Source organism: Mus musculus, chromosome 10 (genome assembly GCF_000001635.26).
Source record: "Mus musculus strain C57BL/6J chromosome 10, GRCm38.p6 C57BL/6J".
NCBI lineage: Eukaryota > Metazoa > Chordata > Mammalia > Rodentia > Muridae > Mus > Mus musculus.
Genome location: NC_000076.6, coordinates 24,859,214 through 24,999,523, shown reverse-complemented (window position 1 = coordinate 24,999,523; position 140,310 = coordinate 24,859,214). Strand labels below are relative to the sequence as shown.

Below are 140,310 nucleotides of genomic sequence, written 5' to 3'. Positions count from 1 at the left end.
AACTGAGGAAAAAGAGCTACCCTGTATATGGGTGTACTGGCTAGTTTTGTGTCAACTTGACACAGCTGGAGTTATCACAGAGAAAGGAGCTTCAGTTGAGGAAATGCCTCCATGAGATCCAACTGTAAGGCATTTTCTCAATTAGTGATCAAGGGGGAAAGGCCCCTTGTGGGTGGGACCATCTCTGGGCTGGTAGTCTTGGGTTCTATAAGAGAGCAGGCTGAGCAAGCCAAGGGAGGCAAGCCAGCTTTATATAGTACAGGGTTTAAACATAAGATGTAAAGAACATCCCTCCATGGCCTCTGCATCGGCTCCTGCTTTCTGACCTGCTTGAGTTCCAGTCCTGACTTCCTTGGTGATGAACAGCAGTATGGAAGTGTAAGCCGAATAAACCCTTTCCTCCCCAACTTGCTTCTTGGTCATGATGTTTGTGCAGGAATAGAAACCCTGACTAAGACAATGGGCAATGCCTCCAAAAATGGGAGAGGCCTAGATAGAACCAAAGAGGAGGCAGTAGGAAGCCCACTGGTGTGCCTGACCCCCTCTTTCCTCTTGTGGTTTCTAAGATGCTAAACTCCGTTCCCCACCCAGACCTGTCTGTAATAACTTCTTTCAGCCCCAACTTACTTACAGTTCATTTGTTTCTCAAACTCAGGATCCAGAGCAGGCTGCCCTAGAACTCTCAGCAGCTCTTCTGACTCATCTCTCCGAGTGCTGGGACCATAGACATGAGCCACAACCCAGAGCTTATCCCTGCCTTCAAATCTAGGCTTCTTATGTGGAGCTCTGATTTCCACACTCCATTGTTCTGGACTCAAGCTACAAAGCTCTCTGTGACTGCAGGTTCCACTGGTTGGTCTGCATATTCAACCAACTGCAGACAGAAAGTTTGCCCAACGGAGTCTGAAACGTCCAAAATAAAATCTTGAATTTCATACACACACACACACACACACACACACACACACACACACACACACACCAAAGAATAATTTTAAAGGTAATCCTATGTATTTAAAATAGGCAGTGTAATATTTGGATCTATCTATCTATGTATTTATCTAATTGATCTAATCTGTCTATCTTCTACCTTTCTACCTAATATATCTATCATCAAATCACCTATCTATATCTATCTACTACTATATCATCTATATATCTCACAACCAAGTTAGCTAACATAAATCTATCTCCTTCTTAGTTACCTTCGGTATGTATACATGTTAAAATAGCCTCTATTCTTTGTGCAAACTTCTAGTACATCAACACACTATTATCACCATGGTACACATTAGTTTTTCAGAACCTATTTTTAATGGAAAGTGCTCTTGACCCACAGCTGCCATCTCTAAAGAGAGGAAACAGAAAGTCAGCTTGCAATATAAAAACAAAATGACTTCACTTATGAAAACCTTTATGGGGTCAGCAAAGCACAGATTAGAAACTGGACAGTCAGTGAAATGGTGACAAGTCTGTGATTTCAGGCCACCAGAGAGTGCTTCCCTCTGGCAAAGGAGCACACTGTCAAGATGTTTCTAAATGCACCCTGAAGGGAGGTCTGCACTGTGACTTTTGTGAGGATGCCGTGTAATCACAGCATTGTGCAGCCTCCAGCTTCCTTGGACACCAAATCCACTCTGCTGTGTTCTGCATCTCCTCTGCTCTCTGGGAACTGGACCAATGCCAGGGTGTAAGTCACCGGAGTTCACTCCTGCTCATCAAAGGACCTTTACTCCATACTTTGTTCCTTGTAGTTAAGTGGCATTTTCTTTCTTTGGAACTCAAAGTAGCAAGACACTCTTTTTGGATGCCCTTTCCTCCTTTGAACATATATTTTTTTGCAGTGCTCGTGATCCTACTCAGGGATCGCTGCATGCTAGGAAAATGCTGTGCTGCTGATCTGCCCTTTGGGATTCTCTTAGCTTGCTATCTTTGTCTATACAATCCTATATTTCCTTTGTTAGAACGGCTAAAAATGTCACTTTGTAGATTCTTCAGTCCCTTAAGATAAAACGGCCTCTTTCTATAGATATGATTCTCTAGTGCTGGTCAGAAAAGCATGCTTAGATTCTACCTCGGCAGCCCTCCAGAGCTACTCAGACTCAACCAAACCAGAAATCTAAGCACGCCTACATTGGACACTGAGTTAGGGTTTCCATTGCTATGGAGAGACATCATGACCAAGCCAACTCTTATAAAGGAAAACATTGAATTAGGGCTGCTTACAGTTTCAGAGGTTCAGTCCATTATCATCATGGCAGAAAACATGGCAACATGCAGGCAGTCATGGTGCAGGAGGTGCTAAGAGTTCTACATCTTGTTCCAAAGACAACGAGGAGAAGACTAACTTCCAGGCAGCTATGAAGAGGATCATATTGCCCACCCATACAGTGACACACTTCTTCGAACAAAGCCACACCTATCCAAACAAGGCCACACCTCCTAATAGTGCTACTCCCTGGGCTATGCACATTTAAACCACCACAGACACAGCTTAGCCACAAGTTAGGTTCAGACTACAACCTGATTGTTTGAACTTCAGTCTTAGATTGGAGGAAATCTTGGAAATGAATGAAGACATACCCATAAGGGGCCGAGTTTGCTGAGGTCACACTTACTGCTTTTTTTACTCCTAATTGGGTTAAGCCAAATATTAGAATCTCCGCTGATGTGGGAGAATAGACTCCCTGTATCCTATTTACTATCGCTAGTCTCCGATGGCTTCAGAGCTGCCATGAAGGCTTACTGAAGAAACGCTAGACTCAACTCTCTACTTAAGCCCCTTTTCACTAAAGGAGAAAATCACACGGCTTGCAGAGCCATCAGGTAGTTTCTTATATATGCCCCAAAACTCTGGATCTTCCTTCTCATCTGTCTTTTCTATTGTATATACAATGGCCGCCATTCAAACCACAAGTTTGAGTCCCTCTGTAGTAGCCACTCTCCAGGCCAGCACCAGCTGCACCTCCCTTTCCTAGCTGCCTCTCACCATCATCTTAGCAGAGATCCCTTATTATAACACATGAAACAACAACAAATCAGTCAGTAGATGCCAGGTTGCTCCACGCCCACCTCAATGTCTGTTTTGGTTAAGTTTCATTGCTGTTGAGAGACACCGTGGCTATGGCAAGTCTTATAAGGACAACACTTAATGGGAGCTGGCTTACAGTCTCAGAAGTTGAGACCATTATCACCTTAGCAGAAAGCATGGTGGTGTGCTGGAAGAACCAAGAGTTCTACATTTTGATCTGCAGGAAGCAGAAAGACATTGTGCCATGCTGGGTTATAGCTTGAGCATAGGACCTCAAATCCCACCTCCACAGTAACACACTTCCTGCAACAAGGACACATCTACTCTAAGAAAGCAAGACCTCCTAACAGTGCCACTCCCCATGGCCAAGCATCCAAACACATGAGTCTATGGGGGCTACTTCTATCAAACCACCACATTCCATTCCCTGGCCACCATAGGCTTACAGATACAATATAATGCAGAAATGCATGCAGTTCAACTTCAAAAATCTCTGTAGTCTATAACAATCTCAACCCTGATAAAAAGTCCAAAGTTCAACGTCTCCTCTGAGATTCAGGCACAGCAACATACTTCCTCCAACAAGGCCACATCTAATAGTGCCACTCTTTATAGCCAAGTATTCAAACACATTAGTCTATGGGGGACATTTTGATGAAGCTGCCACAATATCCTACTTATTTCTTTTCCTACTGATCATTCATCGCCCCACTGGAGTTTAGTGTAGGTTCATTTGCTTTTTCCAGAGAAATTGCTCTTTCCTGACAAACCCAATGGCAAATTCAGGTCTTCACCTCCATCCAGAGTGATCCTTGACTATCCTCTCACCTGGCTGGAAGCTCTTTCCTAATCCCTTATGAGAGCCCTTCTTGTCTAGCCTGTGTTCTTCAAGTTTCCATTGAGGGCCTGTTCTGTCCATCATTCTCTTGAGTATACTGTCTTAAAACTATAGTTACCACCTTAAAGCCCAGTATGACTGGAATTCTTACCTTTCTATATTCTTAGCTAACATAGCTGGTCTCTGAGCCATCCCTTGGTATCTTTGAAGCTTCGGCCCCTTCCTCATTGCCATTGCCCTAGCCATCTTCAGACTCCTGACATTTTTCACAGAAGACTTTGATAGCTTCGTGTTTCAGGGATGGGACAGTGCATTTTCCCATGGAAGAATGGTAGATAGCAGATGTAGTAAGCAAAGCCAAAGGCATGATTTATACATCATATTTTCTCTATGTGACCACAGGTCTTATTTCCACCTATGTATAGGAAGTATCATAGTATCCTGACAGTCTCACAGAAGACTTGAGCTAGCTTTCGGTGGACTTCCTGCCTCTGACCCTGGTTTCCACTATTCATTCAAACCTGTCCTTCTAAAACAGATGTTAGCAAACCATTTCTATAAAGGATCAGATAATCATTATTTTAGACTCAGCAAGCCCTACTAACTCATTTGCAATTCTCAGTGTAGCACAAGATGGGTCATAGTCACAGCTAAGTAAATGATCAAAAAAATTAAAATAGCACAGATGTGATTCAATACAACAATGAATAAACTTGATCTTATTCTTTCCTTTGACTTTAGGATAAACTTCATATCCTTCCAAACAGTTTATGACACCAGTTATCACTGAGCACCCCCCAGTATGGCAGCCATATTGGAAGACCTGTACCTGCCTTGCATTTCTATTTGCAGCTAAGTAGTTTCTGAGACTGACATAGATGACCAGTGATTGGGAAATTTATATCATGTAGCATTGAGTTACAGCTCTGTCCTTAGGAAAGCTGTGATCTTAGGTATGGGAAGCCACATATGCCATTACAAGATGGTGCTGGCTACCGCTGGCCACCGCCCATAAGTTCAGGTAAACAACCAATGTGTGCATGTGCATAAGGGTTTCGCACCACATCACAGCCCATCCCGGAGAATGTAAATGAGGTACTGAAAGCACAACCAATCAGGTATAGACATGCCACTCCTAGGCTTATATAAGCAGCACCAGTTCTGGGGCTCGGGGTCTTTCGCCTTCTCTATCAAGCTCTCCCAATAAATGTGTGCAGAAGAATCCTGTTGTGGCTTCTTCCTTGCTGGCGAGTCGGGCGTCCACAAGTGGTGCCAAAACCCTGGAACGAAACATCTTCAGGCACGAGTGAAGACCCCCTGTTACAGGGAGGATTCAGAACTGCATCACGGGGAAGGACTAACGTAAGTCTCTGAGAGGTATGCTTCCCTTTGGAGTAGATCCTCTAACTTGTCTCATTCCAGTCATCTTTACAGTAGTCCTGACTCTGTGCTATTGCCTTAGTTGCCATCATCCAGGGCACGAGTGTGTTTGCTGGAAAGGGAAACTGAAACCAGGCACATGTCCGCTTTGGAAACTAATTAGGGCTTGTATACAGGATAAGAAGTGTGAAAGAGGGACAAAGACTGTTACAGGAACATCAGGAAAGTATGTCAGAAACAGAGAAAGATGAGAGAGCAGGAGCGCACAGAAAACAAAAACTAGAAAAGGAAAGGAAGGAAGGAAAGGAAGGAAGAAAAGGAAAGGAAAAAAGAAAAGGGAAAGGAAAAAGAAAGGAAAAGAAATAAAAAGAAAGGAAAGGAAAAGAAAGGACAAGTTAAGGTTCACGGCTTTGGGACAAGGTAAGGTTCACGGTTTTGGAACAAGTTGCACCAAGCACCATGGGGACTTGAGGTTTGCAGGGGAACAGAGGGTTTTACCAAAAGGGGTTTTGTTGGACTGGAAGTTAGTGAGAAATTGCATAAAAGAGAAAGATGTGGTGCAGAACTTCAGAGAGGTAATGAGGTGCTGAATCAGGTGAGAGAGGAGCGCTCTCAATTGGTTTGGGCGAGAGGGTCTGTTTGTGTTTCCTCAGGATCATCGACAACAGCTGTGGGTCTGAGCGGCTGACCAGAGCAATTCAGGGCAGGCGGAGCTGTGAGGACGTGGATGTTCCTGTGGCTGGGAATGCTCCCGCTAGTGAGAACTGAAGAGCTCTGTGTTCCTGAAAACCATGCCATTGACACATTCAAGTGTTTCCTCAATTCTTTACATCTAATGCCAGATTTTAAGCCTTAATGGAACTTGAATAGAACCCATCACTGTTGGTGATTTTACCTCTTGGCTTACCTCTGCATTTTCCTCCTTTAAGGAGTGGGTGGGAGTTGTTCTTTTTGGCGCTGCCAGATGCTGTGGATTGGTATTCATGCTTTGGTTGGTTTGCAAGTTCAGATCTCAACAGAAACGTGACAAGGTGACCATCACCCAAGCACTCATGGCCATTGAACAAGGGGCCTCCTCTGAAGTATAGTTATCCATGCTACATAAATAATAGGCATTCGAGTCCTTAGCTCAAGCACCCCACGGGTCTGTGTACCCATTGCACTGGGATGAGTAAGACTCATTTCCTTGATCAGCCCTTGCACATTGCTGAGACTATGCCCATTGCATGAGATAGGGTGATCATGGTCTGCCAAAAACGAGATCCTTCTTGATCGTTGCGAGCTGAAGAGGCTAGCGACTAGATAGTTGGATTAGGCCATAATAATAATAAAGGGGGAGATGTGGGAAGCCACATATGCCATTACAAGATGGCGCTGGCTACCACTGGCCACCGCCCATAAGTTCGGGTAAACAACCCAATGTGTGCATGTGCATAAGGGTTTCGCACCACGTCACAGCCCATCCCGGAGAATGTAAATGAGGTACTGAAAGCACAACCAATCAGGTATAGACACGCCACTCCTAGGCCTATATAAGCAGTGCCAGTTCTGGGGCTCGGGGTCTTTCGCCTTCTCTATCAAGCTCTCCCAATAAACGTGTGCAGAAGAATCCTGTTGTGGCTTCTTCCTTGCTGGTGAGTCGGGCGTCCACACTTAGGCAAGCCTCAATTTCTTCACTTGTGAGAACACATAGTAATTAACATTGTTTTGGAAAAAAATACTACCAGCCCCTTTTGAAATTCAGCTACATATAAAATAAATAGTGTAATAAGAAAGGAAGAACAAGTGTCTGTCCTGCCTATGTAGATTTGGCTGGTCCATACTTCTCCCTTCCCCTCTGAATCACTATCTTGGGGTTTCCAGTCTGCCTTTTATTGACACAGGAGGTCAGGAGCAGCTCCGTGGATTCCTAGAGAGTTTGTGCACCTGTACCCTCTTCAAACTTACACATCCTTTTTGTTATAGAAGCTGACACCTACTTAACTCAAGTCTACAGTGGGAGCCTTGGCTCCTGACCTATTTCTGGAGTCATTTATTCCTCTCATGAAGCTAGCTAGAAATAACACTGGTGCATGTGAGTGTGTGTGAGTAGGAGTATGAGTGGTTGTGTGTAAAAATGTCACTGGTGTAGGTATATAGATGTGAGTGTGGGTACATGTGTGTAATCATTAGTGTGCTTGTGTAAGTGTTGGGAAAGTGCGTTTTCCCGTAGAAGAATGATAGACAATAGATGCAGTAAGCAAAAGCAGGGTGTAATTTGTAGATTTTTTTTTTGGTGTGACCATGGGTCTTATTTCCACCTATGTGCAGTATCAGAATATGGGTCTAGGCTTAAAAGTCAAGTAGGGAATTCTTATTCATATACTTGCTGCTTTTAAAGTACTCCTTCGTGCAGCTTTGGTTGCCTTGTGACTTGAAGAATCTGATTCATTCGGGCTGTTATAATACACCTTAATGAACATTTCCGATAAGCATCTAAAGCTCTGGGGACCAATCTTCTGTGTTCACAAGGAACTTTGCCTCTCGTCTCACGTCAACTACACAGAAGGACCCCATAAAGCAGATGCAATGGCTCCGAGCATGGCAATTCTTTCCTTTGTTGCCTAGAGCTAGAAAAAAATCACTTTTAATGAGGGATACCTAGAGAATGCATTAAAAGGCTTTATACAAAATTCACCTTTTTGGGTTACAAAATCAAATTCAATTACTGTGAGTGGCACCTTTTACAAAGCACCCTTTGTATATCCAAAAATTACACCCTGAAGCATTTCCACAGAGAAGGACATTCATACAGGGGATCCTATAAATGATCACGTGTCAGCTTAGAAATCCATCCCAGTCTCTTAATTACTCTTTTTTTCCTGTTTAAATTTTTCTGCTGTCTTTATGAAAATTAATAAACTACACCGAAGCATTTAAACTCTCTATTATAATGACTTTAATATAAATGTCAAATGCTCTGTTAAGTATTAAAGTATAAAACATGTCCAATCTATTTATATGCTTTCTGCAAATTTTGGATAAAAGCCTTCTAGTTCCTCTCCTAGTTTGCTTCAGCTTGTATTTGAGTGTCCAGAATTTGCTGAGAACATGTGGGTTAGAATATTGCTCCAGATTGGTCTGTGGGCACATCTATGACAGATATTCTTCACTGAAAATTGATGTAGTAGAGCCCAGTTCACAGTTGGCATCACCACCCCTATATAAGCAGTCCTGGGTTTGTATTAGAAAGCACAGTCCACTATTGGTGTCGCCATCCCCATGCAAGTGTTTCTGAGCTGTATAAAAAAGCTAGCTGGGCAGAAGCTAGGGAGCAAGGCAGTGAACATACTCCACTGTGGTTTCTGCATTAAACTCTTGTCTTGATTTCCTACCCAAACTTCACTCAAGATGGACTTTAAGATAGAAGTGTAAGATGAAACAAACCATTTTCCTCTCCAGGCATTTTTGGTCATGGTGTTTATCATAGCAATGGAAAATGAAACCAGGTCAGTTCCTTTAAGTCTGAATGAAAGCAGAGAGTCTTCCTTTTTAAGGAGGAAAATGAATCTACACACCACCTACTAACAAAGCCACCAAATATATGTAGCAAAATGTGATGGAAATGAAGAAATACATAAATCTCCAATGATAGTTTGGGTACATCCAGATCTCATTTCCCACAGTGGACCAAAAACTATACAGAACATGAAAGAGATTGAAGAGTAAACTAGTATAAGCCAATAGAACCTAAAAGACTATGTTTTTAAAAAATCCACCCTAAACCAACAAAATACATATTTTCCTCAAGTGCACATGGGACATACTCTTGGGATATGAGACAGATGGGATCGACCATATGTTAAAACAGAAAACAAGTCTCAATAAATTTGACAAGTTTGCAACCACCAGCAAAAATCAATAATAGAGAAAAACTGGAAAATCTACAAATTGGAAGAAATTAAAGAACACTTTCTAAAAACAATTCAATCCATGACAGGAAGAAGTATTGGTCTTTCTCAGTTCCAGCTAGTGCCTGCTCTTGACCAACTGAGATCAGGTGGTGTCCCCAAAGCCAATTGACTGCAGCACCTCAGTGGCTCTATATGAAGTGGCACTATATGAAGATGGCAAATCCTGTTCTTTTCACACACACAGTGTCTGGGCAATTTCCCAGAGCAGGAAGCAAATCTGATCAAGTCATGCAGATGCACAAACTGACAGTGCTTTGAGCAAAGCCATAAAAATTCTGATGAAATAGAGGCTGAACCTAAAAACAGGGAGAGGCAGATGACCCCATTGGCAAGTGCTTGTCGTACAAGCATCAGGAAAAGCTTGGCCCAGGAAGTCCGTGCCTATAATCCCAGTACTAGGGAGGCACAAAGAGAAGCCTGGAGCTTGTTGATCAGATCCTGTCTGAAAAAATAAGGTTCTCCACCTTTAAAAAATAAGCTTTCACTTAGAAAAGATGCCCAGTGTTGGCCTTTGATCTCTGCGTATACTTGCTCAAGAACCTACACACACAAACTCAGATGAAATGAATAAAGCTCACGTGGGGAGGAGCAAAGGATCAGAAGTGGTGGGTACAGCAAGGCATAGTGTCATCAGAGGCAACTGCTCTATCATCTTCTGCCAGGGAAGAAATGTATCAGAGTGCATCAGCAGAGAAATACACCATGACCTAAATAGTGAATACAAAAGTACAGAGAAAAAATGAGTCGGTTTGTGGAAAAAGAAAGAACCAACATTTAAATAGCAGAGATCTGGATGGTGCCCACAACAGAACATATGCACATTTATAGAAGCATATGGGAAGAATGAGCTAGATTCAATAAAAGACCTGAGACGGTAGTATCGGGGAAGTGATGAGACAGGGCATCATCCTGGACGTCCAGGAAACAAAGAGTCTCAAGGAAACATGGTACCCAAGAAGAAGAGAAAAACCAAAACCAATGCCAACAGAGGCTATGGTCAGCACTTTTAAATAAAGAGGAGCTAGATTGTGGAAAAACAGAGTGAAGCAAAGATATAAAGAGCTAGCCAGCGTAGAGGAGTCCGTTACGATATTTGACAGGAACTTAAAGCAACAGGAACAAATTTCTCTGTTTCCTCCTTTATACAAAGAAGCCAAATAAGGCTTCCTTCCCCGGCTGTGAAGATAAAGGGGAATGCTTATCATAGAGCCTGAGCAAAATGAAGGCATTAAAGAGAAATCATATTGCTTGCTGTATTGTCATTCCCTAGTTAACACACCTGAAGATTCCAGCAGGCTGAAAGTGTACGGAGGATCAAGGAGACCCGATGGTAGGCTCTGTAGAAATGACAGCACTTAACAAGCAGAAGGAATCCTCAAAGTGTAACAGTGGTCGGCATTCATCAGAGTGTCCGTGTGCTGGGAGCTGGAACTCATTTACATAAAATTCCATCATCCTGAATGATGGAGATCCATTCTGTCTCTTGTTCATCTCTCTGCATTTGGGTATAATCTATTCTGCATGTCCCATGAATCTTCATCTAGTTCTACTTTAGTTTTTATTGTGTAGTATAATTTAAATTCTGATTTAGTTATGGGATGTGTATATAATACCACCCACAATTATTTCCTCCTTTATATTTCAGCTTCTCTTCATACTCCATACTTTTTAAAGTACAAGCTATGTATGTCTAGACATTAACCCTTTTCTGTGTCAGCCTTACTGCTATCACACACACACACACACACACACACACACACACACACACTGTTCATATGTAAATGGCTCTGTTCAGGTATATGACATTGTGGTGGTTTGAATAGGCATGGTCCCCAAAGACTCATGTTTTTGAATACTTGGCCCATAGAGAGTGGCACTATTAGGAGGTATGGCCTTGTTGGAGGTGGGCTCTGAGGATGCTCAAGCTACACTCAGTGTGGCACACAATCCCCTTCTTCTGTCTCAGATCAAGATGTTCAACTCATCTTTCTTCAGCACCATGTCGGCCTGAAAGATGCTATGCTTCTCATCATGATGGCAATGAACTAAACCTCTGAAGCTGTAAGCCAATTAAATGTTTCCTTTTATAAGAGTTGCCATAATCATGATATCTCTTCACAGCAATGAAAACCCTAAAGAAGACAAACATATTTTTCCAAATTGAAAGTTTTAAGAAGATAGTCTTTCTCTATTTCCTTTCCAACCTCTCAGAATCAACTAAATGGTTTACAAACCATAAGCCAATCATGTGTGTGTGTTTGTGAGTGTGTGAGAGTGAGAGGGATAGGAAGAGGGAGACAGAGAAGGAGGGGGGACAGAGAGAGAGAGAGAGAGAGAGAGAGAGAGAGAGAGAGAGAGAGAGAGAATAACAGAAAAAAGAGCATGGATAGAGAAGGCAATGTAGGAGGAATTGCAAAGAGGAAACAGAAGTGGGGAATGATGTAATTATATTTTAAGAAGAGAAACAACTTAAAAAGAAAAAAGTGGAAATAGATTAGGGAGTGATAATGAGTGAGTCCAGACTTTTCCTCACAGCAGGCATCACTGTCCACACTCTGATTCTAACAACAGATCTTTATTTCCTGTCCCATCTCTAGGTTTTCAGTCCCTTCTTTGCTTATCTTCTCTTATGGAAGCATCCCTTCCAGGGCTACTTTGTACATAGACCTGGGGAAGCAAGACACTCAATGCAGGAAAGCATAGATGTGTGGGCATTGGACTCACTGCCCTGCGCTGACAGCGAGGGGAGTCTTTCAGGCCAATGCTCTTCTGCCTGGGAGTCACTGAGCTTGGTTCTGCTGCTGAGAATTAGCAGCCTCTGTTCACCTTTCTTCAGGGAGAATCACACACACACACACACACACACACACACACACACAGAGAGAGAGAGAGAGAGAGAGAGAGAGAGAGAGAGAGAGAGAGAGAGAGAGTGAGAGAGTTTTCCATGCCCCTGGCTGTGACCAATCATAGCTCTCTTAAAGAGAACTTAGTCAAAAGTCAAATCCCATGATAGAAAGCATAAGAATAGCTCATAGTAAATTAGGGCAAGAGGAAATTCCTCTGTAAGGAATTTAGATTAGGAAATACAATAGATTTAGCTGGTGTTTGGGCTCATTTGAGAACACAGTGGAATGTCATAAAACACTTTCTATTCATTTATAAATGTTATACATTTTATAAATTTTATATGTATACATTTATATACATACATATGGAATTTATTTTAAAAATGTATCAAAGTTTATGGCTTAACTAAGAAAACTTGGTACTTTGAAATATAAGTACTTAAATTAGAAAAACAAATATTGTTAACTATACTGGAAGTGTAAACTTAAATTTTGACTTTAAAATTACATGTCTACTCTTTAAGCTTTTACCTTTCTTACCCTCGTCTCTAGCCCTCCTTCTCTCTTTCCCTTCCCCACTCTCTCCACGTGGCCATGGCCGGTCTCTCTCTCTCTCTCTCTCTCTCTCTCTCTTTCTTTCTTTCTTTTTTCTTTTATTTTATTTTTTAATAGATATTTTCTTTATTTACATTTCAAATGCTTTCCCAAAAGTTCCTTATTCCCTCCCCACCACCCCCCCCCGTCCGCTACCCTACCCACCCACTCCTACTTCTTGGCCCTGGCATTCCCCTGTACGGGGGCATAAAGTTTGCAAGACCTAGGGGCCTCTCTTCCCAATGATGGCCGACTAGGCCATCTTCTGCTACATATGCAGCTAGAGACACGAGCTCTGGGGGGTACTGGTTAGTTCATATTTTTGTTCCACCTATAGGGTTGCAGACCCCTTCAGTTCCTTGAGTACTTTCTCTAGCTCCTCCACTGAGGGTCCTGTGTTCCATCCTATAGATGACTCAGCCTCTCTCTTTCTACCTTCTCTCTTTCTCTGTGTCTTTATACAATAAAGCTCTAAAACCATAGAGAAAAATTACATGTCTAAATCAATTTAAAAATTTAAATTAGAATGAAAAGGCTTTTCTAGTTCAATCAATACCTTAGAAACATAACAAGTACATAATTTAAAAAACACAGAGTAGTAAAACAAATATCAGTACTGTGGTTAATATTTGGCTTCATATAGACATGGCTCTGTTCACTTCTAAATCTTTTGAATGGGGAGTGCTTAGACTTCACAGAAATAAAAACACCCTCATAACGTCATAGAGAAAATAAATAACAAACCCAGAAAAGATATAGACAAAAGGGATCACTTCTATACTGCTGATGGCACTGTAAAATAATTTAAGAATTATGAAAATCAATCTGGGGATCATCAAAAACTTATATACATGTATATTTATGGTGTGTGTGTGCATGTTTGTGTGTGTGTGTGTGTGTGTGTGTGTGTGTGTGTATGTCTACAATACAATTCAGCTATATTATACTCCTGAGAAAACATTTAACTGGAGTGTGTTTACAGTTTCAGAGGTTTAGTCCACTAAAGTCATGGTGGGAAGCATGGCGGCATGCAGGCAGACTGGAAAGGTAGCTGATAGTTCTACATCTGGATCCACAGGAAGCAAGAAAAGAGAGACACTGGGCCTGGTTTGAGCATTTAAAATGCCACCCCACCCCCCAGTGACACACTTCCACCAGTGAGGTCATGCCTCCAAGCTCCCATCAAGTAGCTCCACTCCCTAATAACCAAGAATTCAATATGGGAGCCTATGGGAGCCATTCCTAATCAACCCCCCACAAGTCGACACTTACCTTTAAAGATACTGAAAGGACTTGCACATTTAATTTAAAGCATTTTAAAGTTTGGTGTGCCTTCTATTGTAGTGAAATGGAGACGACATATGCTGAGGAATAGTCTTGTTTGGTTTCAGTGAAGTGTACTGATTAGGCTGTGATGTTTGCTGTGAATAAAGGTGAGATAGTACCACAGAATTGCAGCATCCAGAACTTGGCTGCTTTTCCTCCTACTCAGCCAGGTCCTGCAGCATGGGTCTCTGGAGAGATTTTTATGATCGGCCCTATGCAGTTACCGGCTTGTCCTATCTTTTACATTTCCTTCCACTTACTGTGTTCTCATGCAATGTCAAAATCCCTTGTGCAGGTCTCAAAAATAGCCCTACTGCCGTTAAGGAGACACCAGAGGCAAACTACACTCGTGATTTACAATGATGATGTCTATTCTCAAATGCCCTCTAAATATAGCACCTACTTGCTTGAAAAGAACGAGACAGGTTTCTAGGTTTCAACAATGTGAAGGGGAACTGAATGAAGAAAACTGTGAGTCAGACTGGCTGTGCCTGCTGCCAACAATTCGGGGAGTCATGGAGGTGGAGGCTTGCCTATGTGGCTGGAGCAAGTCATTGTTGTTCACAAGCTAGTGCTGCTGCTGGTAGGAGAACTCCTAGCTGTTTCCCACCCTAGTTTTCAGACTCTAGAAATGAACAAAAACAAGTGGGAAGGGCAGAGGCACTGCAGTGATGATTCATTCAAATGAGTAAGAAGCATTGCTTTAGTGCAAAGGCATCTAGGTGTGCCCGTATGAGAAACATCAAATTCGTTAGTGCCTTCTAACGCCTAGAATCTCATTACTGCCCAGCTCAATCACTTAGTCATCCAAGATATCTTCAAGAAACAGTGTGTGTGTGGGGGGGGGGGGGTATGTACATAAACTCAGTTAGCAAAGTGTTTAGCTACACAAGTCTTAATCCCGATCACTTGCCTAAAATATCTGGGAATGGTGGCCAGCCCTGGGGCTTGCTAATTAGAGTCTAGCCCAGTTGGTTGGCCTCAGATCTCAGTAAGAGAGTAAAAGACCTCAGTGGGGAGACCTCCACTCACAAGTCCCGAGATGGCATGCACACCCAGGGAATCACGAGAGACCGCCTTGATGCAAACACATGAGGTAGTTTAATGACGGAGCTCCAGGCCAACACGTATCTCACACAGGAGACAGAGGAGTCGACCACGAGGCTCAAAAGTTAGGGGTTTATATAGGAAAAGAGTGGGGGTAGGGGAAGAATTGGTGTGGGTTCACACAATTGGACAGTTTAAACATCAGCAAACTGTACGTGCAGAGTAAGGTAACAGCAATTCTGAGGGGCAGGGGCTTATGACTCAGCTGAGATAGTCCGGTAGTCCGGACATCCCTGCTGTGATTGTCTGGATGTCTTTGCAGGTCTTCTCCTATCTTTATGGCTAGCCAGTTCCTGGAATGACTTAACAGCAACAGCCTTTGTTCTTTGCCTTTGGCCCAAAAAGCCCTCCTAACTAGCAAGCCGCATGAGTCATGGACCTTGAATTTAATTTTCTTTCAAGAGCTTGTTTAAAAAATTAATTAATTAATGAAAATTAAAAATGAAAAGAAGGATTAAAATTTAAAAAGTGTATTTGTTAGGTCCCCAAATTCTGGAAGGCAGTGCATATATCCAGAAATTAGTCTAGGCTCTGTTCAGACTGGTGCTGTAGAAAGATTTCTGGTAGTGAGATAAAAACCTATAAATAGCATTTCTCCGAATCCTGTGAGACAGGTTTCTGTACGTCAAAAGGATTCACTTCCATTATCTTCCCTTGACTCTGGCAAAAGGACATATGGCTACCCATTGACATCTACTTACCTGTGGGTACAAATCAAAATCCATAGTGCCCTCTAAAGGCTTCTAATCTGAGGTACTGTGCACTTCACTGTTCTTAGAGCTACTCAGTCTCCCACTGAGAAAGACAAACCCACAGACAGGTCTACCTTTCAGACAGGCTTCCTGAAGATGGAGGTAACTCAGTAAACTTACATAACTAGGTTCAATGAAAGAAGAAACTCAGACTACAGTAGTATTGTTATTTTAAAACCTGCCTTTACTATTTCTTTATTTTAAAAAAAAATGGGGAAAAAAAGCTTTCTGATGGCTGCTCTCAGTAATCAAGCACCTGTGTCTCTGTGTCTCGTGGTAAATGACTGAATATTTCCAGAAAAAAGGAAAAGTAAAAAAATTAAAGGTCTGAGGAAGTGATTTAAGGTGTGTGAATTGTGAGGTTCTGAGGGAGTGATTTAACATATGTGAAAAAAATGAGACAGACATACATAATGGTAAGACTGCAAAAGTTCAGAGTTTGTAGGTATTAATCAAAGGAGTTCTGTTAAGCTTTTAGTCTGGCTTTGATAAAGCATTGGCTACTAAACTTCCTTTAAAAATTATCATAGTCACAGGCTCAAAAAATTGCAGTTCTTGGTTGCTTTCTAAAGGTAGACTTAAAAGCGCTTCTTGTGCTGAAAGCATTTCTGTCCAATCTCTATCTATCTAGTCCTTGGGCAGAGGGAAGAGTGTTCATGAGTTTCTTCCAGAACCATCTTTTGGGTTCTTTTCCCCTTGGTTCTCTTTCCTCCAGGAAATCTCTCTTACTACTGATGGATGTTCATGTGTGCATCATGTTAGTAACTGCCCAGGCTTCCTTGCTGCTATGATCCAAAGGCATGTGTCTGCCTAAGATGTCAGGGACACTTAACTGATTTTTCTACAATGAGAATTTCAATGCAGATTATAGACAATAGTAAGCTCATGGTTCTAAAACCTTTATCTTGCATCAACTCTAAAGGTGTCATGTGAGCTCCAGGGAGTTGCAGCTTGCATCTATCTGCCACAGGTCAACTGGACCTCTTTGCCTCCAGTTGGGTTTGTATTCTCTTTGTTGAAAAACAGGGGTTTTTCTATGCCCGACTTGCTCTGAAATAATGACATGGAGAGCTTTATATTTATTAACAAGATGGAGGCTTTATAGCTGGGCAGATTCCAAGCTTATCTAAGCTCGCGATATTGGCCTGGCCAGTTTTCCAGCCACATGGCCCATTACCCGCCATTGTAGTTGTGCCAGGCACCTCCTTCATTCATATCCAATGGTGACTCCCTGATTGAGATTTCTATGGTTTCCACCTGAGACCCTCTCCTTTTCTCTGGGTATGAATGTCTCATCTTCTGCTCTCCTGCACAGTTATAGGCTGTTCAATTCTTTATTTGACCAATCAGGTGATGGAGAACAATGTTTTACAAAATACCGAATTAGGAGCTGCTTCATAATAACGACAGTAAAAAAGAAGTCTGAGCCACAATCAAATCTCTGGGTACAGAATACAGAGTACACAAAACATCTCCCCACATTTTGTCTTCCAGATATGCTGGGGGGAGGGGGAAAGACAGACCTGAAGTAGCAAATAAAGATTCCGCCTAAGCTCCTTAATTTTACCTCTGTCCCTAGTTTTTGTCTGTCCCAGCAGATTTCTACAGAGCTGACAAACACCATCCAGGCATCAAACCCTAACCCTGCAAATACTGTTCTAAAAGGAGTTCATCTGCATAGCCTCACTGTTAGATATGAGAAAAGCCATTTCCATGACTGGCCGATCAAAGCAAGCTATATTTAGAAGTGCACAAGGGACTGGCTAGAATGACTGCTTCTCCCTTTGTCGGGGTTTCAAAGAGCATCCCCTTACTGGCTTTTTGTGAGTTAGGGCTAATAGAAAATGGCTGTTGAGATAGTTGGTTATTAGCACTTAGACAGAAGAGTGGAAGACTAAGAGCTCAAGGCTGATTGTCAGGTAGACAAGCATGAGAATACGTCCTGTGGATGGGGAATCATCACAGGTGTTCAGGAGTTTAGTAAGGCAAAGGTGTGGTGTTACATATATAAAATGTGTATAATTTGTAACCCCATACATCGTGGGGTTACAGGTTCCGCATAAGCTGAAAAACACAATTTGCAGGATACATTGTGCTTAGGAAAGAGAAACTTATTGTAAAGTACAGAGACATAATAACGATGTACAACAGTGTGGCTCCTGTGTTCCTTTCACTTTGTCTCAATGGCCTTTCAAACCCAGAGAGCCCTGGAGTTGCAGATAACTGATGTAAACGAGTCCCCGGTGTGACGTAGTCTGATCAATGTGCTTGTCTCTTCAGTTTCTTTCAGGCGAAGTTACTTGTGTTATCTCAGAACAAAACAAACAGCTTTGGAGAAGAAACTCAAGGTGGTCTGCTGCAGCAGAATACTGTCCCAGGACGGCGAAACTATCCCAGGACGGCAAATACTGTCCCAGGATGGCGACATCTCCAGATTTAGCTTCCTTTCCTACACCTCATTTCCCGAGCTTGAGTCTGAAAGACTCAGGTCAACACCTTACACATCTCAGAAACAGGACACAGATAGGAGAGCCTTTTGCCTTGTAATTTGACAGCATGACAGCTGCTTAGAGGCCTCAGAATTCACAGGGGTGCCTTTCTGCTCACTACTCCACAAAGTGACCATGGGAATTTAAGAAATTTTAAATCTGGGAAAGGAGGATGGTTAGTATCTAAATTACTTTAATAATCAGTAAGTAGGACTCTAGTTTCAAAGATTCCCATGCTAATGTGGCCTGCTTTGTCACTGACTATGACCAAGTCTAATTTAGCTCATTTTGCCACCATTTTGAGTTCTTTCTACTCAAGGAGCCTGACAAAGCTATTTTCCTGTGTCACATTGACTAATGTTTCCACTCTTTATGATGCAATGTTCTCGGTTAGTACTGTCAGTGGTTACTTCTGCCCTCATTTCTGATTTTGTTGCTAATAGTTTAGCATCTTTCCATTTGAATTGTTTCTTTTATTTAGAGAATGTGGATTAGATAACTATGCCTAGGTTTCCTACCCTGTACTACATTGTTGCTGTGGAAATACACCTGCATCTGTTGCCATAGTGGGTGGATTAGACTGCTGTGATTGATTGACATTTGAGTGGACCTTATAATATTATGTGGTCATTGAAATGTCAACACACATGATAATAAAAGCTTTCAACTAGCTTTTTAATTTTCACAAGAGGAGCATATTGCAGGTGTCTGGAACTCCTTCATAAAGGATGGGAGAAGAAAATATGTGTAAAAAAAAATTGAATCAGACCAGAAATAGATTTTACTTAGCAAAGTCAAGCCAATTGTAAATCAACTAAGCCCTGCTACATATAGACCTGTGAAGATGAAAAGAAATGTTTACTGCAAGCTGTTCAAATCTTGAGTTTATAACATAACAACAGCAGACTCATTCAGACAGTGGAACTGGATGTTGGATAAAGTCACATGTGTGCCTAGAAGCACTCATGTACACAATCCACACATGCTAACAATTAAGTAAAGTTGAAATTAAAAATACATTTTCTAGAAGACAGTGTATTCTGGAAGACAGAAAATATGCCAAAGGAACATCTGGAATCATAAGAAGGTCAAGGCCGAATATTTGAAGCAATGAGTGTGTTGTTGTAAGAAAGAAATGGGATCAGCGAAAGACAAGACAGTTTGCCCTTGAAAGGAAACAGAGAGCTCAGACAATAGAAAACTGAAGAATGAGATTGCTTATTGCTAAATCACAGCTGTGGCATGTAAAGGTAGGATAACACCCACATCCTCGCTTAGAGTCCTGGCATCAAGATCTATAGCATCCTGTTAAAAATATGAAATATTATGGCTACCCAGATAAGCCAGTAGGTAAAAATACACACCATTAGGCCTGATGATGTGAGTTTGATTCCTGGGATCCATGTGCCCTGGCTCCCATTAGCTGCCTCCTAACCTCCACATATATTCCACATATCTATGGCATGACCTCCACATATACTCTACTTATCTATGGCATGTATATGTACTAATGCACACACGTGTGCACACACACACAATTTTAAAATTTTTAAGAATTAAAAGAATGCTAGAAGACCATTATTTTTTTTCTGGGAAGTGGAGAGATGGTTCAGTGTTTAAGAGCCCTTGCCAGTCCTCTAGAGGACCTGAGTTCAGTTCCCAGCACCCATCTGGACCTCTAGCTCCGGAGGATCTGACACCTCTGTCCCACTCAGACACCTACACTCACATATACACACCCACATGTAGACATACACACCTATACACAGTTAAAAATAATTTTTTAAATCCTATTTAAGTTCCTATGGTGACTTATTTAATAATAACTTATCAAATCCAAATTTGGAAAGATATTCTTGGGGACATCCGACGGTTCATCCAATTAAGTACTTATTTTATAGACATGTAAGGGTAGTGGGTGGAAAACAGTGGTGTTCCCAGTGCTGAGGAGACAGACAGACAGACAGACAGAGACAGAGAGAGACAGAGACAAGAGAGAAAAGAGGAGCCAGTAAGTTATAGCCAATGGGAGAAGACCATCTGAGGTTGTCCAGCCTCCACATGTACATGAACTTGAACACACCCATCTATGCATACATGAACGACACAATTTATCTTAAGATCATGTATTCTTCTATCTTCTTATAGAAACATCATAGTTATAGTTTTCATATTTAGGTCAATTGTCTCCTTTAAACTAACTTTTGTCTTTGGTGTGGAAATGTAATGAAATTCAATTTTTTAAAAATGGCCAGTTGCCTCACCATTATCTATTGAAGAGATAGTATCTCTTAACCTGGATTTTATTAGCATCTTTGTTGAACATAGAAAACTGAGCCTTCTCTTCTGATCCATTGATCTATGACTTCAACCTCATGCCAAACAGGAGGCTTGCCATTTTGGTTGTGTAGCTCTCTGTTAAGCCTTGGAATTTTCCAGTGTATCTTCTCAATTTTGCATTGGTTCTTAAGGCTATCTTGGTTGTTTGGAGACTTTTTTTTTTTTGCTATACACATGCTAAAATCAGCTTATCAATATCTAGAAGAAGCAATCGCTTCTTTACAACAGCACTTTGGGATTAGAACCAATAATTTATTGAACACGGATTCATCTCTCTATTTATTTAAGACTTCAATTTCCCATCAGAAATTGCCTCCTTTTTCAATACAGAAGACTTTATTTCCTTTTGCTAAAATTACTTCTAGGTATTTTCCAGTTTTAAGCTATGGTAATAAATTACTTTAAGTTTGTCTTTATATATGGAGAACATTTACATTTTATGTTGATTTATATTTGGTGATTTTGCTAAATTCATTTACTAGCAGTAGAAGTGTGTAGATTAATTTGGATGTCTTCTGCATGCAATCAGATGATCCACAGATAACTGTTTGTATCATGTTTGTATTTTTCCAGTATTTGTAATGCACCTGGTTATATTCTATTTTCTGTGAGTTGTGAGTGGACATCCTTGTCCTCTCTTGATATTATTTTACAGCATATTAGTTACAGATATGCTTGGCAGATGTGTTCCACCAGCTCGAGGAAGCTTTATGCTTGGCCTAATCTGTTAAGGGTTTTGTCTTCATTGCTGAAGTGTTAAGTTATTTTTACTCCTATTATGATGAGTAGCCTTGTCTCCCCTTTATTACAGAGAGGTCACCAAATTGATCAATTTTCTAAGGTTAAGCCAATTTTGATTTTCTGGGGGCAAATGCCATTAGGTTACAGTAGAATATTTCTTTTACGAATCATTGCATTCTAAAAATATGTTTATGAGAGATAAGAGCCTAATCTTCTCTCTCAATAATATCTTCCCCGGGTTTGAGGGAAGGTATGTGCTGACCTTGTAACTCAAACGCTTCATGACGTGTTCTCCTTTTCTTTAGTCTCTGTATGCGTTTGTATGGAATCAAAGCTCTTTCTTCCTTAAATGTTGCCGACTTCTCCAGGAGACTGGCTCAGCTTGGATTTTTTTATTATGGAAGGATCAGCAGCTGAACCCTCACTTTCTCTAAGGAACATGCAACTCCTTAGTTTTGTCTTATTTATTCATTTCAGTTTTGGAGAGCTGCTTCTTCCAAGAATATCTTCCTTTTATCTAAATTTTCAGCAATATTGGCAAAGGCTTATGTGCAAAACATTATACATCATCTTAACATCTATGCACCATGACCTAGCGTTCACAGTTGGCAGTCTCACGGAGGTTATTTATGGCTTTGCTCATTATTTCCTGATCAAACTTTTCAAGATGCCGAAGCTCTCACTGAATCTCTCTAGTGCTCTTGAGTTTTGCAGCTTTCCTGTCTTAATTTTATTTTTCTTTATTATTTATTTTTCTTCTAACTTCTTTGGGTCTGTCTATTTCTAGATTCTGAATATTATCATTTGGATAAACAATTCTTTGTTTTCCAGTACATACAGCTATAATTACAAACTTCCTTTAAAATCTTACTCTAGCTGCATCTCATAATTTTAAATGATGCATTTTAACTTATATTCAAAGATGTTTTTTAAGTTTATTTTTCATAAATTGCTGCTTTGTTTTTACTAGTATTTATTAAAATGTGTTTAGTAATGTATATATGTAAAAGGTTTTCACTGTGACATTTTCTTACATGTGTACAAAGAACTTTAATCTTACGTCCCCCTTACCCTCTCTGACTCTCTGCATACACACATATGAGAGAATGTGATTGCTTTCTTTCTGAGACCAGTTCATCTGTCTTAATGAAATGACCTCTACTTCTCTCCATTTTCCTGCCTTGAAGCAGAAAATGTGTGACTAGCCAGATTGGGTGCCTACAGGCGACTTTTTGAGTATAATTCTTGAATACGATAAAATGTCCATTATTTAACTCAAGTCAGCCATTCTCTACTTCTCAAACCTATCCTAGATAGATTTGTGGTTAGAGGTGATGGTTTATCACTTAAGAAAAAAAAGTCACAAGTACTGCTTGTTTAGTTAGTAAAAGAGATACACTCTTGAGTTAGAAGGCTAGAAAGCCACATGCTTAAACTGTCTTTGTATCCTTTGTTTGTCTGGCAAACCTATTTATGTGGGTCTGTTTTAGCACACGGGACAAATCTCTACATAGGTATAGCTGGCATGTTCATCTATGCATTGCTTCAGTGAGTAACAATTTGTCTCTTTGGTTGCCCAGGTTGTGTTCCTGCATTAAAAGGTAGGTTGCTGGGACGTCTGGAAGGTCTCAAACCACCTTCTTCCCACTGATAGCTACTGATGATGGCTGGCTGTTGGGAGCTTAGCTGGGGTTGCTCACTGGTGACCTTGTTTTTCTTGCCAGTGGACTTCTCCACAGCTCTCTGGGTTTCCTTCCTGTGTGGGAGCTGGGCTTCAAGTAGGAGCATTACAGTTTAGTCCTAGAACTTCCCTCCTGCAGAATTCTAGTGTCCCAAGTCACTCTGGTTTGGGCATCTTGTTGACATTCTGGGAAGCAGAGTGAAAAGCACACGCCGCATCGTATTTCCAACTCCTCCATAGTTTAAACTTATCATAGACCAAAACATTAAAAAGAAATAGGTCACAGAGTCCAGCCAGAATTAAGTGAAGAGGAAACACATTCCATCTTAAAATAGGGACATGACAGAGTTCTAAGAGCTAATCTTGCCTGGGCCTGGTGGGGCACACCTGTAACCCCAGCACTTAGTGGGAGGAAGGAAGATCAGGGATTTCATGTTATTGTTGGAAGCATAGAGAGTTCATAGCCATTTTGGGCAAAATTAGACCTGTCTCAGAACAATAACAAAAACCATGTATAATGACACTGTTTGTCACCTGATAAGTGGGCTTCACAGCCTGTTTTGTACGTTGTAAGCATAACAAGTATAACATGATGTGTGTGTGTGTGTGTGTGTGTGTGTGTGTGTGTACACGTGCATGTACATGTACATGTGTGGTATGTCTGTCAATCTGCCTGTCTACCACTTGATCAATCTATAGGCACTTTTTAGTCTTGGGTAATTTTTCAACAAAAAATTTAAAATCTTCCCTTTTCATATTTGAAGCAATTTTGATCAGTTTCATTTATTCTTACATAAATCTCATTTTGTGAAAATTGTCACAAAGAGTAGGTTGTACCAGACCATGGAGCAGTCAGTGACTTGACCACTGGGCCATGCTGACCCAGAGACAGAATTGTCCACAGAGTGAAAATTGTAAATGAACTCAAGTGAGCAGTGTTTTGTTGCAAACAACCAGCTCTCTGGATAGCACATTATATATTGTAAAGGAATTTTAATCCAATAACATGACTGCTCTGGCAAGGGATCACATCCAAAGACCTAGGTCTACATGATCCAGTCGGAATGTAGACACACCACACACATTTAATCCCTCTGCCTGGAATACAGCAGGAATACAGCATGCCCATAGTACACTCCTTTAATCCCTAACAGTGAAAGTAAGGTTAATTTGTAGAAGAAAGCAGCCATGCTTGAAAGTGATGTTTAATAAATGGGCAGACAAAGTGACAAATCAAGGAAAGATATGATGGACAGAGTTAAAGATAGTATATGAGACAACTCATGAGAACAGTCAAAAAAGAGAAGCTACTTAAGAGCAGAGCAGAAGGAACACAATCAAGGGACAAAGAGAGACAGAGACAGAGGAGGCAACTTTTACAGATACATGTTATAGACAAAACAAGCTAGACACAGGTGAAAATAGAATGAGCCAGAGAATAAGGAGCCAAAAATTAGAATATATTGTCAAAGTTATTATGAGACCAAGCAGAGCAATTCAGTCAGAAGCTGAGAGAAGCCAGACTGAATCAGTCAACTTAGAGAAGAGTTTTGAGCTATAAGAGCTGAGTTGAACCAGCCAGGCAGAGTTCAGAAAGTTCTAGAAAGGGTGAGTTTATTCAGCAGTAAGCCTCTGAGATGACAATTATATCTGGTGGATAAAGGTTACATTTACAGTCATCTCTGCTAGTCATCTCTGTTGATCTGGGAGGGAGCTAGCATATCACAGAACACCACTGTATTTAACACTCAGCTGTGATTTTCTGTGACTTATTTTTAACATCTCAGAACTTATTTACAGCTGTGTTTTACCTCCTGCCTCGGCCTCCCATCCAGTCGTAATTTGAAGTGAAGCTCTAAATCCATTTTCTCTCCTTTTGACTCTCCTTCACACCCCAGCATGGAAATACGAAACTTATGAGGACAGAGTAGGGAGTCTTGGATTAGTTGGCACGGGAATTCTGCTTTTTTTGCTTAGCAAAGCTCCAAATTCACGAGTGAGATCTATATTTTATTTCTTTTGTGCTATCTAGATCAGTTTTGGTGTGCAAAGTTTTCAAAACTGAGTTGGAGGTGTGAAAAAAGTAAATTGAAAGTACTTCCCTCTTTTTCTGCTCAGCAATCATTTCCGCAGCACAGCAATCAGCAAGCGTTTGATGGTCAGATAGAAACGACCCGTGTGTAAGATCAGCCGGGTGTGGCAAAATTGTTGGAAGTAGATATTGAGTCCGTTTCTTAATTTTTCTCAGTGATTACTATTCTATTCAACTTTCCCCCTGAGGTTCATTTTTAAAATTTCCTCTTCCCCAGAAAAAAATCATCTATTTTACCTGGGTTGGTAAAATGCTAGCCACTTCGAGTGGTCCCTCCACACTGTAATGAATAATTTAATGATGCATAGAGTAAGTCAACCATGAAGGACAGGGAGGACAAAAGGAATACATTTTAATGGCACTTAGGCAGACAGAGCTTGCCCTGACTGCCGGACAAATTGTTTTAAAGCAATTTAGTACTTTCTGACTTCTAGGGGGAAAAAAATTACACATACGGTTGTATCTTAAAAATGAAGTTTGTGAAGTATCTTGTTATGAAATGGTCCCAGCTCTCTGAGCTTCTACCTTATGAGACACAATCTCCTTTGGCCTGAAATAGAGGTAGATTCCCGATGGGCAGAAAAAGTGGTTATTGTCACTGGGGGAGCCAGTGGTTTGCAATTGTGTTTACAATTGAGGGAGAACAAGTGAGATTGAATTAGATGCTTAGCCTTCTGTCTTGGGCCTCAAACGTTTTCTTGGTTTCAGGTTTCGCTGGGATCACACTGTCTGTCTGAATACAAACTCAGGGAAAATAAGGAGTTTCTGGTATTTCCTGTAGTACAGCTGATGATTCATTTGTAGGCATGGCTCTCGGTTGTGCGGATTAGATCATTACTACAGGCTAGAATCTTCTGCTCCTAAAATTCCCTGCACTCTTTGTTTATTCAGACCTTTGCCACACTTATCCATGAGTTTCTCAGGAGACAACCAATTCCTGGGAAACCTGATTAGTTCTCTCTGTGCCTCACCATTTTGACAAAAGACAGGAAAAACATAGGATTCAGAGAGAATACCATGTTAGACAACAGCAGACTTTGCCTGCCCCATGTTACTGTTCATGTTAACATGCTTGGATTGCCTTGGTAAGGAACCCGTGTCTGGGGGTGTTGCCTAAACAGCACAGTGTATTTCCTCACAGTGCACTAAGTTCTGTGCTGAGGCTCTCTGTTGCTTTCTGCCATGACAGGTCAGGACAGACTCTTAATGCTGACTCCTGTGGGAGCAGCATAGCTTCCTGGGATAGCCCTGCCCACTTCCTAGCAACGACCTCCTTACACCTTTCCATGTTACATCACTCGGCATGCATCCTGCTCAGCTCTCACCGAGCACTCTTACATTCCTCACACTGGGCTTGAGGTCAGCCTTCTGAGCCCAAGGTTTTCTAAGAGAGAGCTCACAGACACAGGTACAGAAAACACACTTCCTGCTTGATGAGTCTGGCCCGGCCCTTTTTTTTGTCAGTTGAATCAGTGCACCCTCTGACTCAAATGGCTGCACTATCAGGCCAAACCCCCGATGCCTGTCACCCACAGACTCCCTGCTCGCATCTGCCTTTCATTTACTTAGCTTTGTATACTTGAGTGGTCAGTATCATAGTCGTGACACCACATGTACTTAGAAAGCAGCTGGAATACATCTGCATTTCCCTCTTTCCACAAATTCTGTTGTAGGTATAATTACATGAAAGAAGATGGAGGATTGAAGAAACCAGATAACATTCCAATGTTAACTTTGAGCCTACAAAGAAGTAAGTTTATATTTAGTAGCAAATCCTAGCTATTTAATACCAAATGTATAGAGTACTTAGCCTGAAGGGGCATTCATCAAGTACTTAGTAAGGGGGTACTGAGCTCTCATCCGTTCTACTGTAGAACAACAGCACACAGACCCACAGTTTAAATCCCAAGCCAGCTTGACTCACTGTCATCAAACTGGAGTAACGGCTACTAGGACCCATGAATAAAAAAGAGAGGAACTGAATATTTCTCCAAATAATCACTAATACACTGCCATTGGCTTTGTGCATAACAACACTGAATATTGTCACCATGACAACACATTGTCCTTAGTCATATTCAGACCAGTATGTATATGTCATAAATAGAACATTCATTTTCATTCTATCCAATCGTGTCTTTACTTTTAATAAGAGAAATTATAAAGGACTTATTAGCTTTTTGCTCTGAAACGCATGAATTTAAGGAAGTTCTTATTCAATAAGTAACATAACCACAAGAGGAGTACAAATTTATTTCATATTTTCCTTTTATAACTTCAAACATCTGTGTAATTTGATTGTATTTACTATTTATTGCCTTCTTTGGTCCCTCCGCCCCCTCATCTCTTGCTAAATCTTTTCTTCTCAAGAAGATATTCTCATACTTTTCTTTTCTTTTCTTTTTCTTTTCTTTGTGTGTGTGTGTGTGTGTGTGTGTGTGTGTGTGTGTGTGTGTGTGTGTGTGTGTCCTACTGGGTTTAATTGTTGTTAGTTGCATGATTGTGAGTGGGAGTTTATTTCCTGGAACATGGATAACCAGTAGCTTCACTAGTGAAGAAAATGACTCTCCTCCAACAGCATCCATAACTGCCAATAGCTCTTCAGGGAGGGGCGTGGCCTGGTGAACCCCTTCCTGTCCCATAATGCACTGCTGACAGGCACAGGCTCCTGCAGGTGGCCATGGCTTCTGTGAATCCAGCTTACAATTGACACTTTGTGTCCCGAAGACATTGTTTCATAGCTCCCCTCCCCACTGTCTGGCTCTTACACTCTTTCTGTCTCCTCTTACACAATGTTCTTGAGTCTTGGAGGGAGATATTCTCACATTTGGAGCTTTTCTTGGTCCCTTAATGAATAATAAATAATCCATACCTGTTAGTCGAAAATGTGTGTGCTGAAAACACAAAGATAAGCACAGACAACTTTCTAGTCCTTGCACTATGGATAGCACACAAGTCTATGTCCCTAAGTATGTCATGTGAATCTGTAAACTTAAAATTAGAGGTCACATGGCCACATAGCATTACTGACATTCCCTGTAATGCAGACACAACCAATTACTGCCATCTCTTTACACTTGTGGTTTGTTTTAGATCTCGTTCAGATAATCTCCGCCTGTCACAACAGTGACGAGTTTGTATATATCAAGTGACAAGTTGGCTAAATTAGATGGGAAGAATGCATTAAATCAGCAGATTGTCTTTCTGTCATATTTCAAAAATGCATTAGACAAGGGAGTGTCTTCCATTATTTCATGCAATAAGATGTGCTCCAGGATAGTATTTTTGAGATTTATTTTTAATCATAATTTTGTGTATGGTGTGTGCCTGTGTTGGGTTTGTATACATGAATATAGGGAGTGTCACACACGCTGGAACTGAAGTGCTTGTGAGATACCCAGTGTGGGTGCTGGGAACCAAACTTTTGTCCTCTGCAAAAGTGTCTTCTTAACTTTGAGCCATCTCTCCAGACCCTAAGAAAAGCTTAAGAGAACAATATTATTTAATTAAGTCTTCTACTTAGTATTTCTTATCATATTTTGGATTTTTCTAGGGATATGGACTTTGCAGTAAAAGTGGTGAGTAGTGGCTATCGCTGATAAATCGGTATGTGTTAGACATGGTAAGTTGCTTGTTCGTTTGCCATTACTCCTTGTTATAGTCTATCAAGAGATCCATCACCACCTGACTTACCTTAATGAAGAGAAACCCAGAGCTGGAAAGGTCTGAGTAACTTATCAGATTACTACATGAAAAGGCAAAACAGGAAACTCTGGACTTTACTGATGCTCATCTTCATTGCTTCAAAAAGTCTGTTTTCGTTTGATTTCAAGACGGAGACCATTTCTAGAAGAAAATATTTACAAGTGAATATTAAACAAAGACAGTTTGAATCCTTTGTCAGATGCCTTGAATTATTTGCTTGTATCTTGGCTTCCTGTCATTCCATAGAACCAAAAATGTCTCCACCCTCCTCTGTGTAGGGCCAGAGGTCACTGCTGGATTCCAGTCCTCTGATCCCTGCTCTGCACGTCTCTCAGTGAGTGCTAAAGGCTCCAGGTGGCAATGGCATAATGGGCTTTGCTTAATGGTTCCATCAGCAATTGGTGCATCTGCGGTAGATGTAAAACCAACTCTCAGCTTGGAATTAAATCAAGATGCTCACTGTACATGAGGGCAATGGAAATAATCAAGAATATAGCTCTAAAAGCACCATTAATACTCCCTTAGAGACTCCCTAGTGTAGAATGCTCATTAAAACACTCTGTTATCAACTTTTCATGACTGTGGAACACTTCTCAATGTTAAAAACCCCAATAATAAATGACATTACATTTAATATTATATATAAATACATAAATAATAAATAAATATTAAAACAACCCTAAATCTAACCCCTAACACTTAATGGAAAGAAACAAGTCTCATTCAGGTTTTTGCAGATAAGAAAAGAAGAAAAATGAGTTAAAGATTTTTAAAAAAGAAAAAAACTGCAGAACTCTTTAGGATTTCCAAGCGAATGATGGGCTGCCAGAGTCCTGAGCATAAGAAAGTGACCACTGGGAAAGCCAGTGCTTGGCTAGAGAAAAGGCCAAGTACTCAGGTCTATGATGTTGGGATCAGGGACAGGGAGCAGGCTCTGCAAAACAGTCTAATCTTTTAAAGGTGGTGCTCACTCCAACATAGCTATGCAGACTACACCAGAATTTTTCAACCATGACTCAATGACACTTTGGCCAAATAACTTTTGGGATGTGTGTGTGTTCCTGGTTATGTATATGTATATGTATATGTATATGTATATGTATATGTATATGTATATATGTATATGATGTATATGTATATGTACATGTATATACATATAGGTTTGCACATAAATGTGGAGGTCAGGAATCAACATTGGGTATCCAGCATTCGCTGTGGTTGGAGAACTGGGTTCTGATGATGCTATGGAGTCTTGGTTTCTGTTGTTTATGTTCTTGCCCTTGCCTCTTACCATCTGGTTATCTCTGATCTTAGCTGGTCTTGCTGTCTCTGGCTGTAGCTTGTCCCTTCCATGAGTCTGTGTGTCAGCACTCCTCGAGACCAGCTTTCTCCTGGCAGGATTTGGGTATGGAGAACTGTGGCATAGGGACAGCTCCAGGCACAGATGGAAACTGGAGGGGTCCTGTCCCTGGCTGCTTCCTTGATTCCTATGTCTTGAGGACTCGGGGCAGGTCCCTCTTGGGCCAGGTATTTGAGCAGAAGAGGTGGCCTTATCTGTGTTCTTAGGTGTGTCAGCACTCCTGGGAGACCAGCTCTCTCCTGGCAAGATTTGGGTTCAGGGAGATGTGGCACAGGGTCAGCTCCAGGCACATATGGAAACTGGAAGGATCCTGTCCCTGACTGTTCCTGTGTCCTGAGGGCTCTGAGAGGGTCCTTCAGAGAAGTGGTGGTCTTACCTGTGCTGTCAGGTGTGTTAGCACTCCTGGGAGATTAGTGTAACTCTTAACAAACAAGTGAAAGATTTGTATGACAAGAACTTCAAATCCCCGAAGAAAGAAATCGGAAGAAGACCTAAGAATATGGAAAGATATCCTATGCTCATGGAAATGGCCATGTTACCAATAGCAATCTACATATTCAATGCAATTCCCATCAAAATTCCAACACCACACTTCAGAGACATGGAAAGAGCAGTTCTCAACTTCACATGGACAAACAAAAAATTCCCTGATATCAAAAACAACTCTCAACAATAAAAGTCCTGGGAGAATCACCATTTTTTTTTTTTTTAACCTCAAGCTGTACTACAAAGCAATAGTGACAGAAACCACATGGTGTTAGTACAGAGACAGATAGGTGGATCAATGGAATACAATCAAAGCCCTGGAAATAAACCCACACACCTATGGACACTTTTTTATTAGATATTTTCTTCATTTACATTTCAAATGCTATCCCAAAGGTCCCCTCTACCCTTTCCCAACCCTGCTCCCCAACCCATCCACTCCTGCTTCCTGGCCCTGGCATTCCCCTGTACTGGGGCATATGATCTTCGCAAGACCAAAGGCTTCTTCTCCCATTAATGGTTGACTAGGGCATCCTCTGCTACATATGCAACTAGAGGCACAAGCTCTGGGGGATACTGGTTAGTTTATATTGTTGTTCCTCCTATAGGGTTGCAGAACCCTTTAGCTCCTTGGGTACTTTCTCTAGCTCCTTCATTGGGGGCCCTGTGTTCCATCCAATAGGTGACTGTGAGCATCCACTTCTGTATTTGCCAGACACTGGCATAGCCTCACAAGAGATAGCTATATTAGGGTCCTGTCAGCAAAATCTTCCTGAAAAACTCAAGTGACAGCACATGCTGTTGTGGATGTAGAGAAAGAGGAACACTCCTCCATTGCTGGTGAGATTGCAAACAGGTACAACCACTCTGCAAATCAATCTGGTGGTTCCTCAAAAAATTGGAAATAGATCTACATGAAGACCCAGCTATACCACTCTTGGGCATGTACCCAAAAGATTCCCCACCATACCACAAGGACATGTGTTCCACTATGTTCATAGAAGCCTTATTTGTAATAACCAGAAGCTAAAAACAGCCCAGATGTCCCTCAACCGAAGAATGGATACAGAAAATGTGGTTCATTTACACAATGGAATAACATTTAGCTATTAAAAACAAGGGCATCCTGAGTTTTGCAGGCAAATGGATGGAACTAGAAAGTATCATCTTGAGTGAGGTAACCCAGACACAAAAGGACTTGCATGCTGTGTACTCCCCAATAAGTGGATATTAGCCAAAAAGTACAGAATACAGTATGTAACCCACAGGACTCAACAAAGCTACAAGCTGAAGGACCCAAGTGAAGATGCCTCAATCCCACTTGGGAGGGAGAAGAAAGCAGTCATGGGAGGCAGAGGGAGGGAGAGTCGTGAGTGGGAGAAAGGAGGGGGAAAGGAAAAGGGAAAAAGGGACCAGGTATGGGGGTCATGAGAGAAGCCCAGAAGGCCAGGAGAATAAATGGAAATATGCAGCCTTGGGGGGATGGTAGGTGGTGGGACCCTCTAGAAAATACCAGAGACACAGTGGGTAAGAGACTCTCAGGACTCAATGGGCATGGCCTTATCCAAAGTGCCCAATGATGGAGAGAGGGAACTCAAAGAGCCCAACTCTAGTAGATAGACAGGGCCTCAAGTAGAGGAATGGCGCTATCAACCAACAGTCAAAATTTCTGATCCAGAATTGCTCCTGTCTAAAAGAACACAGGCAGGGACAAAAATGGAGAAGAGACTGAAGAAAAGGCTGTTCAGTGGCAGGCCCAACTTGGGGTCCATCTCATGAGGGACACTAAGGCCTGACACTATTACTGAAGCTATGATGTGCTTACAGACAGGAACCTAGTGTGGCTGTCGTCTGAGAGGCCCTACCACCAGCTGACTGAGAAAGATGCAGATACTTACACCCAATCATGGAACTGAAGTCGGGGACCACATGGTTGAATTAGGAGAAGGGTTAAAGAAGCTGAAGGGGAGGGTGACCCCATAGGAACACCAGCAATCTCAACCATCCCAGACCCCAGGGAGCTTCCAGAGACTGAACTACCAACCAGGAACATACACAAGCTGGTCAGAGGCCCCTGGCACATATATAGCAGAGGACTGCCTGGTCTGGCCTCAGTGGGAGAAGAGAGACTTGTGGCGCCAGGGAAGGGAGAGGCTTGGTGGGAGAGAAAGTAACTTCTCAGAGGCAAGGGAGAGGAGGAATGAGATGAGGAACTGTGTAAGGGGGACTAGGAGGGGAGGCAATGACTGGAGTGTAAATAAATAAAAAATTAGAACACACACACAGAGAGTAAGGCAGCATTCATTGTGGCCCACATTTTGCAGCCATGTAGTCCATCACGGCAAGCTGTCAGGGATATGAAGTGGCTGTCACATTCCACACAGTCAGGAAGCAGAGAAGGATGAGGGCTCAGTACATTTTCTCCCCATCCCTGTTGATTCAGTGAGGATATCAGCACGATGCCACCCACGTTCAGGGTGAGCCTTCCCTCTTCAGTAAAACCTGTAAACCAGTATAAAAAAAAAAAATAGACCATCTGAGACAGCCCTGAGGTGGGTGTCACAGCAGATTCTAGACGTAGCAAGTTGACTGTGGATATGAACCATCACAACCCGACAACTCGTCATTGTCTTGCCCGTCCACAGCAGATCGCCTTCATCCACCTGCCACAGAAGTCATCTTCCGTCCCGAGACCCTCTCTGCACAGCAGCCTGAGAAACTCTGCTAAGCACAACCCTGCTGCTTGTCCTGAACAGATGACAGCTCTCTCCTCCCACGCACCATTGCCTTCTTTTGTCTGCTGCTCCATTTGTATTGATTCTCAACTCCCTGTCCCCACCTTTGTACAGCATCCCTTTCAGTTCAGTGTCCTCAAATCACTAATTTGTGCTTTTATTTGGTCTGGACCCGACCAAGGCAAAAATAGATAAATTACCCATGCCATCCTACTATAACCTGGATGTGGATGGGGATAGCTTTAAATCAAGACTTGGTGCTCAGTGGAACATGTAGTCACTGTCCTAAGAGATGGAAATGATTGAGCTAGTAATTACCGTCTCTGATGGTATCAGAACAGTTCGTTCTGTTGTGGTTTTTGGATCTTTGCAGGTTCCAAGTGTGAACTAAATTAGCAACATACAGAAGAACCTTGTGCAGTGCTTGGGGCCCTATAAGGTTCAGTAATATTTGTTTTGTTTAAAAGGAAAAACGAAAGGGTCAGAAGGGGGTTTCTGAAGCAGAGATTTTTTGCTACTGCAGTAGTTCTCAAGCCCGCTGTGCTCTGCAAACCCAATATTACCTCCAATCTGCTATATTGTGATGGAAATTGCACAGCAGAAGGCAGATCTGGACGGCAAAGATATGGGAAATTATTTAACACAGCAAGAGGAGCCCCTGTCGACGGTAGCATCCCTCCTGGTTGTGTCAGCAATCTTTCTCATCAGGAACGCTTTCTACAAGCTTTGCAAAGGCTCAAGGCTGAGTTAGGCACAAAGGTTAGCAGAGGTGTGCTTGCCCAGTGCTCACAAGGCCTGGATTGGATCCCAGAGGACAGTATCGTGGTGTCCAGAGAGAGAGTGAATAGGAAGTGGGGACTTGACTTGTGAATCAGCACAGTACGGAAACAAAGGTGACCAGTCCTGCACTTGATGAAGCTCCTGCTTTTGGCACCTTGTAGATGAAGCAGAATTTTCTGCAGAATTTTAAGTTCAGAGGACTACAAACTGGTTTATCAGCTCTATTTAGGAAGCTCTGAGAAAGGAGATAGTTAAAAAATAATGACTGTGAGTTGTTCCTTGCTGTTTAGAATTCTGCTTTTAATTAACAAAGAATACACTATAAAATCTGTTCTGGGAAGCTGGAGAGATGGCTCAGCGGGTAAGAGCACTGACTGCTCTTCTGAAGGTCCTGAGTTCAAATCCCAGCAACCACATGGTGGCGTACAACCATCTCTAACAAGATCTGACTCCCTCTTCTGGAGTGTCTGAAGACAGCTATAGTGTACTTACATATAATTAATAAATAAATAAATAAATAAATAAATAAATCTTAAAAAAAAAAAAGATCCGTTCTGAGAAAATAATATTATTGAATTTGGCCGGGCGGTGGTGGTGCATGCCTTTAATCTCAGCACTTGGGAGGCAGAGGCAGGCGGATTTCTGAGTTCAAGGCCATATATATATATATATATATATATATATATATATACATATATATAATTGGATTTGATTGCTTGCAGAAGTGTTAAAGACACATAGTTTCAAAATGGACAGAAAATAGTTTTTCTGTAGTCAAATTCATATTTTCCAAACAGTCATAATATGTAGTTTGAGAGCAGCCTTAAGATTTATTTATGTATTTTACGTATATGGGTACTTTGTATGTACATCTGCACACCAGAAGATAGTGTCAGACAGTTAAGTGCTGACTTGTGGATTCCCAGAGTTGAACTCAAGACCTTTGGAGGAGCAATTTGTGCTCTTAACCACTGAGCCATCTCTCCAGACCCCCAAATACACCTTAAATACAGGGTTGCTCTATTAGGACTCTGTGTGGTCCACTTTTCTGAACAGTATTGTTAGCTAAATGTATGGAACCTCTAATGATCACATAAAAATAAATCAAACAAACAAAAAAACAAAAAGAGGTGGAGATTCTCTGGATAGCTTATTAAAAACTGCTTCTGCAGCTACAGAGCACTGGCTGCTCCTTCAGAGGATGATTCCCGGTGCTTTCATTCAGCTTACAACTGTAGCTCCAGTTCCAGAGGCTCCAATGCTCTCTTCTGGCCTTCAAGGGCACTAGGCATGCAAGCGGTACACAGACGTCCATACAGCAAAACACCTCTACACAGACACATACACACAACAAGACAATTCTGCCTAATACGACAAGTTACAGTACGATATTGCACCCTCCGCAGAGCTGAAATGAACACAAGAAAATGAGTATGGCTTTGAACACCCTACGAACGCTAAGTGCACGCTGCATTTAACTGTTCTACATGGCTCTCGCAGAGCAGCCCCCAAGGGTTGGTGAGAATAACTGTAGGGCATGAGTGGGGTGGTCCAGGGAGGCACCAAGAGGAGATGAGTGAAAGCAACAAATCATCCAACAGGACGGGCAGCCGACATTTCAATAAACCAATTAAAACAGAATGTAAGGAGGCTGAGAGAGGCCAAAAGCAAGACAGCCTGAAAACACAGCGGATATTATTATTTGATCTGTGTAAAGTGCAAACATTATCTGATTTAAAATGGCAATTTCCACATACCAAGTAGGAATATTAGTCCTACTTTAGAGGTAAGAAAATTAGGCTTCAGGGTTTGGGATTTAGACCCAAATCCACCTAGTCCAGCATCCACACAGTGTAATGAAAAAGAGTTAGTAAAGAAAAAAAAATACAAAAATCCTGGTTATTGCGCTGGAAAGATAGCTCATTGGTTAGAGGCTCTTGCTGCTAAACCTGATGACCTGAGTTCAGTCTCCAGGAACTGCATGGAGGAAAGACAGAGAGAACTGACCCCCACAACCTTCTACCTGATATCTACATGCATGCTGTGGCATGCACATACACCACACATAAACACATGCACACATCACACCATACACGCATACCATACCATAAACATATATACATCACAACACACACAGACACCACATCAGACAGACAGACAGACAGACACATACCCCACCATACACACACAGAGCACACATACCACACCACAGCATACCACACCATACACACATACAATACACAAAGTGCGCATATACAACACATCATACCATACACACACTACAAATACCACATGCACACCACACCACACACACACACACATACACACACACACACACACTATCCCTCACATATCGTACCATATACACACCACCCCTCATATACCACACACACACACACACATACACATACATACCACCTCATGCACACACATACATATCATACCAGACAAACATACACACACCATATCATGAACACACATACACACCACACTACACACACATATACAAACATACACCACACCACACACACCACACTACACACACATATACAAACATACACCACATCACACATACAACATACCCACACACATACCACACCATACAGACACACCACCATACAAACACATAGCCCACATCATGCACACACATACACACCACACCACACACACCACACTATACACACACATACACCACAACACACATACAACATACCCACACACATACCACACCATATACACACACACCACATCATGTACACACATACACATCACACTATACAAAGATACACACACACCACATCATGTGTACACATATACACCACACCATACAAACACACACACACACACCACTATACACACATTTAGAATTTAAAAAATAAAAAATAAATTCATCATCCAGTGGACGACTTGACTACAGTAGTGGATTTATCACTGTGGCCCAGTTTCCTCTTGGGCTTTATTTACAGCTTAAGAATTTCTTTCTCTACATAAACACAAATCTTTGTATTGTAAATGCTTAAACTAGGCAAATTTGGAATGATACATGGATGTTTCCATACATTTGTTCATATTCCTAAAACTTTTGCTGGTTTCTTCTTCCTCAAAGCACCTATAAATATCTCTGCAGGAAGAAGTGTTAAGAGCAAGCCTTCCAAGATGCTGTGTGCACTCCGCATAATTCTCGTCCAGATTTAAACTGATTCACCATGGAGATGAATAACCTTTTTAAGGGCATGCTGCACCACTGGTAAAGTTTACTTAATTTATTTTGACAGCTGCCTCTAATTGCTTAATAGCACACATTATATGGATAGTAAAAGGCTTAATAACTTAAGATCTCATTGCTATTTCAGATGGAGTGATAGGCATGTATTTGCCAGGCATGTGTGTGTTTATGTGCATGTAGTGTGTAGTGTAGTATGTGTGTGTGATGACCTCTGGCCTCCACTTGCATGTATACACACAAGCACATGCATATATGCAAACATGCACAAACCCATACAAAATAAACTCTAAATAAACTATAATTCTCTCTCTCTCTCTCTCTCTCTCTCTCTCTCTCTCTCTCTCTCTCTCTCTCTCTCTCTCTCTCTCTCTCTCTCACACACACACACACACACACACACACACACACACACAATTGTTCTAGGACTCGCTAGAGAATCCTCACCAAGCCCAGGCACATCTGTGAAGATGAAGGCCACATTGGTGTGATTGGTGTTTCTATACATTAAGGAGCCAGAAAGTCACTGGCCCACCCTCAGAGGCTGGAGAAGTGTTGGAGTCCCACAACCTGTGAGGGAAACGCCTTTGCTTCTAAATCACTTGTGTGTTGGGGATTTATTCAAAGACACTGCAGTTCTCAGATGTGAACATACTGAGTTATATGAGGAATGTCTTCAGCAAGTAAATATTTCCAATTCTCAGCTGTGAAACAAACAATGACTCAAAGGTAGTGTAGGCTAATGTTAATTTGTGTGCATGGGTCTTTTTGTGGGGCTGTCTTATTATTATATGTTAATCTAGCGCCCTCTTGTGCAGTACATTTTAATAACAAAGTTTGAAGATGTATATACTGTGTTTCCATATCCAGGTACTAGAGGGACATAATCATTAGATAATATTACTTTATCTTCTTTTTTATTATCAACATTGTTCAAACAAAAAGACAAAAGACTGAAGATCACCTGCTGTGAGTTGAGGTGAGAGCAAAGGCCACTTTTCAGAATCAAGACAATTCTCTCTTCAAAAGAAAATATTTCATTCTTGATAAGATGATACAATGACAACAGTCCCCCTTCCCTTTCTTCCCACCAACACCTCCCATATGCCCCACCTCACCACTGCATCAGGCAGAGACCATCACAGAAAACCACTACCAATCAAAGGGCAAAGTTGTGGAGCCCAGTCCTAAGGGATAGATCAAGACATTTCTTAAGGAAATCTAACTCACTCTCAAGAGAAATAGGGAAAGTATTTTTGTAGTGCAATATAATGAATGAGTTTTGGCGGATTCTTGGAATTTTAGGGCAAAAGAAAAATGTGTTGCTCCAGTGAGAGGCAAGAAATGGTTGCACTCCTGGCTCCCTGTGTGCATGGAGGCCAGCTACATTGTGCTTGTGCGAGCATGGCCAGCACCAGCTACATTGTATTGTTAGCTCTTCTTGGGAGTAGAGCACCCAACCTGTGTTTCAATTTCAGGAAATGTGATAAGCTAGCAGGAGTGAGCCCCATATGCAACACCATCCTCTGGGTAGTGACTTCCAGAGGTCACAGCTTCAGGCTTTTCTCTCCATCACTGACACGGCTTGAGTACATTGAAGTCCTGCTGTGCTCCCAGGAACTCGAGAGTGCAATCCTCCATTTTGTTTTGTTTTGAGACGAGGTCTTACTATCTAACTAATCCAAGATACCTTAAACTCTTTTCATCCTGCCTTAGCATCCTAGAATCGCAGGCCACCGCAGCCTGCAGAATGTGGCCTTAACTGGAGACAGGGTCTTTATGGGTGTAGTTAAGTTAAAATGAGGTAATTTGGATGGGCTTCAATCCAGTACTGTTTCTAGAAGGGGGGTGGGGTGGGAAGAGAGCTGAGCTGAGCGTGGCCAAGCATGCCTGCAACCCCAGAGATTGTAGGTGGAAACAGAAAGATGGAGAGTTCAGAGTCACCTGCATGATAGGAAATTCTGTCCCCTCAAATAGGGTAGGGAGATGTGATAGCTGTCCTTGGTTGTCAGCTTAACGAAACTGGGCAGACTTGTGAGGGGTTTTTCTTGATTGGGTCATTTGAGTGTAGAAGATCCACCTTCACCCTGGGCCACACCTTCTGCTGGCAGCCTGTCACACGGGGCATGGTAGAAGGAAGGAAGATTCTGCTCTTTGTCTGCTTTCCCTCCCTCTCACTGGCAAGTTCATTTCTTCACTGCTATGAGGGCCTACTTCTTTGCAATTCCAACATGCACTGAAGAGCACCTGAGACATCCAGCCTTGTGGATTACTGGGTTCTTGGACTTCCCCTTTGTGGGCAGCCACTGTTGGACCAGCTGGACCACAGTCTGAAAGCCGCTCTAATAAGTCACAGGTGCGCATGCGCGCGCCAAAAGTTGCTTCTCTAGAGAACCCTGACTGGATGGCTGGTACAGGGGCATCTGTGATTGGTGTGATTGATGCTTCTATAAACTAAGGAGCCCCCCCAAATCATTGGCACAGCCCAGAAGCTGAGAAGAAGCATTGAATGGTCTCCACAACCTGCAGAAGGTAGAGTTTCTGCCAAGTCTAGTGATTTTTTTTTTTTTTTTTTTTTTTTTTTTGCCTGCAAAACTGTGAGAAGGTGCCTTTCTGCTCTTCCGAGTTTCTCAGTGTGTGACACTAAAGAGGGAAATGGAAATAATGAAGTGTTATTATGAAGGATTTACCAATAAGCTCACTTAAAAAATGCTAAGTTACACAAAAGTACAATTCAGCTGCGGGAGCTTTGTCTCTGTTGGGCTTGGGCGGCTTAAAGAACCCAAACCTGGCTGACAGCCACTAATCAAGCCCTCCCTTATCAGGGAGAGCTTACATTTTGCCAGGCGACTAGGGTGACCCTGGCCGACAGCTGCCCTGGGAAAGGCAGCCGAGGTCAGTCTCTGAGATAATTTCTGCATCATTAATCTCCCCGTTTGTCTAAACAACCGAGCCATGGAATTACTGTCTCCGTAAATCATGTTTAATTGCTCAAAGTGTAACTTGGGACTGCAAAGCTACGTTAAGTTGACAGGGATTTCTGTTCAGGTGGGTTCTCTTCCACACAGAAGCCTGAGCTAGTGGCGGCTATTATTGAAGAGTTTTTTTCCTTTATTTATCTCTAAGTGCTTGGAGTGATTTCTCACTGGGGAGGCATAATAACACTCCAACAGCACTTAGTTAAACAAACACATCACTCTGTCATCCGTGGCACAGTGTTTCCTCACGGCTAGGTAGAACAACAGTTTAGGGTGATCAAAGGACAGTCCCCAAAGACACCCATATGGAAATACTGGGGTGTTTTTGAGAATGGCAGAGTTTTTCTTCGATCTCGGTGCGCTTTGCTTGTGGAACTAGGGTTCCAGAAAAATTGACAATGCCGAAAGCTATCCCAAGCTTGCGGATCTCAGAAGGAGAGCGATCAGAGGGGATGGGAGAGGACAGAAGGTGGAGAAGTAAGATACCAGTGAGCAGCTGATCTGGGGGCTCCTTCAAGGACTTGTGGTAGAAACTAGACAGAGGCTCGGGAAAGGAGGTGAGCTGGTCGGTCCAGTTGGCCCAACCACAAGGTGTCCAGGTGCCCTGCTCAGTTTCAGTCACGTAGTCATCCGCAGCCTCGGGCAGAGGTGCTCATTTAGGACTTGACAGAGAAACTGGAACCAAAACTCTGCCCTGACATTCTTGGCCTCCAGCAAGGACGTTCTCAGTTGGAACTATTGCTCTGGGATCCCTGCCCTACCTGACTAGTTTCTATCTCAACCACTCATCTATATGAAAGCTTTCCAATACACTGTAAAGAATACAGTGTTCTATTATAAAAAATAACTCACTGGAAAAATATTTTTCTAATTATGTCCTAGATATCTAAAATTTGCATGTGTCATACATTGTTTTAAAGGAAACTTTAGTTATTATTACATTTCACCATTAATATTTTGGTTATTTCTTTTTAAGATGAAAGCATTTTTTCCTTGTGAAACTAAAGCAGTATTTCCCCTAATTTTCTTTCTTTTTTGTTTTTTTGTTTTTTTCGAGACAAGGTTTCTCTGTATAGCCCTGGCTGTCCTGGAACTCACTTTGTAAACCAGGCTGGCCTTGAACTCAGAAATCTACCTGCCTCTGCCTCCCAAGTGCTGGGATTAAAGGCGTGTGCCACCATGCCCGGCTTCCCCTAATTTTCTAAAGGGGTTAAGTATAATAATAAACCAGTTTATTTCAAAACATCCTTTCAGTGTCTTAAAAACCATGTATATGTGGCTTGTTCGAAACATAATCTATTTTGAGACTATATTTTGCATCTGGTTATTTCCCCAGGACTCTGATCCAGCCGGGACGCCGACTTACCTAGGAGATTGTGCGCCATGAGGAAAATAATCACAACTCAAGTTCTGAGGTCATCTGTTTCATTCTTCTATTGGTAAGCTTATTTCTTAAATGGAATATAAAGTCTCCATTCTATGTAAATGCCTCAGGCTAGAATGCATTCTGCCTTGTGCGTGTTACTTCAGTATCAGGTGAGATCTCTTTGACAACCTAGAGATGCTAAGAGAGGCCACTGGGGTGGAGCGGCATGTTGATCTCTTCACTGCAACCAGAAACCAGTCTCCGGGCTTACGGTGGCCCCCGCACAGATGCCCTGTTTCCCAGTAGTCACTGATTAAGTATCCTCACAAGTTCATTGGTGGTCTGTATTTTAGCCAGGTGTGAAGTGTTGTTAAGATGGTGCTGACTCGGGACAGTTCACCACTGGGCCCTTTGGGTTGCCCTGAAGTCCAGCCTTTCTCAAAAGTGGGTTAAACCTTTCTCTGTTCTCTATACTCCAAAGCTAAGTGTTAGTTTATTTACTTAGGACCTCAAACAGTGAACGGTGAGGTCTTTCCCCACCCCCACACCATTCCTTCTCGTTGCTATCACTATGGACTTAAGGGTTTTTAGTTCACAGTCTATAAATTTCAGAAGCTAGAGAAATGATTCAGTCTGTAAAGTGCTTGCCACACAAATACAACTTCTTGAATTCTATTCCCAATACCTCTTTGGGATGGGGGAGACCAGGTGAAGTATAATATAATTACAATTCCAGTTACCCAACCTAGTCTATTCTACAGTCTACGAGCACCAAGCCAGTGATGGACTCTACCTCAATAAACAAGTCAAACGGCTCCAGGGGAATGACCTCTGACCTCCACTAGCATGCACACACATGCACATGCAGTTACATGCACACAAACCTGCACAAACAAATAAATTCAATGGGTTTTAATGAACTACAGCCACAGAATATGAGTGTTTGCTCAATGGGCTACTCTTCAAGCAGGTTCCTGATCTCTTTCTATGCAACTCAATGAAATTTTGATTTCTCCTTTTGGTGCACAAGATCTAGATGTTTTTCATGAGACATAGTGCAAAAGACTAAAACCCAAATTCTAAAAGAGGAGATTGTAAATGTGATGCACAGAACTCTAAGAATACATATATGTGTCATAAAAAAACATGAGTTCACACTGATAACTTCCAACTCCCATTTGTCATTACATAGTGTTTTGCGCTTTGCGCTTACTGTGGGAGATTTCTCCACTTCTCCCTTTGTATTTTTGCTCTGTACTGTTTTCCATGTTGAAGATCCTGACTTTGAGCATGTAAGCTATTCTGCTAGGTCTGTTACTTTCTCTTCTCCACTTCAAATGTGTCTTTATTGTATTTTTGCCACCTTTCCTGCTATCTGTGTATAGCTTACTATGGTTTCCACAAGTTGATTTCATCCTGGGTTCCTCCCCATTTTTAAAATCTATAATTTTTGTCATTTTTTTCCTGCTCTTCCCACACAAAGTTTTAACTCTTGTTGCCTTTCCAGCTCTACCATATACTTTTTTTTTTAAGTTCTGTTTTGAAATCTTTCTTACAGAGGTAATTAGAAACTGATCTTATCTTTTTTTAAACTTTGCTTTATATTAATTGATAAGTAGCAGCTGTACACATTTTGGGAGATATACTGCTATGTATTGATGTATGAATATCTTCTATAATTATTAAGTCAGGGCAATTAGCACAGCCATGACTTCAAATGGTTTTAAAATCAAATATCTTCAGCATACATTATCATGACATGACTTCTAAGGAAAAATAAAACTGTTTTTATTGTGTGCATGCATGCATCTATGTATGGGCACACACGTGTGTACATGTGTGTGTATATACATGTAAGTATGTGCACATGTGTGCATGTGAATCCTGGGACATTCTAACTATGTAGGCCAGAAGACAACTTTGAATACCAGTCCTACTTTCCACTTTGTTTGGCTATTGGTCTTTTGCTGTCTCACTGTCGTATGTTCCAGGGTAGCTGAGCCACAAGCCTCTGGGGAACTTTCCATCTCTGACTCTCATGTCTGTGCAGAAGTCCTGGCATCATGGAAATGCCCGTTATTATGTCTGTCTTTGGTGTGGTTTTAGGGGTGCAAACTGAGGTCATCAGAATTTCAGAGCCCAGTCTTTCACTGATGTACCATTTCCTTAGACCTTGATATAGTTTTTTTTCCTTTATTTATTTTTTTTAATTTATTTTTATTACATAACATATTTTCCTCAATTACATTTCCAATGCTATCCCAGAAGTCCCCCATACCCTCCCCCCCACTTCCCTACCCACTCATTCCCATTTTTTTTTTTTTTTTGGCCCTGGCGTTCCCCTGTACTGGGGCATATACAGTTTGTGTGTCCAATGGGCCTCTCTTTCCAGTGATGGCCGACTAGGCCATCTTTTGATACATATGCAGCTAGAATCCAGAGCTCCGGGGTACTGGTTAGTTCATAATGTTGTTCCACCTATAGGGTTGCAGATCCCTTTATAGTTTTCTTTTAAAATATAGTTTCTTTATATTTTAGGCAAAAATGCAAGGAGTAAATGATAAAGGTATACACACACACACACTCACACACACACACACACACACACACATTTATCTATAATGCATGACGACGATATTTGATTTTAAAGTTATATGGAATTCATCTAGACTTACCCTAAAATTTTATGGTCATAACCTGCTTCATTTGTTTTATTTGCCTTTCATTTCAGCATGAAATTAAATTTAATTAATTAATGACATTTTAATTAAATTGTATTATTTCGTAGATAGTGACCTGGCAACAGGATTCAGACAGAAAGCCTACCCTCCATTCATCCCTCCTGCACCTCACGGCGCCCTAACAGAGAGAGGCAGCTCTCACATCCTTTCTTTTCTTCCCACTAGTGCTTGGCTTTGTATGTGTTTTCCCCCTTTCCTCCACAAAGGACAGCATATTATGCATTTATTTGTTGTTTGTTTATGGTTGCACTCTGTTGCTTACATCCTGGCCACCGCTCCTTGACAGTTTACCACCTCATCTGCTCTGTTATGACTGCAAATTGCACTCCACTGAGCTGCCTCACATGGCCCTTTCTGCATTCACTCACTGTGTTTAGGGAGTAGGTGACACAGAATGACGGAATCCAGAAAAACGGATCCTTAGGCTGTCTCTTGCAATTTGGGCACACAGTGTTCCTTTAGTGCCCATGAGAGGTGGGGTCTAAGTCCCCCACGTACATGAAATCCGCAGATGCTCAAGTCTTCTATATGAAACGGCATGGTGCTTACATAGGACTTGTACATGTTATCAATCTTGCTGTACATCACTTCGAGGTTACCTGAAGTACCGAGCACAATGTGGTGTCAGTAGTTGGTTCACCACACAGTATTTAGGCACAATGTCAAAGACAAAGGTGTAGATTTTTGTCAAATATTTTTTCCTCTGCATCTGAAGATGCAGACCCCGTGGATATGCGAGCAGACTGTAGCATTTATTTCTTCGGTTCTTCCAAACACTCTTGGGTTTTCAGAAGGCTCTGCCCAACTCTGCTTTGCATGGTATTGGTGACAGCAGGATGTTTGGCTTTTGATGTGATCAGTTCTACTTCCTGGCAACAAAGTAAACAGCCACATCTGCTACCCTGTGGCCAGTGGTGGCCTCCTCCCTAGCAAACCCCAGAATGAGTGACATTTGTGCCCTGGAACTTGCTTTTCCAGTCCACCTACTACTTCTCTGAGCTTCCTGCGATCACTCTAGTAAGTCCTTTCTCCTGCTTGACTATGCTAAGAACTCCGACCTAAATGTTCTTTTTTTTTTTTAATTAGGTATTTTCCTCGTTTACATTTTCAATGCTATCCCAAAGGTCCCCCATACCCACCCCCCAATCCCTACCCACCCACTCCCACTTTTTGGCCCTGGCGTTCCCCTGTACTGGGGCATATAAAGTTTGCAAGTCCAATGGGCCTCTCTTTGCAGTGATGGCCGACTAGGCCATCTTTTGATACATATGCAGCTAAAGACAAGAGCTCCGGGGTACTGGTTAGTTCATAATGTTGTTCCACCTATAGGGTTGCAGTTCCCTTTAGCTCCTTGGGTAATTTCTCTAGCTCCTCCATTGGGGGCCGTGTGACCCATCCAATAGCTGACTGTGAGCATCCACTTCTGTGTTTGCTAGGCCCCGGCATAGTCTCACAAGAGACAGCTATATCTGGGTCCTTTCAGCAAAATCTTGCTAGTGTATGCAATGGTGTCAGCATTTGGAAGCTGATTATGGGATGGATCCCTGCATATGGCAATCACTAGATGGTCCATCCTTTCGTCACAGCTCCAAATTTTGTCTCTGTAACTCCTTCCATGGGTGTTTTGTTCCCATTTCTAAGAAAGGGTAAAGTGTCCACACTTTGGTCTTCGTTCTTCTTGAATTTCATGCGTTTGGCAAGTTGTATCTTATATCTTGGGTATCCTAAGTTTCTGGGCTAATATCCACTTATCAGTGAGTACATATTGTGCGAGTTCCTTTGTGATTGGGTTACTTCACTCAGGATGATACCCTCCAGGTCCAACCATTTGCCTAGGAATTTCATAAATTCATTTTTTTAATAGCTGAGTAGTATTCCATTGTGTAAATGTACCACATTTTCTGTATCCATTCCTCTGTTGAGGGGCATCTGGGTTCTTTCCAGCTTCTGGCTATTATAAACAAGGCTGCTATGAACATAGTGGAGCATGTGTCCTTCTTACTGGTTGGGACATCTTCTGGATATATGCCCAAGCGACCTAAATGTTCTTTTGAAAAGGTAATGACTCGACAATACTATAATTAGCGAGTGAGGATAAGAATGAAACTCCTGACCTTGGTTCCTTTGTAATAAATTAACTATGACCCACCCTTGGTATTTCCTTCACATTTCTTTATCCTCACCCTTCTGCTGAAAAATGATAAAAATACACCAGGGGTTTTGAGTTCCGTAACTTGCTTCGTGCATGAGGATGGCTGCTGAAAACATGAAGGAGCTTTGGCCCTCTGCCCACAGGCCTTAGCCAGGCTCCTCGTGTCTTCCTTGATTGGCTGCCAAGGTGGCCACGCAGTGGACTGCTCTCAAGAGAGGAGCTGTGCAGAAAGGAGTTGTGCTCTTAAAAATGATATTTAAAAGTATAAATCTCCCTCATTTCGGCCTTTAAAGCAAGACCTCTGTGCCCTAAGCTAGATAATTGAGAAATTTGCTTGGCTGGTTTCATAATTAGAAGCTAAAAGCAAATCTCACAGACTAGTGAGGTTGTGAAGCCTGGAGGATGCCATAGGAAGGGGTTTGGGCTTTCCTCTCACTTGTAAAGGAGATGGAGCCAGTGTGCTGGTGGACTGTCCTTTAGACATGTGGGAGGACAGGAGAGACCTTTGTAACCTGTATGCCCAGGGCCAGAGCAGAGAGGATCGTCAAGAGATTAAAGAGAGATGGCAACATCTCCTGATCCACCGTATTTGTCGTGGTTCACTAGGCCCTTCCGGGATGGACAGAGCTTTGTGACACTTCCGCTCTTCGCTATCATCATCATCCCTATAGTGAAAAGTCAGGTCCAAGCCTCACCAGCACTGAAAGTAAGTGTGTGCCCAGTTAGGCTTCTGGAAAGACCAGTCATAACTGCCCAGTCAGCATCAACGCAGAGCAGTGTTGTGGGCAAATCTAGATGCCTTGGGGGAGGCAGAGCACAAGGAACTCCCTGCCCTACGAGAAGGGAATCTGCCACCCATGGCACCTTATACTAGATATTACACAAATGGCTACTCCTGAAGTGTTACGGTCTAACACGTATGCCTCTCGGCTCTGATCCTCTGCGCTCAGCGTCAAAGGTGGAAAAGTCAAACAGCACTAGATGTTCCAAATCTGTTTGCTTTTCTTTCCCAAGAGAATCACCTTGCACTTCCCTGGGCAGTTTCACCGTGTAGGACAGTAAACCATAGCCCGATCCAACAAAGTTCCTGGCAAATGACATTCTAGAACTGAAGTTAATAACCGTTAGGGCCAGCCAGGGTTTCTGACTTCATCTAGTGGGTCAAAGATTCCAGCATGCTTGTTCATGCCTCCTTGTCTTTTCCCACACTCAAGTTCATGACAGACTTGTGATGATTGATGGAGTGCTGAGGCTTATACTACACTCATATAAATGAGCACAGCTTCAGGCCAAGCAGGGACTTTCTGTGTGAATGAGTCTTACTATCTGATCTTGGGAGTGGATATTTTATTAATTGTTCCTTGATGGGGACCTACCCTTCTCTACTGGGGAAAACAGAAGTTGCTGAACACACAATGATTAATATTTTGATATGCTCCCTTCTGTTTTTCCCTACAGTTCTTATACTTTAACATAATTGGAAATATTATCACAATAAGACCCACGTGAGAAGTAGGTGCATTCTATATGCATTATTCATGGTCTCCATCACCCAGGAAGAGCTGGCCTAGTTTCTCTCTTCCATAGGGACAGCTCGGGTTCAGTTTGACTGTTAGCAACTGTGGCAGGTAGTATTTTTCACACACACACAAACCCACACACACACAACCCTGATTTAGTGAGAAGGTAGAATTGTCTCTTGAGAACTGATTGGTAAGAAATGAGCCATCTGTTTGGGAAAGCTGACATTCAAAGATGAATCTCAAAGGAACATGTGATGTGATCAAGTCGAGTCCTTGCACTGCACTTCCTTGTACTACACTTTGCTTGACTTTTAGCCCAGTAGGAAACGGCACCTCTTCTCACTAAAGATCTGGATGAGGATGGGCAGTTACAATGCCAGCCCTATCCAGTGATTCTCCATTTCCACCTGCACCAGAGCCTTTGGGGAAGTTTGGGAAATCACAGAATCAAGTCTTCTTGGGTAGAGAAGAGTCATTGCATAGCAAGACTTTTAAACTGGTACATGAGGCAGTTTGTTACAGGTGGACCACAAGCCCAACTCTGAGAAACGCTGGTGAGTTACAGTCTTAGCGCTCCATTCAGTGAGCATTGCTGAGTGCCAGGACTGAAAAACAGCATCAGCAGTACAGGAGGCAGGAGCACACAGCACTAACATGCAGGACACGGGAGCACACAGCACTAACATGCAGGACACGGGAGCACACAGCACTAACATGCAGGACACAGGAGCACAGTGCTAACAGAGCAATACCAGTTTGTGTTTGTTCAGCACTGAACAGTTTTCACAGTTTCTTCCCATGTTTTATCTCTGTATGAACTATGTGAGAGAGACAAGAGAGGGAATGACATTTCCATTTCCTGTAAAAAGGGGAAGAGGGAGAGAGAGAGAGCAAGCTTAAGTTCCTCCAGTTGCTACATCTGCTAGATGACGAACATGGATTGTTTGGAAGCTCCTGCTGGAAGGAGGGAAGCTATTACACGTACACAGATGTCTTGAGAAACACTGGTTTAAAGCTATACTGGGGTTACATTTATTTCTGTCTTTATCATACAGACAAATCGGGGATACTCTATATGTCCATCCATAGGGTCCTGACTACAGAAAAAGCGGAGAACCTGTCCTGCACTTGGAAGTTGTGGAAGGCCATTTTTTGCACCAAGCGATTAAAAAAAAAAAAAAAAAAAAAAAAAGACTAGCATGAGAGACAGGGAGGGAGAAGAGGAGGGGCAAGAACAGGAGAGGAGAGAAGGTAGGTATTCGGTATTGTTCTGAATAAGTACCTTGGAACAAAAGTCCTTCAACAGACCTTTTACTGGATTATAAATCGAATGCAAAGTTGAGAAGATGATGTCGCTAAGTCAAATTGTATATGAATGTGAGACATATCTGATATAGGAAAGGAAAAGAAAACTCTCACTGCTTTTGTGATTATTCCAGTTCCACCTTATCTGTAATTGTTCCTGTTTATTATATTCCATTTCATGCCTAAATCTGACAATAGTATAGCAAAAGTATTAGTTTATATGAGCCAAACATCATAAAATGAAGCTTAGTTTAAAAATAATATATTTACACTTGCCAAGGTATGAGAACAGACTCTTTGAGTCTTGCCAGAATTTAAAGCAGAAGAAAGAAACCATTAACTGACCACCACCATTTATTTACCATAGTATTTAATATCTTAATATTTACTGTATAATTTTTCAAAATTGAGTAACAGTTAACTTTCAACCAAGCACTGTGTACCTACCCTGGGCAAGCCCCAGTGGTACAAAGATATTGAAAAGAGGTCTCTAGCCAGGAGAAGCTGGCAGACTTAACCTTTACTTTTTAAACTGCAATCAATTCTGCTCAGAGTAACACATGCATAGGGGCCCTGAGATGAGGAGGCTGGTGTTTGTAGAGGCCCATTCATCATCATCACCACCACCACCACCACCATCATCATCATCACCACCACCACCACCAATATCACAGGTGACAGGGTCTCAGCTGTCCGAGGCTGGTGTCAATCTTACTGTGGGCCTGAGAATGACCTTGAATCACAGATACACACCACCACCCTTGAACCATCTGCTGTTTGTTGCAGCAATGAAAGCCAGGACTGGTGTTATGTGCCTGTGAACCCAGCACTTTAGAGGTAGATGCAGAAGAATCAGGAGTTCAAAACCAAAGCTAGCCTCAACCAACTGTGAGCCTGAGGCTAGCCTAGGCTACATGAGATCCTGATTGAGAAAACACAGACACACAGACACACACAGACACAAGAGAGAGAGAGAGAGAGAGAGAGAGAGAAAGAGAAAGAGAGAGATTTTCCCTGTGAGTGATTGACGTTACTGAAGTTTTTGAGAGACTACTACCTGCCTTCATGTATTTCATGGGGATGAACCTGGAGGAAAATGTCAGCCAATCTCACTTTGGTGACTATTTCTTAATCATAGATTCTGCTTTGGAAGCTGGTGAAGGTGAGGCAAGTTCTTTGGGGGACCCCTCCGGCTGAAGTGGCAGTTTGGGGGGTCTCCTGGACCACCAACAGCATCTGTGGCCACCATCAAATTAACCTTGTCCTAGAAGTTTGTTCTTGTCAAATGAAGATGTGGCAATATTTACACAGCAAATATTTTCAGAGCACCTGCACTGCCCAAAAGCTCGGTGTGAGAACACAGTTGCGTATTTCAGTCATCCGACAATTTTGATGCATGCACGGGTTTACAACACACCGGCTTAATTCAAACATGTGCTGCGCTCAGGCTCTGTCCCCAGAAGACTTATTTTGGCCAGTGTTGAAGTTCAAGCATGAGTGCATTGCACACTGCTCTTGGCAATTCTTACAGATAGGCAATTCTTACAGATCCTGTAGTTTGAAGCTGGGAGGTGTGGCATATGGTTTAGATAAACACTTCTGGTCTTACAAGGAGGACATTCTTCTACTCACACCGGCAAGCTTGTGGCTCCCAGAGTGCGTACTAGGACACTTCACTCAGTAGGGTGTTTGGATATAGGCTCCAGCCTGTGTGCTCCAATTACTTTACTAAGTAATAGAAGGACTTTAGGTTTTTGTTGTTGTTAGAGTTGTGAGGTTTTTAATAAAACACCATCTCTGTGTGCTTCTTAAAAAACTAGAGGAGAGAAAAATCTGCTCTGGGGTGGCGTCTTTTAACTTCCAATTGCTGCCCTGAGTGGAGATAGATCAATTTTTTGTTACTAATCAGCCACTCTGCTAACAATTTCTTTGAGACACATTTATTTCACAACTAGTAGAGAAATCTTTGCTCTGAACAGTCTCTAGGCTTCAGATTCACACGAGAAGCAGTTTTTGCAAGTCATTGCTCTCTGGAATAGCTGCATGGAGCCACTGCCTTGCCTTGCCTTGCGAACAAGCACAAACACATACACAGACACAGACACAAACACAGAGAGAGACAGAGACAGAGAGAGAGACAGAGACGCACACAGAGGAGAGAGAGAGAGAGAACTTTAATATAACAGTCATCGTTTCATTGAGCATCTATCATAGGCAGGCACTGGATTAGACATGTTAACCAGTATATCCTTCACAAGAATCAGGTTATTGTGGCTCCCCACTTTTTATATGTAACTGTCTCACAAGTTACGTGTCTCACATTCAAATTCTGACCTTGCACTATATCATAAAGCCCTCAATCCAGCAATCATGACCAGAGTCCTGAGATTAATATTCTACTCATGCAGATTGCTACGTATGGGTGAAGACTCAGCTGGCAGAACTTGATACTCTTGTAACTGAACAAAACCTTCATCCTCTCCCTATTTCTGGATCCTGTGGAAGCAGCCCCTGTTTTAGGCTGGCAATTTACTGTCATTGAACAGCAGTTGTCCAAGATGCCTGTAGAATGGGTTGATGCGTGCGTGAAAACATGGTTTACTGAATTCAAGTTACATGGAGCAGAAGGTTGGTTTAAGGGCTCTATGCATCCCATGGCAAATTGAAGAAAAGTTAATCGTATTTTATAAAGCTACCCATTGTGGCCTTATGAGTGAGACATAGCTTCACAGTGTATCTACAAGTCACTTTTACTTTATAATGATTTAGAAATTACCACTTATGAATGGTAGTTTGCAAACTTTCAATTTTATAATATTTAATTACACAGGTCCTTTTTGTCATCACAAAAAAGATATAGAAAGTAATTAAGTAACCGTTTTTGGGGTAAGAAAAATATCAGGCAAAAATGATAATATAATTTGAATCCTTCCTTCTTTTTTCCCTCCCTCCCTCCTCCCTTCCCTCTTCCTTTCTCTTTCCCTCCTCCCTTCCTTCCTCTCCTGAGATAAAATCGTACTGAGCCCTGGCTGGCCTAGAACTTACTATGTAGATCAGGCTGGTCTCAAACTCAGAGAACCCTTCATGTCTCTGCTTCCCAAGCACTGAGATTAAAGGTGTGCACCATCACACCTAGCCCATGAGCCTTTTGACTTACATACTGGAAATACCAAATGCTTAGGAAAGGGGCTATATAATCACTGCTAGATGTGTTGTTTTTCATCCACAAATAAATATTTATTCTTTTAACCTCGGAATTAGATTAATTTTCAGAAAATTAATCTATTCAATATTGCTTAAGTTACTATTTTTTTTTGGTACAAACATAAAGAGGATGCCTAAATCAAACTTTTGTTGTATCTAATATCAAGGTCATCTCTTTATGTATTGGACTTTGTAGTTTTGGGAAATAGAATGAAAAGTCTAACTGTATTTACACAGTTACTTATTCAAACCAATGTATGATTTAATTATTTATTTTATTAAAGATTTGTTTATTTATTTTATGTATGTGAGTATACTGTAGCTGTACAGATGGTTGTGAACCTTCATGTGGTTGTTGGAAATTGAATTTTTAGGAGCTCTGCTCATTCCTGTCAGCCCCGCTCCCTCTGGTCAACTCCATTCATTCAATCCCTGCGCTCTCAGTCTCTGCTTGCTCCAGTCCAAAGATTTATTTATTTATTATTATTATACATAAGTACCCTGTAGCTGTCTTCAGACACACCAGAAGAGGGCGTCAGATGTTATTACAGGTGGTTATGAGCCACCATGTGGTTGCTGGGATTTGAACTCAGGACTTTCGGAAGAGCAGTCAGTGCTCTTACCCCCTGATCCATCTCACCCAGTCCCAATTATTTTTAAATATATTATTACTTGAAACTAATTTCTTTTCACTCTCTCTCCTCCCTTAAAGCCCTCCCATGCCCCTCTCCCAAGTTGATAGCCTCTTTTCTTTATTATTGTTACACATACACACATGTATATATGTAAATAAACAAATAAATATAAATTCAACTTGTTGAGTTGGTTTTTGTTGCTTGAGTGTGTGTGGTTTCAGGAATGACCACTGCATTGGAGAACCAATAAGAGAGCTTACTCGTGGGAGAGACTAATTTTCCTTCTCAGAGTGGGCAATGGTTGCCTGTCTAGGGATGAAATACTTTGAAAACTTTCTCCTTCCACACTAACCACTAATGTTGCCGTCATCCCAGTCTTTGTTATGCAGCCATTTCTAGGAGAGACTTACAGAAGAATTGCTGGTCTTCTGGCTCTTACAGGCTTTCTGCCTCCGTGTCCACCATATTCCCTGAGCCATAGATGAAGGAGCTGTGGTGACGATGTGTCTGCTGGGATGGGGCTCCTCCTCTGCTGATCTCAATCACATCCCATGTCTGCTGTGGTTTTCTGGGATGGTCTCCCTCTGTTTCTTTGATGAGGGATGTTGAATATCCTCATCCAGGAAAGATTCAACCCAAAGAGGGCTCATGGCTCATGAGTTTGAAAGTAGGCTTGTGGGATTGCCAGTGTCAGAAAAGGTTCAATCATATTATAGAACATAATACCAGCAGCTTTGTACAAGTGTTTGTCTTTTACAGAACTTCAAATACAAGAAACGTTTAGAAAACAATCATAAGACAAAAGGCAAGACACAAAATTGTTTATGAAGAAAACTACACTAATGCATAAAATAGTAGTAGAAAGTGGTGCAGCTGTTGGAAGTTAGGGTAGTGATTAATCAACGTGCTCACTTTAATTTATGCAACATTTTACAAAGGAAGAAATATTTTAATAAGAATAAAATATTATTCCAATTTAAAGATTATTGAATAAATGTTATTGATATTGTTAATATCATACAATGTACAGATATTATTTAAATTTATTATTTGGAGTTTTCTTCCTCCATGAGTTGAAGCTAAGAAAAACTTGAGGCTACTTTTGGGCAAAATTTAAATATAAATGAAAATAAAAATATAAATACAAAATAATCAGAACAAGTTTAAAATTCAACGTGAAAGAAAAATTGAACTTATACGGAAGCTAATAAATCATCCAAACATAATCGGGAGTAAACTGATCATTATGGTAAATATCTCCAGTCAGCCTTTTTAGAAGCATTCCCTATGATAGGCAGTTTTCTATCTCTGTGCCTGACATCAGTGACTTAAGGAAAGGAAGATTTCCTTGGCTCACTGTCTGAGAGGGTTCCTGTCTGTGGCCAGCTGGCTTGTGTAGCTTAGGTTTGAGGTAGTGAGGTAGAGCCTCATGCTAGTAGGGCGTAGTGGGAAAACGATGACCATCTAATGTCAGTCAGCAAGCCAAGACAGATAAAGGACAGGGTGGGACGTGCTCTACTTTGAAGGCATGTCCACAGTGAACTACTTCTGTCAGCCATTCCACACTCTCTGGTTCTCACCACTTCCCAATGTTATGAAACGGCCAGTGATAGGCTGCCTTGAGATTGGATAGAATTATCCATTGAGTAGTCTGAGTCTCCTGATCCAATTGCCTCCCAATGATTGCATCTGCCTTCTACAGACCAAGCTCTAAATACACGAGCCTTCTGAGGAACATTTCATATCCATAGATATTTGAGTGGGAAGTTGTTTTTTTTTAAATATTTTTTATTACGTATTTTCCTCAATTACATTTCCAATGCTATCCCAAAAGTCCCCCATACCCTGCTCCCCACTCCCCTACCCACCCATTCTCACTTTTTGGCCCTGGCGTTCCCCTATACTGGGGCATATAAAGTTTGCATGTCCAATGGGCCTCTCTTTCCAGTGATGGCCGACTAGGCCATCTTTTGATACGGGAAGTTGGTTTTTTAAATGATGTATTCGTAGATCATTAATGTTAGATTCGTAGATCACACATTCTTTGGAAGTTTTGTCTTACAAGATACTGCCTTTAAAGTCTGTTGTTCTCACACTGAAAACAGAGCAGATGGTCATGTTGCAAATCATGCTCTCAATAATATTCATTAAAGAGACGAGCAAGTGAGAGGTGGGAGCCCAGGCTTTAACAGGCCGAGAGCACAGCACCTCAACGAATGCACACTTGAACTCCTAGATATTGCTGTTTTATCATCAAACTTTATATTTTCCAGCATCTTTTGCAAACATTTATTCATAATTTTTTTCTAAGCATTCTCTCAGCACATAGCCCCATTAAGATTAAGATCACAATATGAATCCACTGTATGAAAAAAATGAATGATTTGCTAACCTGCCATTTTCAGCCAATACAAATTATTAGGTTGCATTTGCACATAATTGTTTTTAAACATAAAAATCAGAATGTCTTCTCCAACAGCCTTCCCTGCTGTTCATAGCTTGGCAGCCAAATTCATGGACATTATATAATACACAACATTCAGAATCTTGCTTCCTAATGCCCTCTTGGTGAAATGTTTGCAACTCTGAGATGCCACGCTTAGAAGATAGAGCCCAATGAAGTCTTAGCTGGTGGATACTCTTAAATCTAGGAAAAATTATAAGGAAGCTAATAAATCATCCAGAAATAATCTGGAGCAAACTGATCATTATGATAAATATCTCCAGTCACTGTCTTTAGAAGGGCCCACCCACTTGGAAAAACCACTTCTCTGTCTTTCACAGTAGTTAACTGTTTCATCCATTTGGTTCATACTTGAGGTGTTAGCTGCTTTCCCCAACTCTCTCCCCTGGAAAGTTGTCTTTTTCAACAGATGAAAGCTAATTAGTTTATAGTATCTCAAGATAAAAAGTATCTTTTAAGCACTTAAAATTTATTATTTGTTCATTTTTCCCCCCATGATTTTAGGGTAAGAAGAATGTGGGGCTAACTTGGAACAAATGTAAATATAATACAACCAGAAACAATTTAAAACTCAAACTAAAAATGTACACACATGTAACACACTTTACACACATAAGCACACACACAAACACACACACCCCCACAAGCCAGTTTGACAAATACACAAGCCATGTTGTCTGATTATAATTGGCTGCAGGAGAAAATCAATACAGACTTTGAGTTTCCTGGAAAATGCAGCCAAAAGAACAAGTAGGTCTATAGCATTCACTGTCCAGGAAAGAAAAATTGAAGAGTCCCCAAAGCCTGCAGTGTACATATGACCTCAGTAAGAGTCTCACATGGGATGTGGATAAAGTTCCTACGTGGCTGTTTCTTAACTCCATACACACAAACCAGTTTCATGATACTGAGAAATTATCCAGGGACAGCAGTCTCCATTGAATCAAGAGTCCAAGGGTAGTTTCAGCTTATTGTCATAAACCATGACTGCATTAAACAGCCAAAATACAGAGAGCTGTATCACCGATTATCCATCTAACAATAGACATAGATATGAAATGTTTTTATGAAAGGACAGTCCAGCCAAATACCATAAAATCAGCCAAACGGTGGGCTTAACATTTTTCACTTTGCAGATCTTGTACTCGGTTTTCTCAATGAAAGTGTGGGACTATTACAGATTTGATTTTGATGACTTTCTAAGGATCAACTTGTACCTTTCATGGTTATATGTGTACCTACAACAGATCGGGACAAGACATGTTCAAACTATCCTGTAAAATATAGCTGAACTAAAAATAAGTCTATCAATCTGTGTTGATCAGTTAAAATCAGGTGTAGGAGAGTAAACCAGTATTTTTGAGTTTAGAAAAACAATAATTGGATATCAAATGATACCCATCATTTGAAGAACATTTTAATATCACAAACAGTAATCAAACACCAGAGATTGTGATCACATTTGTTAATGTTTTTCAAGATGAGCAAAAAACGCTGTTTACCTATAGTGATGGGTAAGTCATGTGTCAACTTGACTGGTAAAGCCAGTGGAATGTTTAAGGAAGAGAACGACCTGGGAGTGGGTGAAAAAAGACCTCACCAAGGTGGGTGGGCATCATTCAGTCCTTTGTGGTCAAGTAGACATGAAAAGAAGGGGGAATGTCAAGTTTCTTCTCGTGACTATCTTCTCTGCCCTTGGACTTTGGGGTTTCTGATTCTCAGGACGAATCTTTGGACGAGGGCTTAAATTATCACTTCCATCTTCCTCCGATTTTGAGTTTGGCTGAGAACTATGTTGGGTTTCCCAGTTTGTAGTTGGATGACCACTGGTCCACTCAGTTTCTGATCTCATGATCCAATCTTGATAATAAATATATTTCCATGTACGTATGTATGTGCACACATATTCTCTCTCTCTCTCTCTCTCTCTCTCTCTCTCTCTCTCTCTCTCTCTCTCTCTCTCTCTCCCTCTCTCTCTCTCTCTCTCTCTCTCTCTCTCTCTCTCTCTCTCTCTCTCTCTCGGTCTTATTTTGCTGGAAAGTTCTCATTAACACTTACACTCCTTTTGGTATTACTTGATAAACTACCAAATGCTTTCAGTAGGACAAAAGAAAAAAATTAGCCCTCTGATATAGAGCAGGTAGAATACAACCTCTAGAATAACCTGCAGCTGACTAAAGACGCTTTAAGAATTGAGACCCTGAGGTGGCTCAGCAGGTAAGAGCACTGACTGCTCTTCTGGAGGTCCTGAGTTCAAATCTCAGGTCACAACCATCCGTAATGAGATCTGACACCCTCTTCTGGTGTGTCTGAAGACACAGCTATAGTGTACTTACATATAATAATAATCAAAAAAAGTGAGACTCTAACATGTTCCCTGAAAAATACAAATGTGGAAGGAACAGCATAGAGGATTTCTCCTTTCTTTCCCTATCAGGTCTTCTGCAATATTGGCATACAGTATTCATGAGTAAATATGTAATAGCTAATAAAGATATTTAACAAAGAACTTTGACTTGCCCCAAGATTGAGAACTGTATTCCAGTGTGTGTATGTGTGTGTCTGTGTGTGTGTGTGTGTTTCTGTGTGTGTGTGTGTGTGTGTCTGTGTCTGTGTGTGTGTCTGTGTCTGTGTGTGTGTGTGTCTGTGTGTGTGTCTGTGTCTGTGTCTGTGTGTGTGTCTGTGTCTGTGTCTGTGTCTGTGTCTGTGTCTGTGTCTGTGTCTGTGTGTGTGTGTGTCTGTGTCTGTGTCTGTGTCTGTGTCTGTGTCTGTGTCTGTGTCTGTGTCTGTGTCTGTGTCTGTGTCTGTGTCTGTGTCTGTGTCTGTGTCTGTGTACAGGTACAAGCACTTATGTGGATGGAGGCCTGGCAGGGATTGTGCCTTTGAGACAGGATCTCTCACTGAACCCAGAGCTCACTCCTTCGGCTAGGCTGGCTTCACAGAGCTGGGGCAACAGGCACTTGTGGCCATGCCTAGCTTTTTTGGTTGGTCCTGAATTCAGTTCCTTATGCTCACAAAGCAATAGCTCTCACTCACTGAATCATCTCCATAGCCGCACAGAAAAGACTCTTTAAAGTCCCTCCTATGGGACACATTTCCGTTTGTAACAGTTACTCCTAGTAGGGAAGATGGTTCAGTCATCAGGGGGCTTGCTCACAACCGGAAAGACCTGAGTTCTGATTCTCAGAACACATGCACAAAGCTAGGCTGGTGATCTGCATGTGCGTCTCCAGTGGTGACAAAATGGAAAGTGAGAGAAGGTAAAGGCACGCGGATCTCAGGAAGCTCATGGGCCTGCCAGCCCAAATGACATGGCAGCTCCTAGCCAATGAGAGACTGCTGAAGAAGGCTCCTGGTGACCAGCATCCGAGGTGCTCCTCTGACCTCGACACAGGCACTATCCAAACATCTACACCACATGTATCCATCACACAGTAGCACGGCCTCCATCACATCTCCTTGTGATCTCTCCTGAAAGAATTTCCTGTACCCTACCCTTGATGACAGCTTTGATTTGAGAGACACAGCATCTGAGAGCTTCACCAGTTGCCTCGTAAATCTTCAAACTTAGCGGAATCCCCCAGAATACAATGATGACTGTGTTTCTTGATTGCTCTGCTTACATGTATGTAAAATCAAGGTAATTTAATAAACTGTTTTATTTTTTAAAACACAGGTATATGCCACCATCGGCTCACCTCTATCAAATTTATAAAACCAGGATTTATTTCATTAAAACCTCCTAAAATTCTACCTTGCCATTCCTAACTTACCTGCCAAGAAAGATTCTCAATCATGTAGGTCTTGTTGGCCACCCCATTTCCTATCCAAAGCTTGCTCCAGGCCAGCTGTCATTGAGAGTGATCCCCTAGCTTGCCCTTGGTCCACACTGGTTGCTATAGAGGTGTCAGGATCAATGCTAGAATTGCTGTGGACTCAGTTGTCTTCATCTGTTGCCAACCTGTGCTGGGAAGAAATCTTTCTGCCACTCATCTGTGCTCAAGCACTGTCCCTGCCATGTTTCTGGGATTTTTCCAGAGAAAGCTAGGAAGAGGGAGAGAACTGGCTGTCCAAGAAGCAAGTCTCCAACCACCTCCATCCCAGGCTGCAAAGCCCTATCTCCTGGAGGTCTCTATGTCTGAGAGGAATTTGTAAGGCTTTATTTTCTTGAAAAGAAATTATTTTCTTTTCCCTTTTCTGAACTTAAATTTTTTTTGGTCTGGATTCAAGTTCATTAGCTTCAACTACATACTCCCTAAACCCATTCCCCCTCCAGAGTTTGAGGAAATGGACACCGGAAAGATTTTAAAAACATGTCAAGTTCTCTAAGCAGGCACCTCCCTCTGGTACTGACTGTGTGAGGAAATAAAAAGAGAAAAAATAAACGTAGCATCTCAAAATGTGACCCTCTCTTACCTGCACATAGTGCTGTAGAGATTTTCAGACTTGTTTTTGTTCTATGTGAAAAGTTGGAAGTGGTGAACCTGAGTCCAGATGCCTGGTACAAGGGTGATGTGTTCGAGAGCTTGCTGAAGAGATGCCACACAGCATAGGTTATTTTAAGCGTTCTTTAGTCTTTCCCTGTCTCCCTAGCAGAACACTGATGTCTGTCATCCTGCTAAAGCACAGGGCTACATGAACCAATAATGTTATTACTTATGAATAACTGAATGCTAATTAATCGTAAGCTGTCTAACGTTGACTGATATGTATTACAATCAGCCCTTGAGATGGCTAGAATTATATCCAAGCTTGACTGGAAGTGATGTTTTTGCACTCCCAGTTTTCCAACAAGCTTTTCCTGAGCAACTGAAAGGCTAACAATCTAAACTAACAAGGATTAGATGATGATTACAGTAACTTTTTGTTGCAGGTCATTTGGTCACACTGTGAACCCCAAGACTATTATATACTGAAAAGCCCTGTTTCTAGTTGTGGGGTGGCTCAGCCCCTTAGCACACACCTTTAACCCCTCTGGCTGGAACACAAACATATCCTTAGTACACACCTTTAATCTCAAACAATGAAGGTAAAGTTAATTTGTAGAAGGACACACACATGTGTGTAAGTGATGTCCAATTGAGTGGCAAAGTGATGAATTGGAGAAAGATTTGACGGAATAGGATAGGCTCAACTCTCATGAGAACAGAGAGGAAAGAGAGGCAACTTAAGAAAGAACAACAGAGCAGCATCAGCATCAGGAGGAGGAGGGAGAGGAGGAAGAGAAGGAGAAGGAAGAGGAGGAGGATGAAGAGGAGGTAGTTTTACTAGGACAGTTATAGAGAGACAGGTTGCAGAAAGAGAACAAGGGAGAGAATGAGAAGGAGCCAGCAGATTAAAACAGGTTGACAAAATTAGTATGAGGTCAAGCAGAGCAATTCAGTCAGAGGTCACAAGAGAAGTCAGATTGAATCAGTTGTCTTAGAGGAGGGTTTGAACCAGAGCAGCAGAATTGAACCTGCCAACAGAGTTCAGAAAGAACTAGAAAGAGTGAGCTTATTCAGCAGTAAATCTCAGAGGCTGTAAACATCCTAGGCCTAGATAAGACTATATGGAAGTAGAAGCTTCCAGGACTAGGTCCAGGTTAGCAGACTGAGGCAGTAAGCCTTGGAGATGACAATTAATACAGGAGAATAAAAGTTACTGATACCCAAATAGTTCCTGGAGGGAGCGAGCCTCCCAGGAGTGCGGACAGACCTGTGAGTGCAGGTAGGACCACCACTGCTGCTCAGAGGAACCCTCAGGACACAGGAACCGAGGGGCTGACTGGGACAGGAGTCTTCCAGTCTCTGTCTTCACCCAGAGATGATCCTCTGCCACAGAACTATATACACAAATACTGCCAGGAGAGAGGTGATCTCCCAGGAGTGCCTGCATGCCTACAAGCACAGGTAAGACCACCACTTCTCTTCAAATTCCTGGCCCAAGAGGGACCCTCACAGAGCAATCAGGACACAGAAACCAAGATCACCTGGAGACAAGATCCTTCTGATCTCTCTCTGTACCCTAGAGCTGAAATTGTACCACAGCTCTCCATACCCAAATCCCTTCAGGAGAGGACTGGTCTCCCAGAAGTACTGACACACAGGCTTGCAGGAGGGACAAGCCACAGTCAGAGACAGCAAGACCACTAATACCAGAGGTAACCAGATGGTGAAAGGCAAGAGCAAGAGTATAAGCAACAGAAACCAAGGCTACTTGGCATCATCAGAACCCAGTTCTCCCACCACAGAGAACCCTAGTTACCCCAACACACCAGAAAAGCAAGACTCTAATTTAAAATCACATCTAATGATGATGATAGAAAAATTTAAGGAGGACATAAATAACTCCCTTAAAGAAATACAAAAGAACACAGGTAGAAGACCTTAAAGAGGAATCACAAAAGTCCCTTAAAGAATTATAGGAAAACACAACCAAACAAGTGAAAGAACTGAACAAAACTATCCAAGATCTAATAATGGAAATAGAAACAATAAAGAAATCACAAAGGGAGACAACACTGGAGATAGAAAACCTAGGAAAGAAATCAGGAGTCATAGGTCACTAACAGAATACAAGAGATGGAAGAGAGAATCTCAGGTGCAGAAGACACCACAGAAAACATTGACACAATAGTCAAAGAAAATGCAAAATGCAAAAAGATCCTAACCCAAAACATCCAGGAATTCCAGAACATAATGAGAAGACCAAACCTAAGGATAATAGGTATAGAAGAGAGTGAAGATTCCCAACTTAAAGAGCAGTAAAAATCTTCAACAAAATTAAAGAAGAAAACTTCCCTAACCTAAAGAAAGAGATGCCCATGAACATACAAGAAGCTTACAGAACTCCAAATAGACTGGACCAGAAAAGAAATGCCTTCTGTCATATAATAACCAAGACACCAAACACAGTAAACGAAGAAAGAATATTAAAAGCAGTAAGAGGAAAAGTTCAAGTAACATACAAAGGCAGACCTATCAGAATTACACCAGACTTCTCACTAGATACTATGAAAGCTAGAAGATCCTGGGCAGATTTCATACAGACCCTAAGAGAACACAAATGCCAACCCAGACTACTATACCCAGCAAAACTCTCAATTATCATAGATGGAGAAACCAAGATATTGCATGATAAAACCAAATTTACACAATATCTTTCCACAGAGGATACAAAGGATAATGGAAAATGCCAACACAAGGAAACCCTAGAAAAAGCAAGAAGGTAATCTTTCAATTAACCCTATAGATGCAAATCAAAACAACCCTGAGATTCCACCTCACACCAGTCAGAATGGCTAAGATCAGAAACTCAGGTGACAGCAGAAGCTGTCGAGGTTGTGGAGAAAGAGGAACACTTTTCCATTGGTGGGACTGCAAGCTGGTACAACCTCTCTGGAAATCAGTTTGGTGGTCCCTCAGAAAATTGAACATAGTACTATCTGAGGACCCACTCCTGGACATATACCCAGAAGATGCTCCAACATATAATAAGGACACATACTCCACTATGTTCATAGCAGCCATATTTATAATAGCCAGAAGCTGGAAAGAACCCAGGTGTCCCTCAACAGAGGAATGGATACAGAAATGTGGTACATTTACACAATGGAGTACTACTCAGCTATTAAGAACAATGAATTAATGAAATTCTTAGGCAAATGGATGGAACTAGAAAATATCATCCTGAGTAAGGTAACCTGATCACAAAAGAAGACACATGGCATTTACTCACTGATAAGTGGATATTAGCCTAGAAGCTCAGAATACCCAAGATACAATTCACAGAGCATGTGAAGCTTAAGAAGAAGGGAGACCAAAGTATGAATACTTCAGTCCTTCTTAGAAGAGGAAACAAAATACCCATGGGATGAGTTACAAGGACAAAGTGTGGAGCAGAAACTGAAGGAAAGGCCATCCAGAGACTGCCTCATCTGGGGATCCATCCCATATACAGTCACCAAACCCAGACACTTGTGGATGGCAACACATGCTTGCTGACAGGAACCTGATCTGTCTCCTCAGAGGCTCTTCCAGTACCTGACAAATACAGAGGTGGATGATCTCAGCCAATCACTGGACAGAGCACAGGGTCCCCAATGAAGAAGCTAGAGAAAGGACCCAAGGAGCCGAATGGGTTTGCAGCCCCTTAGGAGGAGGAACAATATGAACTAACCAGTAACCCCAGAGCTCCCAGGGTCTAAACCACCAACCAAAGAATACACATGGAAGGACCCATGTCTCCAGCTGCATATGTAGCAGACGACAGCCTTGTAAGTCATCAATGGGAGGAGAGGTCCTTGGTCCTGTGAAGGCTCTAGGCCCCTGTGTAGGAGAATGCTATGGCCAGGAAGCAAGAGTGGGTGGGTTGTTGAGCAGGGGAAGGAGGGAGGGGATAGGGGGTTTTTGGAGGGGAAACCAAAAGAGGGATAACATTTGAAATGTAAATAAAGAAAATAATAATAAATAATAATAATAAAGTTTTTATTAAAAGTTTTCATATAAATATATTACATTTATGATAGGCTATGAATAACTAAAACAAAAACTGATGGTCAGTACGCTATAAGACTTAAAAATTCTAAGCCATAGGACTAAAAATACTGATCATCAATAAGTACAGTAATCAATTAATAATTAGTACAAATATTTCTCATTTGACATTTATATTTTTCTGTCTTTATTAGCAATTAAACAGTTGGTAGCAAAAAAAGTCTGGCTGTTAGACATTTAGAAGGTGTGGGAATCGCGATCAGCAGTTGACATGACCACCATCCTTTTGGGTTAGAAGCTGTCAGTCAGCATGACATTAGCCCTCCTGGCCCATAGCCAAGGCATATATGTGAACAAAACTGTACATCAAACTGATGGGTAAGGGCCACTAGGACTTAACACTTCCTCTCAGACACGAGGATGATTACTGTAAAGGGGCCTTTCTGGCAGGGCTAATCTTTAGTTGGTCTCTGTTTGCTCTATGCTCCTTTCTTACCTGCCGCCAATAGATGAAACAAAGAACTGCAGTCAAGAAATGATGGGAATCTGCTCAGTTACTTACCACTCTTTAAGAATCTCTGAGTAAAATTCACCCATGGAACAAGCTAGAGTTGATGGACTCACTCTCTGGTCTGTGGTCAATGTTCATTTATAAGAAGGGCATCCTTTTACATCTCTCTGGGAAAAACTCACACTTCTGAAACAATCTCTACCTCCAAACACCTCCAGCACCTCAACGCCAACATCTCAGGACATATTTGTGGCACCTGATTGTACCCTAAGTCAGAAGTGATGTCTATAGACAAATATATATCCCATATATAGCACAGATTAACTTAGATGGTTAAACTCATATATTTATATCATTATGCCCCTACAGTGCCTACAGGCAAAACTCAGCAGGCATCACTATACACAGGAATATGGGGTGGCTACCCCTGAAAGCTACAACTGGGTGCCAATGAGTGAAGCTGAAGCCAGCAGCAGCTGGGCTAATCAACACCTCACACTTCTCTCCAGCTCCACCGAGGTCACCAAGTTGCTTTCCTGGCGTCCTTTAAAACATGCCCAAAGCTGCGTTTAATCAAAGAAAACATCAGGGGCACCTTTGTTGAGAGATTCTTCAAAAGTCCGAAGTACACGTAAGACAGAAAACAAGGCAAAACCCAAAGCTAAAATGAGCCAACTGTGCCAGATTGAGTGAGACCCGAGGAACAGACAGTTCTGTGCAACGTGCATTAAGGCTGTTGAATATATACCAAAGTCATAGGGGCGAGCCCTGAGCAAGCTGTTTACTGCATAGTGATGCCGTATGTACCATTATGTTTAATAACATAAAAGAAGGCTAGGGAGATGGCTCCAATGGGTCAGGTACTTGCTTTGAGAGCAAGAGGGATTGAGTTCAAATCTGTGGCACCCACATAAGGGTATGCGTTAATCACAAATATGGGAGGAGAAAGACCATAGCCTTGTGTGTCTGTAACTCCAGTATAGTGGGTATGTAGAGAAAGGTGGATTCCAGGAGGTCGCTGGACAGCCAGTCTGCCCAGAACACACAGCCCCAGGTTCAGTGAGAGACCCTGTCTCAAAAAAAAAAAAAAAAAAAAAAAAAAAAAAAAAAAAAAAAAAAAACAATTAAAGTGGAACAAAAAAGAAAGATTCTGTTATCTTCCTGTGACTTCAAGCATGAACATGTGTGCCTCACCAGCTCCCTCCACCAGCCCTGGCTGTCCTGGAACTCACTTTGTAGACCAGGCTGGCCTCGAACTCAGAATTCCGCCTGCCTCTGCCTCCCGAGTGCTGGGATTAAAGGCGTACGCCACCACTGCCTGGTGACAAAGGGATTTTAAAAAGGAACTGAGATAAAGAGACGAGGATAAAGGGTTTAAATATACTATTTATATTATTTAAATTATTTAAAATAACATCATTTTAAATATACATTTACATATTCATATGGAAAGCAGAATGAATAAAACATACTTTTAGTTTCCTTTAACAATTATAAAAAATTTATGGGGCTTGAGAGATGGCTTAGCAGTTAAGAGCACTGACTGCTCTTCCAGAGATCCTGAGTTCAAATCCCAGCAACCACATGGCGACTCACAACCATCTGTAATGGGATCTGATGTCCTCTTCTGGTCTAAAGACAGCTACAGTGTACTCACATAAAATAAATTAAATAAATCTTTTAAAAAAATTATATCAAACATCAACTGATATATAGATACACTAATAATCCTCAGCAAAAAGTGTTGAATTTTCTCCCAAAAGTAAGATTTAGTACATTTATCAATTAATTGACCAAGAAAAGAGAAAGAATACATTGTTAAAATAGCACACATGCGCGTGCACACACACATATAGACACACGTACACACATGGTTTGTCTCTCTTGCTTTGGGTAGAAACATGATTTTCTGCAGATTTTCAATCTCTCAGAACACATCAGTTTTCATTTCCAGAAGGCTCTTAGAATCCCTTGAATCTTTTAAAGGTGGCAAAACTAATGTATAAGAATCATAAATCTTGTATGGGGAAGGCAGACATGAGAACATGGAAACTGCACAGAATAAACCCAAATTATGTTCTCCGTGATCTAGCCTCAAGTGGCTTGTATGGCTTGGTCAGGCCACCCCACCTCAGTCGACACAGCTCTTCCCCACATCTTTGATGCTATGTTCCAGGCCACATTTAAGGATGGAGTAAATCCGGCTGCTCGTAAAGGCCATACACAACTGTCTTACGGCTGTGGTCCCCAACTCAGGTATGCAAGGCACCAAGTACCCCTGTTGTTTCTAACAGTTCGGAGCATCTCCATATGTAGTCATGAGTGCTTTTGATGTCTTCCTTCTATTGCAGATCTCTACTGACGACCTGCAGCTGGAACTTCCAAAAGGAGGAAAGTCTTGTATCCTGACACCAACACTGTGGTTCCTGCCATGAGCAGTCACTTTTGCAGACATCAGGCATCAAAGTGGGTAGAGCTCCCTCCTTGGTCCCTCTGTCATAAGTGGCTCTCCCTGTGTAGCTTGGCTCACAGAGACCAGTGGTGCTGATCTTCCATGTTCTGTTTCTTTTTTTTTAAGAGATTTATTTTATTTTATTTTATTTTATTTTATTTTATTTTATTTTATTTTATTTTATTTTATGTATATGAGTACACTGTAGCTATACATGGTTGTGAGCCTTCATGCGGTTGTTGAGAATTGAATTTGGGACCTCTGCTCGCTCTCTTAGTACTAGCTCGCTCTGTCCCAAAGATTTATTTATTATTATATATAAGCACACTGTAGCTGTCTTCAGACACACCAGAAAAGGGTGTCAGATCTCATTACGGGTGGTTGTGAGCCACCATGTCGTTGCTGGGATTTAAACTCAGGACGTTCGGAAGAGCAGTCAGTGCTCTTACCTGCTGAGCCATCTTGCCAGTCCCAAGGTTCTGTTTCTTGTAGCACCCACCCTGCTGTGACCTTTGCTTCACATCTGGGTGAGTCAGGAGAGAAGGGGAAGAGGAGTCTGCAGACACATAGTTATGAACCAATGTGAGTCAGATGTCTAGAGCGAGCCTTCCCGTAGCTGCCCACTCTGTTCTGGAGAGGACTAGGAGGGTTCCTTCCAGAGGCCGATGAGATTTGAGCATCTCTATAAGCACTGTCTCAGGGGCCATCCAACGTAGCTGTATTGAGTTTCAGGAATCCACGCACCAAGTAGAATTATCCACCATTTTCCAGCTGTCTATGAGGGTGGTAAAAATCCTGGGTTTTATCTGTAAAAGGTCCTATCTGTCAGCTGGCTGGTAAAGATACTATAAAAAATATGGGGCACAGTTTGGAGCATCAAAGAGAAACAGGCAGGCTGCAAGGAATTTTTACTTTTTAGACCCTCTAATCATGGAACTGTAAAAATCCATTTTCTTCATTACCTGAAAATGCATTATTCTGAGTGATGTCTCCAGAGAAGATGATACAGCAGAAACACAGTGGCAGAGGCAGGAAAGGCAGAGGGTTAGAACGGAGTGCCTGTAAGTCAAACACCACTAAAGATTGCCAGGAATATACCAGACACTGGAGCTAGGTAAAGGCCTCCTGTACACCCATACAAGGAGCGCTTCTCTGCCTTCAAATATCAACAAGTTTTAAATCCCCAGTGTGTAGTACAGAGCAGGCTGGGTGGATTTGAGGTCTGTGTTCTTAGGAATTGAACCTTTAAAGCGCAGTATACATTCTCTACGCTAAGGAAAGACTTGGGCTGGGAAAAGTGGGCTCTGCCAAGACTCAGGCCGATGACCTCGTCCCCTCCAGAGCAGTGGGTCTCAAGCTTCCTAACTCTCCAACCTTTTAATACAGTTCTTATGTTGCAGTGGCCCCAATCATCAAATTGTTTTGTTGTTACAGCATAACTATAATTTTCCTAGTTATAAAGCATACTGTAAACAACTGTGTTTTCTGATGGTTTTAGGGTAACCGCTGTGAAAGGATCTATCAGCCCCAAAAGGAATTGGGATCCACAGGTTAAGAACCAGTGCCTTAGATGTTCTGAGGCCACAGCTTTGGAGATTGAAAAGACAGTCCTTTGTGAAGACTAGAATCTTAGGCCAAGGTGCTTGCTGCCAAGCCTGACACCCCAGTCTGACTCTCAGAACCCATACAGCAAGGAGAACCTCCTCAGGGCCATGGTATGTGTTTCCCAACACGGACACACACACAATCACACAGAGTAAAGGGTTTTTTAATTAAGCAAGAAATACAGTTTACACATATGTCTGCATAAGGTCACGGAGGGTGGTAGCCGACGAGAGACCAGCTCATCTTCAATAAGGAAGTCAGAGAGCAGAAGGCTTTGTCAGCAGGGCAAGACTATACTTTGTTAGGAAGTGAGGCATTGTTCAGACTTCCTTATGCTTTCTTATGAACAGGCTGTATTAGCCAACAGTCCTGTCTGTACGTGAGTTGTGCCACTTTGGGTTGAGGGTGCTGGGCTAACACAGATCTTAGTTAAGCATTTCCTTGTCCTTTGATTCCTCAATGACCCAGAACAGGCAAACAATACGATACTTATGTTTGATGAATTAGATGACTGCATCTACAACTGGACTTGTGCACTGAGTTCTGGATGGTCGCCTGAAGGAGAACGCAGGGAGGCAGGCGATACTTTAATAGGACTGACTGTGAGGGTAAATCGGTGTCATACATGGAACCGTCGTGTGTATGGAGATACCCAGAACAATAAAGACCCAAGAAAAACAGATAGTCAAGAAATCATGAGTTTTACTTAATCAGGGCGTTTTGATCAGTCAGTCCAATGATGCCAATGATGAAAAGTCACCCTCAAACTGCCCGAGGGAAGACTTTCAGGAAAAGCCCTGGTGATAAAGTTTAACAGCAAATACCTATGAATGAATGTATAAAGCTAGTAACGGCCGTAGCACTGTTTTCAAAACGTAGTCACCGGCTCACTCTACATTTGCGAGACCCCGACAGAAGTAAATGTAAGGTCAAGCGATTTTGAAAAAGAGGAGCACCAGTTCCTTTCCTGAAGCTCTAACGTCCTCCGGAAGCCCTACCAATGAGGCTGCATGGATTGGTGCAGCCACAGGTGATGAGCCCAGGGCATAGAGGAAACTGGAAGATGGAGCAGCATATCGTTTATAACAGCAACTTGGCATCTGATGGAGATAGCTCAGTGGTAACGTGGGGAGTCTGTCCATTTGGTGCTGGTGGGGAAACTGGGAGAGACAAAGGGGAAATGGAGGATTTAAACAAAATACAAAAAAAAAAAAATGGACGCAACAGTCAGCAATCACTGTGAATAGCAAATTCTTCATGCATCCAAGACTTAAGCCCAGCATCTTTCAGGCAGGAAAACAATCTACCCCTGAATGGCATTTTTCTTCTTTTCTTTTTACCTTTGGGGCAGGTTCTGTGTTGACCTTTGAACTAACCCTATAACCCCAGCAGGTGTTGAACCTATAATCCCCCTGCCTCATCCTCTCAAATAGCTGGAATTTGTGGGCCAGCACCAAGAGGCCCAAAGAAAGAGAAAGTTTAAATTAAATAGAAGAAAATGTAGAGGTATTGACAGGTGGTGGTATCACACACCTTTAATCCCAGCACTCAGGAGGCAGTGACAGATTGCTATCTGTGAGTTCAAGGTTAGCCTGGTCTATAGGGCTAGTTCTAGGGTAGCCAGAGCCACACAAAGAAAACATGTCTCCAAAAAGCAAACAAAAATGTAGAGGTGCACATTTGGGATCTGGGAGCAGGTAAAACTTAAATTCCTAGCTAGCTTCAAATATATAGGAAAATTCTATCTTACATAAATCAATTTTTTAAAAAAATCTATAACCGTATATCAGAAAAACATAGTAAGATGAAAAATATATTTGAAAAGGAGGTATCAAAATGGTCCTGAGGGACTTTGGCTTCTTGATTTATTCATTCAATAAATGCAATACATTTATTCAATCAATAAGTCAATGTTTATTTTGTACTGAACGATTCTATGTACTGATGGTAGAGGGAACAGAATCTTTCTTGAGGTATTAAAATTCTGGGTGCTTTTTGTCCTCACAAGGTTAAAGAAATTTACTTCTGACATGTGGGTTTTCTTTTTAAAATTATAATCATGTAACTTTGTAACTGGGAGAATACTTGGTTGTGTTTCTTCTAAATTAATACTTTTAAAAATATTTCTTTAGTGTTGGGGGTGGCTTTACACAGGGACCGGACCACATCACCCACGTGGAGGTCAGAGATCAACTTGGAGGAGTTGACTCTTTCCTTGCACCAAATGGGTTCTTCGGGTCAAACTCGGGTCATCGGGCTTGGTGTTACCGGCTGGCCTCTCTCATCTGCCCTAGATCTCAGGGGGCCCTGCTGACACTCTGCTGGTGTGTAGATTAGAATCGCGGCAGCTCGGCGGGTGCAGAATGCCCATTGCTCCGTTTCGATTCTTCTGCAACCTGTATGTGACTAGCAACCTCACCAAGCTGCAGTCTCTTCCTGGGCAAAACAGCATAAGAATGATTCTCAGTCTGAAGTTAGTTTAAAGAGGAAACAGGAAGCGAAAGAACATTAACTAGAATAGCACTTGGCACACGACAAAGACAACTCATATTAGCTAGTTTGCTTTCCCTATCTTGGGATATCATGATTCCAAAAATGAGATTTTCCTGGAGACTGTATTTCAAAAATAGAACTGCTTTGGGTTGTCAGGGAAATAAATGATGCCTTCCTGTAAATAATAATAATAATAACAACAACAACAATATAAAACAAAAACCAGCCCCATGCTTTCCTAGACAGTGTAACCTGGTGACACATGAAATGTGTCTCACTTTCCCCAGAACTTGAAGCCTTGACTCAGGATGCTCAACAGGAGGGAAGTAAGAGACACCCCCCCCACCCCCTCACCCCCCCCCCCCACTTGCTGTTTTAGCCTCACCTTGCAAGTCCCCAGTGGACTTAAATCCTGGAAAAGGTGAGCACCCTGCCCTGAGGTGCCCAGGCCGGAAGCCTAGCACTTCACATGAGGTTATGAAATCACACATAATTGTCAATTGTCTGAGGAGAGATTAATGTCATCCAGCTGGCTTTTTCAAAAGGGTGTGAACTGGACGGATGAATAATGCTCAGAGGGAAGAATGGTAGTTCCTCTGATGGGGAGGTTCTGTTGACTCTGTCATTCTTCCATTCGGTGGGCGGAGCCAGTTGTTGGATAAACAGATCCAACCTGATTATAAGGGGGGAAAAAGATGTGCCCTCTGTCTTTTAGGGTTACGGCCGGTGGAGAGGAGCTGGACAGCCCGAGCACATGCAGCAGCAGCAGCCGCTGGAACCCAGAGAGAGCATGAGCTCCAAGCCAAAGTCCTTAGAGATTATCGGAGCGCCTTTCTCAAAAGGACAGGTGAGTTTGGCTTTGAATGACTGGAATTTATTGGGAAGTGTTACATTTTAACACTTGCCAGGCATCGTGGTCTAGCTGCAAGCTGGAAATGTTACATTCTTAACACTTAACAGGCGTTGCCTTGGGGCTACAAGCTTCCCAGCACCATCTGGGCTCCAGGTGCTAGAGCTCAAGTCTCTTCACCACTGTGTGGCATAGTATGCTTGCCGACTTTTGGATCCTGCCAAAGTCCATTTCAAGACAAAGAGTCACTACAAAGCTTGAAGAAAAACCCTCTGGATGTAGATCACCTGTGTCTGGGCTGCAGTTTCTCTCATAGTTACGGTGGCTCTTGGTGCTTTTGATGTTTTCTGAGTATGGAGTGAGAGATTGTAAGAAAACACATTAGTCTGGTTACGTAATTCATGCTTAGAAAAATGTAATGGGTGGTGGTAGGTAGCCTTTAGGCTTGTTTTAATTTGGATAACTTAAATAATAGAGCTTTTGCAAGTTTGCGAAGAATTCATGGTATTTTGAGCTTAATGATTTTGAGTATTAGTTGGGGGGGGGAGATGGGGGGGGAGGTGGGGGGTTTACATCTCTCTTTAAGGAGAACAAATAAAACAATACATCAGGTCTGCACGACTAATGGATCCATAAATCTCTGCCTAGCCCGCCTAAGTGACTCACGCATGTCAGCACTGCCTAAATGCGCTCCTCATTCCCCGTCTGCGTGGATACGCTCAGGCTGCTAATTAGAATGAGATAGCAGGATGCCTTAGGCTCCAACTCTCTGTGTTTAAAAAGGACGGGGGGAATCCAAGCCAAGCAAGGTGGTGTGTGACTCCTGGGTCCTTTTGTTTTACGTGGGGTCTTTCTCTTGGCTTTTAGACTCAGGCAGCCTTTAGCCTTTTAAACTGTGGAACCTAAAGATATAATCTGCCCCCCGCCCCCCCCCACACACACACCCTCTTCACTATACAAATTGTGGAAGGTTGGAGACCCAGACTGTATTTGGTATCAGTAATAGCATTTCACCTTCTATGGAAAAATCTCCACAGAGCTCTCCCAGAACACTAGAATATGGGGGTATTTTGTTGATTCATGATGCCTTTAAAACCACAATATGGCCGGGCGTGGTGGCGCACGCCTTTAATCCTAGCACTCGGGAGGCAGAGGCAGGTGGATCTCTGAGTTCGAGGCCAGCCTGGTCTACAAAGTGAGTTCCAGGATACCCAGGGCTATACAGAGAAACCCTGTCTCGAAAAACCAAAACAAACAAACAAACAAAAAATCACAATATGGGTCTGGATAAGTGGCTCAGTGGTTAAGAGCACTTGCTCCTCTTTGAGAAGACAAGGGTTCAGTTCCCATCCCCCACACCAGACGGCTCACAGTTGCCCATAGCTCAAGTTCCAGAGAACTCAGCACCATGTTCTGCCTCCATGAGCCACCCCCACATGCACACACACATAATGAAGCAAACATTTAAAAAAAAATCCATAATATGCTTACCTGTTCTTTTGTTTTAAAATTTTTACTTTTCTTCTTAAGTGTGTGTGTGTGTGTTTATGTCTTCAAGATTCATATACATTCAGGCACTGGGCCATCTCACCAGCCCTTCATTTATCCTTGAAATGGTTTATAAAACAGACTTGAAAATGATGACAACAACAACAACAATTAAAAAAAAAAAAAGAGGGAGGGAACCCAGGAGGACAGCAGGAAGGAAACAGACTTTGGCCTCTGGGCATCAGCAGAGGCCACCATCATGGTCAAAGCCCTTTTAGGAGACTCTGTCTTCAAATGCCATCTGCTGCCCTCTCCCAGTCTCAGGCAAGCTCCTCTGACAGAGATTCCCCTTAGCTGTGGGCAGGAGCCTGGAGTTCATTGTGTCAAGCCTGTAAGAACAGCGGCATATTTTCCTGTAGGAAGCCATTTGGCAGAGGGTGAAACTGTCAACACATATACATAGTTGGCCTACCTAGGCCTACCTAAGTGTGGTAGAAGTTTGACACTCGGGCAAAAGGAAGAGTAGAGGGAAGACAAAAGTTTGAGTCTGAGAACAACCCCATTCTCTGCCTCACCTCATTTCGGGACACTAACTGCAAAGTGAGAGGCACTGTTTTCATCTTGTGGTTGACTTAGCCAAGGCGTAGAGAACTCTGCCCATTTACTCAGTCATGGACTCTTCACCGTGTGCTTGCTTCCAGGCAGGATTGTTTTATTCCAAAGCTTGTGCTCAGCTCTAGAGGAAATCTTTACCTGTGGCCAGTAAGGGGCTGGGCATGACACGTTAAATAGTCAGGGATGCTAAAAAAAGAAATTTACAAAGTGGGCAAAGAAACCAAGCAATGAGCATAGAGCAATCATAAGACATAGGTTTAATGAAAGAAATAAAATGGAATGCCAGACATGTCATCGTGAGGGGCGAGGCTGTGGTTGGTAGAGGTGATCCTCGGGTATGTGGTGAGTCTGAGGCTAGCCTGGGTATGTATTAATAAAACAAAATAAAACAAACCCTACATATTCCACTGATGAACGTACCAACAGTCACAGCGAACACAGTGCCAACTAAGAGGTCTATAGGATTCCTTCTGCTGCCTGAGAAGGAGAAGGAGAAAGACCAGTGAGTCTTTTTAAATTTTAACTTGGGGTATCCCCTATATGTCAGTCCTCCACTGCAACATGCAGAACTCCACAGGTAAAACGTTGAGGCTGAAACCTGACAATAGTACAACCACTTTAAGCTTACCCCTGGCCAGCTTACAAATAAATGAGACTCGGACTTTGGTTAGTTTATTTGGCTTTGACAATCACTGGGGGGTCACCCCTAATCTCCTCATTTAACTGCTGGCCTGGCTACCTCCCCAGTGGTGTGCCCAGATACTCGCTGTTTCTCCTGGCCATGTGTTCATGGTCCATCTCTCCTCAGGGTGGCTTCCTCTGTCCTTCTTCTTCCTTCTGTCCCTAGTCTCTCCTCCTCTGACCAGGTCACTCTGCTGACCAGTACATACACAGAGAGAGAGAGAGAGAGAGAGAGAGAGAGAGAGCACTATAATGGGGGTAGCCTAAATCACACAGAAATCCTCCTGCCTCGGCCACCCAAGTGGTGGTAGCAAAGGAGTGCATTACTATGTCTGGTAGAATCATACCTAAAGTTTGTCTTCTTTCTAGTTTGTACACACTGTGCATACACATAGAGAAACACACACACACACAGAGAGAGAGAGAGAGAGAGAGAGAGAGAGACAGAGAGAGACAGAGAGAGAGAGAGAGAGAGAGAGAGAGAGAGAGAGAGAGAGACAGAGAAACTTAGAGAGAGAGAGACAGAGACAGAGACGGAGAAACTTAAGCACTGTTCAGCCCCAAAACAGAAAAGAGTTTAAATATCCTTATTACAGAGAAATGAGAAACGTTTAAGGTGATGGCTATGTTAAGCTAAGTTTACTTTACCAGTATCTCCATGGATGCAGACATTATGCTAAACATCATGAATATATGTACATGATATAAAGCAATTGAAAAATGAGATTAAAAACAATTTATGAGCTGCAAAGAGAAGAACTTGTCAGGCAGAATATTCAGGGTACCTGGTGACCGGCAGAAGAAATCTGACACCATAGAGTTGTCTAGACACTAGGGAAGATCATCTGTCATTTAACCCGAGAGGAAGTATTTGCTTAGTTTAGGGTTACGGGCCCAGTCCTCAGGGTACACACACATGACTCTTGTCACCAATCTCCTGGCCAAAATCACTTTCTGTGTCTTATTTGGGAGGGGGATATTTTAAAGTGTTAGAAATCAAGATCAGAAAGAGAGAGAGAGGAGTTATTTCTTTAGACTTCTATTGGCCAAGGCGGGTGGGGAAGAATTTTTCTGAATGGGAAGGTGGACTCAGCAAGATGCATTTCTCAGGTCAGGTTTAAATGGGTGGGAATCCTAAATACTATGATGTCCACAAAGGTTTGAGGTGACAATTTTCCTGGTTGTCTGGTTTCTCCTCAAGAGCCCTAAGTGCCTGCTGTGTGGACCTGCAGGTGGGTTTCTTCAGGTCACAGTTTTCCCCTGCAGAACCCTTTGCCCTAGATTTTCCCCCAGGTTGCAAAGTTTCTTCACCAGTTTGTCACCTTTCCTGACCATCTACCAGTGTTGCAAGACCCAGCCCAAAGATCATCTGTTGTCGCCAGCCTTCATGGCACTCCCTGTTCTGGATCCAATTAGAAGCATCCTGTTTTTGTATCAGCGTTGAAACAACCACCCGTGTACATAGGCTGCGACCTGCTGTCCATGTTTAGTGGGTTTGCATGGAATAAGTGTTTATTCTGAGGACAGCAGAGTGTGCTGGAAGAGGCAAGCATGGCCTGGTATTCCAAGACCAAGTGACGGAGCTCCTTCTGCTACTTGGTCTGCTATTTGCCAGGATGAAAATGACTTTGTGGATCTTCTCTCTTCCTGGCATAGGTACAATTCACTCCACCTTACTGCAAAGATTAGAAGGGAAAATGTATAAGGGTGTTGGACCCACGAAAGCTTAAACACTGAATGTTAATAGTTCAATTGACTGAGGAGTAAGTTTTCTTGTGGGCATTGGCTAGTCACAATCATGACTGAATACTGTGTTTTTTCTGTTCTTCAGCCTCGAGGAGGGGTAGAGAAAGGCCCTGCAGCACTGAGGAAAGCTGGTCTGCTGGAAAAACTTAAAGAAACAGGTAACTTTAAAACTGAAAGGTGATCAGATAATGTCCCTCTCACTCTGAAGGAAGGACGGGCTTCTGAGGGATTTGCTAAACCAACAGATCCACGCTGAAGAAACAGGGTCTGGGAAGGATGCCCAGGAGACACTACAGAAGGAATAGCCTCACTTCCTTACTTGGCTGTTTGGCCTTTCTGGACAAACGACTGTACAAAAGGATGTATGATATAAGAAAGAGGGTTGGGTGGCTGGTAGGGGAGTTGGGGAAATGAGAAATGAAAAACAATAGCTGCAAGAAATACACCTTACTATTGCAAGAAGATCCCTGGCTTGTGCGAATAAAGGAGAACAGCAATGCTAACTGTAATAGGAGCAGCATCTAGTGTGCACACATGTGCACATGCATGCAGTGAAGTGTTGCTGAGGTACCACAGCTAGAATGCATACATTTTCCAGTGAGATCAAAATGGACAGCCAATTTAGGAAGCAGGGTCACAGTTTCATCAACATACAAGACCTGTACATGAGTAACAGCAATATTTATAAAAATAAAAAAATGAAGTAATAAAGTAGCCAACTGGTTTATGGGTAAAGAGTGGTGGACCCAGGAAATGATGTAGTATTCAGCCATGGAAAGGCTCAGACTCAGCTCAGACAAGGCCACTGATGGGTCTCAGCAACAGCATGCTAAGTGAGAGGCTTGGCACCAATGAGCAACTACAGTTGATGTCAGGTTCTAGGAAGACAGAAACACAGCTAAAGAGAGCAATAAATAGTTGTTGGGAGTTGAGGCAGGCAGCTGCTGATGGTGGAACAGAAGTGTATGATGGGGGTCCCAAGATCATACGTGCTTCCCACGTTTCCTGGCCTACACATTTCAAATGATTGAGTTTTAATGGATAAGCGTCACTTCATAAAGCGAGAAAGGAAAGAGGATGGAGCTAGGGCAGGAGGGAGTGTGAAAGGAGGAAGGGAGAAAGAAGGAAAGAGAAAGGAGAGGAAAGCAGGAGGGAGGAGAAGGGAGGAAGGCCACTCATTGGAGAACAGAAAGCCTGAGTGAGTGGCCTTATCCTGGGTTAAATAGAATAAACTTGTTACATATTATATCAGATGAAAGTTCTTTAATCTGTGGCTAAGTTTCGAGTGCACAGGGATATAATAAATACTTCAACAATGGCTAATTTGAAGCCCTGAACAGACCCTACATCCAAGTGCTACAGGACAGTCTCCAATCTAGAAAGTCATGTCAGAGCTTGTGACAGAACGCACAGTCAGATTCCTAGGAACTTTGGATTGTTTGCCATTTTTTTTTTGTTTGTTTTATTTTGTTTGGTTTTAAATGTGAAGAAGTGTGCATTTCCTAGACTCTCTGCATTGGGAGGTTTAGGGCTAAACACAGACATTTTCAGCACACAATGTGGGTGAGTCAAGAAGACACTGAAGGCTTCAGCAGGTGACAGCATGGGTAATGAAGACCAGGATCAGAAGACTTACAAAATGCTATAGCACTTCACTACTGATGTTAGCTGCTTCTGATGTATTTCTGGGGGGGATATATGAAATATTAATTTTTAAACCAAAAATGCTTATGACAGAAATATAAAAAGCACTTAACACTTGAGTGCACACAAACACACCTATATACATCTATACACACCTATACACACCCACTTGTTCACTACTGGATCAAGATCACAATTACCATTAGCTTCCTTCAGCATCCTTGTCCATGGATTGACTCGGGAAATAGGGAGGGCCTGTTATGTGGCATGCACGTAGCGGCTAGAGGGCTGGCTTGTAACCTGTTTCTGTCTAGTAACGTTAAACTTTTAATGGCAGAGTATGACGTGAGAGACCACGGGGACCTGGCCTTTGTTGATGTCCCTAATGACAGCTCCTTTCAAATTGTGAAGAACCCACGGTCTGTGGGGAAAGCCAATGAAGAGCTGGCTGGTGTGGTGGCAGAGGTCCAGAAGAATGGAAGAGTCAGTGTGGTGCTGGGTGGAGACCACAGGTGTGTGGACTGCCTATATCCCTGGGGGTCGGCACAAAGGGCATAAGGAGACCAAGAAAGAGTTTGCTCCCTCTCCCTCTATCTCTCCATAGATTTTTTTATATACATATAAAATCTTATATAAATCTCTCTATATATATAAAATCTACATATATCTTATATATATGTATATATATATGTGTGTGTATATATATATATATATATATCTCACATTTCAGCTCCTCAGGCCTCCCCAGGGCATGATGCCAGAGCAAAATCATAAACTGGTTCTAGACACAACTCTGATATAGAAAACCAGGATCACGGAGGCAGGGTCAGAAAACTTAGAAAATGCTACAGTAGTTAACTACTTCTATGCATTTGGGACATATGAAATATTTATTTTAAAAAAAACACACACACACACACACATATATATATATATACATACATACATACATATATGTGTATGTACATATATATGTCTGTATATATATATGTATGTATATATTCTTTAGAGACATTGTATGGGTTAATTTACTATGGAAACATAGATCAAGCTCTATTTGAAGTCTTCAAATATCTTTATCCAAAAAAAAAAGAAAGCTGGGCATGGTGGTGCACACCTTTAATCCCAGCACTCGGGAGGCAGAGGCAGGCGGATTTCTGAGTTCAAGGCCAGCCTGGTCTACAAAGTGAGTTCCAGGACAGCCAGGGCTACACAGAGAGACCCTGTCTCGGAAAAAAAAAAAAAATCTTTATCCATACAACAGAAAATATTTAAGTTGTGGGTTTTGGCATAATCTTACATTTTAGAGATTAGCTTTTGGGGAAAGTTAGTTTACGAAACTTGATTACTGATTATGTACACAATTCATTTAGGTGAACAATTTTAAAATATGTGCTTTTCATTACAAAAGCACTATAAAACTTTTCAAAGAACTCACACGCACACACGATCAATTTTACAATGGCTTTTGTGTTATATCTCATGTTCTGTTCTAGATCAACATCCTAGATTTCATTGTTGCTACTTAGTATGCACAAAAGGATTATCCATATTGCCAGATAATCAGGAATGATTCCATGTGTATGCATATATCTGTGTGTACATACACATGTCCATATTGCCAGATAATCAGGAATGATTCCATGTGTATGCATATATCTGTGTGTACATACACATGTCCATATTGCCAGATAATCAGGAATGATTCCATGTGTATGCATATATCTGTGTGTACATACACATGTCCATATTGCCAGATAATCAGGAATGATTCCATGTGTATGCATATATCTGTGTGTACATACACATATCCATATTGCCAGATAATCAGGAATGATTCCATGTGTATGCATATATCTGTGTGTACATACACATGTCCATATTGCCAGATAATCAGGAATGATTCCATGTGTATGCATATATCTGTGTGTACATACACATGTCCATATTGCCAGATAATCAGGAATGATTCCATGTGTATGCATATATCTGTGTGTACATACACATATCCATATTGCCAGATAATGAGCTTTACATTTTCACCAAAACAAACACCAGTGTTGTGCCTAGAGCCGGTTCACTGTTTTGGATCTGGGACCCTGTCCTGGGAGGCCCGAGGAGCTGAAAGGTGGGAACATTCCTGCTGCTCTTAAAGCAGAGGCTGCTTTCTGCCTGGCACCTGTGAGCAGGGCTTCCACTGGAAAGCTGAGGGGAGCCTGAAGTTCCCTTTCTTTTCTCTGTGGGGACATTTGGAAGTGACACAGTTAAGATAGCCTGAAGGTGAGACAGTCACAGCAGACATCAAGCTAAATGAATAAACAACCCTAGGTAGGCATGACCTGTTCGAGATACGGACGCTCAGGCCTCTGGGTGGCATCTGCATGTCTCCAGGGGCGACAACACTGGCATCCTACGTCTGACCTGCCGTGTTAGCTTCTGTATGAGCAAGGTACCACTCAGTTCTCCTCCCACTCTCGTCTCCTGTTTGCAGTCAGGAGTATTTGGATGGCTTTGATGACGAGAGTGGATCCTTGTATGGAGAGCAAGTAGGTAGTAAAGGGAGCTGAGCGCTGACTTGGCAGAGACCCCGGCCACAGGAGCTGAGGGAGCTTCCTAGGGCTTCTTCCCAACTGAAAAGGGCTGCATTCTAAAAAGCAAACAAGCACACCAACCAACCTGAAAGGCTCTGCCATGACTGAACACAGAGAATCAAGTACTTATCAAGGGAGAGGAGAGTTCAACCCCAAGAACTAAAGACTATCCAAGGCTAAGGAATTTGTGTAGCTAGTGCTTTTTTGGCTACGCTATAATTTGTGATTTTATGATTTGTTAAAAGGTAAAAAAACCACTCACATCTTTCTTACTGACATTATTAAGGCCAGTGACTGGCGAGAACCATCCCTTCTCGACTGTTAAATTAGTTTAACCAGCACCTCTAAGGTCTATGGAGGAGCTCACTGGGCAGAAAGGATAATCACATAGGCACAGTACCTGAGCTAGCAATCTGAAGTATGTGATGACGTTGCAAACTTGATGTTCACACGCCTTCTTTTCCTCCCAAGTCTGGCAGTTGGAAGCATCTCTGGCCACGCCAGGGTCCACCCTGACCTATGTGTCATTTGGGTGGATGCTCACACTGACATCAACACTCCCCTGACAACCAGCTCTGGGAATCTGCATGGGCAACCTGTGTCCTTTCTCCTGAAGGAACTGAAAGGAAAGGTAAAAGACTCCTCAGCACTCTCACACAAGAGGGAACTCGCCACAGTGGTTCCGGAGGGAGAAGGCAGACAGGGAGAGCCTTCCTGCACTTTATTCTTGGGATAACTGAAGCTATCGTCTCTGTAGTAAATAAGGAAAAAAGAAGTTGATAAAGGTGGCGGGGCTCTTCCCGGACAGTTTGCATCCATCTGCACTTGTCTCTGTATCCACGAGGTCCCATGATCTCAGATACTAAAACTGGATGCTCAAGTCTCTCAAATAATATGGCACAGTATTTGTATATAACCTATGTGTATCCGCCCCCATCCTTTAGACCAGCTCTAGATCACTTATAATACCTAATACAATTAAATGCTATAAAAATAGTTACAACTGTACTGTCAAGGTGAGTAGTGTGTATATGTCCAATGTAGACCAAGGCACTATAGGCTTACTAAGTACATTCTCCATCTATGCCTGGTGGAAACATGGATGCAGAGGGTTGTTTTCTCTTTGTATTCTTAAACGGCACTTTGTAGTAGATGGGGCAGACTGACCCTTTCTAAGCAGGTCTGCAGAGATTCGGAAGGTAACCAACTTGCCCAGAACCATGCCAAGTATGTCACAAGGCAAGGGCAATCGGGGCTCCTGGTTCCTGCCTCTTCTAAGGACATACCACAGGTTTTCCCTTTCTCACCAAGGGCTCCCCTCTACGTCCGAGCCTATCAAAATGGCAGCTTTGCCATGCAGATTACATTGTGATAGGTTCTTGCTAGGTGGTCCAGGCTGGCTTTGAACTTGCTGCCTGCTTTCTGAGTGCTGAGATAGGAGTGTGTGGCCATGCGTGGCTTTCAGGGTCTTAAGATCTGGGAAGCACTTATCGGAACCACAGGAGAAAGCGCTCCTCCCTGTTCCTTAGAAACTTCTCTCCAAATTCTGGCTTAAGTCTTTTTGAGAAGCACAAGTACAGATGTTAAGAAATGTTAATTGTCTGTGCTCAACATTAAATGCAGTTCTGTCAAAGAGAAACACATCTATCTAAATGGAAACACCATTGTTTCTAGTTCCCAGATGTACCAGGATTCTCCTGGGTGACTCCCTGCATATCTGCCAAAGACATCGTGTACATTGGCTTGCGAGACGTAGACCCTGGGGAACAGTAAGTTTATTCCATGTTCTTTTATATGCTAGGAATGCTTTACTGGTCAAATCTGTTAAGAGGTTGTTTTTTTTTTTTTTTTTTTTTGGTCACTATGTATATATGTATATATGCATGTATTTACATAAGCATACGTGTTTATATTCACTTATAGACATAGTATTATTTAGGCAATTTGTAACAGTTTACTCTTAAAATACAACTAGCTGCATATATACACAGTTCACAGGACTTACAGTGATCTTTCCCCCCAAAGGAAATGTAAGAAAAGTCAGCCTTACTAACCGTCATTAACTTCACTCTGTTCTTTTATAGCTATATAATAAAAACTCTGGGAATTAAGTATTTCTCCATGACTGAAGTAGACAAGCTGGGGATTGGCAAGGTGATGGAAGAGACCTTCAGCTACCTGCTGGGAAGGTACGATGCTTTGTGTGCGAGTTCATGACTAAGGTTTCCTCCTGACATTCCTGTCAGCGCAGGCTGCTAATAAAATTTAGGTAAAACCATGGATCTCCATGTGATGCTTTTATAATGCAGGGTCAGACCTGCATTTGATTACTGACTCCTAAACCACTTTAAGCTGAAAGCCCCTCCTGTTTCCTAACAGGAAGAAAAGGCCGATTCACCTGAGCTTTGATGTCGACGGGCTGGACCCAGCATTCACCCCGGCGACCGGCACCCCGGTTCTGGGAGGCCTATCTTACAGAGAAGGTCTCTACATCACAGAAGAAATTTACAAGACAGGTAGGGAGAGTCTGAGGCACTGAAGCAGCAGCTGTGCGCTTGGCCAGTGTGGATGTAGGCCCTCCTGACCTGGAGAGCAAGCACCCCGTTTCTTCTCGATTACCCGTCACATGATGTGACACACAACCTGTTTACTGTTAGTCACCAGCTCTTCTTCACAGATACATTTGGGAGTCAGGGGTCACAGACTTTAAAATGTCAGTTACGTTGATCAACTATGTCACTATGCCTTCCTTTTTTTGTTGTAGGGCTCCTTTCAGGACTAGATATCATGGAAGTGAACCCAACTCTTGGGAAGACAGCAGAGGAGGTGAAGAGTACTGTGAACACGGCAGTGGCTTTAACCTTGGCTTGCTTCGGAACTCAACGGGAGGGTAACCATAAGCCAGGGACTGACTACCTTAAACCACCTAAGTGACTGTGAATGCGCCACATGAAAACCATCTGGGGCATCACAGCAAAGCAGACAGAACTAAGCAAACGCCTTCTCCTCCCAAGGGCTTGTTCTTTTAGAAAAAAAAAAAATTTTTTTTCCAGTAAGTATGTATCCCAGCAGTTCCTTTCTGGTATGAAATTCAGGATGTGGAAATCAAAACAGCTATAAAACTAGGAAACATGTATTCCCCATTTTAGCATAAGTTATCCTTAAGAAGTAGTATCCAATTAATTTTCAATTAAAAAATGCACCAGCATTTAAAATACACGGTGATGTTAAGTGTCAATTCACAGTTGGAAGCAAAGGTATCCAGAGAGGTAGCCTATATCCACGCTGTTCAAAAGATGTATAATAAACTCTTTATAATAAAATTCTGTTGTCTGCATCTTTCCAATCACATGTAACATACTTACCCATGTACATACCATACCACTATATATGAATATATACAGATTTTCCTACAGGGCATACAAATAATCGTCTCTAAAACAATGGAAGACATTGATCATTAAGATTTGGTTCCTCTCTTGTAACATGGATACTCTCGGGCTTAGACAGTGCCCAAGCTCACTGGTACTAGACCACCCTTTTTTTTAATGAAGCAAACATAACACTGATTTTTTTTTTTAAAAAAGCATGACTGTTGTGCAGGTATCCACAAAGAAGGGATTCACAAACATCTATGCAGGAACTAGAGGAATTAAAGAAGAGCTACTGATATACATTGAAGTCCACCTAATGTTACCTAGGCTTAGAGAAGCCCGGCCTCTCATCTGCAGCATCCCTCATTAGCTAAAACCCTTATGCATCCTAAAAGTCACCTTGGCTCTGTAATGAGACAAGCAAAATGGGAACTACAAATTCGGATGAATTGTAATTATCAGAACACATGCAGTTATGTGTGCTCGCCCTCACCTGAACTTTCCAGCAAAGGCAGGGAACTCGGGAATGTAAATTGGCTCCACAAAGGGATTTTTATTGTTTTAAAAATTAATGCATGTTAGTAAGGCTTGACCGTCAAGACTTTTCACATGCAGTCCTAGTGTATGAGCCTAATTACTGCCTCTATGGTGTTTAAGATAAATATTACTGAGTTAATTGCACAAAATAGCGATGTACCTTTAAAGTACCTTGTACAATACAGTGGCCACATGTAGTTATTTACATTAAAGCTTAATCAAAATTTAAAATTCAGTTCCAAATGTTAAATCTTCAATAGCCACATGCAGCTATTAACTGCTGTGCTGCAGGGAGCTCTGGTCCTGCCTTCATGCTGGGTGGAGCCCGTGAGGCATGAGAACAAGCGCCTGACGCCACACTTTACAATTACTGCAGTCATTTTTTCCCCAAGTTATAAACCCGAGTTTCTGTCTTCTATTAATGTCTTTCATGAGTAACTCTAAAATTCTACTCAGAGAAAACTTTGAATTTTTTACAAATTTACTGGAATATATATGCTCTTGAGAAAGTTATAAGACTGCTTTTCATTCTTCTGTCCAATGTCAATATATATAACTATATGACATTTCCATTCACATACCGGTGTCCAATGTTCCCATTCTAGGATCTCAAGCAAAGAAATCTAGTCCTTGTGGCACAAAGAATATACTGAAGATTATGATAAGAATAACTTTGGGGTCATTCCTAAAGTTTCTGGAGAAGACTAAGACTATTTATTATTAGCCGAGAAACATTAGCGATACTGTGATATAATTTTAAGATAAGCATACATGGCATGTGAGGCTGAAGTGGCCGCAGGGCCTCAGAGGAACACACTCACAGTGCAGATCTGAGAAGTGGCTGGCTGGATTCACCATTATAGTTTTTTACAGAGAATAATTCGGGGTTGCAGGGTGGTGATGCTAACACCTGTAGTGCAGACACTAAGGCAGTCTCCAGGCTGTAGGAGATCATAGTAGCTCTTTAAAGAAACAGTTTATTTGTTCAACTTTGCTGGCTTTAGAATTTTTAAGTGCCATTTCCCTTCAAATTAGCACCTCAAAATCAAGCCTTAAAGAACTAAAATATGTACATTTAAAATTTGTGAAGTTAGGAAAATTCTGAGACTTGAAGACTCAGGTGAGCATGGCCCCAGAGAGGCGAATGATTCAGTTACAAAGCAGTCAGGCAATCAGACGTCTGAGCACGGCTTTATTTCATTTCTAACTTTCTGATGGTTTCATTTCATACAGAGAGCTCAGAGCGAAGCAAAACTCCCATAACCTACGTTGGTAGAAACTTGGCATCCCTTACTTGGAACCACTTGGAAATTTAAAATTTACAATAAAAATTTTATAGGCAATTAAAAAAAACCAAAGACAAGAGTATGAAACGTCCTTTGTTCCAAGTGAAGTACAAGGCCCTTTATTAATAAAAAGGCTCTATTTGGAAGGACATTTATGTACAAAAGGGTTTGTAATGGCCATTTCACATGTGTCGCATCTTCAAGGTAAGGTATACAAGATGTAAAGATGTTACTTACAATAATTTAAAAATGGCTAAGACAGGAAGTCTGAGAGTGCCTAGTAAAAGCCACTTGAGTATAGAAACGCCCACATTCCTAGGGATTTGAATAAAGTGATATGAATATGAACAACATGTAACTTACTTATCTCTTAGAGACAAAACATAGACAAGGAGAGGGATTCAGTATTTGAATCAGAATAAACCAATCTGAACATGGTGGCTGCTCTCGTTTTACTAGCACGGTGTTCAGATTTAGACGTGAGTCCACTCCTCTGCATCAGTCACAGTGCCTCTGGCTTCACTGAGTCACCGGCAGAGATGCTGGCACCTGGTTAGACTGAGGTGCTGGAGACCCGCTGTTGAGGGCCTGGGGTGGCACTGCCGGCTCCATCTTGCTAATGTGCGTGATGAATCGAAGACGAAGCTTTAAAGCCGGCTTTAAATTACAGATAATCTTCTCTACCTAAGAAGCGAGAGCACAATTACGGAAAAGCAGAGTCCACATTTACGGAGTGACATCAGCTGTCAACAGTACGCCACAGTGGGGAGCTGGCACACAATTCTTTTCTTACACAGGCAAGCACATGTGTACTCCCACACACATTGTGTATATACATTCTGTGTGTACGTGCCTGTCTCTGTCTACACATGCACTTCAAGAACTTATGACCCATCTACCTGCTTAGCTACCCTGCTATCCACAACTACAATTGCTCCCATGAGGAGATGGACATCTACCAACTTGGTCATCCTTCTGAGCCAATCTGAATGCAATGTTAGCAGAAGCAGAAAGCATTTGCAATAGTTCTCCCCAAAGCTGTCTTCTTGATTTTACAGTTGGACTCGTCATACTGTTAGACCCGAGCAGCAGGAATGTCTGCAGGGCCAGCACTCAGAACACGATAAGGAGACAGACGCACCAGCGTCCTGGCTTTCTCAGCTCTAATGCTCTTTGATCTCAGGGGAAGGACTGGAATGTCAGCAACGTTTCTTTTTGTTTTATTCCTATGTCAAAGTTTAGGTCCAAATACAAAGAATACATTTTGGGTTTAAAAATCTTCATCAGTGGGTTGAAGGGACAGATCAGCGGTTAAGAGCACTGACTACTCTTCTGGAGGTCCTGAGTTCAAATCCCAGCAACCACATGGTGGCTCACAACCATCTATAATGAGATCTGACGCCCTCTTCTGGTGTGTCTGAAGACAGATACAGTGTACCCATATACATATAATAAATAAATCTTTTTAAAAAAAAAATCTTCATCAGTTCTGCCCATTTTTATGTGTGGTAACAGAAACAAAAAGAAAAGCTTTCAGGAGGGGAAGTGTTAAGTCTGACACTGCTGTGAAGGTGTGAAGGAGCTTGGTCTTCCTGTCATCAGCTCCATACGCCAGTATCCATGCTGACACAGCAATTAAGTTTCTATGATGGAGCGGTGAATATGGTTAAAGAGCACACGCCAGTGTGGAAACGTTACAATGAAGCCCACTGTTCAGTGCTGTTCAGACAGAAATCCAACCTGGCAGAGAGGAAACAGCGGCCAGGCACCGAGGAGAGAGGCTCACTGCAGCCATGTGCCTTACTGACACCCCCAGAACAGCTCACAGCTTCCTACACATGCAACACACACTAAGGTCTTCCCACTTCCTGCCACTTGTAGTAGGAAATGCCTCTTCCTGATTTAGGGTGCATCCCTTCAGTTTCGCAACGGGGCTTGCTGTGTCACATGACAGAACAAATCTGACGCCTGGGAAGAAAACCTTCTGAGCAGTGGCGATGAGGACATCTTCCTGGGACTCTGTTCTTCAGGCTAAGAACCCTCACGCTCTTCAGAAACTCTCAGTAGCCTGCCTCTTGAGTAGCATGGCGTGACTTGTACTTGCACCACTGTGTGTTCAACATCCCATAATGTGCCCTAGCCAATGGGGTGGGGGGGGGAGCCTCCTTCCCTGAGAGGTCTTCCTAGCCATACCACCAGCTTTCCCAGGGGAGCAGACTATTCAAAGAGGCGCCTACTCACTGATGCCTTAGGGGGTTTTCTGATGTTCTGTTTCAAACACCACAGGGAAAGCTAAGAGATCGTTTCTTTATCACTGTATCTAGAATTATGTTCTCCTGTGGCCTTAAGAGGTTAGATACTAGACACTTTACAAACAAAACAAAACAAAACAAAGCCAAAAACCCCAAACAAAAATGTTTATCACCATGTATTAAGTTTGCTAGGTTAAAACATCACTAAAAAGTAAAAAGACGAACTTACTTGCTCTTTCACACTGTCACCAGTAAACATATACTTCATATGATACAGGAAGTCGCAGATGGGGTCCATGTAATTTAAGTGCGTGCTGCACTGGTCTACATTCAACAGCATGTCATAAAATGCCACGCCAATCTATCGGGCAGATAAGGTTATTTAAGTGACTACATGATCAAATCATTCAACCCAACCTGCCCAGTCTCCCACACTGACACGGGATGGCACTTGTGCAGAGGGACAGTCACAGCCCATGCATCGCTATGCACATAGGACACAGTCTGCACTCAGAGTGGGATCACAGAGCTATGCAATGGCCTAACTAGAATCCCTCTCCACAGCCAAGTCTCTCTTGGTAAGATACAAGATCCCCTTCCAGACATCACCTCACAGTAACTCACTCCAGGGGTGCTTAGGTTTAGTGCACCTCCGAGCTCCGTCTGCTAGCTAGTTAACAGAAATAAAGACTTGTCTTCTAGTTTATTCTCTGTGTGTGTGTGGACCATGTGCATGCCCAGTTCCCAAGATGCCACAAGAGAAAACCTGGAGGCCCTGAAGCTGCAATTATAGGTGATTGTGACCTGCCATGTAGTCGCTGGGAACTAAGTCCAGATCCTTGGCAAGAGCAGCCAGTGCTTTTAACCACTGAGTCATCTCTCCAGCCCTGTTCTACTGTTGCCCATTTTCTTAGAAATGCTTGCCTTCCTCCAGCCCCCTTACTGTAATTTCCCACACACACTTCTGTGCCCACAACCCTGCCTACCTCCTTGAGCACAGCTACTTTCCCCTGCGTCTCAAGCTCAGCGCATCATACACTAAACTCCCTGCAGGCACACGGAGCCCCCAAGTGGATCCCAGCCCCCACAAAACACACCTTACAACTTCCGGCTGACCGAAAACACTTGTCGAGAAACAGCTCTTTGCGACTTGCACTAAGGCAGATGACACCTTACCTCAATCATGCACCGGGTTCTCTCCTGTTGGAACCTCTGTAGAAATGGCCCCACAAGATGGTACACGTAGAGCAACTGGAACTCAGTCTTCACCACCGGGAGAAGCGCCTCAGTGAGAAACCTGAGGGTCAGAGATAAAACCTACATGAAGTCCGAGCCGCCCAATCCTCTGAATGTCAGCACACTGCTCGCAAGTGTGTAAGAAGACGGGAAGCGCTGCTTTACCTGTGACTTTGGTAACAATATTCTTTCCCTCTGGGTACATGTATGTGGGTGCAGTGTGCATGTCTGGCACACAGGCCTGTGTGTGCGGAGGACCTGTCCAGTGGCCCTGGAGCCGGGCTGGCACCCAGCAATCCGACTGTCTCCACTCCTCCCCACAGTACTGAGGTTGCAGGTGAGGTGCAGCCATGTCTGACTTTCTATGTGCGCTCCTGGGATTTGAACTGAGGTCTTCACGTCCACACAGCACACTCTGTCCATCTTTGAGGCACACTCTCTTTGTGTCTGATGGCACACATTCTCTGTCCATCTGCACAGCACACTCTCTGTCCAAGCATCTCCCTCTCCTGGTAACAATGGTACCCTGTAGATCTTGCATATCTCACCTGGTCTCATTTTCAACTGACTGATCACTGAAATAAATTACTTCGGACTTAAAAGTAATTCCTATATAAAGTACAGGTGTTAAATGACAGGTGACTTACCTAAATGGAAAAGAGAATTTACGGAAATGCCATTCTCATGAAATTTAGATCTAATTGACAGCTTTTTACAGTCAACAAAAGTAATGTGCAAATAGATGAAGTCCAGTTTTCAGTTCAAAAGGCCATTTCTGTGATACACTCTGGGGCAGAGATCTGAGTAAGCCTCCCAAAAGTACAGTGGAAAAATGAGCTATCACTATTTGCATACCTAAGAAATTAAGCAATTCTGAAATAAGAGGCTTCTGACTAACCAGGGCCCCCGCTGTCTGAAACGCACTCTGCAGTCCTCATGAGTGAGAGCCACTTCCTTGTAAGTCAGACTTAGGAACTGGGATGCCCAATCTCGTTAGGGAACCCTGCTTACTTTGGGATAAGCGAGAGCTGCCCGATGCTGGAGTGGTGCCACACGGCATGGGCTAGAGCTAACGTATAGCTGCAGCTCATCTCCGAGTAGGACTGGTGACAAGCGGTGAAGTCGAAGAGGCGGAACGGGTAACCGACCCACTCTGTCTCTGACGTCAGGCTAGAACTGCTGATCACATTCACAATTCGGTCATGAAGCACAATCCAGTACGGCTCCTTTAAATCAGAAAAGTCTGCTTAAAAAGATACCACGTACCCAGCAATGGACCTCAAAGCCTATCTGCCGCCCCGCTGCTCTTGCATCCACTGAAGTTTTCCACTTGTCTGGCTTGTGTGTGCAATGGACAGCATGTTTACTGGCCCAAACCAGACCAGACTATGAGACGGAAATGAAGAATGGATGGGGAAGCTGCTACTGGCAGAGATAGATATGTCTAGCAGATACATTCATAAGTGACAGGGAACAGCAAAAGGACAGTGACAGTGACTGTAACTATGTGTATGTGTTGACACGGTCTCATGAAGCCCAGGCTAGTCTCAAACTGGTGATGTAGCTGAAGACGAATTAGAAGCTTCAATCTTCCTGTCGCTACCTCCCAAGGGCTGGGATTATGGGTGTGTTCTGTGCACTCACAGCCAGGGCTCTGCGCACGCTAGCAGGCACTCTACTGACTGAGCTGCATCTCCAGCCTCGCTGGAACTTTTTAAAAAGCAATGGTATGAAAGACTGAAGAAGGAGCCGGTTCATTAACTGGCATGAGCTTCCTGGGCAAGCTTACTCTGTATGCATTTCTCTGGTTGACACTGCATCATTACGTACAACCCACAGTTAGCAACTCACTGGGAGGGCCGTGATGATCAGACCAATTGCATTCATCCACGCTGTAATGTTCTCCCTTGGCACTAAGGGCTGGCTGCAAGAGGACAGGAAAAAAAAAAGGTGACATTTTGAAAACATTCTCTACACTTGACTAAGGATCTTGTTTTGTATGGATGACTCACCAATCAACTCCAAATAATAATGTTATTTTTTTTGAGAAAAAAAATATACACAAAATAAATCCTTTGTTTGCGTGTCCTTTAACAACAGTCTTAAGGCTGAAAAACGATTGGACTTTATACCTGCTCCCTACTTTCTGCTGATCTTTTAAGAGGACATGTTTGGAGTGGAGGATGCACCTGGGGACTTACCCTCTATCTAGCACTTGCTGAGGAGACGCTCTAACAAGCTCTACCCCTGCTCCTGCTCATCTGTACAGAGACTTACAGTGACAAGCTAACATTATGACTCACTTCATCATCAAGCAGGTTAGAGGTAGAATGTGAGCAAACCTTGGTCTAGTGAATGTGACCACTGGTCATTCTCTTATCCCTGCACCTCAGCAGTGAGAGTGGGACGAGAAGACTGTTACCCACAGCGCTCACTTTGGGGCACAGGTCTGCCTGACAGCAACCCCGGCAGAAGTAAACAGACTCCAACTCCAGGACAAAGGACACAGACCTTTTCAGGACGACATTGAGAAGGGCATTCCCCACATCTTTGCCTGGAACCGCCAAGGCCATGAGTTCCACACACGTCACATGCAGAGCGTGGGCAGCGGGGTTGGGAAACTCATTGAATCTCCAGTCACAGTTTGGGAAGGGTCCTGGAGACTTGCCCGCCATGGGTGCAAAAGATTAAGGCAATAACAATTTGACTATTCTAAGATGAATGGTTCACACTTACATAATACAGTGTTTACAGGTTTCATAAAGTTCCAGACATAAGCATCTCATTTGATTATCAACTGATCTGATTATAGGCTGTCAAGAAGTGATTTAACTGAAATTAAAATATAAAAGGATAAACAATAAATACAAAGCAAACATGAGATAAGCTATCATGAGATAAGTGTTGCGTGACTTAAGCACACTGAGCAATACCCACGAAACAAGTGGTTGTACTTACACATGGACTCTCAGAACAGATGCTATACCAGGAGGAGACAGAACAATGTGGCCTCAGGCCTCTTTATCCGATTTCTTTTATAGTCGCAGGGCAATTTCATGTAAACATTTCTTTAAAAATGAGTAAGTCTGCTACCACAGGAAATACATTCTTTTATTTAGGCATGGTATACAGACATGTTATGTAGACTGCTGATAACTGTACACATGAAATCAAACTCAAGAAATAAAAACATACATAAAAAATAAAAAGCAAAAGCTAGCCGGGCAGTAGTGGCACACACCTTTAATCCCAGCATTTGGGAGGCAGAGGCAGGCAGATTTCTGAGTTTTGAGGCCAGCCTGGTCTACAGAGTGAGTTTCAGGACAGCCAGGGCTACACACAGAGAAACCCTGTCTCGAAACAAACAAACAAACAAAAAATTTGAGTCGCAACAGAGAAAACTCCTATACGTCTGGTATGATGATGCAATTTAAAGTTTCAAAACTTTTACACAGATAAAATAATCATAAAGGCCACTTTTAATCCCATCATATGGGAGGAAGATCTGTGAGTCTAAGGCCAGCCTGGCCTATACAGCAAGTTCTGGGCCAGTTATGACTCCACAGTTAGCCTGCCACTGGAGGCCTGAGGGTGAGTATAGCATGCGCTCACAGCCTCAGTTCCTGAGGAGCTGAGGCAGAGGACTGTCCAAGGCAATGAGGCTAAGGTTGGCCTAAGCAACTCAAAATTAAAAATGAGGTTTTGAAATACAAAGAACATTACCTTAAAAACCGCTCTTACAAGCTAAAATACTGCTATTTATGGAGAGTCTGGAAGAAACATGACAGAAGAAAGGATATTGTCTACCAGTCGGCCAATCAGCTTGCAGTAGTAGGAGTCCTCCGGAACCCAGGGGTTGTCCTCCCGTGCATTCATAGCATGCTTCAGGTAGGTATCACTGAGACACCAGCCCTGTGGCCGGTTATCTTTGAGGGAGCCAATGATTGCATGGACAAGTTTTCGTTTGAGATGGTCACGGTTTCTCAGGCACATTTCATAATAGTGCAAAGTATTATACAGATAAGTCACTGGCCGGTCTGTCAAGAAGAAAACAGCTCAGCGTGTTTATCAGGTTACTGATAAGTATGAAAGCGAATCCCGTGCTTCCATGACTACCTAAACACAGCTCAGAGAACTGACATTACTTCACACGCTGGACCATCACACACAGGGAGCACTTTAATCCTAAATCAGGCAGAAGATTCCTAACAACACACATAATTTGTGGTTGTCCTGAGCAGACACTTTTACTTCTGTACATTTACTGCACAAAAACGATGGAAAGCAGCAAATGTCAAGTACAGTCACAAACAAAGGGCTGAGAAATTATCACAGAGAGGTAGAGGTCTTCACATACTGACGTTAATAACCAACCTCAGCACAGCAGATGGGAGAAAGAACCAGGTGCAGAATGCTGCAATGTATTTTTAACCAAACAAAAGAAGGCAAAGAGTGAGAACCCAGAGTGGCACCTGACGGCCACCCAGGCAACTGTCACAGTGGCATCTAAGGAAGGTCACCCAGACAACTGTCATAGTGCCGGCTCAGACACTATGGCCAGCTGCACACACAGTGGGACTTGTCACTGCACACCCATTGGAGACAGTGTTCCCATGTCACCTAATCCAGAGCACTACTTTTAAAGGCATCCATTCTCCCTTGAGCCTGACACTTACTCTGTTCAGTAATATACTTCTGCTTTCACATTTTTGTCATGGGCTGTATCATGCTCTAGTTTCCAGTCTTAAGACCAGAGTTTCAATGGTCTTCTAAGTAAACACAGCCCAGCAAAATCGTGTTCCTGGTTCCGGTGTATCCACTGCATGGCCCACGGCTTTTTGAGAGGCTGTGGTGTAGTTCTGAGATGGGCTGTGAGCCACACCTAACCTCATCATTCTAAAACAATGACTCCCACCCACCCATCTTACTCCGTGACTTCCAGAACCACCATCTTTAGGTTATAAAACTGAAACTGGCATTTAATGTGAGCCTGCAGTCAGGCGTGTTTTCCTTTCCTGGCCTTATTTTAAAACTCACAGGTAAACATTCTTAATTCAGTTCAATAAAGCCATCTTCCTTCAAATAGGCCTTTATCTTCCACCACCGCAGTTTTCCCAAAAGACCCCATGACTCATGTATGCTTACGGCCCTCCTGCTCATACAAACTGTGCATAGCAAAAGTTCAAACTGCACCTCCCAGACCTCCTGACACCCACTTTCTTTATAGAGAAACCTCATGGCTCTGTGCTGTGCATCTTGTGACACCTGTATGACTTCACCCTGCAGTGCTTCAAACCTGCAGAACCACTTTTACTACATGGCGTGCTCAGCCTATCTGTTCATAAAGGTGTCAGATGGAATTACAAGCTGAACAAACTCACCATGGAATTTATATAAGCCCCCTAGGTGATCCAGGAGAGTCTCTAGTGATTTGGACACTGGAAGCAACTCTAAAAACCTGTGGATTACTATATCAAATACTGGAAGGAACCGGAGACACACATTTCCAAAGTAGATGGGCAGATAAGGGGACTGGATTGGTACAGGAGGGTCAACCTGCTCTGCCAGGCCTTCAAAATACAGCTTCTCGGGATATTTCTGTAGGTGAGGAGACAGACATGTGTTAGAGTAGCTCCAAAAAAGCGAGCACAAAAGAGCTACAAAAAAAAAAAAAAAAAAAAAAAAAAAAGAAAGGAAGGAAGGAAGGAAAGAAGGAAGGAAGGAAGGGAGAGAGAAAGAAGAAATCTACAAAAAAATATTTTTTAAAGCACATGCCTCCTTAAATCAGCAACACCCCAGCTCCCCAAAAGTCATGCAATACTAATTTTATTACTGCTATCTTCATTTGATTCAGAATCATGCCGACTTGAAGTACAGTTACATTTTACTCTTATTCATTAGCATAGCCTACAGCTAACTCGCTGTGGGTCTGTACAGAGGCCATAAAGGAAACCACAGGCCCACAATGCAAACAGCCCAATCAATTGAACAGCCATCCCCGCTGCTGCTCTCTCTCAGAGTGGGTACCTTGTGGTAGCTCATGTGCTTGGTGTGCCAGTCACTCTGGAGCCAGTGCTCTGGGGAATTCTCCTTCACAAAGTCACTTACTCGGTTTCTGAAGTCATTTGGTTTGAGCAACAGCAACTGAATTATGAAATAACAAACCTGGGCTTCATTTCCTTCATGACTACGCATAGCCTTTGGAAATAAACAGAAAAATTAAGAGAACTAGTCGTATCTGCATAAAATTATATTATTACAATTTCCTTAGATGTCTAGTCTACCCCAAACCAATCTTTCATCGCTCCTAAAGATGATTTGACCCTTTTGGCCTATTTGTGGTTCACTACTCCTCCTGCTAGGAATGTTTACCTTAAGGTAAAGCTTTCTTTGATGATGTCACGTGACGGCCTGTTTTCTGATGCTCTTTCCCCGCATCACTGCATTACCTTTGCCAGGTACACTGTCTTAGTCCCCCTACTACACTACAACTACCTGTACGTTTATGCTTCACAGAGAAGAGGTCAGTATTAATGAACGAAGTCACTACAAGTACAACCAGAATGCCCTGGCTGGCCTTGGGCTCTCAATGTGGACCAGCCTGGCCTTGAACTTAGGACAATCCCCCTGCATCTGCTGGGATTACAGGGATATGCCAACATACCCAAACACTAATAATTTTTTAAAAGTATTTAATTTCCTAGTGTAATTCAGTCTTTTCGTAAAACTTGGCTTGAAGGGTTGAAGTGTTTGCAGGCTCAGAGTCTGGAGCGCTGGCTGCTCTTGCAGGTGATGTGGGTTTGATTCTCAGCACGACAGGGCTCCTCAGAACTCTCTGTATCTCAAGTTCTAGATGGTCTGACACCCTCTGCTGGCCCCCAGACACACTGTCAACGTCACGTGCAAGCAAAACACTCATGCACATGAAAACAAAACAAACCCTAAAACAAACAGACGAACAGACGAACCAGCTACCTTTGAGATACACTAACAGGCAGAAGCCAAGGGAACACGTGGAGGATGCTGGGTACACACAACAGTCAGACTCCTGACGACTGAAGGGAATGATTACATCAGCTAGCAAAGACAAGCAATAGCTTTTCACTATTTCCTGACCTGCAGCCTCTGAGAATAAACCATTTGTATTTCAAAGCATAACAAGACCAGAAAAATCTATTTACTTTTGTATCTTCTGTGAATATAATACTAATCACTGAAAATGCACTGAAAAAGGGAATCCAGAAAGTCCTTCTTCTTTAAGGAAGCTTAAGCACAGCATAAGTCGGTGAAATTCTCTGAGGCCAAACAGAGGAAGTCAGCACGCGGCCTCCCACTCACACAATCCCATCACTGCATGGTAAAAAGGCTTAGAAACGTATTCTTACCAGGCAGAGAATGAGTCTGTCCAGCGTGACAATGTTGTACTTCCACACCATGTCGTTGAGAATTTCAATGCACTTATTGAGTTGCTGACCTCCTGCTGACGTAGAGAACTCATACACCAGGAAATCTGCAAATGTTCTCACATGGGCCACCAGGGCCCTGGCCCCAATCCTCTCCAGGACCCTACAAGGCAAAGAGTGAGAACTGAGCTCTGGCATGGACAACGCTGACTGCCAAGCAGACTGAAACCCGGGGCTTCTGGCTTACTTGTAGCCGATCTGACTAATATGATCCGTCTCCAGGAGCATCTTCCAGAGGAGACAGAGGAAGAGTGGAGGGAAGCCCTGCACAGAGAACTGGGTGATGATCTCGTTTTCATCAGTCATTGACTTCCACTTCCTGTACTCTTCTTCCACATTCTTCTTCAGATTAAAACGGCTTTCCTGGGGCACGTTATTTTGCTTGAAGAAAGCCTAAAAGGAAGATTCGAAGTTCATGTCACTGGATACAGAAAAAAGGAACACTGGACAATCGGAGGCGAGGAACTTGGTGTGCATTTGGTTCTGGCAGAACAAATACCTCCTTCTGTGTTTATGTGTCTTATAAAACTAAGTGTCCTTGAGTCAGGCAGTAATGAAAGCCTGAATGTGGGCTGGCGAGATGGCTGAGTGGTTAAGAGCGCCGACTGCTCTTCCAAAGGTCCTGAGTTCAAATCCCAGCAACCACATGGTGGCTCACAACCATCTGTAACAAAAATCTGATGCCCTCTTCTGGAGTGTCTGAAGATAGCTACAGTGTGCTTACATATAATAAATAAATAAATAAATATTAAAAAAAAAGAAAGAAAGAAAGCCTGAACGTTACAGGCTGGCCTAGCAACTCTAAGTTCCTTTTTTCTAAGTCCTAAACAGAAATTCTAAGCAAGTTTAAATTCAAAGTCTCTTCAATCATTTTATGCTAATCTTTGAGAGAAGGAAGAGAGGAAGGAAAAGAAGTGTGAGGTTACATAGGTTATATATGCAGTGTCTCCACAAGGAGAATCGGCTATGGCAGGCCAGTGGCTCGGATTCTGGTCCCTGAGGCGCACGCTCAGCCAGTCTTCAGGCCCTGCCCAGATCTGCTCAGCCAGCAGCTCTGAGGCTGGGATCCAGAATCTGTGATCTGTGACAAGCGACACTTTAGCTTCACTCAAGTCCACCGTGCTGTGGACTTCTCTGAGCTTCTCTGAGCAGACAGACATACCAGGTTTGCCTTCCTCCTCCTTATGCAGCCACAGTTATAATTCTGTTGTACAGTTAAAAAAAATCAACACAGTCAAACGTAGCTCCTTTATGCTCTAAGGGGTTTCACTGAAGCTTATTCTCCTCCGTCTTAGTGTTAGGACACAAGTTTTCAGGTGTTGTGCTAACTCCTGTGAGATTCTAAAGGTGTTCATTTAGAAACTGAAGCCATCACAATTGCTTTCTCAGGAGCACATTTAATCCTCGAGAGGATGGGAAGGAATTCAAGAGACTTTGGAAGTAAGAAGAAGAATTTTCAAAAAGGAAACAGCCAATTTTCTTCAGCTATTACCAGGTCAAGCACTCCCTAGAAAGCCACAGTGACTGGAAGAAGAGATTACCATGTATTTAATACGTAATTCCGAACCAAATTACCTGCAGAGGGGCTGGAAAACAGCTAAGGGTATGTGAAGCCCAGTTATGAGGAGTAAAGTTCATGATGGTCTGAAGGATATCTTTACACCAAGTTCCCTGTATTGAATCAGATCCTGTAAAAAAATCTAAACAAACAGACAGGAGTCAGATCTCCATGACCCAAACTACGTACTGTCAAAGCAAGCCAAAGCACCCTGAGATGTCTCACTGAGATGTCTCAGTGCAGGACGCTCGCTCTCTGGGGACCTACATTGTACTTAGGATCTACACCTCTTACTTGGAGAATAACTAGGAGTGACCAGGACTTTTTGTGAGAAAATAGGAGCACCATTAGTGAAGAGACAACAAAGGACTTTAGAGTCCTTTTTATTTTTAATAGTCTTTCCTGGGCCAAGGGAATGGAACTGAAAAAGCAGATGTCGGACTACACACGCCCTGTCAAATGCAAATCTCTAAATCCAGATGTTTACTTACAGGAAATAACAGTTTACAACGCCGTAGCTGGAACTGGTAAATCTGGTATCTTCCCTTTCCTTTCTTAAACAAACACCTCTCAAAGTGTGGTCTGATGGTTTCTAGCAGTTGCAGGTGTCCTTTCCATCCTTCTTTTCATTTTTTGAGATAAGGTTTTGCAATAAAGTCTAGGTTTACCTCAACTGTGCAATCCTCCTGCCTCAAACTCTCCATGTGCTAAGATTACAAGCCTTTGCTGCTATAGCTAGTCCTACTGTCTTTTCAAGAATTTGATGTGTTCAGAGATACTCAGATAATAATTCTCGGCTATCCTTAGCATTTCTCAATGGTACAGTGAAATGCCTGGCTCTCTGCACACTTCAAAGAAGGCACCAGACTACACTATTATACACCACCTGATTTCAACAAGGACAAAAGGTACCCGTCTCAGTTAAGATCACGGCTAATGTCCTATAAATTAAAAATATTAAAGTTATCAGGAGGGACTTTGAATGTTACTACAAACAGAAGAAAAATTTTAAGCAGGTAAATTACCTTGCCTTGGACATTACTCAATGTACACATATGTGTGGAAATATCATGTGATATCCCATAAATAGTAAGATTCTTTTTATGTGTCAATTAAAAATGAATGAAAATACTGTCAATGATGCTGTACAAATGAGCACATACAGACCCACTCCCACTGTGTGTGGAATGTGCATGGTGTGCCACAGTGCAAGGAGTGTGAGGGAAATGACAGGACTCAGGTGCAACAGCTGCCTTTCTGCACAGAATTTCAATTTTAGGTAGAAGAATATCTGACAGAAAAGCCAGTAATTATGCAGATGTAAACATCTGGCAGACACTCTCTCAAAAATTAATTCACCCTGTTGTTTTAAGAGAAACGAAAGACAGAAGGACAGCGTCTTCTCCAGATGCTGAGGCTGATGTTTCAGGTGGAAATTAGAAACTGGAAAGGCTCCTGTCCACGAGTGTGAGTGTTTTCCCAGATGTAAAGATATTCTTACAAAATTTATAGTGGTATCAACACACACAATGTTATGGAATTATAATAAGGTGTGTTCACATTTGCTACAGGGAATGTTTTCCAAAGGACGAACTGATAAAAGACACATACATTAAAAATGTACTCAATCTAAAAAATAGGCCAGCGGACCATGGGGCAGCAAAGTGCGAAAGTCCATGGGCAGGGCCAGGGTTTCACATACAGCTCATCTTGAAGGAACTTTCAAAAACAGACAGAGGACACGCAGTTATCTGAAAAGCCTGAGGCGTCTGAAACGCCATGCTCTCCTCATGTGCTCTAACCACCCCAGCATCATACACTGAAGCAGATAGATGCTGTGAGACAGACCACCTATGAAAACCTACGTTTGCTTACGCAGACATTAAAGGACAACCATTAAACAATAAACTAAAACAAAGGCTCCACTCCCCTCCTGTCAGAGTTGTGCTATAGAAACTACTTTTTACATGTTACTTACGCTAAGGTTACATGCTACAGTATTTTTAAATGAATAAGTTCTTTTTAAACTTCTCTATTTTAATTACTAATATTCTTATTTATATACAGATGGAAATCCATAAAAAGAAAACCTTTGGGAATTTCCTTAGAATGGCAGTGCCATGAGCTCCTCCCGCCTTTAGCCGATTCTGAGGAGAGACCAGAGCCACGGGCTTGCTTTCCTGAAAGGCACCTCCCTCGCATGTGCTCTCACGGTGTGAGAGGAGCTGCACAGTGTATGCTAACATCCCTTGCAGGATCTCTACCTGTGACGTGGGTTGCTCTGGCTAAGGTCAGGATCAAGGCTCGGTTCAGCTCTTCAGATTCGGCGGACAGCACTGTTTTGGGATCATTGAGGAAACGCGTGAACTGCGGCTGGACCTCTGAGCTTCCCAGGGCTGTGATGAGCCTCAGTGCAGTGCTCTCCACACTGAAAGCAGGAACGCACAGTTCACATGTATGTCGGCAGACCCAATTGCAGAGTTGTGAACATGTGATAGCACAAAGATTACATTCTTTATGCTTCATTCATTTATACTCGTTCATAGAAATAACCTTCCCTTTTTGATGCTAAATTTTACAATGCAAAACAGCTGACCTTGTACACATAGACTAGAAGAAAACCCTTCTCCTAGAGAGATGGCACCTCACTACTAGGTAGGCAGCACACACCTGCGCAGTCAGCACAGTGGTTTGAATAAAGATGGCCTCCATAGGTGCATAGGGAGTGGCACTGTTAGGAGGTGGGGACCTGGAGTCCAGGTGGCTTCCCTGGAAGAGAGATGTGATTAAGAGGTGGGCTTTGAGGCCTCAGAAGCTGGACTCTCAGCTCCTTCTTCAGCACCATGTCTGCCTGCATGCCACCATGCTTCCCTTCATGATGATAATGGACTGAAACTCGGAGCTGTAAGCCAGCCCCAATTCAATGCTTTTCCCTTATAAGAGCTGCCATGGTCATGGTGTCTCTCTTCACAGAATACAACTCTAAGAGAATCAGCATTTAGGAGGCAGAGGCACGGGGATCAGATTTTAGATCTTGTGTTGGCTACAAAAATGAATTCAAGGTCCGCTTATGCTACACGAGACTGTGTCCCCTCCTCCATTAAGTTACAGATTTCCATCCGAAATATGTTTTCACTTAAATCAAAATTGAAATGATACCTTTTTTTGGTATTCAAAACATGGTTTCTCTGCCCTGGTTGTTCTGGAGCTCATTGTGTAGACCAGGCTGGCCTTGAATTCACAGATAGATCTGTTTGTCTCTGCCTTCCATAAAATGGTACTTTAATCATGACTTGAAACATGTAAATCCAAATTCTTTTAAAAACTTGGGTTTCACTCTTTTGTCTTATAAGCAGAATTTTAATTTTACAGCAAATAAGAAAAAAAAAGGACCTGGGGGCAGGGGGATTAAGACCCCCACTTCCAAGCATGGGTGGACTAAACCCTAGGGGAGGCAGCCTGCAGGCTGCTCACTCACCACAGATGGAGCTGGTTCTGGTTGGTCTGTGCGACTGCAGCCAGTGTGTGGAGATGGCTCAGGAGCTGAACTCGGTAGTGGGGCTGAATGTGGTGCATTCGGTGGCTGAACATCTCCAGCAGTGTGTGCAGGATGCCCCAGGCGTGGGACTTGAAGACAGTGGGCAGGAGCTGACCTACCAGGGCAGAATTCCAGGGACCAGTTAGCAAAAGGACATCCCTGTATATATCAGAAGAATGTCGCTCAGGATGTATGTGAAAATGACTATAAACACAGACATACACACACACACACAAGTATTTACATATTTCCACTACAATTGTAGGGGTAAAAAATCCAGAGCCTAAATACACTCTGAGTTTATCTTTCCTTTCTAGAGTTTGACATGCCAGCCTCAGGTTAATATGGAAAAATAAAATGAAAGCAACCACACAAAAATAAAACAAAAACCAACCAACCAAAACCAAAAGAGCCCTTCTGGTCTGCCGCACATCACAGTTACCTTTTGGGTATTTTTATAGAGTCAAGGTTTCCCACTTCTGAGTATGAGATTCATTTCCATGTGTGTGTGTGTGTGTGTGTGTGTGTGTGTGTGTGTTTTAATACTGCTGGCAATTGAAGCCAAGGGCTCCATTACCCAGACTGGCAGTGAACTTCCTCAGCTGAGACTTCAGGTGTACACCATTGCAACTAGTGTAATTCAAACAGAATCACTTTTGTAACACCAAAGAAAGAAAAAAAGGAAAGAAGGAAGGAAGGAAGGGAGGGAGGGAAGGAGAAGGGAGGGAGGGAGGGAAAGGAAGAAAGCTAAGACAAGACAAGCCAGCCATGGGGGCACACAATTCCAGCACTCGGGAAGCAGAGGCAAGAGGCAAGAGTTCAGAGCCAGACTCACTTACATAAGGAGTCGGGAGGCCAGCCTAGCCTGGACAACAGGAGACACTATCTCAAAAAAGTCAAAACCTAGACCAAAACAAAAAACCTAATGTCTTTCCTTGTTCATTCTTTCTTCCATCCAAAAGAAAGCTGGGTTCACTTCTGGGAAAAAGTTACTATGGTTAAAACTCATACTGCAGGTGAAATGAATCAGAAAAGTGCCTGCAGTCGGAGAGTACCTATTATTCAGAACTGCTAAACACTAAACACGCTGTCGCTGCACTGGATGACAACTCCTTCCCATGGCCACACTCAGCCTCACCTTGCCCCGCCTCGCCTCATGGCGGCAGCAGTGCTTCATCTAAGAACGAATGTGCAGGAGAGGCCCAGTCCTACTTGGGGCTTATGAGCAGCATATTTCTTGCCATGCTCCCTCCCACCTCAGACACTAAGGGAGGCCTGTTCTGCCCTTTGACTCCCACAGCACCCATCTCTGCCCCAAAGCATGCATCTGTCGTTGCCTGCTTCATCCCTGTCCTGTCTCAGCAGGCTGGCCTCACGTCAGACACTTGCTCCCTGCTTCATTCTCATACTGACTTGTTAATCATTAGAAACAGCAGCAAAGTTTCTCTTACTGATAAATCCTTTGATGCCCAAAGACTCAATTTCCATGTAGACCAGTAAACGGCTGTAAGTTTCCACTAGGGCTGGAGCCAGCGCAACACTGGATTTCGTATGAGCCAGTTTTATCACTCTGGTTGCAATGCTGTGAATAAGGCTGACGAGGAAAGAAGAAGAAAATGAGAACCCGTGTCTATGAACACAGTTGTTCTTCTCAGAGGCAGAGACGTAGGAACCTGAAATGCAATAGTTCCAGTGGACCTGGCTCACTTAACAAGCTTAAGCTGTATCAGACTCTTGGTAGTGGCATCTGGACAACTGGAAACAAACTGCGGTTTCCACAGGACTTTAGGGCTGGGGGTGTAGTAGCTGGAATACACACAGGGATCCTGCTCAGGGCAAAGCAAGCTCTCCATATAAACCATAAATAGGAGCATGACTGAGGGCTTTTAGCCAGCTTCTCCTCTCAAACAGTAAGAAGTACCTTAGAGGAGCAACATTTACCACATTCATCACAAAACATTTAGCACAAAATTATTTAATAAATTATCGCTAAGACCCACATGTTCGCTTCTAGCAGGGCTTTGCTCAAATTTGTCACATATACAAGTGAAGTAGCACACAGTCTGTCACAATGGGTACCATCTGAGAGGAAAAAGCACAGCTTTTGCAGGGCTGACACTGTATCTGGCCTAATCACAGTGCTGTCTTAACTCTGCGTCAGTACTTAAAACTTGAGAGCACAGTCCTTCTCGAGGACTGACTGTGAGCAGCGTTACCAGGCAGCGTTCCACTCCCCACGCCGAGGGAACTGTCAGCCCAAGATGAGACCCTACTGCTGTCCCACGCGCCTCCACACGCCGGCCTCCGTGTGAACTGACACCCACTTCTCAGCATGCTGTGCCAGGCCTCACTACAGCTCCAGCCTGGCTACCCTGGGCACTGGAGGTCTAGTGCCAACACAAGCTTTTCTGCCTTCCAGGAAACAAACACAACTCTAAAAGTGTCCCAGTGTGTAATTCAATAACATCTTAAATTCCAGGACACAGCAATTCTCCTTTCAGAAAGCTGTTTAGTAAAAACTCTAAGAAAAAGACACAGTCAAACTCAACTACAGACGCCACAGTGACTGCTGTGAAGGAAACCTTCATCAACATCTCCCTACTACATAGGAGCCACCAAACCCTCGACACCCAGCAACATAGAGTGGCCACTCAGGCTTCATAAGAAACTTTGTTGTAGCAATCCAAAACTGTTCTGGATGAAAAACCACATGAAAAGATGTTTATTACAGGAGAAAACCGAGATACAATAGCACACTTTTCTCCACAATATATAAAATCATAAATTTACTCATTGAAAAAAAAGATGCAAAAATGATTTTCCATTTTCTTGTGAAAAGGATAAAGTCACCATCTGCCTTACACTCCTCTACATAGTCTATAGTTTCTATAGTTAACAACATTCAATTTTTTGAAGAAATCATTTTTTTTTTAGATATTTTCTTTATTTACATTTCAAATGCTATCCCGAAAGTTCCCTATCCCCTCCCCCCGCCCTGCTCCCCTACCCACCCACTCCCACTTCTTGGCCCTGGGGTTCCCCTGTACTGGGGCATATAAAGTTTGCAAGTCTGATGGGCCTCTCTTCCCAGTGATGGCCGACTAGGCCATCTTCTGATACATATGCAGCTAGAGTCAAGAGCTCCGGGGTACTGGTTAGTTCATATTGTTGTTCCACCTATAGGGTTGCAGACCCCTTCAGCTCCTTCGGTACAAAAATATGGAACGCTTCACGAATTTGCGTGTCATCCTTGCGCAGGGGCCACGCTAATCTTCTCTGTATTGTCCCAATTTTAGTATATGTGCTGCCGAAGCGAGCACGTGAGGAAATCATTCTTAAATGCACAGACCATACACACATGTACACGCACATACCTGTAATTACAAAAAAATTACCAGATTTCTTTAAATCAATTCCCAGATAGAGAATAAGCACACACCTCATCTTGGCATGCACCGTCAGTGAATCCAGGAGGTTCATCGGTAAGGGAGTCACTGATGCTGAGGCCAAACAGCTCGTTCCAGGGAGAGGCACTCTCATAATTCCATTTCCATAAATAGTTTCTACCAGAGCTCCCATAGGTAACGTAAAACACTCTGAGTTTGTGGAATACGCGTTACATAGCAGGGCAATCTTATAGTCATTCATCTGTAAGCTTTTATTTCTCAGACTCTGCTGGAGGAACCTGTAACATTTCAACAGAAAAACTCAAATGATACCCATGAAGTTAATTGCAGTTTAGTAATTTCAATCATATGCAGTTGCTAGTACTATGTTTATTCTTACAGACACTACAGTTTCTGATGAAATATACAGTGGCTGTACCTATTAAAGCTTGGGTAATATTGCAGATGGCGCTTCATCCTAAGTTAACAGCCACTGGATATTTGTCAAGTGTGTATTATACACTATACACAATGCACACTATTTTAGGCTAAGTTCCATAGAATGAAGAAATAACTCACAAATTAATGAAAAAGATTTCTATTTATTATCTGCTTAAATAACAAATGCCTTCATAATTGGTTTCTCAATGAAAAGATGATTACAGGTATTTCATAAAATAAAAGCCCCCAACATGGCCCTCACCACGGACAGGCTCTATGAAGAGATCTGATAGTCCCAGAAAGGAAGCCCAGCTACTTCCTAACACCATGACTGAAGAGCAGTTCTCTCTAAGGGGCATCATCTCTGCGTCATCACAGCTTTGGGACACACAGAAGGTGCCTGCCAGCCACATCGGCTCCCTCTCTTCTGGCCATCCCAGGGAGTGAAAGATGCCTAAATTAGATCATGTCCAAATCACCAGCACTTGGGAAACCCTGAAATAGTCTCACGTCGGTAAGAGATAAGATACCTTAAGTTGTAATTTAAAAGTGTAACACATAAAAACCAGAACTAGTCTTGAAAATGTGTAGAAAGATACCCAAGCACATGAGAAGGCTCGGTCAAGTTGTTTTCTGACGTTGCCATTGGCCAGTTCCTTACTGTAACATATATATTAACTATCAGGGTTAACTATCAGCCTACTGGGCCGTGTGGGAGACATCAAACACCACGCAAATACTAAGATCAATACCAGTCTACAAGCCACTATTAACGCAACAAGACAGTTAAGCTCCACATAACAAATAACTTACTCATGGTGCAGCTTCAGGGAATGGGGTATTGGGATCTGGAGCGTGGAGTCGCCATTTTGAGCTTTTCTATTAAGATGAATCCAAATACAAGTCATTGCAAAGGCGTGCGTTGACTGGGGTTTGTTAATATCAGGAACTGGGATACACTGGAAAAGAGTAGTTAGCTGCCATATGAATGAGGATCAAATAGTCATGCGCAGCTCAGAAATCCTTTACGGTGTAGCGCGTTAGAACTCCTATCTTAGCTTAGCCCCAATAGCTCTTTGACCAGTCAACATTACGAGAGGCCTTACAGCATAAAAGTTTCAAAAAGAGGTTCTTGTTGGCAAGTTTCTACTTCTTAACAAAATGAAAGACGCTTAACCAAGGTTTCCCTATCACAGAACTAATGAACAAAAGTTGTTTAAAGTTTAATTTTGAAAAATTGAACATATTCCAAAAGCGTAACAAATTGTGATAAATTCTGTAATTCTCACAAATGTATTTCAACTTTTAACACTCAAATAAAAACACAACTGGGCATGTTAATGTGGTCCACCTAATGTACACACTGTGATTTAACTTTAAAAGTAAAATAAAATCTTGAAGACAGAAACACTAGGAAAATATGAGAATTATGAACTATAGATAGCTGGAATCTACTTTAAAACTACAATTATCCAGCATTAAAAATGACAACAAAAAATAATAAAGAACAATGCAGCATGAAACAAGAGTGTCCTGGTGGCAGGGACAGGAGTGGTTAGTGTTCTATTCACACTCCTGGGTTCCGGGCATGATGGCTCATGCCTTTAATCCCAGCACTTGGGAGGCAGAGGCTGGTGGATCTCTGAGTTCGAGGCCAGCCTGGTCTTCAGAGTGAGTTCCAGGACAGCCAGGGCTGCAGAGAAACCCTGTCTCGAAAAGCCAAAAAAAAAAAAAAAAAAACCCCAAAAAAGCAACTTTTCCATAAAGTGGTTCTTGTAGAAAATGGTAACCATCAAAATAAATTATGCTTTTCTCAACCATGTTATATAACAGAAAACTGGGTTGGAGCACCATGAGACCCAGTCAACAAACAAAACCTATGCACTAACACACACTTATTACGTGACCACTCGGTGACACGTACAGATCAAGGGCATTATGACATTTTAAAGCTATACAGCTACTTAGAACACACAAGAAGAGTTTTCCACAAATACTCAAATTGTGACCTCAGACAGATGCTAGAAACAACCTGGTTCAATTTCTTGATTTCACACACAAGAAAACCAACGACAAAAGAGACTGAATGCCCAGACCACTGATCAGAGCGAGCCATGGACTAGCATGAGAGGGCACACACGGTGATCCAGTCCTCTTGCACACACACTGGACAAGCTCCAGGGCTCTGCTAAGGACTCGGGGACACTTACCTCCTTCTCCGGGTACAGCAGGTCAAAGAGCTTCATGACAGGGAGGAAGTCAGCGAGGGCATTTTTCTGAATACTTCCAGAAATGAACTGCAGCAGCACCCACATCAGATGGTCTCGCCCTTTAATCAGTCCTCGCCCTGCTAACTGTAAGAAATGTTAGAGCACAAATGTACACTCAGCAACTAACAACACGTGTAGAAAGGTGCGGGTCATTTTTAACAGAGCGCCTTCATGTTCTAGTCTGGATCTCAAATGATCTACAAAGGCTCATATACTCAGTCTGGCCATCACCTAATGGTGATGATGCAAGATGGGGTGGAGTGCTGAGGAGGCTTCCTGGCTGTGATGAGGTAACAAGCACCCTCATTCACACATCCCCTCACCATGATGCTCTGTCTGTCTTACCGCAAGCTCAAAAGCAACTTGGCTGAAAGACCAGGGATAGAAAAGTCAAAAACGGCAAACAAGCCTCGCTGGTATGCAAGCCTTCCTTCCTCACTTCCTCATGAGCTCCTTAGCTTCCATCGTCACACTCACTGGTCTACAACAGGGACTGACACACTTGGTGTGTGTGCTTGGAAGTCAGTATCTTAGCTTGGGTGTTCAGTAACTACTGAGTCTCCATGCAGGGCATAAAATGCACACCAGGCTACATTATGTTTTTCCGTGCTCCTTTAAACTACACATATCCAAAAAAAAAAAAAAAGAAAAAAATTAAACATGAGAATCAAGCCCAATACTCTGTAGGCAAGAGGCTCCTGGACCTCCCAGCCTGGTGGACCTCCCAGCCTGGTGCCTGCTTCTCTCAAGCCCAGGCAGGCAGGTCTACCTCCTACCTGCAGAGAAAAACTTCACTCATTCCAACCAGGAAAGGTAGACGTCTCTGCACCTCCGAGCTATGCTATAATTCCCTTTCTTCTGACACAGCCATTGGAAAAAAATGACGTGCGTGCACACACATGCACACACACACATACAGACTCTGGTTTACTACAAGAGGGAGGGCGTTGGGGCTGAGAACAAATAGAATACACTATATGTGAGTATGAAATCATCAAAGCAGACTTACTTAAGCAACGTGCGTGCATGCGTGCGTGTAAAGGGATCCACGCTAGTGTGATGTTATGGGTGTAACACTTGGCCACACCCACTTGATGTGCCTAAGGCCTCACAGCTGACACCAGCTTACCCCACACTTACTGTCCCACTTGTTTTCCCTTTATTGAACTCGCTGTCCTGTCCTGCTCATCACCAAGTAGAAACCAGTGAGCCAGCAATGGAGGCAGCTTCCTGCTAAGCCTTCTGCTACCTGCCAGTCAGTCTATCTCTCTAGTCTCTGGCTCTTCCTGCACTGTTGGAACATGCCATCAGCAGCCTTCGTCTAGCTGTTTTGTTTTCCTACTGTTTTGGTCACGCCCACCTATCTCTATACTGCAAAGTTACTCCATGTTGACAATAGCTGCAGTTTTTCCATTCTGCTTATTTTTCTGTCTCTTCACTGCTGTCAAAAGAAAATCTAAGCTCCTGTAGCCACATGAAGTTGTCCGTGCCTGACTTTGCTTACCCAGCTTCCTCATATCATCCTGAATCTATTTTTCTTCCCAGTTTTCATTCAACTTTGTATCTTTCCAAATATTAATACTACTGTTAGCAAAGTACTTTGCTATGTTTTCCTCTTGGGAAACGTCTATTTATTGTTGAAGCATTAAGCATCTCTTTGATAAAGCTTAGTTCTATGTCTTCATTTAGCGTCTACGCCCTTTTTACTCATTCTGTGGGAAACCTGCCTCCATGGTGTGCTGGCTGGGTTTCTGGTCACCTGACACAAGCCACATTCATCTGGGAAGATGGAATTTCAAGTGACAAAGTGCCTTCATGAGCCCAGCCTGTAGGTACCTCTGAGGGATATTGTCTTAGTTAATGACTGATGTGGGCAGCACCCTGGGCAAATGGTCCTGGGCTGGGTAAGAAAGCAGGCTGAGAAAGCCATCCTGCTAGCTGCATTCCTCCATGACCTCTGCATCCATCTCTGGTTCTGGTTTCCTGCCTTGAGTTCCCTTCATGGTAGACTGTAAACTGTAACTGTAAGATGAGATCGACCCTTTCCTTCCCAGACTGCTTTTGCTCATGGTGCATGGTGTTTTATCACAGCAATGGATGAGGGGGGGAGAGAGAGAGAGCCAGAGAGAGTGAGTGTGTGTGTGCGTGTACATTCCCCTCTAGTGGAAGACTCCTTAGTGGTACTACAGTGTCTTTTCATTTTGTATCATGTGTCCTGGCATTGTGGGTATATGTAGAATGAGTGACAAACTAGAGTTTATAGTCAGAAAGTAAAATGTTAAAAAACCATAAAGGCTCTACAGAAACCATGTACAGAGGCACACACCTTTAATCCTAGTCCTTGGGAGCTAGAGGCAGTTGGGTCTCTATAAGCTTGAGGCTAGCCTGGTCTAAACAGTGAATTCTAGACAAGTCAGACAACATGTGAGACCCTGCCTTAAAACAAACAAACAAACAAACAAACAAACAAAACTAAACAAAAGCAACATTAGGGATCTGCCTTCTGCCCCCTCGGAAGCCAGGAGCCGGGAGTGCTCAAAGCCAACTAAGCCACACTAAGGAGCAGCAGGATTGGCTCTGAGGAGGCGCCCTTTGGTCATACCTTCTGGTGGAGAGAGAGGACCATATGTGGGAAACTGGCAAACTGGAAAAGCACAAAGAAAATGAGCTGGCTGGAAAGGTGCTGCCACAGGAGCTGGCTGGTTCCCCCATCGTCAAACTTCTCCTCGGTCTCTGACCTCTCCATGGCGTACACCACCAGGTCCACCAACTGGTCCTCCAGCACAGGGCAGCGCTGCTTGTGCTGTAGGCAGAGATTACATACAGTATTCCAAAAGCCTCCTGATTAGTCACACAAGTCACCAGCTAACAGGCATTAATCATAACAAGAGGCCAAGAAGCATGGGATGGAGTTGACTGACGTTATGGTTAGATCTAGTCTATTAAAGCTGCATCCTGTCCTGTTAGCACAGAGGAGGGGTCCATGGAAACATTTTTTTACTTGTCTTCCACTTCCATTTGGTTTTTGTTTTTTTTTTTTTTTGGTTTTTTGAGACAGAGTTTCTCTGTGTTCCCTTGGCTGTCCTAGAACTCACTCTGTAGACCAGGCTGGCCTCGAACTCAGAAATCTGCCGGCCCCTGCCTCCCAAGTGCTGGGATTAAAGGCGTGCGCCACCACTGCCCGGCATAATTTTTAATTGTGATACAGAATTATTTCAATTTGACAAAAGGCCATCAAAGCACTGTAGATTCCTTTCTCAGGACAGCAGGTTAGAGGGTCCGGACGTTATAGGGAGATGCTGTTACTTTTGCAAACTCAAAAATTGAAAGGCCTGAATTTCCACAGATTAAAGATTTAGACAAAGAAAATGAGGCAATAATGTAAACCTGTGTGTTTTAAAGTGAAGACTCCAAGTTTACAGTTCCCTTGCCGAGGGAGGTGACTCTGCTCTTCATGTGTGACAATAATGTTGTATTGAGATGGAAGCCTTTTCCATAACCAAAAAGAAACTGATCCCAGAGCACCATCTGCTCTTCCCTCCTCTGCAGGCCAAACATAATGCAGCTTTAACTTTAAATTAGATCATTTTAAAATCTAAAACAAGAAGAGTCGGTTTAAACACTAACAATGAAAATGCAACTTCCCTTTCTAGAGGCAAAAAGATCTGTGCTTGTGAAAATGATGTATAATATGCTTTACCAAAAGAGTTAAGCCATATTTTAAAAGCATCTTTACTTTTAAAAAAAAATAATAAATGCTATATTACTCAGTAGCAGGCAGTTGCAAGCCTTTCTAATGAACACAATTACTAAAATATAGATGATTTTCCCCTACACTTTATTTAGATTTAATTATTGATGTCTTTTGCCATGAAAAAGGGATATGATTTCTTGAATTTATAGAAAAATGCAAAATGGGGACAAATTTGGAAGGAAACAAAATGCCCCCCTGCCTCCCTCCCCTCTGCATGCTTCGCCAGCCCCACGTTGTAAAGCTCCATTGTAGCTGCACTTTCCTGATGCATGCAAAGAAAACAGACATCTACCCCACAATTAAGCATCGATGGTTGTTTCATATTATGTTTCCCCAAAACTACAAGGCCATTGATCACGGTTGAATCACGTTACAAGTTTACAAATAGCAGTATTAACGCCACCAGTTTAGACTCCAGCACTTCTCCTCCAAACATAATTATCCGGACGAAGCAGAGCAAGGTGCAACAGACAACACTACAGACTAGCTCTCAAGTCAGCATGCAGCTACTGTGTACAGGGCTTGAAATTTACTAGTTCTGCCAACCACCAACAACCTCAGAAAGGTGTCAGACAACACACGTTTACAGCGAGATCACTCAAAGGATGCAAGAGTAAGAAAAATCTGTGAAAAGAAGGAAAGCCAGGATTTCCAGTAGGAATTTTTTTTTTTAAAACTAGTGAATTTGCTTCTACTGTAGACTAGCTGATTTGTCAACTGTCCCTCCATCCATGGTGGCCGCCCATCAATCTATTAGGAGAAAGAGCACCTGGTCACTCTGGAGTTTCCCTTTCTTATATTAGCTATTTGTTTTTTGGTTTCTAAGGGCTAGATTTTTACCTCCTCCATGTTTTCAGGCATGTTTCCATGGTCACTCAATGGTTTAAGGAAGAATGCCAGAAATATGAAAAACTTTGACAAGATAAAAGCAACTGGGAAATGTACAGTTAAAGTTGATGGTTTTGACATATGCCACATCTCCTAAGGACACCCTAGCTTTTCAGCTGAGGTCAAATACTCCAGTAAGTAATCTCTGGTAGTAAGGCCCTGGTGTCTAACGTAAGCAAATACGTACTGGGCTAACTATTTTGGATAAAGCCAGGGACATTCCCTAGAAGCAAACATAAAGACGGGGTGACTCACACTGCTCTGTCTGACCATGGGGCAGCATCAGCGAGGGAAGGCCTGGGACATACAATGAGCTACACTTGTACTTCACAGTAAAGTCTGCTGGTCTAGCACACAGCCGCCACTAGGGGGTGGGGGCTGTATGTATGCTGTACGGGCAGCCTGTCGTGCAGTGTTCTCAACCTAGGGCGCCTCAGCAAGACCCATCTCAAAAAGCAAAAAGTAAATTTGCTTTCATTTTCTGCTTTAATCTCTTTTTTAAGCCGAGGTTTTGCTCTGTAGCTCTGGAGAACCTGGTACTCACTATGAAGCCCAGGCTGAACTCACACTTGAGGCTGTCTTCCCACCTCAGCCTCGGATTCCAGGGGTATGACACCACACCCAGTCTGCTTTAGTTTTCAACCACTATAAAATAAGTATGCTAAAACGAAGGGTTTCCATCATACTTCAGATTATCTTACAAAGCAGGAAGCATAAACATGAGAGGTACTTCAATAATTTTACTTATGAATAGATTAACATAAATACCGAACATTTAAATTATATCTACATGTATATTTAGCTTAAACCTGTTTTAATAATGAGAATATCCAATTCAGTATTTAAAAATCATTTTTCTACATAATAGTTTAATGTGTACTAAACCCTATTTTACCCTCAACTCCACTGTGCCCTGCTTCCTTCCCACCCCTGGCCAACTGCACATGACAGAGCTCCTCTGTGCCCACTCAAACCCACTACTAAGTGGTATGGGAAACTTTTGAAATAACAGCTCACTTTTGCATTAAACATTTCATAAATTTTACTTACAAAGTGTTAATTCTAAATAGTAACTTAAATGAATTTTAATACTGTCTTCAGAACAAGTTGGGAGGACTAAATCTCTCAATTTTATTAATCCCTACTTTAACCAAGGAGGCTGCTAACCAGAGCCAGTTAGTACTCGCTCCTATGCCCAGCACAGACAAGCTGGGGAAGTATACATGACTTAGAACGCGTTTATTCCTAAGAAAAAAACACTAGAAATTCTATGTCAACCCAGAACACAACGTTCCTCTTTTTCCACTGCTGTTCAAGCTCAACACGCTATACTGCTGTGGCTGTAGAACTGGGCTGTTATGACCTGTGACCAATTTTAGGATTAACCATAGCCCAATTCCTACTGGAAAATGTAATGTGGACAGGTCATAAAGTCTCTAAGCTTTAATTATTGCACTGTTAGAGAAAGGACAAGAAAGTACAGCATAGGGTATACAGTTCTGTGATGATAAGAGATGCAATAAGATGGCTGGATTCATTTTAGTCATATGGATTTATACTGCTGGTTTTCCTTCCATACCCTCCTTTCCACATGTAAAATAATCCACCAAGGCACTTCGGCATATTACCTTGCATCTGTAGACCCCTCACTACAGAGCTGCCTAAGACAACAGTTACTGATGAATCGTGAAGTTTCGACAATGTTGACACTATGGTGGGACCAATACTAATAATGTTCTGTCAGCATTTCCATTATAAACTTTATTTTTTATGGATTTATGTCTTAGTCATAAACTTTTTATAGGTTGAAACTTGTTATTAAAATGATCAGATCATAAAAACTCTTCTCAAATTATTTTGTCAGTTTCTATTTTGAGGACAGCTGCCTCCTTCCTCCAATGAGGAAGGAAGCCATAGGTGACTAAGGCTATCTGGGGGAGGAGTGGGCCATAGGTGGCTAAGGCTATCTGGGGGAGGAGGGAGTCATAGGTAGCTAAGGCTATCTGGGGGATGTACTTGCAGCTTCAATGACCGATAGCCACCAAATTATAAGAGGAATGAGTCAAGTATGGTGTAATGCTTACTCAAACTTAATCTTCAGACAAAGAGTGAAGCATTCTTGCAAAGTTAGCTAATACTTACCTCTAACTCAAGTGAAAGCGGGTCAGAGTTAATGTGACAGGTTACAGAAGGTAACTGTCAGGGACTTTGGTGGTCAGGGAATTTCAGTTTCGCTTTACAAAGGCTCTTCTAAACAAGGAAACTTGGTAATTTTTTAGAAGGAAAAAAAAACTGAAAATAAAAAAAGGTATTGCTACTGTGGTGAGTTTGGCATGCAGTTTCAACACTGAGCAAGGTTTATGGCCAAGCCGTATGTCCGTAAAAATAGGGCTTTATCAATGGAAGCACTGGCACAACCTTCACTATGGTATTGCAAACAGCAACGCCACTTTACAGAGCCTAGAAAGAGCCTCTTCTTAAAACCAAAAAGCTGCTCAATTTTAATATGCTGGGCTCAAAAACGGTTAACAAAAATTAACTAGGACCACTATTGTGCTTAAACTCTCACAGGTGCGAAGCCCAGAATGGCCTGGGCTGCAGCAGAGTTCAGCTTACTGGATGTAGCACAGTGGTTGTCTCCTGCCACAGGCAGGCCACTCCTGAAAAGCCCGCTCTAAGAGAAGGGCACATCTGGCAAAGACTGACAAAGAGGTGTGGGGTCACCTAAGAGTGTGACATTTCTTAGTCAATCCCCATGTTTCCAAAAAGCCTTCCCTCTTTAGAGCTTACCACTCCGACTTTTGAAGGCAGCGTATCTCTATGAAAATGTTCTATTTTTCATTCCTTTTTTAAATTGTTTTGGTTTTTAAGGCAAATCAACACAAGTATTTTTGTTGTTGTTATTTGTTTTTGTTAATAGCCTGGAAAGACATGAGGCTACCACCAATCTTTCCAACTCTGAAAATTCCATCAGGCTAACTTTAGCCCTAAAATGAAAACAGTAAAATGGAGTTGGGGGGTAAAAACGATCAAAAACTGACAGGCTTACTGAGTGCCAAGTGTTGTCTCTTTCTTTAAAAAAACAAGAAACCAATATATATATATACATATATATATATTTCAAATATATATATATATATTTCAAAAAACCACAAAAAACCAAAAACCATCCACCAAAAAGAACTCTCACATCCCAAGAAGGTTTTCAGTGGCCTTGGTCTCAGCATGGTCCCGCCAATTTCAAGCCCCGACCATACACGTACTGTCTAAATGAATCAGCGGCTACAAAGCGGCCAGCGTATCGTTAGTCACAATACAACAGTAAGGTTGTGAACATACCTGAGCAATGTTCAAGGTCTAGAGCATTGGAGGATGGGCAGGACAAGACAGGACAGAACAAAAATAAAGGAAGAAAAAAAGAAGAGACAAAACGGTGACTATGAGGCCAGCCTCAAGGAACCCCAGTCAGCACAAACCCGCCCACACGTCAACCACCGACACGCCAAAAGGAAAGAGAGGGGAAAAAAAAAGAAAAAAAAAAAAGGAAAAGTCAGCAAGGCGGCCACTCTGAGGATATCAGGGTTATAAAAATACACCAAACAACAACAACAAAAGGTCAAAAAATATGGTTAAGTCATGTGTAGGTTTCTCTGGCAAAAGGGAACTTGAAACTGGCCTTATAGGAAAAAAGCAATGCAAAACAAACCAATTTTAAAAATACCTCCCTTTAAATGTACACATTCTTAATGTACTATATATATATATATATAAACCATATAGAATACACTGCTGAGTAACCTGTGTACTGCAAAGGTCGTCAGAGCGTCCTTAACTGTCTTGCCCGGTGAGCTACAGCAAAGGAAACAGCAGAGTGCGGGTCTAGATTCACGGCTCCCAGCGTGGTACAGTACCTGCTTATTTAAACCTAGCATATTGCAGACCATATCCCTGGAATAAGGTTGCTCCAGTACATATCTCAACAAAGCAGTCTGCGGTTCAAACAGATCCTTCAAAGGAAATAAAAAAGAAATTATTGCTTCAAGATTAACAAAGGTGAATTCAAACTGTTTGGAATTAAGAGGAGACTCTCCTCGTGCACTTTTTACCTTCCCATAGTAGGCCAAATCTAGTGGGAAAATGACATTTATTGCTTGCAGGCTAGGTTTCTACCTTGGCTCTCTCATTTCCAAATCAAGGTGGAAGCCTTTGGCAAGGCCTCTTAAGGGTTACAAGTGAAGACAACACTTGAGTCGGACCTTTCCATTTCCCCTCTTCCTGAAGACAAAACATTTAGTTTCCCCTTCAGAGACTGTCCTTACAATGTCAAGTCTGTAGTTGTCAGTTTAGGTAAGTTTTTGTCCTTGGCCATATTTATTAGACATAATGAAGCATCTTTATTTCCTTTCTGTGCAAAATGACAATTTTCCAGAAGTTTCTACGTAACTAAACACACAATTTTTTTTATAAATATTCTTATTTATCTTTATGTATGAGTGCTCTGTATCTGCATATACACCTGCACACCAGAAGAGGGCATCAAATCCCATTACAGATAGTTATGGGCCACCATGTGGTGGCTGGGAATTGAACTCAGGACTCTGGAAGAACAGTCAGTTTACTTAACTACTGAGCCATATATATCCCAAGGCCCACAGAATTTCTTAAATTAAATCTAGTTTACAGAACTACCACTATAAAGGTACATCCAAACTTAGAACCCTTTTCTGAGGTTACAGGTGTGGTATAAGTATCTTGGACTCCCTCAGTATAAGCTGCTGGGTCCTGTGCCAAAGTGGCCAATGTCATATTTAAACCCAGTTTGGGAGAGCAGTGCTATGCCTGTGTCAGCTCACTCTAACAGAGCTGGGACATGATACAAGTGTAGAGAGATTCTGTTGAGGCTTACTCTGAATCTGCTTATTAGCTGCAGTGTCTGAGCCGCCATCAGTCTCCTAACACATGCCCCATCCTTACTTCTGTATGTGCTGCCAGAGCCGTCACTTGGATAGTCACTGCAAAGTTTACTTCAGAAACCATCTATCTGTATAATGGTCACTTGATTGCAATTTTTTATAGATCTCTTAGATGGAATTCTAGAAGAAATGGGGTCAGGGGAGAGCAATTTAAACTGATTTTTTTGTGTGTGTCTATGTGTAGTTTTTTAAGATAAGGTGTCTTTGTGTAGCCCTGGCTACCCTGGACTCACTTTGTAGACCAGGCTGGCCTCAAACTCAGAGGTCTGCCTGCCTCTGCATCAGCTGGGATTAAAGGCGTGTGCCACCACACCTGGCTTTAAACTGATTTTACAGATATGCTTTTAAAACCTGTACTAGTGGAACTGTGAAGTAAAACTAAAGAACAATTATTGCTTTCATAAATGATTTTTCCTTTTCAATAGACCCCCATCCCTCAGCTCACCCAGCTCTCTATGTGCTTAATGCTCTGTCCTCCACTTGTGCTTAGTAACAGGGAGATACACACATGCCCTTCAAGTAATCATTTTAAAGGATTCCTTGTGAAGCTGGAGGAATGGCTGATCTTCCAGAGGGCCAGGATTCAATTCTAGTACCAACTGGGCAGCTCGCAACCACTTAAAACTCTCACTGTGGAGGATCTGACACCTCTGTGTGACCCCTACGGGCACTGCATTCATGTGGCATATAAACATACATGGATCATTTACAGACCGAATAAGCAGAGTCTGCTTCACATAGAAGCTGTATAGCAAGTGTTGATGTGCTTTTCTGAGACAGGATTGCTCTGGTCTAAAACTTACTTTGAGACCTAGGATGGCCTGGGCCTCACAGTGACCTCTTGCCTCATCGCTCTGAGTTCTAGGGATATGAACCACAGCAACTAGCTTTGTAGGTACAGTCCTAACGACAACTAGACTGGAGCCAGCACAGTCTGCAAGCTGCTCAGGAATGTAGTTAGGGACTGCGGCTCCTCAGCAGGAAAATGCCCCAATTTCAGTGATTACAGAAACGCACCCTCTTTGCCTTGACCACATTTGCTATAAACATCACTAGAAGGAGAATTTTCTGCTTAGAAATCTAACCAAAGCGAATGGATATGGTTCCAAATGTTCTCTTCAAGGTAATTACTCTTTCCAAACATGACAACGGTAAAAGGCCAACAGAATAGTAATGTGTGTGTGTGTGTGTGTGTCCTGAGTTCAAATCCGGAGTCATTAGGTTTTTAAATGTAGAGCCTTAGACAAGAACTCTACGTAAAGAGAGTTAACCAGAGGTGTACGACTGAAGCAACTCTACAGAGTACACTGGGGTAGTGGACTGGCCTAAGCCCAGGGCTGGTGGCACAGCTGCCGTGCCAACACTTAACAGCAAAGGCAAAGGGACCATACCAGCTCAAGGCTGACTATGGCGTCTAGGCCAGCCAAGGCTACACAGCAAGACCCTAGCAAAGACACAGAAACCAAAGACACAACAGAAGCACACACCATTTACTTCTCTAGACTATTAATAGGCAATCTGATGGGGGCTGGAGAGATGGCTCAGTGGTTAAGTGCACTGGCTGCTCTTCCAGAGATCCTGAGTTCAATTCCCAGAAACCACATGGTGACTCACAACCATCTGTAATGGGATCCAATGCCTTCTTCTGGTGTGTCTAAAGACAGCTACAGTGTACTCATAAAATAAAATAAATAAATCTTTAAAAAAAAAGAAGAGAGAGAGAGGCAATCTGGCATCGAATACTTGAAAAAACAGGATAGATATTCTTAGATGGCCAATCCTACACTGGATTTAAAACATACCTTATCATATGGCAAAAGGCCTTTCAAAGGAAATCGCAGAGTTGCAGGGTCCAGTTTCCATGAGTTACAGATGGCTCCCGAGTTGTTCACAACTGGCAGAAGACTGCATCGGCCTGCATGCATTACAAAAATATTTCCATGTAAATGTGCTCAAGGCCATGGCAGGTCCTTCATCCTGGGCTACAGTGCCTGGTTACAGTGCCTGGGCTACAGTGCCTGGATTACAATGCCTAGGCTACAGTGCGTGGGCTACAGTGCCTGGGCTACAGTGCCTGGGTTACAGTGCCTGGGCTACAGTGCCTGGGCTACAGTGCCTGGGCTACAGTGCCTGGGCTACAGTGCCTGGGCTACAGTGCCTGGGCTACAGTGCCTGGGCTACAGTGCCTGGGCTACAGTGCCTGGGTTACAGTGCCTGGGCTACAGTGCCTGGGCTACAGTGCCTGGGTTACAGTGCCTGGGCTACAGTGCCTGGGTTACAGTGCCTGGGCTACAGTGCCTGGGCTACAGTGCCTGGGCTACAGTGCCTGGGCTACAGTGCCTGGGCTACAGTGCCTGGGCTACAGTGCCTGGGCTACAGTGCCTGGGCTACAGTGCCTGGGCTACAGTGCCTGGGCTACAGTGCCTGGGTTACAGTGCCTGGGCTACAGTGCCTGGGCTACAGTGCCTGGGCTACAGTGCCTGGGCTACAGTTCATGGGCTACAGTGCCTGGTTACAGTGCCTAGGTTACAGTGCCTGGGTTACAATAGACTGGAGAGTCTCGAATTCTCATTACTATGGCTACAGAAGAACCTAGCTGACATTTCCAGTGGTCCTGAGTTTAGGAAGCATTTTCAGGGGCCAGGAATAGGGTCAGGTGGTAGATTCTTCAGCAGGCACGCAGTCCTGGGTTCTCTCCCCACAACCACATACACTGAGTGTGGCAGCTCATGTTTGCAACCCCTGCACTGAGTTGGACAGAGGAGAATCAAATGTTCGAGTTCACCCTTGCTTACATAATCTCAGGCTAGCCTTGATTTTAAGGACCTTGTCTAAAAAAGCCAAAACCAAAATATAACGATAGGGTGCCCGGCTAACTAAGATATACAAAATAAAATAAAACGTGTTTCTAGTCAGATGAAACCCAACTGTTGGAATGGTCGTATGTGAGAGATGCCCAAGTCTATGAGTGCTGTCTTTGCCTTAATCAAAGCACCTAAAAGTAAACGTCATTATTAGACTCCTAGAGTGTCAAAGTGGCGAGTCACCCTAAGAGGCCGCCCTTCAGCTATGCCCACTAACGATACAGGTACTATGTAATACACTAAGTGTCCTTTAAATGGATCTTACCACAAATGGAGTTAATCCTTGCTGTGGGCCTGAAGGTATCCACAAAGTCTGATACCAAGTTTCCTAGTAACTAAAAGAAAAAGAAAATAAATAAATCAATACACAAACAAGGTTATCCTGCATCTCCGTGCATCATCTATGGAAGTTCAGATACTACACAGAATCAGTACAAAGCCTGGCACAGGCAGTTACTTAGAGACGAGTGCTCTTTCTTTTTCTTCCAAACACTTGTCTCCATGTGTCCCTAAGTTGAGCCAAGTCACACCACTGCATCCTTACCCAGTCAATGAAACTGTAGTTTTTAAGCACATAAGAACTGTCTCAATGGGTTAATAGAGATACAAAACGAATATGTTACGCTAAAAAGAGAATGCATTTCCTGGGTCAGCGCCGTGGTTCAAGAGGGAAAGGTGCTTGGCACCAAGCCTGAAATATCAGTGATCCGGAGCACAGGGAGACAAGAAAACTGACCTCTAACCACATACACGGGGTACACAGACTGCCCCTACCCCAAATAAACATTAAGTAAACTATGTAGAGCCTAAGGATACCTGACCATGTGAAAATGTGCACATGACCTGAGTCTTCCTTTGGAACCCTCCCAGTCTCGAGTTCTCTGTTCACTCTAATACGTAATTACCTTCTCAAAGGGGCTGTGAGATGAAAAGGCTCAGCAGGTGAAATCATTCGCTGTGCAAACCTGCTAACATAATGCTGATTCCCTCCGACACAGGAGAAAACCTGCTAACATAATGCTGAGTCCCTCCGACACAGGAGAAAACCTGCTAACATAATGCTGAGTCCCTCCGACACAGGAGAAAACCAACTTTCAAAGCGTCCCAACTCCACACTCACACTGCGGCATGTGCAGACATACGGTTCGTGTTTGCTTGTTTTATGTAAGGATGACACAGGCTAGAGTCATCTGAGAGGAGGGAGCCCCCGGTGAGAAACTGCCTCCATAGGATTAGATTATAGGTGAGGCTGCAAGTCATTTTCTCAGTGATCACATAACCCACTGTGGGTGAGGCCCTTCCTGGACTGGTGGTCCTGGGTTCTGTAAAATAGCAGGCCAAGCAAACCACGAAAGCAGGTCAGTGAGCAGCACCCTCCACGGCCTCCTTGGCCTCTGCCGAAGCGCCTGCCTCCAGGTTCCTTCCCTGCTTGAGTTCCTATCTTGATTTCCTTTGATAGCACAAAATGATATGGAAGTTTAAGCCAAATAAACCCTTTCCTCCTTAGCTGCTTTGGTCATGGTGTTTATTTCATATCAATATAAACCTAACTAAGATAGGCAGACAGACACAAAGACAGACAGACAGACAGACAGACACACACACAGTATGTGTACATACAAGCAATACAATTATATAACATCTTGATAGGAATTTAAAATTTTAGAAAATGAAAATTTTACCCAGTGTGGAAGTTTTCCCTCAGGATATAGTTTTCTGATCTCTGTGACTGCAAAGTAGGCCGGCAATAGGCAGGCATTTCGTTCTAAGATATAAGCTATAACCTAAAACAAGCAAAAAGCATTATTCTTGACTAGGCTCACACAAACAACCTATAAATACAACGACGGCAACAACAAAAAAGTATATTTACAAATGACTAAATGGGGCTGGGACAATAGCTTAGTTGGCAAAGTGTGCTTGTATCTGTGTGGGAGGGAGCCCTCAACATGCTGATTAAAAAAGACTCACTTCTGGAAATCAGGAGGAATAAATTCAAGGTCTGTTATACATCACGACTGCAGTTAATCAGAATACATTATGAACTTGAAAACGGCTACCAAGATCTTAAATGTATGTAAGGAACTTGTGTCTGAGATCGCAATGCTTGGGAGATGGAGACAGGAGAATCTGGAGCTCAGGCCGATCTTCACCTAAGCTGCAAATTCGTTCAGAGCCAGCTGGGTTACATGATACCCTACCTCAAAAAACAAGACAGAAGACTGAGGTAAACTATGGGAAACTGCCTGACTTAACCATTCCACAAGGTATATGCACACATATGTACATGTGTGCACATTCTTTTACAAAGCAGAATTATTATTTTAAAATATAATATTAGCAGAGAAATTCTCTTAGAGAATGAAGGGTATTAACAACAGAATGCATTTTGGGTAGTAATACCTTAAAATGCTTTAAATAGTCATAGATTTAAGATGGTAACAGAAAAAAGAATAACTATTACAGTATTATTAATAGTTTAAAAGATAAACATGGCCACTATCTTATAATGATTTAAAATACTTTATACTCCTTTCATAACTATTGAGCAGAAATTAAATTTTTAAAATTTCCTTTTGCAATCCAGGAGCAATGAAGCAAAAATCTCTGAAAACAAAAATGACTTGGGCTGAGATATAGCTCAGCAGCAGATGACTTGATTAAAAAACAGAACTGATTTTATTTCAGTAGAAGGAACTAAATATTCTACAACTATTGCAAGTTACTAGTGTGTGCTGTGTGAGTTATATGCACAGTGTGTGCATGCAGAGGAGAGGGGTAAATATCAAGTGTCATCCTAATGGTTTCTGCCAGGCTCACTGACCAGCCTGTCTCTGTGCCACAACACAGGGCTATGGCATTGGGCAGCAGGGTGCATGCCTGGCTTCTTTACTGAACTCTTATTTCTCCTGGTTCACAGCAAGTGTTCTTCCCCACTGAGCCATCTCCCCAGCTCCAGCCACTGTATGCTTTAAAAGCACACACATAAACAAACCCAGACGTGGGTGGCATGTTTACATTCTGATTACCTCTCTTGCTGCCAGAAGCTGCTGGACAACAGCAGAGCTCACTGTATTTGGGATTGTCAAGATTTTCTCCAAAATCGCTTTGAGAAGGTCTCGAACACCCTGATGAGTATAAAGAAGACAAGAAGATGTTGAGTCAAGCCAAAAGGTAAGTGTGAAGTCTCTATGTGAGACACAACAGCCAGGTGTCAGAAGTATACACTGCTTCTAGGTCACACTTTTAGACTTTTCCAATTCATTACTAATACTAACCTGAGAATAATAATGCTCTATAATAGGACAAAATTCTGCATGAACAATGAAAATCACTTAAAAGTAAAATGGAACTTCCTATATTCTGGCAAAAATAGATGAAGGGTTCCAACTCTTACAAGGGTTTCTACTCTTTCTTTGTAAGAAAGCACAGCTTTGCTCTGTGCAGAGATGTGTGTTGAGTAGCACTCTGGGGACCTGAGAAGTCTGCTGTGACTGATCTGGGGTCACTACTGGATCATTTCAGATTGAAGAACATGCAGACATAAAGCATAAGGCCACACACTGGCAATTCCTTGACAGTAACAAAAGTACATGAAGAAAACTGCTCTCAGCTGTTGCTGTGACACTCCTGACCGGACCTTGAAGTACAAGGAGACACAGCACTGCTGCTGTGCTCGGTCAGCTGCAGAACCCTGAAGACATCCAGTAAGGAAGGACACAATTCCAAAGAGACCAACGTAGAAAACAAACCCCACTCTGTGTTCTTCATCTCACAAGACAAAGAACTCTGGCATCAAACATGGATTCTGCCTGTGACTTCCCATTTCATCATAAAAATATATTAGTCCTGTGTGTCTTTTAAAATGTTGGGAGGGAAAAAACAGTAAGCCAGTTGAATAGTTTTAAATCCCTTCAGCACATATGCAAAAAGTCAAGTTATGAATACTCTCTGCTTTCTTTCTGTGAAGTAAGATTCACACCCTATTTTTAAAAAGATTCATGTCAGAAAGCAATCACTTTTTATAATTAAGAAATAATACCTTGTAATCCACTCCTCCAATGATTTTCCGAACCAGCTTAAATGTTAAGGCCCAAAGCTGTGTTCTTTCCCATTCAAGAGAGTCAGAGTTTATCAAAGATTCACAAACCATCCTGGGGGGGAGAGAGGGGAAGAACATTCAGTTACAAGAGAGAATCCTAAAGATTCTCTACGGCTATGACCTGTAGATGCTGAGTATTATAAGTGCCATGCCAAACATGCTTTCTAAATCTATACTGTTAAAGTGCCATGCCAAACATGCTTTCTAAATCTATACTGTTAAAGTATTCCAGGTATATGAAATACTTCCTAATTCTTACTTAGAAGAAAGCTCAAACATTGAGTAGAACTAAATGATATTTACTAGGGAAAAAAAAAGCACTCTCATAAGCTGTTGGTAATGTTTATCATCTACTAGGTGGTGGCAGACTGTACTCTTGTCAAGATGACTGCAGTGCAGTCCCATATACTTCTGTGAAGCATGGCACTGATACACATGCCTCAGAGAGGTAGAGGGATGGGCTGTGTTATCTGAGCAGGCTTAAGGCTATGGCAAAGACTCGAAGCTACTTGACTATACTTCTTATTACAAACTTTTGAATTCTACCAGCCTGGGAGCAAGCCAGGTCCCAGGATGACACCGTAGTCACCAGTGTAGTCACCAGTAGACACCTGGATGAAAGCCCCAATACAGGTTCCCAGTAGACTGAGTGTGGGAAGCTTTGCAAGGATTTCAGTCTTCGCCACACTAACTATAATTATGAAACACTATGAAAACAAAACAAGCACTAGGCTGGAGACGACCCACACTTCACAGCTCACAATGCTGTTGTACTGTCAGCCCCAGTTCAGGGAGTCTAGCGCCCTCTCCTGGCCTCCTCAGGAACACTACATACATGGCAATCACTAACAGTGCATATACATAAAAACAAAACAAATTTAAAACAAAAGCCCTGCCTCATGAGTCAACTGACATATGAGCTCCATGCCCCTTCCCATCTCTTGTCTCTGTATAACAACCTCAAAGCAAGTCCGCAACTTTATAACCAAAGGTCTTTCCACCGTTCATCCCCACCCAAACATACCTGGGTGGAAGGAGACCAGTCTCAACTGCCATTGCTAAGCAGTCATAGAGGAAAGAAATTCTTTTGGGGCTGTGTTGGCCATGAATAAATTTAACAATCCACTGAACACACTGTTCATGAGACTCCTAAAAATTAGAAGACACTTTTATTTTGGGCCTGAAGTCATAATTTCTAAGTAACACAAATGCTAATATTATACCTGAAAATCTATCAATACTGTAAATGAAATATTTCACTGTGAATATTTAAATGACTCCAATCCCCATGAACCCAAATCAGAGCCCACCATAATCCAAAGAAAAATCGAACTTCTAGTTTCCCTACGTTAACTCTTGATACCAAAGCCATGCTCACACTGAAGCCTGCCTTCCAGAGCATCCTGGGAGGATCTACACACCTTGCTCCTCCAGATGATCACCACCCATCATCTGATTTAGAATTGCCAATTGTATTTGTATCTTTCTCTCTCACTATATAAACATCTTGAAAGGCCACAGCATAAATCACTAAATCCTTAGGAAATGACTTTAGCAATTCCATGTGCCTGACAGGGGTGCAGCAGGCATGGCACTTGCTGAGTTTGATTCCCAGGGTCCGTATAGTAGAGACTCTCTCTTGTAAGTTGTCCTCTGACCTGTACACAAGTACTGTCACACACATACACACACACACAAACACACATACACACACACAAAGTTAAAATAAAAAGACCAACAAATATTTTAAAATTAAAAATGCATAAAATGTGCTAAATATTGAAAGATAAAAAGTAAATTTTACCAAGATAAAATTTCCCAGTGCTTGATACACAAGGATAAGAAAGTATTACTATTTTATTATATGCCTTCAGGAAATTATATTGGTTGTTGGTATTGATAATGTAAACTAGATAACCCTTATAAGAAATAATTAGGTAATTTCCTTAAAATTATAAATTGCTGGGGTGATTATGAATGCGTATATCTCAGTACTGAGGACATAGAGACAGGAGGGTCATGAGTTCACGGCCAATCTGGACTACAGATCAAATCCCAGGCAAATCTGCGTTACACTGAGATTATATCATGTGTGTTATACACCTCCCCTCCATAACTAAGACAAAAAAAAAAGCTTTTGATTTATACCAATATTATGCCCAATATTCAATCCTATGCCTGATCAATAGTACTACTTACTGTAACACTACTTAAAAGTAGTGGGCCGGCCGGGCAGTGGTGGCACACGCCTTTAATCCCAGCACTTGGGAGGCAGAGACAGGCAGATTTCTGACTTTAAGGCCAGCCTGGTCTATAAAGTGAGTTCCAGGACAGCCAGGGCTATACAGAGAAAGCCTGTCTCGAAAAAAAAAAAAAAAAGTAGTGGGCCGGCGGTGGTGACGCACACCTTTTATTCCAGCTCTTGAGAGGCAGAGGCAGGCGGATTTCTGAGTTTGAGGCCAGCCTGTTCAACAAAGTTCCAGGACAGCCAGGGCTATATAGAGAAACCCTGTCTTGAACACACACACACACACACACACACACACTCACACCCAAAGTAAGTAAAAAGTGAAGAGAAACATCTAGCTAAGCATGGTGGTCTATCCTATGACACCAGGAAGCAGAGGAAGGCAGACTAAAAGTTCAAGTCTAACCTGGGCTACATAACAAAACTCTATCTGGAAAAAAAGAAAGAAAAATTTGAAAGCAAGAAGGTAGTTAATAAATATAGGTGGTAAGGACACATAACAATATGCTACACCGCTATAAGAAGTAAGAAAGAAACTGTAACTCAAAAAATTCCTTGAAATACCTTTAGAACTTATTATTAATGGTGAGAAGTACAGAGCTAACTGCTGACCAATACCTATGGTATATGGTGATTCTATAAAAATAATTCTGAGCCGGGCGGTGGTGGCGCACGCCTTTAATCCCAGCACTTGGGAGGCAGAGGCAGGTGGATTTCTGAGTTCGAGGCCAGCGTGGTCTCGAACTCAAAAAGCAGAAAATAATAATAGTAATAATAATTGTGAGCCTGAGGATGTAGTTCAGAGACGACTGTGTGCCTAGCATGTGGACACATGTTCACATGTTCGGAGACCAGTGTGTGAGGCCCTGTGTTCACCCCCCACACCCCAGCACTGTTTAAAGAGAAAAGAACGAAGATGGCTTTATAATCCTAGAACTCAGGACACAGAGAGACAGTCTTATAGCTAAACAGTTCTGGGAACACAAACTAGGATGCTGGCTTCAGACAGGAAGGGCAGGTGGCTGAGCTAGATCAGGAAGACGGCCAGCGTGTGGAGCTTGGTCACGCTTGCCTTATATATTTCAGGTTCACGTCAAAGCATGACCTGTTGAAAATAGAAAGTTTAAAACATGAACATATTGCCTTTAGGATCCATAACTGGGTGGCAAATTTTATACTAGCTCACAGGCACAGAAAGCCCAGCGGCTCACTTCTCTGTCTACAGTGCATCATGAGAAATACTACTCTAGTGGGGACTCTATCACAGTGTCTTTATGAGGACATATTTATAAATACTGGGCCATTTTTTGAATAGTGACATTTTTCTTTTACGAGAAAAGTTTAGCATATCTGTTTCCATTCAAAGCCAATTTATACAAAGAGGATAAAAACTACCTTACATAATATAACATAGAAGGAAATTTTTAAAACATTTCCCACTGCAATCTTATTACCTTGAACTTTTAACACAGGTTCTCCAGTAAGTACATTTACATAAAATGACAGCAGTCTTATTTTTCCCTTTCCTAAACGATCTTAAGAAAAAGATCAAAGAAGATGTAAAAAGTAAAAAGGAAGGCGTCAAACGTCATTAAGTGGATGTTCAACATGAAATGTCTCACCTGAGAAAGTCCACTCCAAAACTGCCGGAAGGCCGCCAAGCAGCTAATTAGTTTTGTTTTTTCATCCTCGGGGGTATCCATAAACATTCTGAAAAAACAAAAATCACATTATCTGCTGCTAGTTTTAAACAGGTACACATCCTGCAAGGTAGATTTTTTTTAACTCCTCAAAACCAACTTAAGTGGAATCTAACAAAGATAAATCTACAAACAACAATTAAAAAAACACACACACACACACAAAGATCTGCCTGCCACATACTCACCCTGGGAAGGCCTCTTCTATAATTTCTGTTTTCTGCAAACAAACAAAAACTAGTAAACGATCTGACTACTAAAAGGGGGCGGGGTGGGAGATGTCCCCGAGAGAAATATTCCCGGGCAATACAGATAGAGCACGACACTTTTATGGGGACCGCGGCGGGAACTAACAGCACTTTCTTAGATCTGGCAGCAGTCCGGGGATGGGGGGACCGCCACCCCGGTTCAGACGCCTATGTCAACATAGGGGCGGGAAAGGAGCTGGCCCAGGCCCGCAGCCTGGAGCCGCACGCAGCCTGCACTTCCCGGAGCCATGGCTCTGGCTTACGGACAGTGGCACTCACCACCACCTCCTCGAAAATGCTCTGCAGTTGCGTCTCCATCGGTACCATCGAGCCCCGGGCTCCCGGGGAACCCGGCGACAGACGGGTGAGAGCCAGGGTCGGGAAAGAATGGAGCGGAGGGGCGGAGCCACCAGCAGGAAGCCGCCGCTCTCTCTTGCTCTGTTACTTCCTTCGGTGCCAGGCGAATGAGCCCGCCCGGTGCTTACCCGTTACCAGCCCCTCTGAAATCTGTATCTCAGCCTGTTGGTTCCGCTCGTAGAGGTGACCCCGTAAGCTGACAGCGCTGCTTGATCCCGGGCAAGGCCACCCTCTCCTGGCTGGAGCCGGAACTGCGACCTGTTTGGAGTTTCATTTGCAGATCCGAATCACAAGGGCTGTGGCCAGAACCAAGTGGGTGACTGTCAAGAGCTGACCTCGTGAAGCAGTTGATACCACGTTATTCTTGCCCAATAGGACCCATGTCTTCACTATGGTACCCTCAGTTGCTAGCACAGTGATGGGCGTGTCGTCATCGTTTATTGAATGTTGAAAAAAAAAAAAAGAATAAACCCTTTATTGTTAATTCGCAAATAAGTGGCGGTACTAAGTACATCATTTTAAAACAATTTTCCCATCATCCTGGTAAATTTCTGAAAACTTTTTTTTTTATTGTCTTAGTATGAAGAAATTTTTGTCTATCCAAAGGCTATTCGTCAATGTTTTCTTCCAGAAACTTTGTTCTAGCTTTGGTATTTAAGTCCATATTTTTTTAATTGGTTTTCATGACTGGAGATAAGTTCTCACAGGACTTTTCCCTCTTTGGGGAGATGTAAATAAATGTTTATAAACCCTAAATAGAGGACATTGACAGATTAAAGAAAGGATCTTGCCGGGCGGTGATGGTGCACGCCTTTAATCCCAGCACTTGGGAGGCAGAGGCAGGTGGATTTCTGAGTTCAAGGCCAGCCTGGTCTACAAAGTGAGTTCCAGGACAGCCAAGGCTACACAGAGTAACCCTGCCTCAAAAAAAAAAAAATCTCATTCAAATCCAGCTTGGTAAAACAATGAGCTTATTATAGTTTCTTATAGAAGCACGTGACTCGGGTACCCTCATTACTAGGAACTCCTACCTCAAGCATAGATGACTTACAAAAAGGCATACCAGTGTAGTACCCTCCCAATAAAATATTTAAATTTAACACAATGTTGGAGAATTAGAGGGGCTTCTGGGGAATCGTGTAAGGACCATCTTGAGTTTCCATGGCGTCTTCATTTTATTTTATAGTTTTGAGACAGGGTATTTTGTATCCCAAGTTGACCATGAACTTACTATGTAGCAGAGTGACCTTGAATATTTGATCCTTCTATTTCTCATGGCGAGAGATGGGACGCCCCTGAGACTATCTGCCAGGAAGAAGTGTTGGGTTAGGTTTCAGATTGGACCTGGGGTTAGGGTTAGGTGTGCTAGGGTTTGGGTTAGGATTGAACTCAGGGCTTCCTGCTTGCTAGACAAACAGTTTACCAGTAAAGACACATTCCCACTCCCATCTCTCATGTGGGTTTCAGGCAACTGAAGCTGCTCTGCTCTAACAGTGAAGCAGGCACTGCTTCCTGAGAGCTTATGGGCAAGAAGCTGGTGATTTTCCAGTCATAGTCTGGCAGAAACTTAGCTTCCCAACAAATGTAAATGATATCCAATCACTGTATATAGCATTGTTTACTGTACCATAGCTACTGAGATGAACTGTTTAATTTTCTAGTTGAAGAGTAGCCTGAAAGACTTAACATTCAGTGTTCTGTTTGCTGTGGACATGATATGAAAGACTGTGTAGTTTAAATAATAGAGATTTATGTTGATGTTGATACAAATCTGGAGGACAGACAGTCTCCCTGGCTGGTAGATGGACATCTTCAGCTTTCTTGTTGTCTTTCCTTTTTGTGGCTGAGGTTGCTATTGTTCCTCCATATTCTCCTCCTTTTTTTTCCTCTTCCCATGTCTTCTGGTCTGTGATAAGGTCTTATGTGCTCCTAGGCTTGTCTTGAGCTCATTTTGTCAAACTGCCTTCTAAATATGTAGGCTTACACTTATAGACTTGTAGTAATGTCAGCCTTTAGTCAGAGAAGATACCAATATCCTGGTGTATACTTGCTAACTAGCCCTGAGGTCCCACCCCATACTGAGTAGCTATATTCTTGAATAAACAGGTTAAATGATGTTCGGGTCCCACCCTTTACTGAATAGGCAAATCCTGGCATAGATAGGCTAAATGATCTTCAGGTCCTACTCCTTACTGGGTAGATATAAGTAGTGGTTTGGGGGGACGGAAAACTCTTTCATTTTTGAAGATATGGAGTTGTCTATGCTCTAGTGCAGGGGTTCTCAACCTGTAGGTTGAGACCCCAACAGGGGTAACAAATCAGATATCCTATATATCAGATATTTATAGTCTATAACAGTATCAAAATTACAGTTATAAAGTAGTAACAAAATAATTCTATAGTTGGGGTCACCACAAAGAGAACTGCATTGAAGGGTTGCAGTTTTGGGAAGGTTGAGAACCACTACTATAGTTGGTTGCACTATATCTGTGTGTGTATAAGCAGCCCTAGCTAGACCTAGTGGGTTGTAAACAAAATAAGGCATGAAGCTGGGAGGAGGGCATGCTGAGGCAATACGAGGAGAATTGGAGCAGCAAACGGGGATAAATCGGATCATACTTCATTGTATACATCTATAAAATTCTCAATAAATTCACAGATAAATTTTTACATTTGTTTACATATGTATGTGCAAGTGCCACGGTGTGAGTGTCAAGGTCAGGGGTCAACTGTGAGGTCAGGGGGCAACTGTGGGTTCCAGGGATTGAGTTCAGGTCACCAGCATTTGCCTGAACCCCTGAGCCATCTCCTTGGCCCTGTTTAAAAGAAACCCCAACTCTACTTCATACTTTGTTTTTTCTGGAAAATATTTTCTGGGTTAAACCCAAGGATCCAGTTTTTTCTCAGTGGAGATTTACTGAAGGATTCAGGGCAATATTCAAGTTGATAAGTCTTCATCCCTGGCACCACGGATATTTGTGCACAATCACTCTGTCACAGCCTCCTGAATTTCTTCTGGGCATCTTTCTCATGTAGCCAGTAACTAGGTGATAACTCAGCAGGGACTCAGTCTCCTAGAAGCTTTGCTGTAGTCACTTCTGGTAGCAGAAAATTAAACAGTATTTTCTTTCTTTCTTTCTTTCTTTCTTTCTTTCTTTCTTTCTTTCTTTCTTTCTTTTTTTTCTTTAAGACAGGGTTTCTCTGTATAGCCCGGGCTGTCCTGGAACTCACTCTGTAGACCAGGCTGGCCGCGAACTTGGAAATCCTGCATCTGCCTCCCAAGTTCTGGGATTAAAGGCGTGTACCTCCACTGCTCAGCTAAACAATATTTCTTAATATAAAATACTAGGGACAGCATGCAATGACAGGGACTGCCAGCAGTAGTCTGGGATGGAGACATCTCAGTAGTCCGAGGCAGCTCTTTGTAAAAAATAGTTATTCCCATTTCTCCTAACCTTAGCCCTAAACAATGGCTGTATAGATTTCATTTGTGTGTGACTGCTTTTCAGTTGTCCTTGGTGTGCATAATTATGCTATTATATCTGACTTTCTTACTTCTTTCTCCTTCTGCTCTGGTGAATTCTGTGAAACTAGATGTTCCTTGATGTAATGATTCTTAAACAATTAAAAATTGAGGCATGGGGCACAGCACAACACAGCACAGCACAGCACAGCAGAGCACAGTCCTAATGGCCCAGGTGCATGCTGGGTGTTCTCATCTTGGAAACAATGTAACAACTGCACAATGGTAGTTCCAGATTAATGCTTGACTTGCAAAGAAAGTTTGAAGAAATTATTAGAAAATGAAATAGAGCCAACATTGGGACCCCAAGAAAGGGAAAATTATTAAAGTTATGAAATAAGTTTTGCATAACATTTGAGAATGGTTCCTGGATAAACAGGTATAGAATATGTAAAATCTTATATTAGTAAAACTACATCAAAACACTGAGACTCTTAGGAGAGTCATTGTGTGCAATGTGCAGAAGCAGAAAGTTAGCAGAACTATTGAGTTAAGGGTTAACTTGACTCTTTTTGGCCACTGCCCGGCAGCGTTGCCCATGTCATTTATCATTAGAGCTCCACAGGAAAATACATGTAGCTGGCCTCAGAGTTCTGAGCTCTGAAGTATAATAAGTTAAAGTTTAAATAATGATAGGTTTGCAATTATTATTATTTTGGCTATAGGCTGAGAATGGAAGCTTGAAACTTTGAGGAACAATTGTAATACTTAATTCTTTTTGGGATGTGGTTATTCTTTTGAATTTGATTTGGCAATGATTATACAATGTCTTTTTTTTTTACCTGCTATTGGAGTATCAATAAAAGACTGGGGCAAGAAAAAAGTGAGAGCGCATGAGAAGAGCATGTGAAGAGTGAGTGAAGAAAGAATGTGAAGAGTGAGTGAAGAGAGAATATGAGGCATATACGGAGAGTGTGTGTGAGAGTGAAAGAAGAGTGCATGTGGTATGTGTATGTGAGGTGTGTATGAGAGTGAAAGGGGAACACACAGAGGTGTGTGTGAGCATGAGAGTTCAAGAGAAGACAAGCACACAGGAGAAAGCAGAGAGCACAAGAGAATGCAGAGTGTGCGCAGCCTCAAGCTGCAAGCGAATGAGAGAGAGAGAAAGAGAGCAGGATAAAGAAGGATAAAGGAAGAGAGGAGAGGAAAGAAAAGATAGGAAGGAAGGAGAGAGAGGGAGAGGGACAGGGAGAGAGACGGGAGGGGGAGGAGGAGAGTTCTCAGCAGAGAAGTCTAGCTGACATCACCTTAACCAGGTGATCAGACATTATCAGCAATGAGAAAATATGAATCATACACCAGCATGATAGGATGTCATGAGAGCACGGTATATTTCTCTTCTTTTCTGCCAACACTGCACAATCTTAATCTACTTCATGAAGAAATACAAAGCTCACTATTTATGGACATTCTCCAAAGCAACCAAGTACTTCACGGAGAAGTATCAAGCTAAGGTTGATGAGCATTCTACGAAGCAACCGGTGTGTACTAGTCCAAGCATCAGAGTTAAGAGGGCTAAGGAGTGGCTGAGAAAGGCTTCAAGAATGGAAGAACTATTCTACAACAGCTGAACACAAAACATGGCTCTCAACAGACCTCCACACACGCTAATGGAAAGTTGGCAAAACCTAATAACAACTGAGCATTAGACGGGACATGGAGGGTGATGCCAGGCCCTGATTTTGATAATTGTGGCAATATAGAAAAATACCTTTAGCTTTAGAACATATACATACTAAAGTAATTTGGGGTGAAAAATCTAAGAATGGATTGACAGCTTGTGGCAACTCAGGGCCAAAGCTACGTCAGAAAAGTTTGGAAACAGTTAAAACAGAACGTTGCTATTGTGGTTTGAAAATGGAATGTTCCCCCATAGACCTTTGTATTTGAGCAGCGCCCCCACCTGGAGAAAGTGGGTCACTAGTGATGGCCCTTGACACTACAGCTCAGCCTGCCCCACTTCATGGTCGTTCTCTACTTCCCAAGTGTTGATACAATGTGGGTGGCCAGCTTCTTGCTGTTACGGCCATATCTCCCAACCATTATGGCCAGTCTCTGCGAGCCAAAAAAGCCATTTACCACTGAAGTTTCTTTTGTGTAGGTATTAAAATATTTGTTACATTTATTTATATGTATGTGTACAGAGGCATGCCATGGTACATGTATGTGAATCAGAGGACAGCTTACAGGACTTGCGTCTGTCCTTCTGGTACACGGGTTCTTGTTAAGGAATTTTATCACAGCAGTGAGAAAGTAACTAAAATATACAGAATGAATCTGTGTGGACTCCAACAATGTGTGAGCATCCAAAATGTCTTTGTGAAAAGCGATGCATAGTCTGTTACTGATAGGATGTTAGGATTTCTTGCTTGGCAAGTGTAGCCACACACACACACCCAGTATGGAAATAGCCAAGCCCACAAATGTTTAGGTCCTTCATATACAGTGGTGTAGGCAGGCAAATTGGTTTAGCATGTAAAAACACTTGCTGCCTAATTGTTGCGGCCGCCAGCAGCTCGCAACATGAACGGTTCGACTGAGAAGGCCACTCGAGCTGTAAGAGAGGAATCTAGACGGGGCGAAAGAAGAAACGGAGCTAAGACAAATTCATTCTGATCAAAGCTCAAATTTTATTGTTGCGACACTAGTTATAAAGGAAGGGGGACGGGATTCCCGCCGAATAATCTCTGGTCCAGTAGAAAGGTGCACGTGTGTGGCTCCTCAGGTTCTAGCAGTGGGTGTGGCAGAACGAATGAGCAGGAAGCTCCACCCCTGAGCAAGCAGGTTTCAGGCTGGGGGAGGGGAGACTACATTTCCTCCCTTTTATTAACAAAAAAAAAAAAAAAAAAAAAAAGAGAGAAAGCTGGCCTGAGGGGGAAAAATTATCTATGCTCAATAGTTCTGCCTGGAATCTAGGGCTAAAGAAAAAACTTGCTTCCCTGGGATTCTTTAACTTTTCTTATGGTAAACTGTATCTGGCTTAAGACTGTCCTTTCTTAGTAAACAACTAACTGAAAAGCCTGGAGCTGCAGGCTCTGACTTTATGATGCTAATTAGTACTTGGTAGGTAACTTTCTAGTTGACCTTTTGCATTAAAAAATGCAAAATATAGTGCTATGGTTTGCATGTGCCCACTGAAGGCCCACTGCTCAATTGGTCCCTAGAATCTGACACAGTTGGAGGTGGGGCCTTGTAGAAGGAAGCCAGGGTGCTCAGGATGACATTCTCTATGATGGCATTCTCTGCCTCATCATTAGCTCCAACCCAGCAGAGCCAATGACCAGGAACTGAAATCTCTGGAACGATGCATCATAATAAACACATCCCTCTTACAGGTGGCTTTCCTCAGGTATTTTATTACAGGAACAGGAGGCTGACCAACGAAGCAACAGTTCTCAATTAGAGATTGCTCACGCTGTGTCTGATTCGAGACTGAATTTTTAAGTGAAATTTTAAAGTGAATTTATTCTAATGAGAATTAGCTGTTTTTCAAATGTTAAGTTCGCTTCTGAGGGCTCAAGGAGTTAAGGAGCTTTCTGTGTGCACTGATAACACATTGATGGGAAGCTAGTCTGACCGATTCGGTTGTTAGTGAATACATGCTTGGTTCTCTCTCTCTCTCTCTCTCTCTCTCTCTCTCTCTCTCTCTCTCTCTCTCTCTCTCTGTGTGTGTGTGTGTGTGTGTGTGTGTGTGTGTGTGTGTGTGTGTGTGCATTTTCAGCAAAGGAAACACAGCTCTCATCTTGAAGGGGATAGACGATTGTATGGTATATTTTGGAACCATATGTTAGTGATCCAAGACCAGGAATGCAGATTTAGGTTTCCCCAAATTTCATGTGCTAAGGAGTTAACAGTTTGGTGAAGAGTGTACAGTAAAAGAACAAAAAGAGACACTTTTTAAAATACATTAGTGTAGGGATGGAGAGATGGCTCAGCGGTTAAGAGCTCTGGCTGCTAGCACTTCCAGAGGTCCTGAGTTCAATTCCCAGCAACCACATGGTGGCTCACAACCATCTGTAATGGGATCCAATGCCCTCTTCTGGTGTGTCTGAAGACAGCTAAAATGTACTCATATAAATAAAATAAATACATCTTTTTTAAAAAAGACACTATAAAATACATTCGTGGGTCTAACAGATAGGTTGAGTACAGTAGAGTGGGGACATCTCTGTGACAGGCTTCCAGTGCTATCTGATGACATTATGAGCTTTGAAGTTGATGGAAACTACAGTTCTGTCCGAACATTACAAATAGCCAGAGATAATGAGGTCACACTCCAAGGAGGGGAATACATGGATCGTATGAGGGCTAAAGACAGCCCAAGGTAATTTGTCTCTGGACTTACAACATTCTAACCTTTCCAAAACACTGAAGTCTGTCAGTCATCATTTGTAGTTAAAGGTTCCTTCCAGGAACTTTGAAGTACAGTATATTCAGGCCTACTGTTGTATGTTTGTGGATGTGCATTTGTGTGTGCTTGGGTGTGTGAGTGTAGGTGTGATTATGCATGTGTATGACTATATATGCATATGTCTATATATGTATGTGCAAATATACATATAAGCATATAGCTTGCTCGGGTCATTCAGCAAACTTGACCAAGGTAAATATGAGACTTTTGCAGATCTTTGCATCATCTCAATCTATTTACTAATCTCACCACTAGCTCTTACCCTGATGGAAATGTTTTCTAGTTCCCATGACTTCCCACTCCAAAGCCCAGAAATAATTTGCTTCTAACATGCCTAATCTTTAATGAAGACAGGCCCCACACCACCACTCACACTGCCCTCCCTGGGCTTCACTCCCTGGCACTAGGTCCAAGTTGCTGTAGCAGAGAATTTAAATGGGCTAATGGATGTTGGTAAAATGCTGTTTCTAGTTATGTCTCATCAACAGAGTTTAGTTTGCATTCATAGGCTGACAAAAGAAGATAGTGTTTTTTCAAACAGACTAGAAGAAAGCAAAAACTAATTTCCTTTGTTTTCATTGGAGCAGGCACTTTGCTGAGAGTGAGAAATGGATATAAATAAAGAAAAATGGTTTAAAAAATCTGGGAAGTTTCTGGACTTGAAGGTGGAGGAAGGAAACTATTAGCTAAAGATGTGTGTGGCTTCCAACAAAGCCAGAAAGGCCATAATACACCAGTCCAGAGAAGGCTCCAGGCATGCTGATAACTGGACTTTTGCCGGGTATGATTAATACTGGACTTATAATCAACAGAACGATAAAGTAATAAATTTCTGTTGTTTAGATACACCCATGGCAATTTGCAACATCAGAAGCAAAAAACTGTTTTCTGTGTTGAGCTTAGGCTGTGCTGTGTGCTAAGTTTCTCTACCTTGTGAAAAACAAAGGTATTTCAGGCTATGCCTTGCCCAGGGACCCCATTTTACAGGCAGCTCTGGACTCTGCTTAGACACTGGAGGATGATTGTAAACCAGGGTGAACGGACAAACAGATCTACCCAGCACCACCCATATGTCACCGAAGCACCATATGTCACCCAGCACCACCCATATGTCACCGAAGAGATGCCGTCCTATAAACTTCTCATTCTGAACTGAGATTGTAGGAACATTAAACTTATATCAGGTCCAACAACTTATCTGACGTGCTGGACCAAGAAAAGGGTGTAACCCCCTCATCTGGGCCCATAAATTGATCAACAAACAACAATGGTCCCACACCCACCTGTCACCTGATACCAGGTGAGTGTGCACCAGGGACCAGCAGAGCACTCTCCACCATCCGGAGGTTCTAGCTCAGCTCTGTGCCTCTGTAGATATGGTCTACTAGAAGTCTGTCTGCTGCCTATCTGCTCGTCCACTTGGGCTTGGACCCATAGTTCCTGCCGGGGACCCAGTTTTGCCCTATTATTTCAGCAGCAGCAGCACCTCTTCCCTGCAGGTGGTTCATTATATTATCAATACATACAATGTACACATTCCTTTTTTTCTTAAGGTTTATTTTATGTGTGTGAGTATGCTGTAGCTGTCTTTAGACACACCAGAAGAGGGCATCAGGTCTCATTACAGATGGTTGTGAGCCAACATGTGGTTGCTGGGAATTGAACTTGGGACCTCTGGAAGAGCAGCCAGTGCTCTTAACCCCTGAGCCATCTCTCCAGGCCCGATGTACACATTCTTTTTTGTTTGTTTGTTTGTTTGTTTTTTGTTTTTTTCGAGACAGGGTTTCTCTGTATAGCCCTGGCTGTCCTGGAACTCATTTTGTAGACAAGGCGGGCCTCAAACTCAGAAATCTGCCTGTCTCTACCTCCCAAGTGCTGGGATTAAAGGCATGCACCACCACTGCCCAGCCAGTGTACACATTTTTAACAGCCCATCTCTGAAACCCTTAAACTCTTTGTTGAAGCCCCTTTAACTTAAGTTCATCTGTAACTCAAAACAATTAAAATCTACCCGCTATCTGTTGCGGCCGCCAGCAGCTCGCAACGTGAACGGTTCGACTGAGAAGGCCGCTCGAGCTGTAAGAGAGGAATCTAGACGGGGCGGAAGAAAAAACGGAGCTAAGACAATTTCATTCTGATCAAAGCTCAAATTTTATTGTTGCGACACTAGTTATGAAGGAAGGGGGAGGGGACCCGATTCCCGCCGAATAATCTCTGGTCCAGTAGAAAGGTGCACGTGTGTGGCTCCTCAGGTTCCAGCAGTGGGCGTGGCAGAACGAATGAGCAGGAAGCTCCACCCCGAGCAAGCAGGTTTCAGGCTAGGGGAGGGGAGACTACATTTCCTCCCTTTTATTAACAAAATTAAAAAAAAGAAAAAGTTGGCCTGAGGGGGGGAAAATTATCTATGCTCAATAGTTCTGCCTGGAATCTAGGGCTAAAGAAAAAACTTGCTTTCATGGGATTCCTTAACTTTTCTTATGGTAAACTATATAAGGCTAAGACTGTCCTTTCTTATCTAGTAAACAACTAACTGAAAAGCCTGGAGCTGTAGGCTCTGACTTTATAATGCTAATTAGTACTTTCTAGGTAACTTTCTAGTTGAATTTTAAGTAGGGCGTTGGAACTCTGGCTAAGTTTGACTGAACAATGTGAAAATAACACTAAGTTGATATTCCTCCGCATTTTTGGAAGATAGGTGGGAAACAGGGAGAAGGCGTTCGACCGGCTCTTTTATTTGGGTGGGAGGCAGTGAAGGGCTTGCCCTTTCAATAGTACGTCTCCAATCTCTCTCCCCCCTATTAATTAAGTTAAATAAGGCAACGCTTAACTGAGGTGATCAAATGATTTTCTCATCCGTAGATGAGTGGGCTTTTAACCTTGGCTTGGGTGGACATGGACCCGATTCCTCCCGTGGGTAAAAC

At 42.5% G+C, this 140,310-nt stretch overlaps 2 protein-coding genes, 2 long non-coding RNA genes and 2 other non-coding genes across 9 annotated transcripts; 2 read left to right on the top strand and 4 right to left on the bottom strand.

Moving 5' to 3' along the window:
- Positions 1-39,583: 39,583 nt before the first annotated feature.
- Positions 39,584-68,977, top strand: Gm36228. The gene is made up of 5 exons (XR_871528.3): positions 39,584-39,991; positions 41,774-41,876; positions 66,992-67,071; positions 67,167-67,281; positions 68,766-68,977. It is a non-coding gene; the product is annotated as a predicted gene, 36228 (long non-coding RNA).
- A 42-nt stretch (positions 68,978-69,019) lies between these two features.
- Positions 69,020-76,834, bottom strand: Gm40616. Of its 3 annotated transcripts, none has more exons than XR_001779741.2 (4): positions 75,785-76,834; positions 73,707-75,190; positions 71,751-72,562; positions 69,020-70,032 (listed from the first exon to the last, which is right to left on the bottom strand). It is a non-coding gene; the product is annotated as a predicted gene, 40616 (long non-coding RNA). The 3 variants fall into 3 exon arrangements; XR_871527.2 differs by lacking the exon at positions 75,785-76,834 and having other exon boundaries at positions 73,707-73,822; positions 74,279-75,460; XR_003948854.1 differs by lacking the exon at positions 75,785-76,834 and having other exon boundaries at positions 73,707-75,458.
- Positions 72,054-84,317, top strand: Arg1 (arginase, liver). Its single transcript, NM_007482.3, has 8 exons — positions 72,054-72,212; positions 76,831-76,903; positions 78,727-78,901; positions 81,452-81,611; positions 82,655-82,749; positions 83,065-83,169; positions 83,360-83,496; positions 83,745-84,317. The coding sequence occupies exons 1-8, from the start codon at positions 72,156-72,158 to the stop codon at positions 83,912-83,914; spliced, it is 972 nt and encodes a 323-aa protein (NP_031508.1). The 5' UTR covers positions 72,054-72,155; the 3' UTR covers positions 83,915-84,317.
- A 1,677-nt stretch (positions 84,318-85,994) lies between these two features.
- Med23 (mediator complex subunit 23) lies at positions 85,995-129,538 on the bottom strand. Of its 2 annotated transcripts, NM_001166416.1 has the most exons (30): positions 129,378-129,538; positions 129,039-129,070; positions 128,773-128,860; positions 125,927-126,051; positions 124,843-124,954; positions 123,830-123,928; positions 122,483-122,584; positions 121,066-121,135; positions 119,739-119,851; positions 116,875-116,970; positions 116,303-116,320; positions 110,924-111,124; positions 108,262-108,405; positions 106,865-107,010; positions 105,664-105,909; positions 103,676-103,818; positions 102,165-102,339; positions 100,951-101,114; positions 98,704-98,828; positions 97,316-97,521; positions 97,051-97,231; positions 95,693-95,863; positions 95,047-95,263; positions 93,466-93,702; positions 92,177-92,342; positions 91,517-91,589; positions 90,677-90,891; positions 89,606-89,726; positions 88,659-88,790; positions 85,995-86,861 (listed from the first exon to the last, which is right to left on the bottom strand). In NM_001166416.1, the coding sequence occupies exons 1-30, from the start codon at positions 129,423-129,425 to the stop codon at positions 86,697-86,699; spliced, it is 4,131 nt and encodes a 1,376-aa protein (NP_001159888.1). In that variant the 5' UTR covers positions 129,426-129,538; the 3' UTR covers positions 85,995-86,696. The 2 variants fall into 2 exon arrangements, with proteins under 2 accessions (NP_001159888.1, NP_081623.3); NM_027347.3 differs by lacking the exon at positions 116,303-116,320.
- Mir6905 (microRNA 6905) lies at positions 88,791-88,860 on the bottom strand. The gene has a single exon (NR_105870.1). It is a non-coding gene; the product is annotated as a microRNA 6905 (primary transcript).
- On the bottom strand, positions 105,438-105,544 carry LOC115487564. The gene has a single exon (XR_003949150.1). It is a non-coding gene; the product is annotated as a U6 spliceosomal RNA (small nuclear RNA).
- Positions 129,539-140,310: the final 10,772 nt, after the last annotated feature.

What these genes read in the sequence shown, in the direction of transcription:
- Arg1 (NM_007482.3), top strand. Translation starts at nt 72,156, where the DNA reads ATGAGCTCCAAGCCAAAGTCCTTAGAGATTATCGGAGCGCCTTTCTCA. An exon ending in GGAAAAACTTAAAGAAACAG is followed by an intron (nt 76,904 to 78,726) that starts GTAACTTTAAAA and finishes TTTTAATGGCAG; the next exon opens with AGTATGACGTGAGAGACCAC. An exon ending in TTCAGCTACCTGCTGGGAAG is followed by an intron (nt 83,170 to 83,359) that starts GTACGATGCTTT and finishes GTTTCCTAACAG; the next exon opens with GAAGAAAAGGCCGATTCACC.
- Med23 (NM_001166416.1), bottom strand. Translation starts at nt 129,425, where the DNA reads ATGGTACCGATGGAGACGCAACTGCAGAGCATTTTCGAGGAGGTGGTG. An exon ending in GCCTTTTGCCATATGATAAG is followed by an intron (nt 116,971 to 119,738) that starts GTATGTTTTAAA and finishes TTTCCTTTGAAG; the next exon opens with GATCTGTTTGAACCGCAGAC. An exon ending in CAGAGCAACCCACGTCACAG is followed by an intron (nt 98,829 to 100,950) that starts GTAGAGATCCTG and finishes CTGTTTGTTTAG; the next exon opens with ATTTTTTTACAGGATCTGAT.